Source organism: Heloderma suspectum, chromosome 1, assembly GCF_057233095.1.
Source record: "Heloderma suspectum isolate Gila_16-S chromosome 1, 16-S_ref, whole genome shotgun sequence".
Classification (NCBI taxonomy): domain Eukaryota; kingdom Metazoa; phylum Chordata; class Lepidosauria; order Squamata; family Helodermatidae; genus Heloderma; species Heloderma suspectum.
This window is the reverse complement of record NC_139458.1, coordinates 387,398,878-387,543,056: the sequence shown is the minus strand read 5'-3', so window position 1 is coordinate 387,543,056 and position 144,179 is coordinate 387,398,878. Positions and strand designations below refer to the sequence as shown.

General features: G+C 44.4%; 2 protein-coding genes across 10 annotated transcripts; one reads left to right on the top strand and one right to left on the bottom strand.

The window, feature by feature from the left end:
• Positions 1 to 50,741: 50,741 nt before the first annotated feature.
• SLC4A1AP (solute carrier family 4 member 1 adaptor protein) lies at positions 50,742 to 85,059 on the bottom strand. 5 transcript variants are annotated; one of them, XM_084828538.1, is made up of 14 exons: positions 84,457 to 85,059; positions 80,220 to 80,409; positions 78,391 to 78,513; positions 76,079 to 76,139; positions 73,419 to 73,558; positions 72,904 to 73,064; positions 71,914 to 71,983; positions 65,247 to 65,436; positions 60,066 to 60,177; positions 59,500 to 59,725; positions 57,845 to 57,934; positions 57,165 to 57,223; positions 55,052 to 55,124; positions 52,034 to 52,355 (listed from the first exon to the last, which is right to left on the bottom strand). In XM_084828538.1, the coding sequence occupies exons 1-14, from the start codon at positions 85,045 to 85,047 to the stop codon at positions 52,306 to 52,308; spliced, it is 2,136 nt and encodes a 711-aa protein (XP_084684664.1). In that variant the 5' UTR covers positions 85,048 to 85,059; the 3' UTR covers positions 52,034 to 52,305. The 5 variants fall into 5 exon arrangements, 4 of the variants coding, with proteins under 4 accessions (XP_084684665.1, XP_084684664.1, XP_084684666.1 ...); XR_014786893.1 differs by lacking the exon at positions 57,845 to 57,934 and adding an exon at positions 56,988 to 57,034 and having other exon boundaries at positions 52,041 to 52,355; XM_084828540.1 differs by lacking the exon at positions 52,034 to 52,355 and adding an exon at positions 56,988 to 57,034 and having other exon boundaries at positions 55,066 to 55,124.
• SUPT7L (SPT7 like, STAGA complex subunit gamma) lies at positions 84,699 to 108,356 on the top strand. Of its 5 annotated transcripts, none has more exons than XM_084828546.1 (5): positions 84,699 to 84,977; positions 86,852 to 87,379; positions 92,395 to 92,719; positions 94,636 to 94,873; positions 108,189 to 108,356. In XM_084828546.1, exons 2-5 carry the CDS (start codon positions 86,967 to 86,969, stop codon positions 108,269 to 108,271), a joined length of 1,059 nt encoding a protein of 352 aa, XP_084684672.1. In that variant the 5' UTR covers positions 84,699 to 84,977; positions 86,852 to 86,966; the 3' UTR covers positions 108,272 to 108,356. The 5 variants fall into 5 exon arrangements, with proteins under 5 accessions (XP_084684672.1, XP_084684671.1, XP_084684669.1 ...); XM_084828545.1 differs by having other exon boundaries at positions 84,699 to 85,176; XM_084828543.1 differs by lacking the exon at positions 108,189 to 108,356 and adding an exon at positions 100,780 to 101,764.
• Positions 108,357 to 144,179: the final 35,823 nt, after the last annotated feature.

Sequence of the window (144,179 nt, the reverse complement as noted above, 5' to 3'; positions counted from 1 at the left end):
CCCCATGCTGTTTAACATCTACATGAAACCGCTGGGGGAGGTTATCTGGAGGTGTGGGCTGAGGTGCCATCAATATGCGGATGACACCCAGCTCTACCTCTCTTTCTCATCAAAACCAGGTGAGGCAGTGGCTGTTCTGAACCAGTGCCTGGGCACGGTAATGGACTGGATGAGGGCCAATAAACTGAAACTCAATCCAGACAAGACGGAGGTACTGTTAGTGGGTGGTTCGTCTGCCCGGCTAGGTGATAATCAACCTGTTCTGGAGGGGGTTGCACTCCCCCTAAAGGATCAGGTTCGTAGTTTGGGGGTGCTCTTGGATCCAGAACTGTCACTTGAGGCACAGGTGAACTCAGTGGCACGGAGCACATTTTATCAGCTTAGGCTGGTATACCAACTATGCCCTTATCTGGACAGAGATAGCCTAGCTACAGTTATCCATGCTCTGATAACTTCTCGTCTGGATTACTGCAATGCGTTATACATGGGGCTGCCTTTGAAAACGGTCCGGAAACTTCAGCTGGTCCAAAATAGGGCAGCAAGATTGTTAACAGGGACTGGCCTGCGAGCTCATATTATGCCAGTACTTTTCCAGCTGCACTGGCTGCCGGTCCATTTCCGGGCCCAATTCAAAGTGCTGGTGTTAACATTCAAAGCCCTTAACGGCTTGGGGCCAGGTTACCTGAAGGATCGCCTCCTCCCATATGTGCCTGCCCGGACCTTAAGATCATCAGCAGCAGCCCTTCTCCGTGAGCCCCTGCCAAAGGAAGTGAGGCGGGTGGCTACTAGGAGGAGGGCTTTTTCTGTTGTGGCACCCCGGCTCTGGAATGAGCTCCCTAGTGAGGTTCGCCTGGCGCCTACATTGTACTCCTTTCGGCGCCAGGTGAAGACCTTTTTATTTTCCCAGGCATTTTAGCTTTCTAAATTTTTATCTTTGCTGTTTTAAATCTGTATTTTAAACTCCTGTACTGCTGCTAGGTTTTATTGTGGTTGTATTGTTATATTGTGGTTTTAATGTTCTATATACTTTAAATTGTTTTATTGTGTGTTGTTTGGTTTTAGTTTTTGTGAACCGCCCAGAGAGCTTCGGCTATTGGGCGGTATAGAAATAAATAAATAAATAAATAAATAAATAAAAAATAAATAAAATAAAATTAGAAAAACTTTGTCTAATTTTATGCAAATATATGTACATCCAAATCTATAGCAATGGATCTCTTAATCAGTTATCATCATTCAGCAATTTCCCAAGATTTAGATAGATCATCTCCCTGTCGTACTTATGCCGTATGATAATTTCAGCATTAGAATAGCCGAAGCACTTGCTCTTGGACTCACTGAAGAGCTGAGACAACTGGAGATTCATACTTGGTTGTCTGGGATCATGTACTGACTTTCCACAGGGTGTTGATTTCCTGCCTCATCTGACCACCATCTTAGACAGCAGGGAGAACAAAAACCACATGGTGAGACAGGAAAACAGGTGTGGCCTCTCCAAGCAGCCAGGCAACCCTCCAGAGCTGCAAGTGGCAAGGTAAGATGCAGCCCAGTGGCTGTGGCAGTGGGGAAATGACTTCCAATGGAGTACTTGGGGAGGTCCCTGTTGAGCACGGGGTCTGGTGCATGGATGTAATCCTCAGGGCCAGTGTCAAGGGTAGGCACAGTTAGGCACCTGTCAAGGGCCCACACCCCAGCCAGGGCCTATTGACCAGAGTCCCCTGGACTTGTTCCTCCTCTTCACCATGGCAACCTGCATGTTCACCTGCCTCTCGCTCTGGCCCAGGGAATGGTGGTGGTGAGAAGGAGGAGCAGATGTCACTACCTCCTTGCTCACTGGCTCTCTGCCTGTGAGGCAAGTAAGTGATACCAATGACGAGAAAGAGGATGAGGAGCAATAGCAGCTGGTGACAATGGTGATGAGAAGGTAGACTCAATGAGGGAGGGAGCTCATTGAGGGTGCCTTGCTCAAGGGCCCTCAGAAACCTGGAGCCAGCACTGATGGTCCTTACTCAAGCCTGTGAGTGAACTGGAGCTATATTGCTTCACCTCTGCAGTAAGAGGTGATGGGGCCCAGATTTGCCTAGATGTTTAAACTTGGAAGGATCACCCTACATATACTCAAAGGGCCTCTGTTATGACTGTACGTGATCCTTAACAGGCTTGGGGATAGGCTCCAGTGAACTCTGACTTAAATTATACCTTGAATGATTCAAAAGGCACATAGAGTTTCTTTGAATCAAAATTCTTTTGTGATAGTTCTAAGCCAAGATTGTGTTTATACCTTCTGTTATGGTGGTGGTGGTGTTTTCTCTTAATGAGTTCTCTCCTGCACTGGTTGCATAACTCAACAGCTTCTTGCAGCCACGCTATTTTCTTTCTTGCATCCGATGCTGCTAATGAAGCCAATTATGCTCCTGGTTTGATAGCAAATCATTTTAGAAATTCGACCCCAAGAACAATAAAATGCTGCTGTTTTTCCTGGTGTCCCAGACATTGTGTTCCCAGGCTTTGATGTGCAGTCAAAATAGCCCAGTGCAATGCAACATCACAGCTGTGCCAGCTTCTCAGTCACAATGGCCTCTTCTTTCTCTGAGATGCTGTTAATTTTCAGTCAGAACCTCTAATCTGCTACTGTTACTTGGGGAGTTGCTGTTTAGCCTGTGATTTAACTAATTACTGAATTGGTAGGGTAGGCATATGTCTGTAACACGAAGTTCTTTGTGAACCCATTTCCAGTATACGGCTGGTGGTGTTGTTCAGAATATAAAAGACCCATTTAGGACGCAATCCTATGCGTGCTTATAAAGAAAAAAGTCCTACAACTCCCAGCATTCCCCAGCCAGCCATGCTAGCTGGGGAATTCTGGAAGTTATAGAGCTTTCTATCTAAATAGGCATAGGACTGTGTCCTTAGTTTCTACTAGGGATGGATGAAAGTCCCTTACCTGATCCCGTCGCTTGCTTCGCGGTGGGGGGGAGGCGCTCTGTCCCTCCCCCCGAAATTCTGGCTGGGGGGGAGGCGCCCCGTCCCTCCCCGCCGAAATTTTGGCCGGGGAGGAGGCGCCCCGTCCCTCCGGCCATGAACCTCGTCTCCTGCCGGGACGCAAATGGCGGCGGCCGTAGCCGCCGCCGTTTGCGTCCCTGCAGACAGCCGTGATAGGCTACGTAAATCTTTACGTAGCCTATCACGGCTGACTTAAAAAAAAAAAAAAAAAGCCCATGGGCGCCGCCATTTGCATATGCGTTTTTTTTTTTTTTTAAGTCAGCCGTGATAGGCTATGTAAAGATTTACGTAGCCTATCACGGTGTTTTTTTAAAATCTAGCCGTGATAGGCTACGTAAATCTTTACGTAGCCTATCATGTTTTTTGTGTTTTTTTTACTTGGAAATGGCGGCGGCTGCAGCCAGTCGGAAGACCAGCTGCCACCGCCGAACCGCTGCTGGAGCCGCCGCCGCCAGGGACATTCGACCAAGGTAAGTCCCATCCCGGGGGGGGGCAGACCGTTTCTCCACCAATTTCGGGGGGCCGAATGCGCTGGCATTTGGCCTCCCCGAGATTCGTGGAGAAATTCTCTGACATCCCTAGTTTCTACTATGAAATTATCCTTAGAACATTGCCAATAAATCAAGAAAAAATGGCCTAGTAGTTAGAATAGGATGGCCATGTGTCCTGCTTTACAGAGAGCAGTCCTCTATTTGAAGGGCTGTTGGAGGACAATCCTGTATTTGAAGGCATCCTCTGTTTGAAGGTCTGTCCAGTCCAAGGGCATTTCTACACCAGACTCAAATCCTGCATTTAAAATGGGGCTTTCTGCTTCTGTTTTAAATGCAGGATCACACTGACTCCCTTTACATGTGCTCCGCCCTGCTCCGCCATTATCTTTCATTGATCTCAGGCCTCTTCTTGCTACTTTAACTCTTTTGCAGGAGGAAACTGAAGAGGAATGCAATGGGGTAATTTGATAGCTCATTATCTGCAATCTATTTAAAAACGGAACAAAGGGCATTTAGTGTAGGAGGGTCACCGCATCATGTAAAGAACCTGCAAAGTGCAAACTTCTGTGAAGGAGTAATCTCAATCTCAGGATAAAAGCCCTGTGTGAAGGAGCCCAATATCTAGTTAGAGCCATAAGAAGGGAGAGTGGAGGGGGGGTGGTATTTATTAAAATTATAAACCACCCTTCATCCGCGGGATCCCAGAATGGTGTACACAACATTAAAAACCACAAACAAGTACAATTCAAAACAAAAACATACATTAAACATTAAAAAGCAAATTGAACAACAAATTGAACTCTTCAACCACCAAACCTAACAGCAATCAATTCAATTTAAAAGTAAACTGAATTTTTTTCTTTTTAAAAAATTAATGTTGCCCATCAATAGTTATCACCTAGACACAGACTGCGAAGGCACACTGGCCATCTGGTCACAGTCTTCCCCACTATGGTGAGATTACTGTATTTCTATTTTAATTGTAGTCATTGTTTCTAAATTTGCATCTATAGGAATTAACTAGCACATGCAAATGTTATGCTACTCTGTATCCTCTTTTGTCTTCTCATTTAGTGATGTATTTTGGCAAAGGGTAGGCTGACCATATTTCCTTAAGGCAAAAACGGGATATTGGGATGACAAAAACGGGATGGGGTTATGTAATATTCTGTATTCATGAAAAAGTAAGATGATAAAAGTTTTATTACATGAACATATTGAGCTAACAATTATTCTTCAGTGACAGAACTCATACAAAAATTTAGGTAGACGTAGAGGGGACTGTATTTCACCACGATAGTACCATGAATGTTTCTCCAATGAAGTAATCTTACGCAGCAAATTTCGGTCCTAAAAACAACCTAAACTCGCTGCAAAAGAACATAGAAAGGGGCGCAAATGAATAACACTAATTTATTGCATATACACAAAAAACCCACTCATAAATATACATATATAAAATACTTATAAAATATCACATGAGCAGTAAACAAATCTGTACGGCAACCATACTGAACACTCTAATGTAGGACTGCAGTGGCCAGACTGCAAAAAATCATAAACATACACCAAAAAGAAAAAAAAAAAGGAATGAACACCCCAACTGCTATCACAAGCCGGTATATGCTAATGTCCCACCGGAGAGTTTCGCTGTAATAAAAAAATAGGTAACAGCCTGTTGAACCAAAATATGAGTCTGAAAAGTCTGAATCAAACTGAATGCAGGGCAGAAAGAATCTCTCTGGGCAGAATGATGGTAGAAATAACACTAAGACTCACCCTCCTGGCTCCCACACACTGAATGGGGCTTAGCAACCGCCTCTTGAATTCCCCGCCGCTGCAGACAAGCAAGGGGGCGGTGTCTGATCATCGCTAGCTCAAGAAGCCTGGCCCTGACTGGATAACGTAAATGGAACTTCCTCTTCCGTCACACTAGTAGTTTCACTGCACGCACTGATTAGCATAGAGCCTCATGATAAACACGTTCATTTTTTTACAAAAAATTAAAAACGGGACAAAATTGACATTTATATTAAAATGACGGGGCGGTTGGAAAATATGAAAAAAAACGGTACTGTCCCATTTAAAATGGTATGTATGGTCAGCGTAGCAAAGGGCAACAACTACCCTGAGTTAGCAGCTTTCATTAAGATTTAGCAGTTGTGGACCTTTCTTCCTGTCTCTGGTTGGTTAAACCATAGCTACCCTCTTGAGCATCTCTTTGTAAAACAGGATAATTCTTTAGGGGGATCCCCTTTATTAGGCAGCTGGTTGTAGCAGTAGCAGCTGCCACATGACATGTTTCTGAATCCTACAAAGCAGCAGAGGGTGAATCAGGTGCCTGAAACAAAACAAAACCCATTTCTTTTAGGAATGTGTCCCACCACCTAGGGCTCCTTCACACTGAGCTTTTATCCTGCGACTGAGATTGCTCCTCCACAGAAGTTTGCGGGCTCTTTACATGTCGCCATGATCATTCAAGGCGTCTCCTGCACTAAATGCCCTTTGTTCCATTTTTAAATAGATTGCAGATAATGAGCTATCAAATTCCCCCACTGTGTTCCGCTTCAGTTTCCTCTGTCAAATGAGGAAAAGTGGCAAGAGGAGCGAGATCAATGAAAGATAATGGAAGACTCAGATACGTGGAGAAGGAGGGGGAAAGGGAAGGGAGAAAAGGAAGCAGGTGAAAAAGGGAGTCGTTGTGATCCTGTATTTAAAGCAGAAGCAGAAAGCCCCATTTTAAATGCAGGATTTTAGGATGGTGTAGAGATGCCCCTAGACTTGGCAAGCCTAATGTGACCAAAGGGCCTACCTACTGAAGTACAGAGCTGTAAGGTCTGGTGTGCGCTCCCAGAGAATGTGTGGAGCAGCCAAATGCCGTCATATAGCGTCTGGAGTCAACCTATCCTTTGGTGGACTAGGTGTCTCCCTTAGCCATGCTAGAGAGACACTTGAACCTTCTGAGTTCATTAGGTTTGCCCTTATGTGAAGCTGTTTATTGAGGCGCTGCACCTGTGGCCTTCCAGATTTTGCTTGGCTACAAATCCCATTGTCCCTGACCTTTGGCTATGCTAACTGGGGCTGATGGGAGTTGTAGTCCTGCAGGGCCACTGGTTACCCACCCCTGCTATATACCTTTAAGCTCAGTTAGAGTCAGCTTAAGCTTTGGGGATGGCCTGAATGGAGCTCCATTCTGCCTTTGGCCCTCAAGCCTTCATCCCTGAGCTCTGCTCTGTTCTCACCATCTCCTTCTCTCTCCCTTACCTCTGCTGCAGCCATCACTGAAGAGCCCATTCTCTTGGTCTGACAAAGGGGTGAGGTGGAATTAATAGTACCTTTTAGTTGCCAGGTGCTTGTTGGATGCAATTACCGTTTCTCTCCCCTGTAGGGTTAGCCCTTGCAGTCATGTGCTTCATTTGCCCAACGGGTGGGCCAAGTCTGCACTGAGATTATGTAACAATGGAAACTCTGAAAGAGGAATTGGGAAATTCAAATACAACCTGTGTGTTATGAAAACAAATCAAATAAAGCAGGCCTAGGAAGCCTACAACATTGCAACAGCAGGCTTTCAGGCTAGAGGAAGCTTCCCACCCACATACCCCCAGATTTGGATAATTTAAGCTTCTTCTTTTTTGCTTTCCAAGTCCCAGTGGCTTTCAATAGCAGCTTCATATAATTGTGCAACTGAATTATTGTTGACCTGTCTCTGTTCCCTCTTCAGGATCACATTTGCTTTATGTTGATGGGTATGTTGAAATAAGAATGGGTCAATCACAACTCGATAGGTTTTCTGACTCTGTCTCCATGTTTAGCTTATTGACCATATATTTCTCAATGTAGATAGCTAAAACCGATATTGGGGGGGGGATTAGGTTACACAGAGCCCAGGGAGTATATACTCTGTTCCTAAAAAAATCATTTTTGGTAAAAATAAATAAATCCAGGTTCTGCATTGGCATCTTCATCCAGAAAAGCCAACCTCTGCCATGTGAATAAATGATTGAAAGCAAGCAAATTTGAATATATTCAGTGTGCATAATGCATCCTGCTAATCGTAGGAGCTATATAGGACACTAAAGCCTCACTGCTCATGCACAGGGCATTGTGCTCAGCACCCCTCGCCAACTTCTGAGATATCCAGCCACATATCTTCCAAGCTTACATTTGTAAGGGTAAATATGGCTTGAAAGCGTGAAAGCCAACATTCTTAGCATGCAGAATTTTGTATCCAATACTGGCCTTGACAGTAAGTGGAGGTAAGCCTGCCTGTATAAATTTGCACAGGAGGAGGCAATCTATTCTTCCACCTGCTTATTGTTGTATGCATGTATGTAAACGCACAGCCAGTCAATCAGGAAAAAAATTATGATTGCCAAAATATGCTCTGTGCCCTCTTCCTAGACATTGCAAGTAGTTGGTGAGGGGAAAAAGGCATCCATTAGTTAGTGCTTGCCACAAGGTTTTCAGGTTCGTGCAAGGAAAATAGGAAGGTCTAAGACAGACAGACATACCTGGGATGGTGAGCCTACTGTAGATCTGTAGTCACCCCCTTTTGGGACAGCTGTAGAAAATTCCAGATTGAATCAAACTCAGGAATGATCAGTTTTTCTTGTTTCCAGGAGAAACCTGTTTTTTATGGTTTTAAAGGTTGTTTTTAACATTTTACTATGTTTATGATTTTTGTTATCTGTATTTTTATAAATCGCTTCGGTTGGTTCCATAACGGTGGTATACACATGTAATTTCTCCAGTATGAGTGGCAGTAAGCCTATGTACACCAGTTGGTGGGGAACATGGCTGGGACGGTGCTGTTGCACTCATGTCCTTACTTGTGGGTCTCCTGTGGGCAGCTGGTTGGCCACTGTGTGAACAGAATGTTGGACTAGATGGACGCTTGGTCTGACCCAGCATGGCTCTTCTTATGGTATGTATGTATGTATGTATGAAGCAAGCAAGCAAGCAAGCAAGCCAGGTGTACAGAGCTCTTGCTGTCACAAGGGCCATCCAATCACAAAGGCAGCTTCCTGGCTGTGCAGAATGCTGATTGGCTGACCCCTGCAGGCATCATGAAACCACTTCCGGTTTGCACAGAGCAATGCTGCTTCTTTTAGATACTCCAATGTACTTGATTTTTTAGAAGTGCCAAAATAAACATTTTGATGGCCAGGTGCCTTTAAAAAAACAGGAAGAAAAAAAATCTATGGGTTGAAAAAGCTGAAGCACAGGAGGGGGGAAGTAGGAGTGAGAAGTCAGATCTGTATGTCATTAGAGGAGTGGAGGTAGGGAGAAACAGAGTTCACTCCACGGGAGGAAAATCAGCAGCCACTCCTGGAGGGAGGTAGTCTAGGCCCTAAGATCTTTGTTACATTCCACTAACATAGTGTGAGTTGATTTCTCTTCCTGCTGGAAAAGGTGGTTAGGTTACTCCCTAAACATAGCCAAAGCTTTATGTTGTAAGGCTAATTCAGGCTAAACTTTGGTGAGAAAGATATCAAACCAAATACCATCAGTAACTGCTGTAGAAAATGGCTTGCTATAGAGTCTTTTCTATTGTACGGTTAGTTGTTTCTTTATGAACATTGAAAATAAGGGCCTTTGTTCTCAAAGATTAAAAAATGCTCCAGTTGCATCATATGACATCTGGAGATCAAGCTTGCAGGCGCTGAAAGGTTAGCCTTACTGAAGTCTCTCTTTTTATTACTATCAGGGAAGATGAATATTTCAGGGCTGGAAGGGAAAAGCACACAGCCTTTAAGTTTAAAGTAGATACACAGTACGTAACGTGACAATAACGTCTGATGATAGACACGTGCAAGCGTTCAAATTGCACAAATCAATTAGCTGTATAATCTGCGTTCTCTAGAAAAGCATGTACAATGATATCTGGTTTGTTTCTTTTTTAGGCCCACTGGGCTTAAAGTTTTGGAGGCGATAAAAGGCAGCCTCTTTGTTTAAATATATAATTGTTCTCCCAGAGGCCAAAGGAGAAAGTGCATCATTTTGCTGGCATCTTGCACCGCGCCTGGGTTAAAAAACTTATGGAAGCGTCTTCCTTCTCGCCCTGCCCTTGAACGGCGGCAAGTGAGTGGCAACAGTCCAAGCTGGCATTTCACCCACTTGGCTGGTGGAGAGGTGAAGGGGGCAAGGGGGGGGGAGGAGGACACTGAGCCTCCAACTGGCTGCTGTCAGATCAGCAGCCATTTCCAGCATTGCAGTGAAAATAACAAGAGCCCAGGCCAACTGCCTCTCCTGCCTTGGCTTTAAGATCGCCGTGGTAACAGTCAGCCCTGAAGGACATTAGAATGATAGATGAGGCAACTACCTCGCACTCGCCTGTTGGTTCTGGGGGCTGATTACAAAATGGATGATTAGAATTACAGCTGAGCAAGCCTTAACTCCACAGGGTATGAGCAGGGTGCATTCCTGGCGGCGGGGGGTGGGGGGGAGCGCACTTTGGTCATTGTCTCATCCTAACACAGCTTTCTGGTGTTGTACATGGTGCTATCATATGCGAAAACCCAGCACAGCTTTTCTTCATGTCCTGTGACAGCACCACAAGATCAACTGCTTTTCCTTCCCCCTGCTTTATAATGCAATACACTGTTGCCACCTTTTGTTCTAAACATAAGGGGAGTGGAGTGAAAGAGTAGAAGGTAGATCCATAGTATGTGCAATATGATTTCATTTCTTTTGTGTTCTTTCGATATATCTACGAGACAACTTTTAATCAGTTTTATATGAGTTTAACTGCCATGGCTTCCCACAAGCATCCTGGGAATCGTAGCTTAGTGAGGATGCTGACAGTTCTGTTAGAGACTGCTAACAGACCACAGTTCCCACTTTAATCCTTTTAGTTTTGTAGTGGCCTGCACTGCCTAAACTTGCCTGCCCCCCTTGAGTGTGGTGGAGGACACTATTCCACCATCGATGCTGAAGTAAGGTTCAGCTGCCAGCTCAGTCAGCTTCTCTATGTAGAAGGGAGAGGGTGTCACCTTGTCTTTTGCCTCAGGACGGTAGCATGGATCTATGCCACCCTAGAGTAAGTATTCAAAAGAAGGGGTTGTGAAGAATAGGAAGAGTAGTGAGCTGAATTCCTGATTTGAATTAGAAAGGCTATTTCCTGATCACAAGCAAAGACAGAGGGAACAGACAGAGATATTCTAAGGGCGCAATCCTATGCATGTTTAGACAGAAAAAAGGCCTACAATTCCCCGGCTGGGGCATGCTGGCAGTTGCAGGCCTTTTATTCTGTCTAAACATGCATAGGCTTGCTCCTTAAAAAGCGTTAGTTGGAGATAGTTCCTGTAACGCCCTCTGAACATCATTTATCCAAATATAGCCCACTGCCACTATGTAGCATTTTCTGAAAATAACGGCATGTGGCTTGGAGAAAGAAACATGCCGGGGGGCAGTGTAGAAAAACATCAGATAGACTAAACCTCAGCCATGCTGAAAGCAATGAATAAATACCTGGAGTACACTGATGACACACAGCTCTATCTCCCTGTGACATCTGTATCAGGAGAGGCTGTGCAAGTCTTGGATCAGTGCCTAAACTCAGTAATGGGTTGGATGAGGGCCAATAAACTGAAGCTGATTCTTGGCAAGATGGAAGCCCTGTGGGTGAGTGGTTCCCAAGGCTGGGAGGTAAGTTCATTGCCTATTTTGGATGGGGTTGCACTCCCCCTGAAAGATCAGGTCCGTAGTCCGGGGGTATTCCTAGATCCGTCACTGTCACTGGAGAGCCAAGTGGCTATGGTGGCTCACAGTGCCTTTTACCAGGTTCGGCTGGTTCGCCAACTACGTCCCTTCCTGGACAGGGATAGCTTGGCCACAGTGGTACAGACACTAGTAACCTCAAGACTGGATTACAGCTGGATTACTGCCCTTAAAGCTGTTCCAGAAGCTGGTGCTGGTGCAGAACGCAGCAGCTTGGCTGTTGTTGGGAGCTGCCCCTTTTCAGCATGCAACTCATTTGCTGAGGGAACTGCACTGACTGCCTATTTGCTACCGGGCTACGTTTAAGGTTTTGGTACTAGTGTACAAAGCCCTAAACAACTTGGGACCAGGATACCTGAGAGAGTACCTTCTCCCTTACCAACCTCCCCGGTTACTGAGGTCATGCTCCTGGTGGTTCCATATGGACCTATGGCCTGATTGGAGTCCACCCGGAGAACAGCCTCTAGTGTGGTAGCCCCCTTTCTTTGGAACTTCCTGCCCCTGGAGTCAGGCAGGCACCAACACTGTGTTGCCTCCGTGACTCCTGAAAACAGCTCTGTTCCAGAAAGCATTCCTTAACTGACCTGCCACAGTTTTTATTGACATTCTGTTTTAAATAAGAATAATTTAAAAATCATGTTTTAATCTTTTTACTATTTTACCTCGTATGTTCACTGCTCTGGAATCTGTTTTAGATATGGTGCGGTATACAAATGTTCTAAATAAAATAAAAATAAATAAAATAAATATTTCAAATCACACAAACTGCATATCAGCAGTAATGGGAGATGAATCCACCAAAGAACCAGAATAATAAATTCAGGCCTAATTTTCTCACAGAAACTGAAGAAACCCAATATTCTGTCCTGTCACAGGCTCAGAGACATTCTGGACTGGTGAATTAATGTCAAACATAATGCAAGACAAGACAACACTGTGCTATTGGAGAACATACCTTCTTTCAGGTACAACATGGACCCTGAAGTCCGATGTGCAACTTAAGACTTACTAAAGGGCTTCTTGAGGGGGACAATGTCCCATTTCTACTTTCAAAATGGAATTGGATCAATGCTGCCTTGCTGAAGTAGTTCTAGCTTGGCTTGTGATGCTCATCCATTTACATTTTCTTCAGGCCTGTCTTCTGGTCCATGCTGCCATGCTATATGAGTTCTGGGCAAATTCCAACTTTACACTCTGTCAGGACTCGTCTTGAAATAAAACAAATGCCCCCAAACAGTGGACTTGTGACTTCCTACCTTTTTCCAGATCCGTTGGTTGGCTGTTGAATACCTGAGTACCTGCTCTTGAATCCTTGCACATTGCAGAGAATTGTAGAGCACACACTGTTGGTTAGTGTGGGACACTGTCCTGCATTAACTGAGTCTGTTTGCTTTGCTCAACACTTTTCTGTGACTGGAGTTGCCAACATTTTTTCTTACTAGCCCAATCCCTGACATGCAAAAAATTAACAAAAGAAAGCTGGTTTTCCTTGACTAGAGAAACAATGGGCATCTCTACACCAGCCTAAAATCCTGCATTTATAATGGGGATTTCAGCTTCTGTTTTAAATGCAGGATCACAACAACTCCCTTTTTCATGTGCTTTCTTTCCCCCCTACCCTCCACCCCCCTCCACCTATCTGAGTCTTCCATGATCTTTTATTGATTTCGCTCCTCTTCTTGCTGCTTTTCCTCTTTTCACGGGGGAAACTGAAGTGGAACACAGCGGGGGAATTTGATAGCTCTTTATCTGCGATCGGTTTAAAAATGGAACAAAGGGCATTTACTGCAGGAGACACCTTGAATGATCATCGTGTCATGTAAAGAGCCTGCAAACTTCCGTGAAGGAGCAACCTCAATCGCGGGATAAAAGCTCAGTGTGAAGGTAAGGGAAAGATTTCACCTGCTAATTGTGAGTGTGTGTGTGTGTGTGTTGCTGCTGTTAAGCTGTGCCAGAAATAAAGCTGGCAATCCCACATGTGGCTGCACATTCCAGGGGGAAGCTATAATGGAAGACCAGCTGCCTTTCCGAATCAGCTTTCAAAGGGATTGGGTTGCCAGATTCCTTCTCAGAGAGAGCTCCTATTCCTTTAATACCTTTGAGGTGGGGAGTTGATGGAAAGATTTGGCTTACCAAACCAGCAATGTAGTGACACATCTCTCTGCCACATCCAATATTATCTGGTATCCCAAAGTCCTGTCAATGGTAGAGTCTCACTTTTTTTTGGAAGGTAGTAATTTTTCAAGCACTTTGGATGTTTTGTTATATTGAGCAAAATGGCTGAAGACACGTATTTTCATCATGTGTGAATGATCTGATGTGAAGGCCTGCCGTATGGAAACTGTGGGCTTGCATCAGGAGCTCTGACCATTTGGACATGATGAACCAGTGTGGTATAGTGGTTGAGACTGAGGAGGACTGATTCCAATCCCCACATAGCCAGACTAGGATGGGGATACCCTGATCCCAATCCCCACTCAGCTATGAAGCTCACTAACTGGTTACTATTTCTCAGCATAACTCACAGGACTGTTGCAAGGGTAAAATGAAATAGCAGTAGTGTGTGGATAGTATCATATGGCTTTCTCACTAGGTGACACTGGGCTTAGTTATATCTGGGTGGAGTCAGGAGTTTCTTGTGTCTGCTCTGTTCTTGTTGAAGACAGATTAGTGTGTCCTCTGAGGGTTCCATTTTGTGCTCCTTGGAGGAAAGGCAGACTATAAATGTAATGAAGATGTGGGTTGGGCCTTTTTTTTTTTTTGGCTTCCCTATTCATTCCTCAAAGACCAGTAACCAAAGATGGAGACATTCATTAACAACTGAAAGTGGTAGAAAATGTTCTTTTTGAGCTCTTGTCCTGATCAGTTTATACAGCGCACCAAGTGAGAAGACATGTTGCACTTCAGAGGCAACAATTTATCTGCGCACAGTATGCAAGACATTTCAGGAGGAAAAGAATGCAAGTTATTTACAATGAAATCTGTTGCTGCAGGAAAAGAATCCTAAAACCCGTTCACCAAACAAACTCTTTCCCCTCAGTCCACCGTAATACTTCTTCCTTAAAAGTTTCTCCTACTTCAAAACAACATCAGTTCAGCTCGTTAAACTGCAGGGCAGCAGGACTTAGCTTACATTCCCACACTTTCCCTTTTGGCTTTCAGTGTTTGTGATTTTATGTGTCTTTTTTGTTCCTCACTTGACTGCCCGGGAACCCACAGCACCATCAGCTGAGAAAGCTGTGGTGAATAACACACTCCCCTGGGTTCAGAGCCCTGGAGGGCAGCCATGTTGAAATGATCATTGCTTCAGCCCATGTCTTTCATTAGAGCCTGCCAGATAAATATTTACAGCTGGTCATGGGAGGAGGCAACCACAGGCTGGAGAAACCGCTCTGCACATTCTTTTTCATTTCCAATGCTCCTGTAGCGTAGGCTTCTGCATCTACACAGCATTGCATTCGGGTGTTTTTTTTAAAAAAAATCGTTATGCAGCCAAATAAAAGACCTTCTAGTGAAGCCCTGATGCCAGTTTCCCGTTGTAGCACCAAGATGGCCAAATATTCTAGAATTTTTCAGTCAAGGGCAATGGGCCAGCAAAGCAGAGTTCAAAACAGACTTTGTATTTAAAAGGAATCAAGAATTTCATGATCGCTCCTCCCTTCCTGGTTCTGGATTGTGTTATGTGCAAATTATAGTTTTTGGTCAACACAAAGAGAATCATAGCATGTTAGAGCTGGAAGGGACTTGGGAAGTCATCTAGTCCAACCCTCTGTTCTATGGAGGAATCTTGCAATTGCAGCAGCCCTGACAGATGCTGCCCAGCCTTTACTTAAATACCTCCAACAAAGGACACCCTACCACCCCCCAAGGCAGTCTGTTCTGCTGTTGGACTTCTCTAACAGTATGCCAGTTGCAGTCTGGCCAGCGTAGAACAGATTGGAAAAATTACTTCTCGTTATCCTGACACTATGCTTCTATTATCGCAAACTAAGATTGCATTAGCTTTTTTAGCTGCCACATTGGAGTGCTGACTCATGTTCAGCTTGTAATCAAATAAGCCACCAACGTAACATGTATTCCTGCAATGTATTTTTCTTTGAATGTTAACTGCTTTGAGTGCTACTCTGGTAAGTGGAAAGGGGATAAAAATTAAACAAACAAATAATATCTCAGTCTGAGCCTGACAAAGCTAACAATAAGAATTCAAATGAAACTCTATCACTTTCATAACCCTAAATGAAGCAATTTCTACGGCATCCATTGAATCCTATAGTGCTATAAATCAAGCTATTCCTATAAAGCCACCGGAGAGTATATCTGAAGTTACAAAGAACCTAAAAGGTTAAAAACTTCTTGTGTACTGATGACAGAGGAGGCATAAAGTTTGCGGTGAGCAATGAATGGCCAAGTGGAAAGCTCTGGGGAAAACCACGCAGAGCTCTGAAGGTGAGATTTATACACACATGCGCACAGAGAGAGAGAGAGACAGAGCGCTGTGTGCTAAGGAAAAGAAATATGTGGATGCTGCAAGGCCAGAGGAAGCTGGCTTTCACATGAATTTTAACTGCCAGCCAAACCCTTGGCTTTAGGTTTTCAGAAAGGGTTTATTCCTGCAAAATGAAGCTTCCAGTTCTCAAGGTTATTATTGTTTAGTGATTATTAGTAATTAGCATTTTAGACAGCTTCAAATGGCATATAACAGTAGCCTGGTTCATAAGACAGAGCATGTACAGTGAATGTTTATTTTAATATTTGTTATTAAATTTATATACAGCCTTTTCTACTAAAAAGCTATCAGGGCAGTGTACAATAATGTGAAACAATAAAATCTTAAAACAATAAAAGCAAGAACATTAAAAACATTAACTCAACATATTTTAAAAGGCTAAATTGAAAAGATGAGTCTTCATACTCTTTGGAAGGGAAGGTTCGGGGTCATGCCTGCTAGCCCCAGCCCTGACTTATGTGCATATAAACTAGGTTTGCCCACCCAATCAGGGACTGTCTTTTTGCAGGGATCCAGCTTGCACATGTGGAGTCTATGCACGCACAGCATGAACGCAAGTATGAGCAGTCTATTTGCAAGGTCTATGGAACACGGGTAGATGGGGGCAGGGGCAGCGAACCCTATCCTGATCCTCACCTCCATGGGGTTTACATGCCTTGTTATGTGAACAGCATTACTGTCTTATTTGGTTCTCCATAACAAAACTGTCAAATAGATGGCTACTAAGGCCTTTGTGGATGATGAGACAAACTCAGCAGGATTCTTGTAGGGTGGCTAACACTACAAATTAAGTCCAAAGTGTGAGATAGTGTCATTCTAGTGTATACTACAGTCTATATTTATCTTGGGATAGTTTTGCCTCTAGTCTGATAAGCGGAGGTTTGCTATAGGAGAGACAGGTAGAAGTGAAACTTTCAGGCCTTCCTGCTCCTGTCCAATTTAAGGTGCTGGTTATTTGCTTTAAAGCCTTAAATAACTTGGGGCCCAAGTACCTGAGGGGGGGGGGTCTCCTCCCTTACTATGCTGCATTAAAATCTTTGGAGGAGGCCCTTCTCTAAGTGGGAGAAATACAATCTGCATTTACAAAGGAGAGGACTTTTTCTGTGGTGGCACCCCAGCTTTGGAATGCCCTCCAAAGGAGATACGATTGGCACTGGCTTTGTTTTCTTTTCAGTGCCAGACTAAAATATTCCTTTTTGCTCAGGCATTTTAGCATTTAACATTTTAAAAATACAATTAACTTTTAAAAATGTAACTAGGGGTGGCGGAGAATTCCGCCATGGACTCCAATTCCGGAGAATTCTGGAGTCCGTGGCGGAACAGACCATTCCCCCCTGCCACCCTGTAAACTTCATCCTGGACGGACCCTACCTGACGCTGGCCAAGTCGAGGTCCGTCCGTTGAGTCCTTGCGTCCGCTGCTGGTGTGCCGATGCAAATGGCATCTGGCGTAGCAGATGCCATTTGCGTCCCTGCTCTTTTTGTGATAGGCTACGTAAATATTTACGTAGCCTATCACGAAAGTACCAGGGACGCAAATGGCGTCTGCTACACCAGGCGCCATTTGCATCCGCACACTGGCAGGGCAGCGGACGGAAGTCCGGCTGTGGATGGGCCCGGCTGGCAGCTCTGCGGACTTGCCACAGAGCGGAGCCGACCGGGGAGGATTCTGGGGAGAGGAACGGATCGCCTCCCCCGCCCCACGGACCCCCCAGGTGGATCGGTGAGTGGGCCTTGTACACCCCTAAATGTAACTGATCGTTGCGTTTTTGTTTGGTTTGCAAACAAACCAAACAAAAGAGTTGTTCCCTTTTTTCCCTTTTAATTTGCAATTGTATGGTGTTTGTATTGGATTTGTTTTTTAAAATGTTGTTTATACCACCCTGGGATCCCTAGGTTATGAAGGGCAGTTTATACATTTAAAAATAAAATACAATAAGGGCACAACCCTATGCATGTTAGGCAGAAAAAAACCTGTACAACTCCCAGCATTCCCCAACCAGCCAGGCTGGGAGTTGTAGGACATTTTTTTTGTCTAAACATACGTAGGACTGTGCTCGAAGTATGGGAAGAGCATCACATGGAAAGAATCTGGAGCGGTGTGTATGTATCCATGAACACTTTACTGCGAGTTGGCTGCGTTTGGAGGTCATTCGTGGCACATGGTGTCATGGCAACCTTGCCGCCATCCCAGAGATTTTCACAGAAACACCGGTTTTTCTGAGACTACTTTTAGTCCGATAGTTTTCCTTTATTTGCCTGTCCGTGCTTCTGTTGTAGTGTGTACCAACCCTCTGCATTTACATCAGCATGATAGCCCTGCCCAGGGGTGTGTCTTTCATCTGGCCATGACCTCACTGACCCCAGTCAACGGGTGTTCCCCCAATGTTTTCCCTCCCTGTGTTTCCCTGATGTTTCTGCCATTTTGCAGCTGGCTGTTCAGGAGTTCTGAGCTACTTCGTGGTATTTACTTCACCTTGCCCACCATTAACCTCTGGCAGTGATGCCCCCCAAAGTATAGGTGTGCTCTGCTTGGCAGGCTCTACCTTAAAAAAAATCCCCTTAAAAGCGCAATGTTGAAATAGCGCATTGCTGCTCCATCATGAACCTGAAGTAAGCGCTCCAGGTTCACCAACCACAGCTGCCTGGAGGTGGGGGGGGGGGAGTGGATTTATTTACAAGTGGGGAATGGGGTGGGTGGACTTAGAGTAAAACAAGGGTAGGGAGACCAATGAATGAGGCTTGTTTCCTGCCCCTATCCAGGCTCCCTACTGCTACTACATTATGAATGTTCCTGTAATCCAGAAAGAACATTACTGCGATAAAACAATAAAGTAGAGATGGAATTTTACATAATAAATGAGAAACCAGAGAACATCAAAGAACCCCTCATATTACCGCAGTAGTGGGGACACTCAATCACTTTAGTTAGCCTGCTTTCAATCTTTAACATCCGTCCTTCTGTGCATGTTACTCAGGAGTAAGAAATAAATCTCACTCCCCTGCAGTGAAAGCGTACTGTAGTAACTTGCCATAAAGTGCTCTTTCACTTCTCCAGTGCTCTCTTAGATTGCTGTTGTGACTTTGTGCTTCTTTGATGTTCTGTAGTTTGTTGTTATGTGAAGTTCCTTCTCCACTTTATTGCAGTAACGATCTTGCCTTCTCATTGCGAGCAGGGGGAAGAAGAAAGGGAGAAAGGGGTGGTGGTGGAAGCAACAGGCAAAAGCGCACACATGGGGAAAAATAGGGTGGGGAGCAGTAACTCCACAGCAGATTGCTGGAATGCGGCGAAATTGGGGTGGGGTGGGAAGTAGAAATGGAAAACATTGCAATCCTATGCATCTCTACTCGGAAGTAAGCCCCATTGGGTTCAGTGGAGCTTCTTCCTCTGTAAGTGGGTTTGGAATTGCAGCCAACATCTCCCAGAGGAGTTCTGAGAAATAAAAAGAGGAACATATGATGATGATGAGGAGGAGGAGGAGGAGGAGGAGGAGAATCCCTTCTAAAATGAACAAGCTGGAATCTTAATTTAAAGACTGAATTTGAAGAAAATTGCTGGGATGTGGTGAAATTGGGGCGGGGTGCGGGAGCTCTGGAGGATGGGGTTCACAAAGAAGTCTTCAAATTATGATTTCAGCTTGTCCATTTTGGAAGGGATTCTCATTATTATTATTAATAATAATAATATTCCTCTTTTTGTTTCTCAGAACACCTCTGGGAGGTATTGGCTGCAATTCTAAACCCACTTATAGGGGAGGCAGCCCCATTGAACCTAATAGGGCTTACTTCTGAGTAGAGATGCACAGGATTGCAGTGTTCCCCGTTTCTAGTTCCATGACTGCCTGAGCAATGGAGGATTGGGGATTTTAGTTTCTTCAGGGAAATCTGAAGAATTTTTCAGAAGCAACTCTTCAGATTTCCCTGAGTTATTGACAATGGCTGGTGATATGATTTATTTTATGTCTCCCCCCCCCCCCGCTACTATTCTCTTGTCAATTGCATTTCTGTCCACCCAGTAGCCACCCAAACAATTCACAGTAAACTGCAGGTGACCTGCTGAGAGCCCCTGACTAGCTTTGGGATAATCCGGGTTTTCGATTCCCATGTGTCCCCAGACGGAGCAGATTCGACTCCAGTAAGAACCACAACAAAGTGGAGAGCGAAGTAAACCCGTCGCCGTGGAGATTCCACCCTTGTCTCAGCTCCATTACTGATCAGTGTCACAACTTTAATACCATGTATGTATGTATGTATGACATTTATATCCTGCCTTTTTTCTTCCAAGGAACTCAAAGCGGTATACATAATCCTCCTCCTCCTCCTCCATTTTATCCTCACAACAACAACCCTGTGAGGTAGGTTGGGCTGAGAGTTTGTGACTGACCCAAAGTCACACAGTGAGCTTCCATGGCCGAGTGGGGACTAGAGCCCGGATCTCCCGACTCCCAGTCTAGCACTCTAGCCACTACACCACACTGGCTCTCTATATAACCTAAAAGAGCACAGTAGCCATTTACATTTAAGAGCAACACTCAGATTACAGAACAGGGGACAGAGGAGGCCTTTTATGATCGTTCCTTTAGCTACTGAGGCATGAGGGGACATGATTTGGCTAAAACTGAGAGCGGGGGTAGTCAGGATGTGTGGTGTCTGGATTACATTAAGGGTACTCTATGTTTTCCCCTAATGTGAAGTAGTTCTGGCTCCAGTTTTTTGGAGGGGCCTTCCGTCAGTAGGCCGTCCTCACCTCCACTACTGTTGGCTGCTGGTTTGCTAGGGAAAGATCTGATGAGTAAGCAGGTGACAGAAGCTCCTCCTCATCCTTGCTGTCATTGCTGCTTACTTATCCCCCTCTTGGCCAGAAGGTGGGTTAGCAAACAGGCAGCAAAACAGGAGCAGAGCCCAGTAGAGGGGCCCCTGCCAAGGTGTGGGCCTTGGTGGGTACCCAAGTATGACAACTGCTGGCACCAACTGTGATTTGACCACTGCATTAGTATCTAAGCTGCCGTGTCTCTCCAGGATGCCATCCTTAGGAAGATATCTTTGAACCTTAATACACACAGAGATTTGTGAATGGCATGGCACTGAGTGAACTTGGGTCAAGGTGCATTTAAAAATCTATTTTGGTGTGGCTCTGAATGGAAGAGTCCTGGAATGGCATTCAGTAGTTTCTGCCTACCAGCATGGTCATATCCACAAATCTCAATCAATGCAGCTTTCAGTGTGTCAAAGTGCTTAGCTGAGCATCAGCTGGAATGAAAGCCTTTTTGAGATGGTTAAAAGGAGCGTCAAAAATTGTCATGAGGAAGGAAAAAAGAAAGAATCCAGAATAGATAGCTGGGGATTCGGCACACTGTTTAGGTCTTCTGCCTGTGATATACAACCTACATCTGTCCAAACATGGACCCCCTTCCTTTGCTTGCCTGAGATGAATCAACACCAGCTCAGCAATGATAATTTCCAGCTCACACTGAGGCCTACAGAACATTCCAGATCCCACTTGTCAAACTGCCCCACTAAGACTTGGCCTATGTTGGATTTCTTGGCTTGTTTTTAAATTCCCTCAGTGATATTTACATGAAATCAGTGTGAGTTAGAAGTTTTTTTTGGGCTTTGAAGCCAGAGGAACAGAGAGGGGGAAACTGGGAAGGGAAAGATGCTTAGGGATTTACAGACCGAAACTGGTTGAATACCCATTCTCTGGCCTAGTGAACAACCCTAGGAACCGTAGTTCTGTGAAGGAGACTAGAGATATCTAAGAATAGTCTCAGTGCCTGTACCAGACTACAGTTCCCAGAATTCTTTGGGGACAAGCTGTATCAGTTAAATCAGAATAAAACTGATGTAAGGTTTTATTTTAGATGCTTTTTCCATATGTCATAATGCACATGGGCTGCAATCCTAAACATGCTTACTGGGAGTAAATCCCATTGAACTCTCTGGGACTCAGAAAGCAGCTCGTCTATCATGGCAACTATGGGCCTGTCTCAGTTACAATCTGATCCTACATATGTGGCAGGGCACACACTTGATCTGTGGATAGGAGACTTTGAAAGAACTCCATTGTCATGGGCAGGTCATCACCTAATAGGTTTTAATTTGCCAGGACTCTGAACCTCTGCAGGGGTGGAGAAGGTATTAAAATGGTCCATCCTTGGAACTTAATGGATCTGGAAAGATTCCTGGATGCTCTGGGGAATTTTCCATCCACTAGAACTGGCATTCCTGTTGAATCCCTGGTCGGTCTGTGGAATGGGGAGATGACCCAGGCAGTTGACATGATTGTTCCTGAGTGCTCTCTCCTAAGGCACAAGAGTGTAGGCTTCTTGGTTGACTGAGGAGCTCAGGGCAATGAAGTGCCTAGATGTATGGCTAGAGTGGCAGTGAGAAACACACAGGATGAGTCTGACCAAACTCATCCAGAGCTCATTTTAAGTTGTTTGGACAAGTGAGGCCAACCACATATTTGCTGGACCTGGGTCCAATCTGGCCGATAAGGGGGCTGGCTAATTGGGTGGTGAACATTGTAAACATTTCTTTGAAGGAAGGTTGCATTCCAACCATAACTGTATCCCACCACCCACCCTAGATAATTATTGGCCAGTTTCTAACCTTCTTCTTTGAAGTCCTAAAATGAGTGGTGGCAATGCAATTCCAGGCTTCCTTGGATGAAGCTGATTATTTGGAGATTTTCCAGTCTCAGTTAAAGCCTGGTTTGGGGACAGAAACAGCCTTGGTGACCTATGCTGAAAACTGGACAGGGGGAGTGCTTCCCTGTTGGTTCTGGTAGACCTCTCAGCAGTGTTCAGTACCATCAACCATGATATTCTTCTGAGATATTTGGCTTGTATGAGACGTGGGGGCACTGTTTTCCGATGGATCCAGTTATCTGTACACAGTATAAATTATCTCAGTAAAAGCTGTTCTGCATTGACATTTGGAACAGGCATGTTAGTAAGCTGACTATAACTGTTTCCTTTTTAACCATTTAAGAATATTTAATAGAATATTTAATCTCACACTAGATCATGTGGTGCTTATAGAATAGACTGAAATACATGCAGCAATGTTAATAATCTAGATAGGCAGTGATGGGGGAGGGAGGTGAGAATGGAAGGCATGCAGTGTGCTGGTATGTTTAGATAACTAAAACCCTATTCAGGCATTCTAAATCTGAATAGGATAAACATGCTAGGGGAGGGAGTGCTCCAGCCCCCACTGCCTCATCATGTTTCATCACCCTCTACTCGTGGAGGGTGACAGCGTGAAGCAGAGAGGCTCCTCTATCCATAGGGGCTCTCCACATGATCAAGAACACAACATTCCAGATCACGTGGAGAGCCCCTATGGATAGAGGACGTTCTCCACTTCAGACTGTGAGAGTAGAAGGCAATGAAATGGGACAAGGGAGAGGGGTGGGACTAGAGCACTCCCTCCCTTTGTGTGTTTAGCCTATTCAAGTTTAGAATGCCTGAATAGGGTTTAAGGAAGAATCTATTTTAGCCACTATCTTTGACTGGTGATGTGACTTAAAAGCAACCCTGATAAAGCATGGTTTGCGATTGCAGGAAGTCTGTAAGCATGCACAGAGCCCTTTTCAGATCTTTGCACTCAGTATGTGACATTGGGGGTGGGGCTTACATGTGCCCCCACATCCCCCTCTTCACTTTAGCCCTATGCACAAGCAGGCAAACTCCTGCATAGGATTAGAGTATTTCTTAAATGTGGCACCCAGAACTGAATACTGTACTCCAAATGCAGTCTGACCAGTACAAAATAAAGCAAACCTAGTAGTCTAGGGGGTAAATACCAGCTTGGTGCAGAATGGTTTGATGATGCATGTAGGAAAAAGAAACTAGAACTGAGTAAGTATGCAAGAAAAATAAAACAAAATGGACATGACTCCCTGATTTCCAAAATGGTGCAACAACGACAAGAGTATACTATTAAAGAGGAAGAAAATGTGTTATTGTAAGCAACTTTGGCAAGAGTTAGAACAGGCTGCATTTGGGAATGATTCTGCCAAATTTTGGGTTCTAGTAGCACAGAAATCCAAGCAGCTGAAAGCTGATGTAGATACCCATATTTTAGCTGATGAATGGGAAGCCGTTTTTGCCCAAGCTTTTAACTTGAAAATCTCCAATGTTGAATTGTATTCTCATATTAAATTCCCAGAATTGAATGAAACCAACCCGTGGCCTGTGGTTACATCTTCAGAGATTAAATCATTGATCAAGACACTGAAGTGGAATAAAGCACCAGGGGAAGATATGTTACCTCCAGAATTGTTCCTTGAGAATGCAAATTGGTGGTACCCTGTGCTTGCTAAACTGTACTCATGGGGTTCTCCCTAAGGTTTGGGAGATGAGTATAACAGTACCAATTTATAAGAAAGGAGATAAAAATGTCCCAGGTAATTACAGACCTATAAGTTTGTTGGAAGTGACATCAAAACTGTATGCACGATTCCTATTGATTAAACTGGAAGATTGGACAGAGTCCAACAATATTATTGCAGAAGTGCAAGGCAGGCTTTAGGCAGGGAAGAAGTACCATTGATCAATGTTCATATTAAACCATCTCATTAATAAGTATGCAAAGGTTTCTAAGAAATATCTATATGCAGGACTTTAGATCTTACTGCTGCATTCGATCCAATAAATCAGGAAAGGTTGTGGTTAAAACCTTGGAATACAAATATTGACAGACAGCTATTTACATTTATCAGAGTATTATATTCAGATACATATATGAAAGTGATATTAAAGGCAAAACTGAATGATATTAAAGGCAAAACTGAAGTACTTTGGCCACATAATGAGAAGACAGGATATCCTGGAGAAGATGCTGACGCTAGGGAAAGTGGAGGGAAAAAGGAAGAGGGGCTGACCAAGGGCAAGATGGATGGATGATATTCTGGAGGTGACGGACTCAACCTTGGGGGAGCTGGGGGTGGTGACGGCCGACAGGAAGCTGTGGCATGGGCTGGTCCATGAAGTCACAAAGAGTCAGAAGCGACTGACCGAATAAACAACAAACAACATATGAAAGTGAGAGTAGGCTTGAATGGCCAACTGTCTGAGCCAATTCCAGCCTCAATGGGGGTATGCCAGGGTTGTTTATTAGCTCTTCTCCTGTTTAACTTATATGTAAATTATGTAATATCGGAACTTAAACATTCAGAATATTTTCCTGTATCTGTTCTGCACCAAATTCTATCAATTTTGTTTTATGCTGATGACATGGTTTTGCTATCATGTACTCAAGTTGGTATGAGACTCCTATTAAAAAAAAGTTTGGAACAATCTGTTATGAAGAACATCTTAATGTAAATTATACCAAGACAAAAGTGGTAGTGTTTGGGGCAAGTTCCCTTAAGCACAAGTGGGTCCTGGATGGACAAGTAATCGAGCAAGTGAGACACTTCAATTATCTTGGGATATGGTTCACTGATAGGAGTAATTGGCTGTATCATATGGCAGCTGTAGCTTTGAAAGCATTAAGGTCTTCTTAAGCTGTCTTGGGTTTTACTAGAACCAGAGGTGGTAATATGATCACCCCTGCCTTGAAAATATATATGGGCAAAGTACTCCCACAGTTGACTTATGGGGGAGCAATCTGGGGTTTGACAAAAATAACCCAGTTAGAAATTACCCAAAATAAATTTCTTAAATCACTACTTGGTTTGCCTCACTCTATCCCTACAGCCAGTATTAGAGCAGAGACAGGAATTATGCCAGTACAATTTCATGTTTTTCTAGGTTTATGTATTATTTTAAACTTCTTAATATGGATGATTCTAGGCTTCCAAGAAAATGTTTTTTGGAACAGTTGAAATCCTATGGACAGGCCACCTGGGTAGCAAATTGCGAACACCAAATGTTAGCCTTTGGTTTAATACCTGGGGAGATCAAGAAATGGACTCTAGATCAGATTCATAAATATATAAAGAATAAGTTATGGGACTTTTATTCCCAACAAGATCTAGAGGTAAGTCAAAATTCACTGTTTTCTTCTCAGTTGCATTTTTTAAAATTAACTCATGGATTTCAGAAATATTTACAGTAGTTGTCAGTTATTTCATTTAGAAAGGCATCCTTAGCATTGCATTTTCAGTCTATGCCCTTGCAAAACTTAGAAGGTCGCTCTTGCAAAAAAACCTGTAGATCAGTGTTTTTGTATATGTGGAGCTCAAGTAGTAGAGGACTTTCAGCATTATCTATTATATTGCTCTCTGTATTTGGGACCTAGAGCAAAATTTATATTGAAATTACTAAAGGATTTACCTGATGATGACAATGAAGCTAAAATCATATATTTGCTATCTGATTCCGATAAATCCGTGACTGACAGAGTTGTGAGATTCACTGTGGCTGCTCAAAAACTGAGGAGAACTTTTGCTGAGTTTAATATGCAGAAATTCAATGATTTAATTTGATGTTTTGTTGTAGTTTTATTTTACATTTATAAATTTATAAATTTAAAGTATTATTTTTAATTTTATTTACCCTTTATTGTATTTTACTAGATCCCTAATGGGTCATCTGAGGATTTACTTATATAAAGATGTGAGTTTTTAAATTTTAAACTTTTAATAGAGATGTTTGTTTTGTTTCTTTTCTAGAGTTTATATATCTATGTACTTTATAGAATTTTTTATGTTTAATGGATAGAGTTGGAGAATGTATGTGTATGCATGTAGGTATATTCTTAGTTGATATGACCATGATGGTTGAAACAATAATAAAGCAATTACAGCACAGCATAGGGTGGAACTATGAGATGCAGCTGCGAAAAGAAAGTAAATGTGATCTTAGGCTGCATTAATAGAAGCATAGTGTCTGTCTTTTCCTCCTTAACAGATTTTTTTCTGGTGATAAAAAAGGCAGAAAAAATGGTGGAAAGATATGGGAGGGTTACAATTTGAAGACTAGATAATATTGTGCGTCCCGCCACCCCCGTAAAAGTCTGTGAATGAAGCAGGGCCGTTGCGCAAGAAAAACCTTGTCTGGAAGTACCCTAAGTCCAGAGCTAACCTGAGACATTTTGCTGCCTAAGATGGTGCAGGAAATGAAATGCCCCCTGCACCCTATCAAAGTGCACAGTATCCAAAGTAAGCCAAGTTATTTTGGCACCTGAGATAGAAAATTCTACAAGTGTCTCTCCCCCTCCCGGGGAGTAAAAATGCAATGATAATAAATTAAACAACTAACAATTTGCTGCCCTTTTATGACACCCCAAATCAGCTGCCTGAGGTGGCTACTTACTCTCTCTAATGGTAGGGTCAGCCCTGACAAGGTCCAGTGCTATCTAGTGACTAAACTATATAATCATACTGTCCACATATCCTTTATTTTAAATTATTATTTATTTATTACATTTCAACACCGCCCAATAGCTGAACTAGAACAGTAGCACGTATCACCTTACAGCTCAAACAACAAGCCTGCAATCTTATTACATTCCTGTCAGTTCACAAAACATAAGCAAGGTCACTTTAGGCCAACATGTCAACGTGAGACCTTGTATGAAAATATGAGATTGGCAGGAGCTGAGCAACAGGAATTATCTGCCCTGTGGGTAGACTTAGGCAGTTGCCTAGGGTAGGAGTTCAGGATGGGCAGCAAAACTGGACCCAAGAGCAGAGCACTGTCCTCGGAGCTAAACAGAGTGCATAGGGGGTGTGGATGGGTGGAATGAGAATATAAAACAGATTCTGGCATTGATGGGCTCAGGCGTAAGAGTGTGCAATTTATTTAGGGTGCAATCCTATGCATGTTTAGACAGACAAAAGTTCTACAGCTCCCAGCATTCTCCAGCCACCCATGCTGGCTGGGGAATGCTGGGAGTTGTAGGACTTTCCTCTGTCTAAAGATGCATAGGATTGCACCCTTAAGGTGCTTCTGTACCACTTGACATCTCCAGATAGCCAAGCAGTGGGAGAGTGTTCCAGAGGGTAGGTGCCACTATCGAGAAGGCCCACTTACACGCTGTTATCTGGCAACACACTGTTGGTCATGGGATGACCAATAAGGTACCCTCTGAAGATCTCAGGGGTTGATTTGGTGTATATAGAGGAAGGCGGTTGGCCAAGTATTGCATTCAACTAGTCTGATCTCTACTTTTCTTACCCCTCCCCCTTTTCTTAGTGGGGGTAGGCGAACAGTTACAGAGATTAGGTTATGTGATGATTATGGGGTTTGGACGTCTGATCTACAATTTCTGAAAACCTCAATCAGCTACTAGCACCTTAGTTAGAACTAGTCTTAAAGATGCCTGTAGAAAAACAGACCCAAACTCACCCCCAAAATAGTTTGGGGTGTGGGGGCTGAGTATAAACCCATAAGGCACAGAAGGCAATTAAACTATGCCATTGAATTTACTTAAAGAAATCAGAGGTGCATGGCATTAAAAGTTCTCTCTCTCTCTCTCTCTCTCTCTCTCTCTCTCTCTCTCAATCTCTCTGTATAGTAAAAGAAATGGCAAAAGCATAAGTATGACAGATGCAAGCTTTCTAAATGAACTAGCCCATGCCCAGACAATATCTAACAAGAAGGGTCCTCAATATACTTGGCTTCAGACTACAGTCATTTGTTCACCCCATCTCTGAAGATGGAGCCCAGCCCATGCCTGTCTCAAAACAAACTGTCATAAACAAGCAAGAAGCCAACACATGTTGGAGCATGCCCATAGCTGAGTTCTATAGGCCATGCACAAATTCTCTTAAGCAAAGAAGGCTTGTTTTGAATCTCCTGGCTCCTCATTTCAAATAGTCAAGGTCTAGTATGACATGGAAGGGGAGGGGCAACCCCAGCTCTGGATATGGGCCAAACCTTGTCCATAGCAGGTCAGGTTTGTACCAGGTCAATCAGAGATGATCATTCAAAGGGGAAATTAAGTCCTGATAAATACTGGCCTATTTGAATCCCTCCCCACCCACACACATTCCTCCATTCACTGGCCACTCACACTTGTTGACATCACTTATTACTTATTCAACAAGATGGGGGGATAGAATTTGGGACATGTCTACTGTGGGGTGACAGACATTAGAAATGTCTTAGAAATATGAGGCTAGACTTTTCTGTAAGTGCATTAGGACATGCTGGCATTCCAGAGAACTGGTGCCTAGCTCCATCATGTGTAGAGTATTATTGGGAGTGGGGCGAAATTGCACAGGTGGGGTGCCTTCATGGAGAGCCTCCAGAAGCTGTAGTGGATAACTGTGCAATTTTTCTTCTTCATGAAAAAGTGTGCATAACAGGAAAAAGGGGGTGGGAGCTGTAACTCCCTGACAGTTTGCTGGAATGGGGTGAAATTGCACAGGAGGGGTGCCTTCATGGAGAGTCTCCAGATGCTGTAGTGGATTATTGCAGAACTGCACTGCTTTATGGAAAAGTGAGCAGTTCTTTCCCTATTCCCCCATTTTCTGTTATTTCCGAAGTTGTGCAGTTTCAAAGTAGTGATCAGGGAAGTCTGACATTATGTAACTTCACTGTAGTGGGGAAAGCTGTCCTTTTGTAACTGTACACGGTATCCGGGAAGGCTGTGCTTGTTTGGCTGTGGTTGTCATAGTGGTTTTGACTGCTCTTGCCGGGCGACTCTGTAGGTTATTGGAATAAGCTGAGCACCAGATGACACAATAAGCCACTGTAGCATAAATAAACTTTGCTGCAGACCGTGGCTTATCAGAGTGGCTTATTTTGGGGAAATGTGTGGCACAGGAAAACCACACGCAAACGACACAAGAAACCACCATGATTTATTCAGAAAAATAAATCACTGCGACTTGTCATGACTTGCAAACCCAGTCAATGTCTCTATTCCTGAATAGCATAGTTGCTGGTTTGAGAAAGAACCTACTGTAAGTCTGGTATATCTGTGTCCACCCTCCATCCATAGAAGCCAATACAATGTGATTAGTTTGCTGAGTGTATTGTCTGGAGAGTTTAGGTTACCTGGGTACGGATTGTGTGTGTGTGTGTGTGTGTGTTTGTGTGTGTATGTGTTGCCCTGCTAGAGTATTCCATCAAAATAATGTTTTTGTACCTCAAGGAAGTGTTCCACTGAAATGTGCCAGGCAATGGATATTTTTCTAATTCAGGTTCCTCATATATTTTGGCTCGGCACCTTTCTGAACCCTACTGTCTGGGCAGGTTCGCACGATCGGGGAGAGAAATGAGCCACGGGCTAGAACAAGCCACGGGCTCCAGGTGGCTTGTAAACCACCCCCACCACACATCCTCACCAAGTTCAGATGTCACGACAGCCTGCACCTGGCAAGGGTAATTATGGAACAGTAGGCAGCTCATGACCAGCACATGCAGGATGGGAAAAGAAGCCACCATGGCTTATTTTCCCTCCCCTGTTGTGTGAACCTCGTCGGTCTCTCTCTCTCTCCCCTTGGGGGGGGGTGGGCTACACTAGAATATTAGGCAGAACGAAAAAGTCGGATTAGTGTGTCACATTTTCACTGTTTATAGCAGGCCTTCCAAGAATTGGAAGGAGGCCTTTAGTTTTAATTGGCTCCTTTGTGCATGAGTATACATTCTCTAATTACAAATGCTGCTTTGGCACTATAGAGATGTACTGGTTTATTGTGGCATGAGTTTTCATAAGTGAGTTTACAAGGTGCGAATTAGAGATTGCAGGAATGCAGAAAAGCACATGCACAACACATACACACATTAGTATAGCATCTGTGTTAACACGAATACAGTATTCAACCCCAAATTTACTGGAACAACAAATACCGAACTATTGCTGGGCCATTAAACAAGAATGCAATACATAAAATAATAGAAGAGCATAGTCTTTTTTAATGTCAAAGTCTCCCACAATAATTATTTAATGCCCTGATGTAGTTTTATTTACATCTTGTTCTCTACCAGGTTCTAAAATGGGTTTAACTCCAGTGTACCTCAATCTAGACAGGTAATATAGGCAATTATTAAGGAGAGATATTGAGGCAGAAGGTCACCTGTAAATCAGCTTACTTCCCCAGAGGTTTCCAACTCCTTCATCACAGAAGTGGCCGAGCTGGCTGTGGTTATTCAGTGTAGGCGGGGAAAGCACCCCATGCATGCACAGAGACAGCATTGACAAACGCATCACAGATTGTAGGGCCAAGGTCTGGCACTAAAAAGAGGTTGCAGAGTCAAGCCCTGGTGAGCTACAGCTCAGATTTCAACCTACCTGCTCTTAAGGAGCTGCTTCATATCCAATCAGACCATTGGTCTATATCTCTCAGTATTGTCTACATCAGGAGCAGGCAACCTTTTTGGGCCTGTGGGAACATTTAACATTTTAAAAAAGTGTTCTGGGCGCCACCACAGATTGCTGGGGGGCGGAGAACATGGCCAATCACAAAATGTTGGGAGCACCCCCTTCTTCCCCCCCTCTGGATTCCGGCTCCCCCCCCCCCCTACACAGACTCTACATTAACTGGAATCGACTTTCTTCAGGGTCTCAGACAGTCATCTTTCCAGCTTTAGCTGGGGATGCCAGGAATTGACCATGGGATGTTTGGCATGCAGAGTACAGCCCACATCTCCATCTTCCTAGGGTGGGACTTGAACCCATGACACCCCATTTCCCATTGTTTTGCCTTTTTCTGCTAAACTAATGGGCAGTGCTTTCACCATTTGTCTGCTGCAAGCATTTGAAACTCTGGACTGGGAAAATTCACACCACAATAAACAAGTTAGTCTCTAAATGGTGCTACAACTCCCTTTGTATTTTTTTGGGGGTATTTTTCTCTCTGAGTGGAGCTCCCATCCACACGGCAAGGTATGTGAGCAAAAGAGGGGCAATGCCACATCGAATTTTTAGGATATGCCTCTCTGCGCACAAGGTCAGCGAAAAGCATCCCTGACACTGCAACTCTTCTGGAATTGTTACAAGATCATTTTATTTATGCAAGAGTTTCTTCTTCATTCAGTGGACAGGGAGGATGATGCATCAGAGAACAGGATTAATGTTGTATGAATCTGGACATTTCCCAGCTCCCAAGTGCATGACTTTCCAAGTGAAATTATATTTACAAGGGCTATTTGCTCTATAATTATATATTTACCTGGGCCATACCAGAATTTTGTTGTGTTAACTCCTCTGTGTGTCAGCAGATTGTAATATGTTAATTAAAATGTGTCCTAGTGGTAGCAGGGAGCTGGGAGAGAAGTCCTAGCAAGGAGGATTCATGTCACATATCAAAGGAAGAACAAACCTTTGATCTATTTATTTTAGAAAATATATTGCTTGCTGCACTACAGCCCAGTTCCTTTAAAGGACCTCAGACTTATTGTCTCAGCAGAAATCTGGAGTTCTTTGTACTAGATTAACAATGGATAAATTAAGTCAGGCAAGAGTACAAACTAAATATATAAAGATGCTGAGAATATAGTGTTGTACCTTTCTGCAATTCACGAACATTGTGGTTGTCTCTTTCCTTGCCTCTACTATCTCTTAGTTGAAGTCTAAGACCCATTTTGCCTTCTTTTGGAGAAGCTGAAATTGTCCAGACCTGAATTCTTAATCTAGTGTAATCTATGAGTGTTTACATGGAGTTTACAATGCAATCCTAAATGCAGTTGTGAGGGGTGTAAAGTGGTGGACTGATGGCTTTTGCTGGCCAGGGAGGGAAGGGTGTGTGTGTGTGTGCAATTTTACCATTCCTCATCCTGTGTGGTTCTTGTGTTTATTCCGTATTTGTTCCAGTGTGAGTGAAATAATTTGCCTCTGCTCCAGAGTGATGTAGAGGGAGGGCTCTATCCTGGCCTTGCTGGTGAACGGAGTGGCTTTGGTTCCAGCAGATCCAAGGTTGCCTCCATCCTGTCAATGCCCTGCCCCAGAATGGCTATTCTGTAGGTTAGGGGTCTCCATTGTGGTGCCTGCAGACATCATAATACCCACAGGCAGCATGATACCTGCGGTCACCTCTAATTGTGCCCGCGAAGGGGTCTCCAACGTGGTGCCCGCAGGCACCCCCAACTTCTTTTACCCCCCCCCATTTTTAGAAATATACATACATGTATTTGTATGAAATGCATACAGCTTTCTAGGAATTATACCCAGGCTTCAACAAAAGTGGACCAAATAAGTATCCAATGGAAGGTGGAATCTATATTCAAGTATTGAATATTGAAAGCATTCTAAGGTCCTCAGTCCATTGCAGTACAGGAGCTGAGTGTTTATCCTGCCAATGTTGTAATATCAATTGTTTAGCTGTCAAAAGGGTGCAGAGAATCCATTTATGCTGACCATTCATTAATTTCCATGAAGCAGGTAAATAATTTAAAAGAGTGTGTACATCAGTGAATATTAAAGACTGTTCCAGGACAAAATATATCTGTGTAATAACCTCCCCACAAAAAGAAGCAACTATTGCCAAAACATATGTTTAAAAGTAGCATTAGCTGTATTGCACTGCCAGTGATTAGCTGAATTAGACAATCCCTTATAAAGGAGATGTTGCGGTGTCTAATAGATACTAAACAAAAGTTTTTGCTGAATAAGATGCAGCCTAAGATCCATCTTAGACGTGACAGATGAGAAACAGCGATCCACTGATTAGGCATTTTGTGGTGGTGCCCACCACAGTTTCTCAAATTCCCAAATGTGTCCACAGCTCCAAAAAGGTTGGGGATCCCTGCTGTAAGTGCTTGTTACTCACAGAATCGGATGGGGATGGGAAGAAGCAACACAAAGATTCCTCGGCTGTCATGAAAACATCCTGAATACGAATAGTGAACTTGTATTCAAAGTGTTGATCCTTTAAAACAGCACCTTCTATACAGAAGAGGGCGGTATCCATAGGCTTGGGGTAACCCCCCAAAATCTTTAGGAAAAAAGCTTGGTCAGTGACCACAGAATGCTGAGTGATGGTTGGTGAGAAAGAAAACCATGGGAAGATGAATACAATAGTGTATCCTGGAAAAGGATGGCTGGCTGGCATCCTGAACAGGAGCACTCCATACTGCACTACCTTGTTGTAGGTCCCATTTGTCTCTTATTGAGGGTAGGCAGTTGTGGCCCTATCTGGAGAGGATGGACCTTGCCTCAGTTATCCATGCACAAGTGATGTCCAGGCTGAACTGTAATGAACTGTACATGGGGCTGCCTTTGAAGATGGTTCAGAAACTTCAGCTGGTGCAGAATGCAGCCATCCAAGTGTTGATGGGGGCAAGGCAATTTGATCATGTAACACCTATATTGTGACAGCTGCACTGGTTACTGGTGTGTTTCTGAGCCCAATTTAAAGTGCTGATTTTGACCTTTAAAGCCTTAACCGGTTTGGGACCAAGTTACTTGAAGGACTGCCTTCATCCATATCAGCCTGCCTGCACTTTAAGATCAGAAAGAGCCCACCTGTGAGAGCAGTTGAGTGGGTGACCACAAGCGAGACGGCCTTCTCTGCAGTGGCCCCACACCTCTGTAATAAGGCCATCAGGGATCTGCAACGCTCCAACACTGCAGGCTTTTAAGAAGGACTTGAAAACATATTATTTTACTCTGGCCTTCTCCTGATATGATTGCTGTTGTTGCTGTTTGTATTGCTGGTTTTGTTGTTGGTTTTTATTGCTGTTTTTATTGTGTTAGTGTGTTTTTATGACTTTTTTATTGTATTGGCTTTATGTGTTTATATTGTTTTAAACCTTAACACAATAAAAGGTGGGAGGGCTTCTGCCCTGAACGGTGGCCCAGAAATATGTTAAATAAATAAATAAATAAATAGGTAACCCAGTTTCCTGGTTTTGGACTACAACACCCATCAGCCCCAGACAGCATGGTCAATGGTCAGGGATTATGGGAGTTGTAGACCTTATGATTGTGGACAAATATGCTTCAAAGTGGACATACAGTATCTGTGAAAGGTCCCATTTGGCAGTGGGGTCTGTGTGTATTTGTGCAGCTTCTGTATTCCAGCTGTACGTCTTCCTTCCAGTCATGTTTTCCTACCCCACTGTTCCTTTCAATGGTTTAGTCCCACTGAAATGAATGGGAGTTATGCTAGTCATGACAAATTTGTCCCATTGATTCAAGTGGAACTAAAGCACGGCTAACAAAGTGATCAACTACTCAGAAATAAGTTCCATTGTGTCTAACGAGGATTACTCTAAGGTAAGTAGGTGTAGTATTTCAATCTTAGTCTGGACCCAACCCTATGAAAGTATGCAAAATAAGAAAAATAAATGCATATATTTAATTAAATTATCTAATTTAGTCACTGTGCCTAATTTAAGTTTTCTTGATGGATTTTGGGGAGGTATTGAATATGAACAATACAGCTTTTTTTATCCATCCATCCATCCATCCATCCATCCATCCATCCATCCATCCAAGGACCAGATAGCTATACATTTGGCAAGATCCTTGGTCCAGATATCAGCTTATGTTCATCCACAATGAGCTCAAGACACGTCTATTGAAATCTAAGCTACAGAAAGGGACCCTGGGAAGGAGGGCAGAGAAGGTTCGAGTCCTTGAAGATTAGGATCCCTTCCTTGCTCTAAGGTTGATCAGGCAAAAAAAACCCCCTGGTGTTGTAGTTAAGACTGATTGCTGAAGAAGAGGGAGAGTTCCCGCACCCCTACTGCGGCCCGGTTCCTAACAGGCCACGTACTGCTACCAGTTTGCGGCCTGGGGTTGGGGACCCCTGCTCTATAAAATAGGACACATGGTTACCCTACCCACAGGGTGCTTTAAAACATGATGATGGCAACATGGAGTATCTACGAAGGTAAGTGATTTTTGTTTGTAGCGGTATCATGTTTAAACTGGACCTGAGATACATGGGGATCTGAAAGGCATTCGAGAATGAAAACTACCCCATACTTTTGGTTGCTGACATATCTACCATGCAAGCCAGAGAGATAAAACCTAGCACATGTTTTAATTATATATAGGTAAATTACTATTGGGATGGTGTGAGGTGAATCTGAAAGTCATGGGTTTCTAATTCTGGAAGAGGAATCCCTGCTCTTCCTCACCATGCACCTGAAAAGAATCCAAAGCAGAACCTTCTCCAGAGAACTCAAAGTCCAGGAGATGTTTCTTCTAGTATCCCAGCCCCCAGATTGCTTAGAACGTTATTAAAGATCAAGACACCCTCCACTTTGAACTGGACATGGAAATTAATTGGGAGCCAGTGACGCTCTCAAAGCAGAGTCATTGCATGCTCTCTTCAGCCAGATCTTGTTTAAAAGCTGCGTTCTTGCACTTGTGTCATCCTACACCATTTTGTGTTTTGTTGAACATCAGTTTCACCCGATGAAGTTCAGCATTAGAAGACTTCTACATGATTTAACAACTGTATGTAGCCAAGGATCTCAGAAGTATTTTTAAGAGGGGATGGTTCAAAGTGGCCCAGTATTTACTTACAAATTAAATTCAAAAGGGAAGAGATCCCAAAAGCATACTGAAAAGACAAAGGTCATGAATATTATACAATGGTAGAAGAACTAGAACTTTGGCCTCTTCACTCTCAACCTCAGCTCAGTCCCTTCCTCCTCTCTCTCTCTCTCTCTCTCTCTCACACACACACAGCTCTCAGTTCAGACTGGCTCTTCCTGCACAGTAACGCTCTGCTCCCAAAGTGCAACCACCAAGATGGTGCAGTTGGTTTGTTGCTGGCTCCGGCCACTGGTGGACTTCCGGCCACTGGGACGCAAATGGCGTCCGCATAGCAGACACTATTTGCGTCCCAGCGGCCGGAAGTCTGCCAGCGGCTGGAGCCAGCTGACAGCTCTGCGGATTCCAGGCGGTGGGGGGGGGGAGAACGGATCACCTCCCCCCCCACAGACCCAAGGTAAGGGGGGTTCCCACACCCCTACTGTGGCCCGGTCCCATCCCCCCCCAGGTTCATGGAAAAACTGTCTTCCACGACACCTGTCCCTGGTGCCAAAAAAGTTGGGGACAGCTGTTATAGAGAACATTCCTCTATTTGAAAGACTGTCTAGTCCAAGTCCCGTGTAACGATAAAGGGGGTTTGAAGTTGCTTATCACCCAGAAAGCAGACTGACAGGCACGCCAGTCACTGTCGTGAGTTGTATTGTATTTCTAGTTAAATTAGATTCTAGTTAAATTCCTCAACCTGGTGACCTCCAGATGTATTAGCCTACACCTCCCAGCATGCCCCAGGTAGCCATGCTGGCTAGGGCATGCTGGGACCCACAGCCCAACATCTGGAGGGCACCAGGTTGGGGAAGGCTGAATGAGAGTAATTATTTCCAAATTTCCATTATATACATATAAATTAGCATATGTAAATGTTACACAAATTTGCTCTCCCTTTTGTCCTCTTTTTGGTGATATGTAATGGGCACTCTCCCCTTCATGTATCACTGCCTTGTTGTGGCGAAGGAGCTTGTGTAACTCAGTGAAGCCATAAGCTATGCCGTGCACGGCCACCCAAGGTGGACAGGTCATGGTGGAGAGTTCTGACAAAATGTGGTCCACTGGAGAAGGAAATGGCAACCCACTCCAGTATTCTTGCCAAGAAAACCCCATGGAACGTATGACAAGGCTAAAAGATATGATGCCGGAAGATGAGCCCCTCAGGTCGGAAGGTGTCCAATATACAACAGGGGAAGAGCAGAGGGAATTTCCAAGTAGTGCCAGAAAGAGTGAAGTGGCTGGGCCAAAGCTGAAAGGACACTCAGCTGTGGATGTGTCTGGTGGTGAAAAGAAAGTCTGATGCTGTAAAGAACAATATTATTTAGGAACCTGGAATGTAAGATCAATGAATCAAGGTAAGCTGGAGGTGGTCAAGGATGAGATGGCAAGACTGAACATTGACATCTTGGGAATCAGCGAACTAAAATGGACAAGCATGGGCAAATTTAATTCAGGGGACCAGCATATCTACTACTGTGGGCAAGAATCCCTTAGAAGAAATGGAGTAGCACTCATAGTCAACAAAAGGGTGGGAAAAGCAGTACTGGGGTACAATCTCAAAAACGACAGAATGATCTCAGTACGAATCCAAGGCAAACCATTCAGCATCACAGTAATTCAAGTCTATGCCCCAACCACTGATGCCGAAGAAGCTGAGGTTGATCGCTTCTATGAAGACCTACAAGAACTTCTAGAACTAACACCAACAAAAGATGTCCTCTTCATCATAGGGGATTGGAATGCTAAAGTAGGAAGTCAAGAAATCACTGGGATAACAGGCAAGCATGGCCTTGGTGTACAAAATGAAGCAGGACAAAGCCTAATAGAGTTTTGCCAGAGAACATGCTGATCATAGCAAACACTCTTTTCCAGCAGCACAAGAGGCGACTCTACATATGGACATCACCAGGTGGTCAATATCGAAATCAGATTGATTATGCTCTTTGCAGCCAAAGATGGAGAAGCTCTATACAGTCAGTCAAAACAAGACCTGGAGCTCAGATCATGACTGTGGCTCAGATCATGAGCTGCTTCTTGCAAAATTTCGGCTTAAATTGAAGAACGTCGGGAAAACCACTAAACCATTCAGGTATGACCTAAATCATATCCCTTGTGAATATACAGTGGAGGTGAGGAATAGATTTAAGGGATTAAACCTGATAGACAGAGTGCCTGAGGAACTATGGACGGAGGTCTGTAACATTGTTCAGGAGGCAGCAACTCAATCCATCCCAAAGAAAAAGAAATGCAAGAAAGCAAAGTGGTTGTCTGATGAGCCTGTACAAGTAGCTGTGGAAAGAAGGGAAGCGAAAAGCAAGGGAGAAAGGGGAAGATATACCCAACTGAATGCAGAGTTCCAGAGAATAGCAAGGAGAGACAAGAAGGCCTTCTTAAGTGAACAATGCAAAGAAATCGAAGAGAACAATAGAATGGGAAAGACTACAGATCTCTTCAAGAAAATCGGAGTATCAAGGGAATGTTTTGTGCAAAGACGGGCATGATAAAGGACAAAGAAGGCAGGGACCTAACAGAAGCAGATGAGATTAAGAGGTGGAAAGAATACACAGAAGAACTATACAGGAAAGATCTGAATGTCCCTGATAGCCATGATAGTTCAGTCACTGAACTTGAGCCGGACATCCTAGAGAGTGAAGTCAAGTGGGCCTTAGGAAGCATTACTAACAACAAAGCTAGTGGAGATGACAGTATTCCAGGTGAGCTATTTAAGATCCTAAAAGATGATGCTGTTAAAGTGCTGCACTCAATATGCCAACAGATGTGGAACACTCAACAATGGCCACAAGACTGGAAAAGGTCAGTTTACATTCCAATTCCAAAGAAGGGCAATGCCAAAGAGTGTTCAAACTACCGTACAATTGCGCTCATTTCACATGCCAGCAGGGTTATGCTCAAAATCCTACAAGCTAGGCTTCAGCAGTATGTGAACTGAGAACTACAGGAAGTACAAGTTGGGTTTCGAAGAGGCAGAGGAACTAGAGAGCAAATCGCCAACATTCGCTGGATTGTTGAGGGTGAAAGTGGAGAGTGGTTTGAAACTCAACATTAAAAAAACTAAGATCATGGCATCTGGCCCCAACACTTCCTGGCATATAGAAGGGGAAGAAATGGAAGCAGTGACAGATTTAATTTTCTTGGGCTCCAAGATCATCGCGGACGGTGACTGTAGCCACGAAATTAAAAGACGCTTGCTCCTTGGGAGGAAAGCTATGGCAAACCCAGACAGCATAGTAAGAAGCAGAGACATCACCTTGCCGACAGATGTTCGTATAATCAAAGCTAAGGTTTTCCCAGTAGTAACATATGGCTGTGAGAGCTGGACTGTAAGGAAGGCTGAGCGCCGAAGAATCGATGCTTTCGAACTGTGGTGCTGGAGAAGACTCTTACGAGTCCCCTGGGCTGCAAGGAGGTCAAATCAGTCAGTCCTAAAGGAAATCAACCCTGACTGCTCATTGGAAGGACAGTTACTGAAGCTGAAGCTCAAATATTTTGGCCACTTAATGCGAAGAGAAAACTCTCTGGAAAAGACCCTGATGCTGGGAAAGATTGAAGGCAAAAGGAGAAGGGGACTGCAGAGGATGAGATGGCTAGACAGCATCACCGATGCAATGAATATGGACTTGAGCACACTCCGGGAGAGAGTGCAGGACAGGAAGGCCTGGCGTGCTATGGTCCATGGGGTCGCAAAGAGTCGGATATGACTGAACGACTGAACAACAATGGGCACTCTACCTGTGGGCTAGCCCATACTCATGCAATGTTTGCATGCCATTGCTCTGGGCCCCATTGGCTGCCAGGCTGATGTGCAGATGTTGCATGGGTGTGCCAGTACATAAGGTAAAATACCTTCTAAATGTAGGTACACAGACCACATACACTGGAGGTTTTGGTTGGCAATGACACATTTAGATTGGCCTTAGGGCAGCCTTCCCTAACCTGGTGCTCTCCAGATGATTTGGTCTACAACTCCCAGTGTTTGTGTCTGTTGGCCGAGTGGCTGAGACTGATGGAAGTCCAAAACATCTGGAGGGCACCAGGTTGGGGAAGGCTGCCTTACAGGGCTGTAGCAGAAGTATTATTCTCCCCATTCCTCACCCAGATCTGTAACATTCTAAAGTTAGGGATTTGCAGTGCAGGTATAGGGTTGGATCCAGAGTTCCTATGAATGGATCTCAACTCATGGGGCACTCCCACTGGAGGAAAAGAGGGAGGAGGCAATGTTTGCTATCCCCTCCTTCCCCCTACAGCCTCATGTACCCGCTGAAAAGCCTCTGAGGGACCATCTGGAATGGTGTGAGAGGTGGGGAAGGGGGAATCAGGAAAAATCATCCCCCCCCCTCCTCTAGTGGAAGACTCTGCAAGATGTCTTCTGTGAATGGAGGGAATCCTTCCATTTGCAGAAGGGCAACTCTGGATGCCACCCGTACACTGTAGATTTCAGTGTGAGACTCAGTAGCTGGATGAAGGCTGGGCATCACTATGTGTGTTTATGGAGACAAAAAGTAAAGAAAGCAAAGCTCCTCTCTGGATGAAGATATGAGAGAGGTAAATGGTAAACCTAGTGAAGACATGTTTCTTTAGTCAACTCCCCTTTGAAATATTTCAGTCAATGTTGCATTAACATTCCATTCTTGGGGCTATCTTGATATCTGCCAGGATTCCCGCAGGCAGAGGTTTTGAACCTGGCCACAAGACTCCAGGAATACTTTGCTTGAACCTATTTAGTATCTGAATGTGAAAATGAGAACAAGGGAGTGTCTAAAGTATCATGCAGCCTTTTTCAAAGTACTGAGACCTGTTGCTGTTAAGACTTCTCAGAGTTACCCTTTCCTCAGTCCTTTTCTCTTATTATTGAACATCAACTTTTGTTTTTTTAAAAAATTGAATTGTATGAATGGAGGCCTTACACCAAGAGTAGGCAACTTGTGGCTTCCCAATATTTCGGCCTACAACTCCCATCAGCCCTCACCATTGGCAATGCTGGCTAGAGCTCATGGGAGTTATGGGCCAAAACATCTGGAAGACCACAAGCTGTCCACCCCTGCCTTACATGCATGGACACAAACAAGAACCTTTTAAAGTGACACTTCAATCCATACTGTCTGCAATATAGTAAGTCACAAGTTGAGATCAGAGGTTGTTGCATTTGTCCCACTGGTCCTCAAAGGAGCTCTCAGGAGGCCTACATGGGGATGCTTCATTTTATTCTCACAACACCTTGCATGGTAGTTTAGGTTGAGAATGACATGCCAATGGCCATCCATTGAACTTCATGACTGAGCTTTGATTCCCATTCTCTGCAGTCTCCATTTGATTCACTAGACCACAGTTACTGGCCCACTATGGTACCCCATGAAATAAGTGTGAGTAGGAGAAGACATATGTTTAGAGAGACACTTCCAGATGGATCAAGTGGCAATCTGAATTATATGCTACAAAAATATGTTCAAAAATCCTCAGCGTCACCAATCTATTGGAGAAATGTCTTCCTAACTCCAACTAGAGTTATTCAGTGTGGATCACATGCCACCTGAGGTTTACTGGATTTTCAGACCTAACACTAGTTACTGGCCAGAATATGGTTTTACTGGTTGGGAGGGTGGCCACTTCCACATTGCCCACAAAAAAGAAGTACATCACCAACCCTCAAGGACACAGATTTGCATAAAATCTGCATATGCTAATTTCTATGTATAGCTACAAATTTGGAAATCATTATTATAATAGAAATTCAATATATCTCATCATGGCCTGGAAGACTATGACCAGGTGACCTGTGTGCCTGCTCAGTCTCCTGTCCAGCTACTAATTGTTGATGGACAACTTCAGTGGTCCCTGCTTTCTCTCCTTATGGTCTTTTATCTTTAAACCAGACTTTGACTGGATAGCCCTTCAAATACAGGATGTTTTCAAATCAATTACTCTCCTCTGAACGCCCTTCAAATAGAGGATTACCCTCTGTAAAGTAGGACACTTGGCTACCCTGCTGGTAGGACCAATAAACTAATGGATGGTTGACAACACTTATCACACTAAGCGTGCTTCCAGACAGATGGTTCCTAGCACTAACTATCAATGTGTCTTTTCCTCCTTAACAGATTTCTTGTGGAAAGAAAAATGGTGGAACAAACATTAGGACAATGTGGGAAGGTTACAAGAGGAAGATGTCATCTGTACTCCCTGTATAATTCCATGAAAGGGCAGGGCAGTTGCATGAAAAATAACACACCCTTGTCTGGAAGCACCATATATCTGTTTGGATGTGCCCTTATTTTAGTATTTCCCTCCAGCTCTTCAGTTCCTTACAAACCAACTGTGGTAATAGCAAACAACTGCAATTATGTCTCTTTGCATTATAAAGCCATAAGCGGGTAAATCTCAGTATGGATTAGGTTAGCTAACATGGAGGATGAAACTTTGGCTTTTTGCCATCCGTGTCTTGGTCAGCTTTATTTTAGTCTGTTGGGAAGAACATCGAATTCAAAAGCATTCTTTGATTTATTTACTAATTTACATATTTATGTCACATTTTGATACCAGTCTACAACATAAAATGGATTCAATTAAAGGTCTCGTTTTGATCTTTACAGCACTAAATAGTCTGGGATTTGGTTATCTACCACCTTTACCCATAGGTACCCATCCAGTATTTATGATAGTCATCTCAGGCTCAGCCCTCTGGTCTTTCTTTAAAGCACACTTGTTTGTTGAGTACCAGAAGCAGGGTCTTTTCTGTAGTGACACCTCACTTATGGAATTCCCTCCCCCTTGTGAATTCTAGTCAGCCTTTTTATGCTTTTAAGCGCACTTTGAAAATGTGGGTGTTTATTCAGGAAGGTCTTTTATGTTTAGTTTTTTGATCTGTGTAAGTTGACTTGCTTTTAGAAATCTTTTTAGCTGTGCTGTTTTCAGTGTGTGCAATTGGTTTTTTGGGGTGTGGTGTGTGTATATAAGTAATTGTTTTATTGTTATTGAGGTGTGTGTGTGTGTGTGTATATATATATATAAGCTGCCTTGTGAGATGACTTTCTACAAAGTAGGGTAGAAATCCATAAAATAAACAAACAAGCCAGATTAAATATTATATTCTGATGCCACAGCAGCTCAAATTGTGCTGCTGTCTTTGCTCCTCTCATGCCACCCAACATGATAAATCCCTATAAACACAGGCAACAACAACAATTTACTTATATCCCACTCTTCTACCAAAAGTAATTAGAATGGCGTACAACATAATCCTAAAAACACATAATATAATCAGTAAAAATGGAAGTACAATAAACAGTTCCTAAAATCAATGACAAAATTCAACCAACACTTAAAACAAAGTGAAACACAAATTTAGCAGCAGGAAGAATAAAAGCTGTTCAACAATAAAACTAGGTTAAAAGTTTGTCAAAATAAAAAGCACCGTCAGTTTCTTGCAAAAGCCACAGAAAGAGGAGGACAAATTTCAATTGGGAGGGCATTCCAGAGCTGGGGCACTGCCAAGGAGAAGGCCCAGTCTCTTGTGCTCACCTGCTGAATCTCCTGAGATGACACCAAGAGTAAGGCTTCTGACACTGATCTCAATTCTTGGACAGGCCAATATGGGAGTAGTTCTCATTTGGGTCTGTCTAGACTGTATCACTTCAGAGTGCAGATGGGGTCTCAGAGGACTGAATGTTCCTCTGTACTAAAAATCCCCCTTGCTTATAGAAAACTAGATGTAAGTGAGGAGGACTGAAGCCTTTCTCCCTGTCAGTGCTAGTTGTTGCTGTGGAAAAATATTCCATCATGTGGAATATTTCATCAACATGTCCAGTTTAAAGTGGTACACCCAGACACAGTTTTTACCACCTCAAGGAGAACTAAGCTTCTGACATAACTACTGGGGAAAATATATATTTCTCAAAGGGTGAGCATGTGCTATCAGATGGGGCCAGCCTACTGTTTCAAAGAATGTTGTTCACACAGGCCACATGTTAACATAATCTTCTTTGCCTGTGCCCCTCTCCCCAGTTTTTAATTGATCTCAACATTTGTCTGAGCTCTCCAGGAAAGGACTGGAGGCCTTTCCTCATATTAATGAATCCCAGAGCAATCCTTTCATTCCTACAGCTGGAGATTGTTAAAAACTGTTATGGTTTCTTAATCAGCAAAACCCTCTTGTCCCATCTCTCCCACATATCTAAAGGGGTGGGGGCTGAGGATCACTGCTTTTGCCTTTATCTCTTCCTTCTTGGCCTCCCCCCCCTCAGACTCCCATCACTTCTACTGCTTGACCCATAGCTGAATAACATTCACTTTCCTCATCACTGTTCTCTTTCCTTTTCCCAATACACCTGGTGTCACCTTTGCCTCAGTGTGCTAAGAGGGGTAAAGCAAGTCAGGAAATAATAAGCTTGGAGCAATATGATCATCTCTATTTTTGTTCAGCAAAGGTTGGTTTTTATTTTGTTCTGTTCCTAGGTTTCTAACAACCCTTGACCTCAGCCCAACCTTTGTTATATTTATGCACTCAAGGGGCGATTTTAGAGGTTTAAAAGGGCTGAGCTTTCAATCAGTATGAGATTCTTTACTCTGGCAAGGAGTTTAAATAAACAAAAATTAGTGTGAAACGAATACCTTTCCCTGAACAAAGTTACCATAAACTTTCGAGATAGTATAGCTTCTAAGCACTTTTCTGGCCCCATAGAAGAAATCACGTTTCCCTAATCTATGAACTGTTACATTGTGGAACCAACAAGATTACAACAAGGTGCTCTATTATTGGGCATACTCTACAAAATGCTAACAATCTTACAGCAAAATCAACCACTTGTCATAATAGACACACTCTGAATTTTACCCTCCTATAAGAAATTCTGAGCTCAGCATACAGCCTGCATGGGGGATCCAGGCAGGGTTGATTCATTGGTCCCTTGCTTCTGGCTGAAGGAACTGTCCATGGCCCTGTTTCTGTCCTCACCCTGTCACTGTCCAAATAAGCTCCTTGCCAGGTCAGTCAATGATTTTCAAATGGTGTACAAATGGAGAACTGCTAATGCATTGTAAAAGATAAATCTCAGTGAAGCCAGGAAAAGATCCTTAGGATTTCCAGCTGTGAGAATGGTGGTAGAGGTGGAGAGCTTTACTGTGCTATTTTGCTACAGATTCCCTTCTCATGGGTAGCAGGGATAGTACAAATAATGAAAAACAAATACAGGGCAAGGGTTGTCACTCAGGGGTGGAGCACACATTTTGCATAGCAGAGTCTTGAGTTCAATTCCATCTCAAGTGAACAGAAACTCAGGTAAGTAGGCTAAGGACAGACCTCTTTTGCCTGAGACCTTGCTAGTAGCAGACCTTCTCTGCTAGTAAACTGTACTAGGATCAATAGGCTTGATGAAGTATAAGGATTCTACTAGGCTGGCTATGTGTCCTGCTTTATAGAGATCAGGCCTCCGTTTAAAGCATCCTCTACTTGAGGGGCTGTCTAGTCCAAGTCCAATTTAAAGATAAAGAACCATAAGGGAGAGCAGAGGCTTTGCAGTTGCCCATCAACAGTTGGCATCTGGTCACACTGTGATGAGAAGTGTTGCATTTCTCATAAATTATCATAATTTCTAAATTAGTATATGCAAATCTGCCCTCTTTTTTCAGTGATGCATTTCCTCTCTTTAGTGATGTATAAGTGTCTATCCTAGACTCTAACCAGGGTTTAATTGGAGGGTTGCATATGTTCACATACATACAAATGTGCAAGATCTGCTTTCTTGGGGTGCAGAATCTGATGATGATGATTGAGGTGGAGAACACACACCCTGCAATGCTACCTTGTAAGTTTATAGCAAAACCTTCCAGTCTGGTATTATATAGGCCAACGGTGCCCTCCAGTTTTTTTTAGACTACAGCTCCTGTAAGCCTTAGCCAATATGGCCAGTGGTCAGGGATTGTGGAGGTTGTCATCCAAAATACCTGGAGGGCATCAGGTTGTCCACCCTAATATAGGCATTCTAGATATGACTTTCCCTTTTGGGTGTTCCTACCAAGGTCTTGAAACCTAGGAAAGCAGCAGGCAGATGAAATGTATATCCATACCTGGACAAGAAATTTCCAATTAGCTTTTTCCACCAACTGGTCATCCAGTTGTACTTGCAGGCATAATTTGTATTTTCAGTGCTTTTCCATTCATCAGCTATATGAATCCATTACTCATCTCTAAACATATTTATAAGGCAAATCCACACATTCCTGGCTCACCAGGTTTTTCTCTCAGCTATGTCAGTCCTCCATGTCTTCCTAATTGTCCAGCTGCTGCCTCTCACGCTCTCCTTGAACAAGCCCTCCCTAATTTTTTTCCTTACCAACTAAGAATGATCCTTCATTGGCTGATGAATACATTCTATGCAAGCCAGCAAACACAGAGGCTCATGTTGGATGTAACTTCAATTAAAATCAATGGAACTTATTCCAAGTAAACATGTTTCGAATTGAAGTATAAATGTTGTGTATGTCATTGGCCCTGAAATTCATTGTCTGTTTATGAACCTTTGGAAGACTCCTCGCCATGTCACATTGACATTGTTATTTATTTGTGGCATTATTCAAAAACATAGCAGATGATCCAGTGGTAGCAGGAGCTTGATCTTCTCACACATGTGAACAGCAGCTGCTGCATGCCTCGGCTACAATGAATAACAATCAACCTTCTGCCCACACTTAGCTGCTCTGTTGGTTTCTACCACCTAATTGTTCAGCCCACACTCAGGCAGCCTACTCCTATAGCTTGGCCTTAGCATGGACAAATAATTTAATGTCTGCTGCAGCAACCAATGCAGACTGCTGTGTTTATAGAATGCAGGCAGAGCTATCCAGCGCAGTCACATATCCCTGCCCCCCCCCCCCCCCCATCAGAGAGAAACATAAGCAGAGTTGCACTGCTGTTCCTGGTTCCAAGACCATGAACATGCCTCCATTAGCTCTGCACTGGAAAAGTTCTTTGTGCACTTGGGGTTGTATCCAATGGTGACATTCAGTGCAAAGCTTCATCCTTGCTCAAGAGTCAAATCCAATACTTAGATTCAACTTAAATAAGGCATTGCACAAGCCCTTGCTTTACAACTTCATTTGTAATGCAAATGTCGGGGATGGGGAACAAGCGGCCCACCAGATGTTGTTAGACTGCTACTTCCATTACCCCCCACTATTGACTATCCTGGCTAGGGAGATGCAGTCCAACATCTGGAGGGCCGGTTAAATCAGAGTTTTCACCAAAACATGGGTTTAGGGAGAAAGAGGTTGTCTGCAAGTAGCTCATGTTCCCCTTAGCAATTATTCACACCGTCATAAAAAATCGCTTCATACTTTGAACAGCCAAGTTTTAACAGGGAGGCCAGAATTAAGCTTAACTGTATACAAACCCAATGACACTAAACGTAACTGAAGATCAGATGCCCACTGATAAAAGGAATTGTGCACTTGAGTTTGTACTTCTACCTCTGTGTTAATTGCATACACATTGCTCTCTGCTGGCTGAACTGGTTCCTATGATTCATGCTCTTTGGTTGCCCACTTGACATTTCCAAACTCAGTCTTACAAAAACAGCATTTCAGAAGTTAAGTTTCCTTCTGGGTTGGGGAGGTGTGTTTAGAGTCAATGATAAATCCTTTATGGTTTGTGGAAAGGTTGAAGCAGCAAAGCCAAATTGTTTTTAAGAAAAAAGTGCTTATTTTATTAACAGAGGGAGATGAACATTTATGAGGGTGAAATTCATGCTGCTTATTTAAAGGATTCTGAAATAACAGCTTTCCACCCACTCACATGGGAGGGAAAAAACAGAGCTACGAAAGAACACACACTTTAAAACTTCAGATGATGTCAAAAGGGCAAACAAGGATCATGCAATCAGAATTTAATGGATTGCAGTTAATGCCAATATCAGAATAGCATTTTATAGCTGGTAAATAGTCATCAATAGGCCTAAAAAAAGATTAGATGATAATTACAGCTAACAGGCTAGATCACACATTATACAGACTTCAAAGCACTTCCAAATGAAGAAGTCTGATAAATGTATTTGCCTATCCATTCTTGCCACCTCAGGATACCTGTCCACTGTTTTCCCCATCTGCATTTAATGTTCCAGGTCATAAGAGGTAGCTTCTTTCCTACAAATGTATTGCCCCGGTAATCATTTCAACAAGTACCCTTCCCAAAGCTGCATCAACCCTAATCTATCATTTTACATTCTACATAATAGTTTATAAGTAAGTGATTTACACGTTAGTTAAGTAAATAAAGGCAGGACGATCACTGGGTATGCTTTGATTCTATGACATTGCTCTCTGAACAAATCTCAGGCCATGTTAACTTTCAAACATTATGCACTGCCATTTTCTCCTGCTCAGTTACTTGCTGCAGGACTCCAGCTGGCTTCCATTTTCTTCCTGATGTATGTGATTGCTGAGTAAAATTCTGCAGTGATCAGGAGCTCCTCCTCCTTTTCATTTAACACTGTGGTCTCTTCTTATATGTCTGGGCACAATTGTGACCTGGAACTGAGTGAACTAGTTGAAATTGAACTCATGCAAGACTAAAGACACCATCCTATGCATGTTTAGACAGAAAAAGTCCTACAACTCCCAGGATGCCCTAGCCTCCTTGGCCCCTGTTGCTGCTTGCCTTCCACAAATAGTGGGATCATGGAGAAGTGAGGGCATTGATCTGTTTGATGATGAAACTGTTTTCAGTTATTGTTTCTGTTGATTTTGAGGGCTCTGCTGTGCTGTATTTTTATTGTTGATTTTAATGATTATTGTTAGCCACCTTGGGGGTCTTTTTAAGACTGGAAGACGGGGCATAAATATTTGAATAAAGGATGGATTTTGCCCCCCTTTGGTCAAAAGGGTTACAGGCTTAGGGCACTACTGAACCACTTGTGGCAACAAGATTTTCAGTTTACAGCAGAGGCTAGAAGAGCAGAAGATCATATTACAATCTCTCTGGCCATTGCTTCTGCAAAATGCTGAAGATGAAATTACTGAAGGGGGGTGGATGAAGCTGTTGCAGAATATGGTGGTTTATCTACCAAGGATGGGTTATCAGGTAAAGCCTCAAAAAGCCTGGGCTCTATGTATATACAATTTAACTTCTTTCTAATATTCCCACACACTTCCAATGGACAGCATCCATTAGAACCATCCCACTCTATTAGTGAAATGGGTAGGCTATGCGTGGATGTACTGGGAACATGCTGAGGAAGACTACTGAGTGCCTATGCGGGGGTAGGGAAAGAATTGGGCTCAGAGAAGGTTACCTTCCACTGCATGTCAATCGAGTTCAATCCCACCCCCTCCAAGCTTAAATCTCCACCAATCTACCCCAGATTATTACGGAATTGGGCTCACAGGACACATTTCCTCTGAACCAATTCCCCTCTCAGCTCAACATTTTTTCACAGGTTCCTACTTACCTGTGCACCATTTCCAAAGTGATACAGGCATATTATGGCTGCTTCAGTATTGTCAGCTTCTGTACACGAAGCAATTCACTGAGAGCCAGTGTGGTGTAGTGGCTAGCGTGTTGGACTGGGAGTCAGGAGATCTGAGTTCTAGTCCCCACTCAGCCATGGCAGCTCACTGGGTGACTTTGGGCCAGTCACGGACACTCAGCCCAACCTACCTCTCATGGTTGTTGTTGTGAGGATAAAATGGAGAGGAGGATTATGTATGCCACCTTGGGTTCCTTAAGGAGTCAAAAAGGTGGGACATAAATGTGATAAATAAACAATTCACTAAAATTGCACTGTGAAGAGTTTGCAGTATCTTCTGCAAACAGTGTTAATACCTAGTTTTCGCTGGAAGCATTATATTGACATTTTCTTTCACTATTTAGTTTGTAAGAGACTTCTAGACACAATGAATGCCCACAATTATGTGGAAATTCAGATTTAAAGCTACTAATAGAAAGGGGTGGTAGGAGTCATGTAATAAACATTTAAAGTGGTTGAAGCATGCTACTTTCAGCTGTGTTAAATGGTCCTGCAATTCTAGTTTGCAATTGTAGCAATAAAAGTCTGGATTAATTGGGGATGCAGGAACATGAATTTGTGAAAGTTCCTTTCAGTTTGGGTCAGCTGCAGCTCTTCTGCTAACAGTCCTAAGATTCCATCTTTGGGAACAAAGGGCAAGGCACCCTTTCATAGTGACCCATATCTATGGAACATCTTATGCTCCCTGATCTGTCATAGGTCCAAGATTCATTGTTTTAAGATGACAAATGCCACTATCCATGGAAATCTTAACTTCTAAATTTGGGTCATGTGTCTTATATTTTAGATTTGTATTAATGATTAGGTGCATTTATTACAAACATGTGCCCAGCCGTTTTTGGACACTATATATATTTTAAAAATGAAATGTCTAAATGAGCACTTACCACTTTAAAAAAGAAAAAACCTTCCTTACACAAACAACCTACTAAAAAACAGTTAATTGCATTGGATGAGAAGTTGTATGGATGGATGAAGATTCATTAAGCATGCCTCCCACCTTGGTTGGCTTCAGGCAATTTTGAATAAATAAAAAATGCAAATGAGGCATATTCATAGTGACCAGTTTTCTACACATGGTAAAAAATCGCAAACAGTGGATTGGTTCATTTTACTTTCCAACAATATACTACCTGACAATCAATATATCTATACGTACCCACACACATCCCTTAGTTATTACAAGAACCTATGGATCTCTATTCCCTGCCCCTGGTTTGGTTTCCCCATTGAGTTTTATTTATATCCTTTTCTCAGACAGAATCCTAATCAGTTCTGTAGCCTAAATATACTGACAGATTTATTAACATTGTTAACACAAATTCTGAAATACAACCTGCTATAGATCAAGTCACCTGGAACTATTACTGGCTGTAGCTCTCCCAAACTCTCAGGCAGAAGCTCATGCCCAGAGATATTTTACTGGAAATGCTGAGGATTGAACCTGGGACATTATATATGCAAAGCATATGCTCCTCCCCTTAGCTATAGACTTTCCCCCCCAAACATTCCAAGGTATTTATTTACTACATTTTATATCCCATCTTTCCTCCAAAGAACTACTAAATATTATGGACTTTGCCCCCTACTGCACGGTGTGAATTGGGTATATAAATACAACTGGCCAAGCCATGAATGTATTAGCAAAGAAAGAAAGGAAGAAAACCTTCACAGGATAGGTTCTCACAAAATAAGGTATAAAGGGAGGATAACTACAATGCAACATGGCCTGGGTTTTAGTGGCTCCATCTGGAGGCTACTGTCTGCAGTCATGCTTTTGAGGGAATCTGGAACTGGGGCAGCGTTTGCATGCACAGAGACCCTACTGTAAATCAGCTACGTACATGTATCAAAATATACTGATGTAAGATTGTCCTGTATGACAATCTACACATGTGCCACAATGTGTGAAGCAACCCTCAGACCTGGTTTGCATGATCAACGCAGCTTAAACAAACCATGGCGGCCTGTTTAAGCAGTGGCCTGTGCCAGGCACCACTTGTCTAATTACTTGCCTGGGCACGGCTTGTTGTGTGGTCCAAACCCAGGCAGCATGGCTTGTTGGAGGGGGAAGCAACCCTCAAATAAACTGACAACAGGCCATGGGTTATTTGAGGGTTGTTTCCCCCTCAAACAAGTCATGTCACCTGGGTTTGGATGACACAACAAGCCATGCCCAGGTGGGTAATTAGGCAATTGGAACATGGCATGTGTTGCAACTTAAACAAGCCACTGTGGTTTGTTTAAGCTATGGTGAGTGGGCGAACCAAACCAAACCTTAATGGACTTCTTGGCTAAACAAAAGTTTAACCCTGGGCCTCTTCCATGTCCTATTCCCCTCCTCTTCACCACCCTCACACACACAAATACTATCAATGGAAACAAAAGCATTAGGCATGTTAGGTTTTTTTAATTGTAGAAAACCAGCCATAATTTCAGTTTGTAAATACATCATTCTCACTACTATATACATTTTGATGCACAATATACACAAATTTACATCTACTCAGGAAAGTAGTGTTTGTGGACAAGGCTCAGGAAACATTAAAAGGAGTTAAAAAGAACAAAACAGTTTGTTGCTTGCCATTTCAGTGGAGTCTTCTACCTGTACCGATTATTCCGCCACAGTCCCTTTACTTCCCCAAACCAGCATCTGAAGTTTAATAGCCATATTTTGCATTCAGATGAGTTCTGCCATCACCACTCTGACCTGCTTGACAAAGGGGAAAAGTGAGTTTTTTTGTTTTTACTTCTACTTATGCCATAAAAACTATACATAGGGAATAGACACAGACAGGCAGCAAGATAGTCGCAGAGACTTTGGACACTACAAAAACTAGCCTTCTTTTGATACGGAACTGATATAAATTGGCAGTGTGGAAGTGAACGATTTATTTATTATTATTATTAAATTTATTAATCGCCCATCTGGCTGGTCACCCAGCCACTCTGGGCGATGTACAGCATACAATAAAAGAGTTTAAAACAATAAAATTCTACAATAAAAACATTTTCTAAAATACCCTAACCCACCCCAAATGCCTGCCTGAACAACCATGTTTTTAATGCATGACGGAAGCTCATTAAAGAGGGGGCATGACGGAGTTCCCTAGGGAGGGAGTTCCACAGAGTGGGGGCCACCACAGAAAAGGCCCTCTCCCTCATTCCCACCAGTCTAGCTGTCCTGGCTGATGGGACAGAGAGAAGGCCATCTGAGGCTGATCTTGTTAAGCGGCCTGTCTGGTGCTGCTGGAGGCACTCCTTAAGATAGGCTGGGCCGGAACCATATAGGGTTTAGAGGTCAAAACCAACACCTTGAATTTGGCCCGGAAAACAACTGGTAACCAGTGCAACTCCTTCAGCACTGGAGTGATGTGATCTCGCCGGCGGCTGCCTTTAATCAGGCGAGCCGCCGCGTTCTGTACCAGCTGCAGCTTCCAAACAGTCTTCAAGGGTAACCCCACGTAGAGCGCATTACAGTAGTCTAAACGAGAGGAGACCAGGGCATGTACTACCGATGGGAGCAGATGGTCGGGAAGGAAGGGGCGCAGCTGCAGTATCAGATGGAGTTGATACAGCGCTGTCCGGCTCACAGCTGACACCTGAGCCTCCATGGACAGCTGGGAGTCCAAAATGACCCCCAGGCTGTGGACCTGGTCTTTCAAGGGTAGCTGTACCCCATTCAACACCAGGTCAACATCCCCTAGCCTCCTCTTGTCTCCCACCAAAAGTACCTCGGTCTTGTCAGGGTTCAGCTTCAGCTTATTCCTCCCCATCCAGCCACTCACCGTCTCCAGACATTTGGACAGGGATTCTACGGCCAACCTTGGTGAAGATTTGAATGAGAGGTAGAGCTGTGTGTCATCCGCATATTGATGACACTGCACCCCAAACCTCCTGATGATAGCCCCCAGCGGCTTCACATAGATATTAAATAGCATCGGGGAGAGGATGGAACCCTGTGGCACCCCAGAAGTGAGTGGCCACGGGTCCGAAACCTCCTCTCCCAGTGCTACACTCTGGTACCTGCCGGAGAGGAAGGACCGGAACCACCGCAATACGGTGTCTCCAATGCCCAACCCCTCCAGGCGGTCCAGGATGAGCACAGGGTAAAGGTTTTCCTGATGCAAGGTTCAGTAGAGGCATAATATTATGGCTATGCCACAGCCCAAAGACCACGGCTAGCAGAGGGACATGGAGATTTATCTAGAAGAGATTTGCTGGACATCGTTCAGGTGTGACCCATTTATGGTGGATGAAGTAGATATTTTACAAGGTTATTTGTCAACAATTATTTTGCAGTTCTTTTTAGACAATCTTATGGATCAGTAGTAACTGGTTAAATAATAGGACATAAGAGGGCCAGAGTTAAATTGACAGTTTTCACAATGGAGGAAAGTAAAATGGGTGACCCTCCAAGGATTTGTACTGGAACTGGTACTATTTATCCTATTAGTAATGGGATCTGAGCTGGCTGACTATCCAGGAACAATTAGGGTTATGGTAGAAAACTCTGAAAAAATGTCATCTTAGGACCACTTCATACACCCTGTCTTAGGTGAACAGCCAAGAGATCTTTAAATGTACACCTGCAATATCAAGTATGAATGAGACAAACATCTAAGCACAATAATCTAAACTCTATCCAGCTGGCTTCAGACCTGGTTTGGAGACCAAAATGGCCTTGCTTGCACTGGTGGATTACCTTCCCTGGGAGAATATAGGGCTAGCACGATCCTGGTGATTCTCCTGGCCCTTGCAGTAGCTTTTAATACCACTGACCATGGCTGAGTTAGGAGTTGGAGGCACTAGTTTTCATGCTTGCCTGTTGGGGAGATCCCAGAAGATGGTGTTGGGGGAAATGTTGTTCCACCCCATAGGATTTGGCCAATATGATGTAAAGCTCACTCATATCTCCCATAGTTTTTGATATCTACACAAATTCACTGAGAGAGGTCATCTGGAGATTGGATGACACTCTATTACTTCTTTGCAGCAGAGCCGGTATAGTGATTGAAGCCATGTGTCAGGCCCAGCTCCCTTGAAACACCAGCAACCAAACACAAAGAAACTGCAAACTCCTTTATTTCAGCAGGACACAAACCAGGCACCCCCCACTAGCGCGGTTCTTATCGGCTCATTTAAGCTGCAGTATGAGCCAATGATGATATGTTGTTTGCTCTATGTTCCAACTAAGTCAAGCTAAGTAGAATTAGAAATTGTATAGCGCAGCAGCATCTAGGCCATATTGCACAATACATAAGATGATCAAGCAGCCATCTCTAGGTTTCCTTCAGTTCATGCATAAAAGCATCCTTTTCTTAGCATCTCAGGTCCCACGACTTCCCATGGTCTTAATGCAGGTCAAATTTGATAAAGTAGGCTAACTCTACCCCTATACATTACCTTCAGGTGGCATCCAGACACAGTAGTCTGGATCATCTTCTGGATAGTTTGAGGACAGAGTGTGCTGTTGAACCTGCAGGATACAATATAAGTTGTTTTGATAAGTATAGGGAATGAGTGAGCCCAAGGCAAGAACAGATAATGGAGAATCAAGTAACTAACACATCAACACAATTGGCTGGTTCATATGCAGTGCCAAACTATAGTTTGGAATTGGTTTTTAATTACAGTTTGCAGGCAACATGTTGTATAAATTGTGGTTTGCAGGCATGCTCCTGGTGGTTCTGCATGGACCTGTGGCCCGATTAGAGTTCACCCAGAGAAGAGCCTTCAGTCTGGTAGCTCCGTTTCTATGGAACGTCCTGCCCCTGGAGGTCAGAGAGGCACCAAGACTGGGTTGTTTTCGTCGCCTCCTGAAAACATCTTTATTACTTGATTACTTGACTAATCAGCTACAGCTTTTATTGGTATTCAGTTTTTTAAAATAACACATATTTAATATGGTGTTTTATTCTTTTACCTTTTATTGTTCACTGCTCTGGAATCTGTTTAGATATGGACCAGTATATAAATGTTGTAAATAAAATAAATAAATAAGATATTGACAGGGCTTGGATGACACGCAGCAGCTTGTTGTGAGTTATTTAACCCAACACAAGCTGTGGTACCTATGCACACCTGGTTGCAGATGCAACCCCTGCTCAGGGGTTGTTGTGTTGTACAAACCCGTGGAGCATGGGTTATGCAAGGGTTAAACATAACCCTAAAACAGACCATCGGTTATGTGAGAGTTGTTTAACTGTCACATACCCCACGCTTGCTGGGTTCGCACAACATGACAAATCTCGAGTGGGGACTGCATATTCAAAATGGCAGCCCCCCCCCCCCCCCTCACCGCAGGTTGAATAACCCACAGTGGGCTGTCATGTTGTGTGAACAGCCTCACTGTTTAAGAAAGCTATAGTTTTCCCAGTTTGGATGCAACACCAAAGTATAGTTTTGCTGCAAACTAGGAGGTTGGGGAGTGCATGAAGCGAGGAGAAGGGAGCATGTTAATCTGAAGCTTGCTTATATAACACCATTCATGTGAACCATGCTCCCCCTGCTATATGTATGTATGTATTTATGTATGTATATATATGCATGCATGCATGCATATGTATATGTATATATGATGGCCAAAGCTGGCTTACTTTTCTTCTATTAGACTGCGTTATGTGTCACTAAAATGCTCATCCTGGATGAGTCTTTTAGTATTAAGGTTTTATTAAAACTTGGCTTTTGATTTGGGTGAGATTTCTCTGTTCAAAGAAAAAAAATTGGGTGGATATCTTGACAGCATAAACTCAAATTGTTTTAGACTGATTCTAATCTGTTTTACAATAGGATTGTAAACTGCCCTGAGGGCCTGTTTGGGCCTAAACATGGGGTATAAACTCGACCCCCCCCCAAAAAAAACTTTCCTAAATGATAATATTTTCAATTTTGCATGGATCAGAGTGCAAAATTGTCTCAGACTTTCTAAAGTGGATAATTTCTGGCTAGACAAAACATAAAAGGTTTATAAAAGCAAACCACATGGTTATATTTGTTGCTGTAGTGGAGAATCTATTCTTCCTCCTCTCACTTACATTTTATTTATATAGAAAAGGAAAGATACTATATCCATTGGCACATAGTACTGGGGGGCATAAGACACCAGATAATGTTTCACTGCAACTTTGCAAAAAGTCGTTGACAAGCCTGTTCATCTCACAACAGATAGGCAGACAGCTGCACATAATTTCTCTATCACTGCCTGCAATTTCCATAAGGTGAGAAAGTTAATGCTTTGGCAGGTTTTATCAAAACCAAGGTATCTGGATTATAATGAAGCTGTATAGCTTCTTGTAACTTTTATGAGCAGTTCTATCATTTCCAAAATATCAGCATATACCTCCTTTCAGTAACCATGACTGTATCTCATCCACCAACAGCAGGACACTACAGAATCAGACCGAGACAGAGAGAAAAATGCCAATATCAGCCATTCTCTTTTACAAACCAATAAACAAGGAATTCAATAAACTAATCAGAGCAACTTCTTGTTTCTCTGGTAGCTTTTCCAACTCACCCTACTACTTGCACTGTTAGATTCCTTATTCTTGGGCTTTTCTGCAGGCTTTTCAGATGCTAAAAAATAGTGGGAAAAACTAGATTAATACTATTAAACTTTAATTCTTTAGGGAAACTAGTCAAACAAATGCAAGGCAAATAAATCCTGTATGTAAGAAGAACGTTGGCCAGGGAGCTGTTAAATGAAGCCCTGTGGCTCCTCTGTCTCTTGACCCCCAAAGTACACATATCCCAGCCCTTTGGGTATATCTCAGATAACATATTCTCAGGAGGAAAAAGTAGCAGTACAATACTAAATCAAGCACATAATTTTTCTCTCTTGATCATAAAAAGCTTGAATTTCTAGGTAAGTGCCCAGTATTATAAGGGAACCATTAAAAATTATGTTTTCATCTATCCACCTCCTAAATTTTTTCTTTAATGTAAAGGATTCACATGTTTAAAATATAATTTAAAAAAAAGCACTTTTCCATGTTTTATATACAAGTGAACCTGAGACACTCATCTTCCTGCTTTCTTATACTGTAACATATTAAGAGAGTTGAAAGCTATTTTTCCTGGCAGTTATGCAATATAGCAGCATTTGGGTTATCCATTTTTCTCGAGTGCTCATGAAACACACTGCCTGCTATGTTAGGATCAGGCTGCTTAACAGATAAGTTCCACAACAGTGCTCACTATGTGGCTTCTTTTGCAGTTTATTCACTGGGGGGCAGCATTCTGGTGCTACTGCATCTTTGTTCAAAGGTTCAAATTGAGCCCCAGTTCCTATAAAAGTAAAGAAGAAACCCAGAAATTTAGCTAATCAGATCTCTTGATGTCTTAGTCACATTAAGTGACTAAGTAACCAGTAACATTAAGGCCTAGAGAAATTGTGACAAGTCAACATTAAGCTGCTTTTTCTTTTTCTAAAGTAGAGCAGTTCTATATCGTAAGACAGGGATGGGCAGAAAGTAGATCTCCAGATGTTTGGACTTCAACTCACTGCATTCCTGACCATTGGCCATGCTGGCAGGGGGTTCCGGGAGTTGAAGTCCAAAATATCTGGAGATCTATCTTCTCCCCACTCCTGTTTTAAGAGGTTTTACTGAGTGAAATCAGTTCTTAATACATTGTTTTAACAGCAGCATTTCTACAATACACAGCAGTAATGCTACAAAATGCCACAGGGGATCAGAGATGTTCAGGGAGCCCCAAGTCAGTAAAGTAGAGAGCAAAAACCTAGGTTAAGCCAGGCCACTGAAGATACAGCACTCACACCAGAGGGATCACAAGAGGGCACAAATGAGCTCTGTTTCCCTCTCGGCATGTGCTCAGGCACTATCAGACCATTATGAGAAATGAAAGGACTATGCATACTTCCCATAACAATCGCACCCCCCATAACAGTTTAGTGCAGTGCTTTTATGTGCAACCAAAGGAAGAGTAGAAGAGGGCTCCGTTAAGTCCTATAGTAATCTTTTGGTGTGAAGTTGCTTTGGTCACTAGACTGAACTTAAAGTTACTATTTCTAAGAACATTTACCTTGAAATTTAGGACAACAATATGCACTAGGTTACTATTGTAGAATCACTGTTATATGTAGATGTCCAGGAAACAACTGGAAACTTGGTATTTTGGATAAATTAAAAAAAGACTCTCACATGGAATATTCCTATTCACAGTGATCTTAAAACTTTAAAAATGGTAATGTTGCTACACTTCTTAGTTCTTCATAGCCTAGCCTACATACACTAATAGTAACTTCAACTATTTGAGGGACTGGACAGAGCAGGCTTCAGTTTCTATTAGTAGACACCTCAGAAACTGTCTGAAATGTCATGGGTGTGTGCATGCAACAGCCATTTCCACAATCAGTCGCACAACTAGTGCCTGTACACTAGCTGCAAGCCACAGAGAACACTCTCAACAGGTGATGTTGGCATATACATGCTAGCTACTGGCCAGCTGGAGAAGGGAGCTTGTTAAGGTTGGGTGGGGTGGTGGGGAGAGAGAGAATGAATTAATATGGGACACCTACCACCCACTCCCCCTTCTTCCCTCCAAAACACCTATGTTCAGCAGGTTTCTGGATCAATTTGTCCCCCCAAACCTAGGCCATTTAGTCCAAAAAGGTGTGAAAGAAATTTTCCTCCATCTATGCGAATCTCTATACCACCTCAGACTTCTGTGCTGCTCTTTCAAAATCCTGGCTGGGATTTTCATAGGTACTTAAGGAAATGCATACAACTAAACATAATGGTTGTCAGGAAGAGTACAAATAAAAAAAATCTTAATACTTTTAGAGCCTCAATTAAAATGCAGTAGAACTGAAATGTGAAAGAGTGATTAACCATCATGAATGAAGTCCATGTCCTGATTGCTGGGAGAATAAGAACTGGTAGGGAAATTCTCTTGTTTAACCATTTCTTGTAGCGCAGATTCCATCTGTGGATTCTGTGTTCTTTGATTTGCACTCTTCATTTCTACCACCTCCTCTTCCTCTTCCTCTTCCTCCGGTCCCTCATCTTTCATCTTTAATAGGTTTACAGGTATATCTGGACGCTTCACTGGCAACTTCTGTGTGCCAAACAAAAATTACAATGAAAGTTGTTATATATCAGCTGACATTGATAAATAAGAAACATAATACTCCGTGCTATGAGACAATGTGCTTTTGGAACAGGAATAGTAAGTGCTCATTGGACTTCTACAAACATCTAGAAACAAAAATAGTCTCTCTAAACAAGTTGAAGGCTGAACTGTTCCTGTAGGAAGTATGTGGTTCCTATGGTAAACAGGACTGATGTGATCGAGTTAACACTGAATCCCCAGCTCAACGAATCTGACTTCTAAGTACAGTCAAGTGTGCCTGAAGTGCTTCCACAATGTGAGATTTAATCCCGTCCTTGTAACTTACCCCTACAGTCCCGGTTTTCAGTCTGAATTTGCTTCCCCCTTTCATGGCACCAAACAGGGGTAAAGTTAGCTTTTTAGGCTTGTTTTGTGTTTCCAGTTCTTGACTCCCAAGCCTACAGAAGATGAAAAAAATGAATAGAAAGTACACACAAAGCTTCAGTATCAAACCTTGAAAGACCAGCACTAAAACTACTGCAACACTCTGGTTTTCATGAGGGAAGCCCACATTTAAAATCCCACTCAATTGCCAAGCTCACAGGGAGGCTTTGGGGCAAGTCACAATTCAGTTCATCAGGGAAAGACTACAGAGCTGTACACTTCCCCCATCCCCTTTCAAGCATAACTCCAGTCTACCCTGCCATTCAGGGTTATGGGGTTAAGGGTTAGATTGGGTCTGCCATTAACCATGATTAATGCTAACCATGGTTACATCTGAAGAAGAACTTGAACCAGTTGTTGTGAAGGGGCTTGCGTAACTCAGTGAAGCCATAAGCTGTGCCATGCAGGGCCACCCAAGACAGACAGGTCATGGCGGAGAGTTTTGACAGAATGTGGTCCGCTGGAGAAGGAAATGGCAACCCACTCCAGTATTCTTGCCAAGAAAACCCCATGGAACGTATCACAAGGCTCAAAGATATGATGCCGGAAGAAGAGCCCCTCAGTCGGAAGGTGTCCAATATACTACTGGGGAAGAGCAGAGGGAATTTCCAAGTAGCGCCAGAAAGAGTGAAGCGGCTGGGCCAAAGCCGAAAGGACACTCAGCTGTGGATGTATCTGGTGGTGAAAAGAAAATCCGATGCTGTAAAGAACGATATTGTTTAGGAACCTGAAATGTAAGATCAATGAATCAAAGTAAGCTGGAGGTGGTCAAACATGAGATGGGGCAAGATTGAACATCGACTCCTTGGGACTCAGCGAACTAAAATGGAGAAGCATGGGCGAATTTAATTCAGGTGACCATTATATCCACTACTGTGGGCAAGAATCCCTTAGAAGAAATGGAGTAGCACTCATAGTCAACAAAAGGGTGGGAAAAGCAGTACTGGGGTACAATCTCAAAAACGATAGAATGATCTCAGTACGAATCCAAGGCAAACCATTCAACATCACAGTAATTCAAGTCTATGTCCCAACCACTGAAGCTGAAGAAGCTGAGGTTGACTGATTGACTATGAAGACCTACAAGACCTTCTAGAACTAACACCAAAACAAGATGTCCTCTTCATCATAGGGGATTGGAATGCTAAAGTAGGAAGTCAAGAAATCACCAGGATTAACAGGCAAGCATGGCCTTGGTGTACAAAATGAAGCAGGACAAAGCCTAATAGAGTTTTGCCAAGAGAACACGCTGATCATAGCAAACACTCTTTTCCAGCAGCACAAGAGGCGACTCTACATATGGACATCACCAGATGGTCAATATCGAAATCAGATTGATTATGTACTTTGCAGCCAAAGATGCAGAAGCTCTATACAGTCAGTAAAAACAAGACCTGGAGCTGACTGTGGCTCAGATCATGAGCTGCTTCTTGAAAAATTTCGGCTTTAATTGAATAACGTAGGGAAAACCACTAAACCATTCTGGTATGACCTAAATCATATCCCTTATGAATATACAGTGGAGGTGAGGAATAGATTTAAGGGATTAGACCTGATAGACAGAGTGCCTGAGGAACTATGGACGGAGGTCCGTAACAATGTTCAGGAGGCAGCAACTCAATCCATCCCAAAGAAAAAGAAATGCAAGAAAGCAAAATGGTTGTCTGATGAGCCTGTACAAGTAGCTGTGGAAAGAAGGGAAGCGAAAAGCAAGGGAGAAAGGGGAAGATATACCCAACTGAATGCAGAGTTCCAGAGAATAGCAAGGAGAGACAAGACCACCTTCTTAAATGAACAATGCAAAGAAATCGAAGAAAACAATAGAATGGGAAAGACTAGAGATCTCTTCAAGAAAATCGGTGATCTCAAGGGAATGTTGTGTGCAAAGACGGGCATGATAAAGGACAAAGGCGGCAGGGACCTAACAGAAGCAGATGAGATTAAGAGGTGGAAAGAATACACAGAAGAACTATAAAGGAAAGATCTGAATGTCCCTGATAGCCATGAGAGTGCGGTCACTGAACTTGAGCCGGACATTCTAGAAAGTGAAGTCAAGAGGGCCTTAGGAAGCATTACTAACAACAAAGCTAGCAGAGATGACAGTATTCCAGCTGAGCTATTTAAGATCCTAAAAGATGATGCTGTTAAAGTGCTGCACTCAATATGCCAACAAATGTGGAACACTCAACAGTGGCCACAAGACTGGAAAAGGTCAGTTTACATTCCAATTCCAAAGAAGGGCAATGCCAAAGAGTGTTCAAACTACTGTACAATTGCGCTCATTTCACATGCCAGCAAGGTCATGCTCAAAATCCTACAAGCTAGGCTTCAGCAGTATGTGAACCGAGAACTACCGGAAGTACAAGCTGGGTTTCGAAGAGGCAGAGAAACTAGAGATCAAATCGCCAACATTCGCTGGATCATGGAGAAAGCAAGAGAATTCCAGAAAAACGTCTATTTCTGCTTCATCGACTACGCTAAAGCCTTTGATTGTGTGGATCACAACAAACTGTGGCAAATTCTTAACGAGATAGGAGTACCAGACCACCTTACCTGTCTCCTGAGAAACCTGTACGAGAGTCAAGAAGCAACAGTAAGAACCGGACATGGAACAACCGATTTGTTCAAAATTGGGAAAGGAGTATGACAAGGCTGTATATTGTCGCCCTGCTTATTTAATTTATATGCAGAGTACATCATGAGAAACGCCGGGTTGGATGAATCACAGGTCGGAATTAAGATTGCCAGGAGAATTATCAACAACCTCAGATATGCAGACGATACCACCCTCATGGCAGAAAGCGAAGAGGATCTAAAGAGCCTCTTGTTGAGGGTGAAAGTGGAGAGTGCAAAAGCTGGTTTGAGACTCAACATTAAAAAAAAAATAAAAGCATGGCATCTGGCCCCATCACTTCCTGGCATATGGAAGGGGAAGAAATGGAAGCAGTGACAGATTTTATTTTCTTGGGCTCCAAGATCACCGCAGACGGTGACTGTAGCCATGAAATTAAAGGACGCTTGCTCCTTGGGAGGAAAACTATGGCAAACCCAGACAGCATAGTAAGAAGCAGAGACATCACCTTGCCGACAGAGGTTCGTATAATCAAAGCTAAGGTTTTCCCAGTAGCAACGTATGGCTGTGAGAGCTGGACTCTAAGGAAGGCTGAGCACCGAAGAATCGATGCTTTCGAACTGTGGTGCTGGAGAAGACTCTTACGACTCCCCTGGACTGTAAAGAGGTCAAATCAGTCAGTCCTAAAGGAAATTAACCCTGAGTGCTCATTGGAAGGACAGATACTGAAGCTGAAGCTCAAATGTTTTGGCAACCTAATGCGATGAGAAAAGTCACCGCAAAAGACTCTGATGCTGGGAAAGATTGAAGGCAAAAGGAGAAGGGGACGGCAGAGGATGAGATGGCTAGATAGCATCACCGATGCAATGAATATGGACTTGAGCACACTCCAGGAGAGAGCGCAGGACAGGAAGGCCTGGCGTGCTATGGTCCATGGGGTCACGAAGAGTTGGACATGACTGAATGACTGAACAACAACGACACATCATGGCTGTTGTACATAGAACGTATTGCAGAGATGACACCTGGTAGTCAAAGGCCACGTTCAGATGTTACTTTGAGCCAGGGTGGCTTATAAGCTACTCACAGTTGTTTATAAGCCCTGTGCCCGTCACATGATCAGGCAAATAAGATACTGTGGGTAGCACCCCCACCCCCCTCGCCCCTCTCCCCCTAAGTCCTCCAGCCTGCATCCTAGGGCACCTGATGGCAGACCTAACTTGTCTACCACTAAGTACCCCTTTGGGTCCCCTTTTTAAACATTTCCCCAGCCCCATTCCACACAAAATGGGACTTGAGTAAATAAAGAAAAATCCGGAAATTGGGAGTGAAGGCAAAATTCACCCCCCCCCCCGCCAAGGACTGTGGGGGCAGCACAGTCCTCAGCAGGGGGTTAGATTTTGTCCCCCCATCCCCGATTTTCACGATAATTTTGAAAATCTAATTTAAGTGAATGGAGCTCACTGCTCCATTCACTTACATTAGATTTTGAAGTTCTCCTCATGAAAACTGGGGGTGGGAGGGTGAAATCCACCCCGCGCAGACTGTGTTGCCCCCGCAGTCCTTGGTGCATGTGTGTTTGGGGGTGAATTTCACCCCCCCAAATGGCATTTCCCTCCACTCAGCTGAAGATCACTTGCACAGCTTGACTTTTAAAATGCAGGCCACCGGAGTGATCTTTGGCCGGGCAGTGGGGAATATGCCTTCTTTGGGCTGAAGGCAGTGTGTGGTGGTGGTGGTGGTGATCATGCCCCAGTGTTGGGGAACCCTCTGTGTCTCTGCCAAGCCCGGCAGGATGTGTCACCCTGCTGGAAACCTGGTCTGTCAAAGTGGGGTGAAGAAAAGCAGAGGTGGTAAGTCCACCCCACTTTGCAAGATTTTCATGAGGGGCACTTTGAAAATACAACACAAGCCAATGGAGCTTGTTGCTCCATTCAATTACATCACCTTTTCAAATCTGTCCTCGTGAAAACTGGGGGTGGGGTGAAATCCCACTCCCCCACCAAGGACTGTGTTGCCCCCATAGTCCTTGGTGGGGGTGGATTTTACCTCCCCACCCCCAATTTCTGGATTTTTCTTTATCTACCCAAGCCCCATTTTGGGCTAGGAAAATAAAGGAAAATGGGAGCCCAACTGTGACCAGGCGGGAAGCGGGCATGGGCAGCAGGTTGAGCACAATCGCGAATGGTGATCACACCCCATTGGGCAAGAGCGGCAAGGGTTTCTGCTGCTCTTGCCAAGCGGCTTTCTGGCTGATGCCCTTTACCCACAGTGGAGTGCCAAGCTACAGGATAACCCATGGTGGGTTAAATAACCACTTACTGCAGACTGTGGGTTATCAGAGTGGCTTATTTCAGCAAAATAAGCCATGGTGGATTTGAAAATGCTCAACGACATGACAACCAACGATGTCAGTGTGGGTTATCATATTGTTCGAATCCAATCAGTGTCAGAATACTAAAGCTTAAAAAGGACAGGACACAGTTACTGTTCTGTACCATTAAAACTCACTGGGATTTCAGCTCTGGCATAGATGCAGGTGTAACAATCTTAATCAATCCTTTCAATCGCTGCTGTTCCTTCCTCAGTTCAAAGGTCCGCAAGTGAAGCTTTTTACGTGTCACGCTGTCTAAGGCACATTCTGATCTTATTTCTGTCATGAATTCATCCAAGGAATCCTGAGCTGCTGACTGGGATTGTGCTAGAGGAAGTATATAAAACAGTCATGCCATCCAAATATATGGATAATACATTATCCAAGTTTTAGTAATCAACAGGGAACAGAAGACATCAATGGATACCCAAGAAACAATCTGAGGGCAACAGGGAGTATCTTTTAAAAACCCTATTGACTACACTACCTCAAATGTATTACTGAGGTTATTAAAAAACTTTCAACTAACTGTTCTTACATCCAAGTGTTCTTAAATCTATTCTCTTTCTTAGCAATATTCCCCATTCCCATTTAAAAAAACTAGAAATATGCTTTGATTCTGTGATTTGGGTATATATGTATGGTAAAAAAAATGCTACTAACAGTGCAAGCTCATACATTTCTACACAGGACCCATCAAATTCAATGGAGATTACTCCCAGGCAAGTGGGTATAGGACTGCAGCTTAAGTTAGCCCATTATGCAGCTGTTCTTCAAGTGCAGCTCTCTCACAAAAGGGATGTTAATGAGGAGAGAAGTTAGCAGCAGGAAACATCCACATACAGAGGAGAGAATGGAGGAAGGGGTAAGGAAATGGAAGATCATGCCAGAAGTGTGTTATCACTTGGACTTCTTGACATTTCTTATCCCAGAATGAAATGTATGTTTTTACCACTAGATGTAATCTGAACACTCATCCTCTTTTGCAGAACTGAATTTGTGAATTTTATTTGATCAGCTTCTTTAAAAAGGCAAGAAGCTTAATCTAATCATGTGGTCACACTTGGCTTAGTCTTTCATTTGTGGGAGGAAGAGAGAATAAATGCTGTTAATATTTCTGCAATAAATGTATTTGAGTTAGACAATCAAGCAGTGGAGCCTCATGGCTAATCTGACTGTGCCTGGGGCGGCAGAGGAGGAACAGTCAGCAGAAGCGGAACCAATGGGTCACAAGAGGTGGACCAATCTTTGAATCCCCAACAGCCAGCAACCCATACCACAGAAAGGAAGAACAGAGGCACATAAACTTTAAGGTTGTACATGCAAAGGAGGGGGATAGGAATCACAGCCACACAAAAGCACTCCTTGTTCCAGAAACAACTCCCATTCCACAGAGAATCATGACTGAACAGTGGTGTGTATGTGTGCGTGTGCGCGCGCACATGTCACACAATCAAACAATATCATGATACGGCTACTGCTACTTTGATATTCTCAGAACCACACAGCCAGGGCCAGCTCAAGGCCATGATGAGCCCCAGGGTAGCCGTCTGCAGTGAGCCTTCTACTTTGCCCCCAATACTGAACTCTCTCTCTCTCTCTCTCTCTCTCTCTCTCACACACACACACACAGAGTCAACAACGCACAATAATAATGCAAAAACATTTTTCACTACACATTTCTGTGGAAATCATCTTCCATGCTTTCCTGGAAGCAAAAGACTTATAACTCTTCCATGGTAGAACACTCAAATACAAACACAAGCTTTTCCTTTTACCACATACAGCACACCGACACAGAACACGTAAACATACACTGATACTCTCTCTCATCCACACACTCACACACATGAAAGAAGCAGACTCACAGCCTCATTCAGATGCAACAGCCAAACAGGACACCCACATACATGGCCACTGCTGGCCAAAGACATTCTGCTGCCTGAGCAGGACCAGCAAATGCCTCCCATTTCTCACAGGAGGAGCTGGGCCAGTCACTACCTCTCAGTCTAACCTACCTCACAGTTTTGTTGTGAGGGGAGAAATGGGGAGGAAAGGCAGAACATAAATGCAATAAAATGAAGTAAATAATTATATACTACAAAAACATAATGGTCTTACACTATGTTCATAATAAGCCTCCCAAGCATGTAAAATGGCCATCTGTGCATCGCATTACTGTGTGCACTTATTTACATTCATGTGCACTAGACAGGAGAAGCATGCTGTACTCCATTTGAGTATTTATCTTATACACACTCTGGGGAGGGAGCATGAAGACTGATAACTTTTAAAACTCATACTAAACATTCAAAATATGTAAAACCTCTTGCTTCTCATACACCCCACCCATATGCCTCTATCTTCTGCATGCACATCAACTCAACGAAACTTTATTAGTAGCAAAAACAATTAAGCGTCTTGTGGAGTAACACATTTATTCTGGCATAAGCTGTCCTAGACTACAGCCCACTTCATCAGATACATGGGTTACTATGGGGATTTTCAGGTTTTATATGGTACATATGGCATGTGTGTGTGTGTGTGTGTGTGTGTGTGTCTTATAAACAGAAAGAAATTTAATGAAGGAAATAAACGTAAGTATCCTTTCCATGGATTACTTCACAGTCCTACCTACTCCCGCCCCCACTTGCCACCTGACTGCATTTCCCTAAAAACAAATAAACAAAACCAACCCAAGCCACTAGCCAACTAGATAACAACCCTGTACTACATTGCAGTGATGTCATACGCTACTGTCCCTCAGAACAATATGGCTATAACAACTATAGACTACTTGTAGTGCTGCTGTAACCCACAGTCAGACATAGCACCAAGTTCTCAGAATGTTCAAATTCCATCCTTTTGCATGTTTTAACAACAACAACCCATGCAAAAGCACTCCTTTGAAGCCACATGTTTTTCATTTCAACAACAATCCACATTGCAGAGAAGGAAACTGAATCAACTATCTTTGAAATCATGAGTGCCGAGTGTGTGCAGAGCTGGGGGGTTGGAGAGAAGAATCAGACAACACAGCCCACACAAAAGCACACATGCTCACACAACAAGGCATTTACACAGAGACACATCTATCTCCTTTCCTTAGGGCTTCAACCCTATGCATACTCACATGGGAGTAAATCCCACTGAATTCAGTGAAATGTACTTCTTAGTAGACTTAAAGAATTGCTCTACATATAGGATTGCTCCCATTAACCCCTACCCCCCTCTCTTACATACACACAGACACACACACACGCACCCCCCCCCCCCACCTACCTCAATTTCTCCAGAGTATATAACAACACAGAAAGTCATGTGTGGCAGAGATTTAAAAATTTCTGGCAGATTTAAAATAACAAGATGGGTGGTGGGTGGGAGAGCAATAATAATAATAATAATAATAATAATAATAATAATAATAATAATCACCATCATCATCATCATCATCTCCTCCACCTCCCCACATCCTATTTAAAGAAGTTTACATACCAGTATTGTGCTGAACTGGGCTGGCTCCTCAAGGTAAACAGAAAAATAGATAGCAAGTAAGCAAGCCAGCACGAGGACAGTGCGCACACACACACTCTCACTCCCTTATCTCTCCCCCTTTCCTGCCTCTTTTTTAGCTGAACGATTTCTGGCTTGGCTCAGCCAATGACCCAGCCAGCAATACCCTTATGGGTGACAACCCCATTGAACAAAAGACTCGCTCCCTTGCGGAGGGAAGGGGCCTTCTCCAACTGGAGAACTCAGGCTCAGCACTTGCGCTGAGCAAATTTGATATTTTTTAAAAAATGTGCCTTGAGGCAGTAGCTTGCCCAGAGCAGCCAGGCAGCCTCTGAAGCTTCCAAGGCATGCGCGGTTGAAAAGATGAAGCTACTGCACAGCCACAGCAGCAACAGCCACTGCAGAAGATCACAAAGGAGGAGAGCAGCCAGCCACAACAAAGGGAAGCGGCTCAGAAAGGTTTTTGTTTAATAAAGGGAGGCAGTTTGGCGGTGCCTGAAGAAAGAGTTCCTTTTCTTTATACGACTCCTGGGTGGTCTCTGCCCCTCCCACCATTAAAGGCCCACAGCCCCTGCAATCAAGATGACACTGATTTTGCACTGTTAAGGGTTTTAATTAGCTTGTTTTCAACAAAGGCCTTGACAAAAGCCAAAGAGGTGTTATCAGCTTTTGTCCTATGTAAAAACTATTGGACAATGACTTCCTTGAGTCGCACCCACAGAACTTCCAGCCATACAACTGGAATGGCTAACAGCAGGGATTCTGTGGCAAAATACAGCACAGGCTGTTTCCCCAAGAATTCTTGGTGTCACTGACATTGTTTATCCTGCTGCAGCTACAGCTGACTTATAGGACTGCACGCTCTTTAAAAGAATTTTAATCCTAATTCCTCTGTAGATTTATTAAAAGCCTGCTAATGTATAACTTCAATTTATAATACAATATTTAGCTGTAACTGTAAATTAAAGTAAGCAATATGCTCTACTGCATTTATGTGCGTCCACAGGTACAGCAGAGTGAAGTGAGAAATATTTGGGACCTCAAAACACAGAAATACATTAATTGTACTACATATTGAAGGTCTGTGTCAGGTGCACAGCCTTGCAGATCTCTTTCTCCTGCATAACCAAAGGTGGCTTTCATTGTCTTTAGGTAGTCATGTGTCCATAGTCCTTAAAATTCATATCATCAGAAGATTTATTTCCTTGGCATAGATACTTCATGTTAAGTTACCTCACACCAGCTTAGCTGTCAAAAAATATGTATTAAGAATTGGAGAATCTATTTCCTGTTTTTAATACAGCTGCAGTCAAAGGAAGTTTCATCAAGTGGATCCATCCATAGTTTATTTAGAAGCATTTTAAAAAGCTGTCTGTGAACTGTCTCAATGCCTTTCTGACATTCACTTAGAGTGCAATCCTATGGCTGCTAGACAGCATCTAGATAGCCATAGGATTTTTCGGTTCCCAGAAACCTGACTCCCTGCCCCCTCCCTCACTGCCTCATAGGCAGTGCAGTTTGTCCCTGGCTCCGCACTCATAAAATCAGCGTGGAGCAGGTGAAAAGGGTGTTCCTGGGGGTGGGGAGGGGAGGAAACCGCAGAAGCACTGTTACGACGCTTCCTATGCACCATCTGGCCTCTCCTTCCCCCACCCCAGCTCCAAAATGCCCTTGCTAGACCGCAGAGGAGAGGATCCCCTTTGTGCTCTGCCTGCTCTGCATTGGATAGTTGGCCACCTCCAAGTTCAGAGGTGGTCGACTATCCCCATAGGATTGCACCCTTAATCTCTAAAAGTACACTGAGAGGAAGGGAGGGAGGGATAGCAATGCAGCCTCTCACTCACTCAGCTATCCCTCTCCACTACTACCCTACAGGGTTGTGAGTTTAAGCACTCACAGAAAGAGCTGCAAAAAGCGTACAAAGGCTTATATGCAACAGTAGAGACCACCCAATGCAATGACAACAATAGTTACCATCAACGTATCTATTTCAGTAATCTCTTACCTGCCAGCATGATGAACATGACATACCAATTTAAGTGAAGATAAAAATTCAGTGGCCACTGTTAGCCTAAGTGAATGATATTACATTCCTATGCTTTGCGACTTGAAAGTTACCGTTCTGTATTACCCCCATCTCTACTCTTGAGTTCTCAATCAGGTTTTTCTCCCAAGGAAAGAGGCTTGTTTATCTGGGATAGAATATACAGGAGGGGAAAGAACCTGACTGAATGAACATCAACTCTAACTGCGAAGTTCATCTACAGAATAATAGCAGCAACAGCACCATGCTGAGCAGCAGATGCAATAAACACTATACCTTCTCAAATAGAGTCCATGTAGATTTGCCTGGAAGTATTGCTTTTTCAACAATATTCCCTTTGCCTAGCACAGTAGTAGCCAGAGATACAGCTGAAGAGTGCATATGCACTTTTTAAAAGCACAAAAACAGCTTGCCTTTGCCTCCCTGCTTCTTCCTTTGCTATAGAAGAGAGGACCAGACTGAGACAATGCCACCTAAGGCATGCATCATCAATCAGGCTTTGGGGTCCCACCATAGCCTAACCATAAACTGACAGATAGCAATACTTCTAAATGTAGGTGTGCCTTCCTTACCCTTCTGAGAACATGGTAGAGGAGGTATAGGTGAGTGGCTGGTCCCTTATGAGACTGTCTGCCAAAACCAGAAATTAAAAAAAAATCTGTACAAATATTTAAAGTTTAATTTGAAAGTCAATGAAGAAAACAAAAAGCAGTTGTGGATTTGGCATGACAGCCTCTTAAAATGAGAGAGAATAATGAAAATCGACCAGGATCAATCCCTACCATGCATTTAATGCAATATATGACTGTGTGTACACTATCTTGAGTGAAGATTTCCACCAACCCCCACATGTTCAGCATTCTACAATTACACCCTACAAAAAAAACAACATGGCAGACTACGTCAGCAGTCTTTGATCTTCCATTCCCTTCTCATTGCTCAACAAGTAAGTCTAATAAACTACATTTCTGTTGTTGTATGTAAATATTAGTCAATGCAAAGTTCTTCAAAAGGCCCTATATCTATCAGTTGTACCTCTAGTAGCTCTGGCCTGACTTTGTGTAACTAGTCTGCTTGTTGGGTTGGTTCCAAAATAACACGCCCACATGACCTATAAGCTTGGCCTTATCTGAATTCCACAATATTTAAAATGATCAAGAATCTGTAAGGTATACATATACACACACATTATGCCTTGTTCCCATATGCTACCCTCGCCAAATTTTAAATCAAAAATATGAACTTACTTGTCCTTGAAGATTTCAGCTTTTCTGCTATCTCAGAAAGCTCTCTCTCAGTTGTATTAAATTTTGCAACCTACAGAAAAAAACAGCCAGTTGGAAAGATATGTGCATCTATGATGGCTTTAAAAAACCTTTAAGATAAAAATGCAGCAACTCAATTTAAAATTGAAAAAGCAAAGAAGTATAGTGGCACACCAACTATGGCATGCTCTCCCTGGAAAGGTTTGCCTGGCACCAACTTTGTTGTTTTTTGGCACTAGGCAAACACTTCATTTAAACAGACGTTCTAAATAACTTATTTTAACTCTGCCCGGCCAATTTAGAAGGCCACTTTATGCAGCTGGCAGAGCAGACTCTAGCCCCCAAAAGCTTATTTGCTAGTTTTGAGTATGTGTGCGCGCACATGTGTGTTATATTCTTAAGCTTTAGGATAAGTCCAGATGGTTTATTGTTTTGGCTACAACAAACTAATATGGCTACTCCTCAGGCATTTGTTACTAAACCAATAAAATGTTGGAGGACAGACATCTCCCTTCCCCTCAGTAGCAGCAAATTTGTGATTGATGATTTACCATTTTGTGATAGCTGAAGTCATTTTTTAAAATTCTGGTAAGATACCTGGAGAAAGACAGAGGAAGCTGCTAGACCCTGTGCTGACTTTGGAAAGCATCCAAAGATAGCAAGACATCTTGCTGCTTTCTAAGCCTCCAGGCTAGGTCATGGAGCTTCCCTTCCTCTCCTCCAGGCTCTGGTGGAGAACCTAGGTGCCCATGCACTGAGCCTCAGAGATGTGTGATGAGCAGCAAGAAGACACTGCTTGCCAAGCCCCCCCACCCCCGCCACCAGTGAAGAGTGGGGGCTTATACTGCAGCAGTTGTGCTGGGCCTTGAAGGTGTTTAGTACACCTCCAAAGCTTAGAGTGATATCACAGAATTCTATCTCACTAACAAGGCTGGCCAAACCTCATGGATCACTGGCTGAAGTTGTTCTTACCAATGAATCATATGTTTCTGGCTTCTCATCTATCTTTCCAGCTTTCTTCATTCTATTGAGCCGTTTCTGCTCAATAACTCCTGTCCGATCAAGGAATGTGTCATCATCGCTATCATAGAAATCTTCCTCTTCCCAGTTCTTTGCTTTTCTTTTTCGGGATACTAAGATGAAAATAAAGGACATTAAAGATAGTTTGAAACCAATAATCCATCCGCATTACTGGTGTAATCAATTTCATATCATTTCTAAAAAAAAAATCAAGTACATAATGGACACATAAATGTAAAGTTCACACCAAGCTGTTGTGAAAATAAAATGGGATAGCACCATGCATACCACCCTGAGCTCATTGTAGAAAGAGATACAAATGTTTGTTTGTTTTTAAAGAAAACAACGCTTAGGGTTACCTCACAGATTATATACCTCACATTATTTAAGTTTACAAAGCCTCTTGGCAATAAGACTCCTTCCTCAAAGACATATGCATGGCCAAAGCATTGGGACAGTTAACCTACCTGCCTCCTGCCGGAGCACACCCCTCGCATCCAGTATCCTGCAGGCTTCCAATGCACACTGGATCATTGCTTCTTTTTTCTTCCCTGAATGCATAGCCTCAGCCACAAGCTGCTTCCCTGAAGCATCATCTATCGGCAGTCTATTCAATTCAGAAGGGTACAGTACAAAGCAAGGTCAATGATGGCCTGAAATGTCCGTTTAGTGTCAGCATGTGTACGATTCAGAACTGTTCTTCCAAATAGCCTCTGCCTCATTGGATATGAAGCACCTCAATGGCTATGAAGCATTGTAAGACCTGTAGGAGATATAATTAGGGCTGGAAAGAAAGAAGGAAGTGGTGCTTCATAAACACTTTCGGGAATATCAAAGAAGTGCCTCCCATACTCAGCGATTTTTGGCAATAGCATAAAAATGTTACATGTTTGCCTATTCAGTGAGGACTTTGTTTGCCATCAGGGACATCATTATGTAGCCAAATCTGAGTGGATACATGGTGTCATCTTGCTCACTACATGCCCCCCAACTAGCTCATGTAACTAATTGAGGAAACAGATGTAGTAATAACCAAAAATGGAGATAGTGGCAGTAAACATTGAGGTGGGATAGTGGGGGAGAGAAGGGTGGTGAACACTCTCACAATGGCAGAGGGCTGGGGTGGGGGTGGTCCCTTCCCTGAAACTACTACTATTGACCCCAAAAATCAGGCCAACAGAGGGACTTCTCTTTGGTGCCATGGACATTGTCCTATGGTGTCCCACAAGATTCTATCTTGTCTACTTTGTTATTCAGTACATATATGAAATTGCTGGGAGAGGTCTCCAGCACTCTAAAACTCTAAAAGGAAGTGCCATCAATATGCTGCCAACACTCCGCTCTACTGCTCTTTGTTACCTAACTCCAAGGAAGTGGTTGATACCACTGAACATTGCCTGGGATTGATAATGGGCTGGATGAGGGTGAACAAGCTGGGATTAAATCCAGACAAGAAGGAGGTGCTGTTGATCAATAGAAAGCCTGGCTTGGGGATGAGATTCATCCTGTTCTGGAAGGAGTTGCACTCTCCATGAAAGGTCAGGTTCAGAGCTTGGGGCTGCTCCTTGACTCCACACTGCCCCTGGATTCTTGGGTGGCAGCAGAGGCAAAGAGTGCGCAGTTACATTTGGTGTGCCAACTGCGACCATTCCTGAATTAGTCTTATCTGCCAACAATTATTCATGCCTTGGTTACACTGCAGTTAGACAACTGCAACGCACTCTATGTAGGACTACCCCTGAAAAGGGTCCATAAGCTTAAGTTGGTGCAAAATGCAGCAGCTGCGCTGCTAACTGGTGCACCTTATAGTATATCAATCCTATTTTGAAAGATCTGCACCAGTTGCCATTTGTTTTCTGGGCTCGATTCAAGGTGTTGGTCTTAACCTTTAAGGCTTTAAACAGCTTAGGGCCGAGCTATCGGAAGGACTGCTTGTCTCATTATGGACCTGTTCAGTTATTAAGATCTGCAGATCTTAATAAATCCTGCTTGTAGATGTCCATTTGTTGGACATTCATGAAAGGGTTTTCTCCTGAGTTGCTCCCAAATTGTGGAGTGCTGTCCCTTCAGAGCTAAGATTGATCCCCACTCTCTCTCAGCTTTTCAGAAAGGAGTTAAGATACACTTCTTTAATTTGGCGCTTTAAGTTGTGAGCAGGGATTTTAATGTTTAAATATGGTTTAATTACTTTTTATGTATTATAGTTTTTCTTTGAATTATTGTATACCACTTTGGTGACATTTGTGGAAAGGCAGCATATAAATATTATAAATAAATAATAATCAAGGAGGGAGAACACTGGATTTGAGAAACAAATAATTACTGTTCCAAAGTACACTAAAATTGAAATGTAAAAATCAATTGCAGCTTTATTTATTGTCTGCTACATTCTAGCACTGTCAGATATTGACTACTGACTGCAGTGGCTCTTCATTTAGCCCTGTATTTTATATGGAATCAAACACCACAAACTAGGCAGAACCAGAACCTTTTTGGATTCTATCTTCCTGTAGATAGCTAGTTATCAGTATCAGTACTATAATCCTATGCTTTAAAAGAGACTAGAGATGATTTTTTGTAAGTCATCAGTGACAATCATTTACATGTGTCATGCATTACTTTGTTGTGAGCGGGTGGTTCAAACATTTTCAGCTTAAACAGAATAGACTGGAATTGGGTGGACAACTTTTCAGCCATCCCTTGTGTATCGATTGCTATCTTGGCTTCCTTACACCTTACCCCAACACTACCAAGTGAACCTCGGCTGAAATCTGAACTATTGTGGCCAAACGTTTATAGTGACAATGGTATGTTAGACATCAAATTGAATTGAATTGAACAAGTAAATTCTTTGCTGGTTTGAAAGACAAACTGCTCAGTTCTTTCCAAATTATTTTTCAGTTCTAGACACACTTAGTGCAGGGCTAAATGAAGAGCCACTGCAGTCAGTAGTCAATATCTGACAGTGCTAGAATGTAACAGACAATAAATAAAGCTGCAATTGATTTTTACATTTCAATTTTAGTGCTCAAATCCAATTCTAGATATATGGGACATACCACCATCTTCAGCCTCTCTAACTGATAGAAAGACATAACTCCACAAACATATCACATAGTATACATACTTCACCCTACAAAGCCAGGTGCCAGTTCCATGGGCATCAAATTCATATTCTAATTCTTCACCTAGGAAAAACAAGAACAAAGGGGAGTGGGAACCGATTTACTTGTAAACATTACCAGAAACATTTTATCTCCAGTGAAATGGGTAACCTAATCACATTTAGCAAATTAATCTGTATCTTCTTCGTAAAGCCTTTAAGAATTAATTGAATGGATTAAAGTTTAACTGCACAGTTAAGCTTCCCAAATGGCTGAGATATCAATGATTCCAAACATGTAAATAGTTAATAGTTAAATACTGTTAACTATCCATAAAGGTCCATTCTAAATGAGTTACAAGGCTGATTTATTTATCAATTAACAATAAGGCCTTCAACTCATCTATCACCCTAATACCAATGACATTTATAGATCTTATCCTGAAATGAGTCAGATCTCTGTGTTCGGTTTCATTTAGTTAGATTGGTGAATACATAGTTGCTTGATCAAAGCTTTACAAACAAAGCTTAGGTATTTCTAAGGCTTTGTACAGATCAAGGGATAATGCAGCGACTATGCTTAATTTTGATAATGGAGCTTTAACTGACAATCTAATGTAAATTTTGGAAATTAATGGTCTCCTCACCAATACTGAAGGTGAATTGCTACTCACATATTATTCTTTATTAGTTGCAAGAGTTTGTAAAATAATTTCAATACAGCATAAAATCCCACACTCTTCAGCCTAACATCTATCATAATCCTATGCCCACTGATTCAGAAGTCTCACTGAGTTCAGTGGTCTTATTCCTAATAAGTATGTTTTAGATTGCAACATCCTCATGTAAACAAGAGGGCTTACATACTAAACTTAGCTTTGTTTCTAGCTTTACTGTGGCTATAACTATGTTTGTAGTAAAGGCCAAGAGAGCAGCAGAGTTGCCACTGGCCAACAACAGTAGCATTCTGAGAGACTAATACCCTCAAGTCAAGCCAAGGTATAACTAGGCAGGATTTGTCCATGCTCTGGAATAACTCCCCATCCATGCTATACTGTTCTATTTTTCCTGCAGAAAGGAGGTTCAAGGGGACAACTGCAGCCAGCATAGAAGGAGACAGTATTTGGTAGTATCAGGCACTGGATGGAAGTGATGAGTTGATATCCTCCTGCCCCCATATACCCTTTTGGCTTGACTCTAGTGTCATCACTATACAACATCAGTCCAACACCAGAATATCCATCAAAATTGGTTATCTGTCTATATCTGGATGAATTCAAGGTTGTATCTTGTCTCCCAAGCTCTTCAATATCTACACTAAATGACCGGGAGAGGCCATCGAGAGATTTGGAGGTGGTGTCACCAATATGTGGGTGGTACCCAACTCTCTCTCTCCCTCCCTCCTTCATTTATTTCATTTTTATCCTGCATTTCCACCAAAAAAAGACACTCAAGGAAGCTTTCCACCTGATTCCAAGAAAGCAGTGGTGATCCTAAACCAGTGTCTAGGGGCTTTAATTGGCTGGATGTGGGCAAACAGACTTAATCCAGACAAGAAATAAGTGCTTTTGGTAGGAATGCTGATCCAGGGAGTACAGTACTCCCTCTGAAGAATCAGGTTTGCATTTTGGGGGTGCTGCTGGACCAGCCTTGTACCTGGATGCCCAGAGGCACCTCTGCACAACTTTTTATTGGTGCACAAGCTGTAACCTTTCCTGGAACACAGTGATCTGGCCACTGTCAAATGCCTTAGTCACATGCCAATTAGACTACTGAAACATGCTCTATGTAGGCTACCTTTGGAGAGCATATGGAAACTGCAACAGGTGCAGAATGCTGTGGCCAGGCTGCTTACAGGAGCATCTTATTCCAAGGATGTAATTCCACAACCGGACAATCTACAATGGTTCCTAATTTGTTTCTGGGGCCAATTCAAATTGCTGGCCATCACCTTTAAAAAATGTAAATGGTCTGAGTGTTTAAAGGACCATCTGATCCTGCGTGATCTTGTTCACCCCTTGAGACGAGTCAGGGATCACTTGCTCTACACCCCTCCATCTGAAGTATGTTCAATGAGAATATTTTTGCTGCTTTTCTATATGTTGTGTTTTAAATAGTTTTTATTGAGAAATGTATGCTGCTTTGGGGGCATTTATGCCAAAATGCAGCATTTAAGTTAAAAACTGCTTAGAGATATTTTTAAATATGGACAGCGGTATATAAATTAAGTAAATAAATCAATATATACAAACTAAAGAAGAGTGGCAACACTTTGCTCAGTTAAACACTAGTAGGTGATGTACCCAGTGGACAAGCATGACAGATGGCACACGTACCTTCTCGATCAAAAAAACCTTGCAATGCCTTTCTTGGATCTTTCAAATAAAAGGCTTCTTGCTCCTCCTGAAACTCAATGGCAATTGGGTTTTCTTCACCATCCTCTTCCTCTGCATCTTCCCCTAAAAGGTAAGTGCAGGTAAAATCAAGGATTGAAGCAGAAGCCAATAAAATGCAGCATCTATTATAATTAAGACAAAATATTTCTGTATGATATAAATCTGGATTTGATTGAAAGCCAAGCAGAAGGTCCTCCTCAGGTTCATTAACACTCTACGGTTATATAACTAGGCTCTGGAGATGAGAGGGATGGCTGGATAGGTATACAGGAGGACAGTAGCTGCCTCTGGTTCCGTGCCAGTTGTATCCCGAGGACCCACAACTAGGCCTCCTTATCATGCCATTTTAGAGACACCAAAATAAGGGGGCTCAAGTGTTTAAGATCAGAGACTGTTAGAACAGCATTTCTACAGTCCCATATTTCAGTTTTTGAGTATGCAGCAAACCAAAGGAAACTGCAAGAATAAAGTAACTCATTTTCAAATAAATCCAGGGGAATATAAATTTATGAACTATTCTAAAATTGAAGCCTTGAATTTCCTATGCTGTAAAGCAGAGGAAGGCAATGTGTGGTCCTCGAGATGTTGTTGAACTGCAACTCCAACCAGCATAACCAATGGTGAGGGACGCTGAAGTTGCAGTCCAACAACACCTTGGAGGGCCACAAGTTGCCCACACCTGGGCTGAAAAGCAGCCTTCCCCAACCTGGTTTCCGACAACTCCCACAATCCTCAGCCAGCCAATGGCCATGCTGGTTGAGGATTGCAGGAGGTGTAATCCAGCACATCTGGAGGGCACCAGGCTGGGGAAGACTGCTGTAAAGGGTTGAGGGTGTTTTTTTAAAAGCACCTTGGCTACCTTAACATACCCAGAATACCAGACATTAAGATCTTTACACAAATAATCATGCTTCTGTTTTAGAATTACAAATCAGACTCCAGGAATGTAACATCAGTATTTTATATACTTCTTGATTCTTTCAGTAAAGGCTTGAGTTTTTCTAATGAATAAATAAGTTGACATAAGTTTATTAAGAACAGATTAATTCATGTTTTTAAAAATATTTTTAAATTAAGGAACAGAAAAAATACAGCAACTGCAGTTCTCAGTATAAAAGTATTTAAAGTGCTCATCTGCTGCAAGTTAGAACCTTACTGGGGCTTATTTAATGCATAGCTGAGTTAAAGTGAGAACATCTGGGAACTGTGATGCCAACCTGTGTTGTGCTTTTTCTGCTGCCACAGCTCAGTGGTATGTGCTCTGCATACAAAATATTCCAGGTTCAATCCCTGGCATCTCCACGTATGTTTGGAAAAAGATTATCAGAAAGCCTGGAGAGCCATTGCCAGTCAGTATTGACAATACTGAACTAGATGGACCAGTGCAGCTTCCTACATTCCTGTCCCAGTCCATTTCCCTGGCACAGAAACTGATACGTGCATCCAGATATTTCCCACACATTTCCTACAACTGAACAGATGTACAATATGAATTTGTCCCATAGTGCTGCTTTATTATGTTGGGAGCATGAAAAACATCAAACAGAGTATGATTTAGGAATGTGGGAGATGGGCCTCATCCATATATCTGAAGAAAGCCACATGTACAAAGCCTTGAGACAACCTTTTGGGTATGGAATAACCCTATCGACAAGTAAACATGGAATTCGCTTCTAATTCCATTGCAATTAAGTAGAAGATACAAGTGCAGAACAAGTTCCTTGAACTTACACCACTGAAGAGTCTAGCAGCAATATATTATAGCTTACCCATTCCCCAGGAACAACTCAAATCATTATTCTGACTGTTTTCATTTCTCTGTTCTCTCTTTTCCTTTAGATCTTCATCAGAATCATCACCCAGCATGGTTTTCTCCAACTTGGCCTGCTGCTGCTTACGCAGTTCTTTCAACTGAGTTACAGTCAGTTCTGATTCAGGTTCTTGATCCTCCTCTGGGCCCTGCAGATTAAGTTACAACCTTCATAACTATCTACCTGGGAAAAATGATTTTGACAGCATAACCCTAAACATATTTACAGTGAAAGAAATCTGCCTGAGTTCAGTGGGACTTAAGAACATAAGAAGAGCCATGCTGGATCAGACCAAGGGTCCATCTAGTCCAGCATTCTGTTCACACAGTGGCCAACCAGCTGTTGACCAGGAACCCCCAAGCACGCCATGAGTGCAACAGAACACTCCCACCCAGCAACTGGTGTACACAGGCTCACTGCCTCTGGTACTGGAGGAAACACATAACCATCAGGACTAGTAGCCATTGAGAGCCTTTTCCTCCAGGAATTTGTCCAACCCCGTTTTAAAGCCACCCAAACTGGTGTCATCACTACATCCTGTGGTAGCAAATTCCATAGTTTAACTATGCACTGTGTGAAGAAGTACTTGCTTTTATCTGTCCTGAATTTCCCCTCAGTCAGCTTCATAGGATGACCCCGGGTTCTAGTATTTTGAAAGAGGGAGAGAAATGTCTTCCTATCCACATTCTCCACACCATGCATAATTTTGTAGACCTCTATCATGTCTCCTCTTACCCTCCTTTTTCCAAACAGCACAATTCTAGCTGTTGTAACCTTCTCTCATAAGGGAGATGCTCCAGCCCCTTGATCATTTTAGTTGCCCTTTTCTGCACTTTTTCCAGCTCTACAATATCTTTTTTAGGTGTGGTGACGAGAACTGTACACAGTATTCCAAGTGTGGTCGCACCATAGACTTGTATAGGGACAGTATGATATTGGCAGTTTTATTTTCAATTCCTTTTCTAATTATGCCTAACATTGAGTTTGCCTTTTTTACAGCAACCGCACACTGGGTTGACATCTTCACTGAGCTGTCCACCACAACCCCAAGATCTCTTTCCTGGTCTGTCACTGCTAGCTCAAATCCCATCAGGCTATAAAAAATTCCCGGCTAGGATGTTTTGCCCCAATGTGCATCACTTTACACTTGCTTATATTGAAAGTCATTTGCCATTTAGATGCCCATTCTCCTAGTTTGAAGAGATCCTTTTGGAGCACCTCACAATCCCTTTTTGTTTTAACCACCATAAATAATTTGCTGTCATCGGCAACCTTGGCCACTTCACTGCTCACTCCTAATTCCAGATCATTTATGGTTGAAAAACATTGGTTCTAATACAGATCCCCCCACTATTTACTTCCCTCCATTGGGAGAATTTACCATTTATTCCTACTCTCTGCTTTCTGTTCTTTAGGGCACAATCCTGTGGCTGCTAGTCAGTGGCTGGGCGGCCTAATCATAGGTCGGTTCTCGAGAACCAGCCTTGGAGCCTGCGCTCCAAGGTTGGTTCCCTGAGAACCAACCTCCAACCCCTCCTGCGCTGCTTTGTAGGCAGCGTGGATCGGCCCTGCACTCGTAAGGGCAGTGAAAATGGGGCGTTCCTGGGGGTGGGTAGAAGTGCCTTTCCGAAGCTTCCTATGCGTCGTCCGGCCTCCACCACCTCGCTCTGACTTTCCATGGCTAGACAGCTGTCTAGCCACGAATACAGGGCAGCTGAATCGCAGAGAAGATCCCCTCCACGCTGCTCTTGCCCTGCACTGGATAGGTGGTTGCCTCCGAGTTCAGAGGTGGCTGCCTATCCCGACAGGATTGCACCCTTAACCAGTTAATGATCCATAAGAGGACCTGTCCTCTTATTCCATGACTGCTAAGTTTACTCAGGAGTCTTTGGTGAGGGACTTTGTCAAAAGCCTTTTGGAAGTCCAAGTAGACAATGTCTACCAGATCACCCCATCTGCATGTTTATCAACACTCTCAAAGAACTCTAAAAGGTTAGTGAGACAGGACTTACCTTTGTGGAAGCCATGCTGATTCTTTTTCAGCAGGGCTTGTCCTTCTATATGCTTACTAATTTTATCTTTAATAATGCCTTCAACCAATTTACCCAGAACAGACGTTAAGCTAACTAGTCTGTGATTTCCCAGATCCCCCCTGAATCCCTTTTTGATAATTGGTGTTACTTTGGCCATCTTCCAGTCTTCTGGTATAGAGGCTGATCTTATGGACATGTTGCATATTTTGGTTAGAAGATCAGCAATTTCATATTTGAGTTCTGGAGGACTTATTCTCCAGTAAGTGGAATTAGGATGGCAGTCCAAGTTTCTTAAATATACCACTGTAAAGATAGCTATAATACTATTTACCACACATGTATACTAGCTGATTGAGTTAATAATCTATTTCCTTCTCTTTAAACTGGATGCTGTAGAATACAATGCATCTTTCTCTGATAAAATGAAAAAAATTAAGGCTTTTACCCCATTTTTAGAACATATATGTTTAGAATATAACTATCTCTATATTATAGATATTAGATTACATCCAAAAGTGGCTTTCCACTGGTGAAATGCATTTCCACTCATGGAAGTCTGGGCACCCAATTTTCTTGGATCCTCGAATAGTTGCTCCTCCAGGTATAGGGGAGCAGGAAGAATTCATCGGAACAGTATGAAATATGGCACGGAGGGCTGCAGTAGGTAGGTAGGATCAGCAAAAACTGGGTACCCCACCTTCCACTAGCACGAAGCCACCATTGGATACAACCCAATGGCTGAAGACACATGCTTTAACAGTTCAGATACAAGTCTGAGAAGCAAGAGCACTGGAGAATGTCCTAGGAGCTTTGCAACATGTGGAGATCATACTCAGTCTATGACTTTTGTGACACTGAAGACACACACTTTCCATATTTTCTGCCTGCTTCTTTCATGCCTTTTAAATATGTAATTCTGATAAGCAGGAAATCATCAGAAGTAACCTTCAATCACAGAGAGAATGTGTTTGTGTGTGTGCACACATGAACATGTGTTGGACCAAGCACTAACACAAGGCTTTCTGGTCCTCAACATTTTTCACTTGTGCTAGCCAATCTCCATGCTACCTGTAAGTGCGATTCAGCATCCCCAGATTACAAGATGTTCAGTAAGTTCAGCTACTTACAGGACATGCTGCTATCACATTCAAATCTTCTTGTGCCATTCCAGAAGGCATGTTTGGGATGCACAACACACACCTTTGTAGATTATTTTACTGGACTTAGAATACAAGGAATTCCTTTGGTGAGATCAATATCCTACTCCGTATAGCCCATCAATCGCATGGGACAAACCAAAAAGCCAAAAAGGCCAGTACATTTGATCTACAGACCTGTCCATGTAGATCTTTATTAGTGGATCAGAGAACTCTTTCAATATAATATATTTAACTGCAAGAGTACACTTCAGCCAGCACTGTTCCTTCTACCTGGCAGGGAAGACAACCATGTGACTAGGACAGGGTGTACAATTCTGCTTGGTGGGTTTCCCACTTCAAACAGGAATGTCCCAGGAAAAAAGGACACTCACCACCCACACTCCCGGCTATGCATGACAGCAAAACACACCCATCAGTTTTGCCTTTCTTTTTCTAGTATGTGATCCAGTCCTTCTTCTGACTGCTGTATATGATGGGCCCCAACTCGTGGGAAGGACAGTTGCCACATACTCCTGCATTTAGATATGTTGCTAAACCAGCCCTTTGCACAAGCAATGCAATGAACACATTTCATCTGACAGGCAGTACTTGCGTTAAGAAAAGATACGATGTGGAAGGAAGCCAAATGTAATGTAATTTAAAGGAAAATATGCACTTTCCCCATATATGTTGGACATAAGAACTGCAAGAGCCACAATTAAGCATCACTTGTAGAATTAAAGAAGCTTGTGCGTGAATTAAATCTAGAACTTGAGACCAGCCAAATTCAAACAAGGTGTATTTAAGAGATCGTTAGTGCAGCCCTCAAGATGCTTACTGGGGCGTGAATTCAACTGAACACAGCGGGACATACTTCCGAGTAAACATGGATAGGGCACTACTGTGAAAGTCCCCTTGGACAGCACCGGCATCATGGCTTGCGTGGTGTACTTGCACACCATTAGAGTCCAAGGGATGCGTGGCTGCCAGATTATCGCCCCCTCCACAGAGTCCGTCTCTCACCTGTAAGACGAAGAGGCGGCTGCTGCCCCCGAAGCGCAAGACGTGGCCTACCCGAACCCGACAATAGCTACGAGGGGGGACGCGCGCTTTGTTGAGGAAGGTGCCGTGCGCGCTGTCGAGGTCGTAGACGTAGAGGCCGGGCTCGGGGCCCTCCTCCTCGCTGTCCTTCTCTGCCTCCGTCGCCTGGGCCTGCTCCCCATCCCCTGCGGGCCGCGGGCGGCGCTGGAGGACGGCGTGGTGCCGCGACACACACGGGTGAGCCAGCGAGATGTCGCAGTCCGGCGCGCGGCCCACCATGAGCCAGCTCCGGCCGCCCAGGCTGACGCTGTCCTGCACCGCGCCGCCTTTCACCAACTCCAGGCTGTAGCCGGGGGGGGCCTCCTCTGCGGGGCAGCCTCCCCACGGCGGCTCCTGATACTCCGGCAGCACGGGCGGGCAGGGGCCCGGGGCAGGGCCTCGCGGGACCTTCGGAGCCGCCGTCATCGCCGCCTCGACTTCTTTCCCCCGACTTAGCGCAGCAGGCAAGCGAAGCGGCAGAGACGGCTTCTTAAAATCCTCCGTCATGTCGGGGTCCTCCACAGGCTCCGCCATCTTAGCACGTCCGGCTTCCCAGCTGGGCCCCCCCCCCCCGGAAACCACCACCTCCGGTACTCTGGTTCCGGGCAGCGCGTCACCGCCTTGGAGGGCTCGGCCTTATTCTCCCTCAGGCCCCAGCAAAGGGTACGCGGGTGGCGGGGGCGAGGAAGGCCCCTTTTATATTTCCAGCGAGGGAAAGCGGGTGGCGGAGCGCCGCTCGCGAAGCGTCCCGACCGAAGGCCTCCTGGGGAGAACGCGGGGTGCGCGCGCGCGGAAGTAGCCGTTGGCTCGCGTGAGGGACCGCTGAGCTCGGGGGTTTGCGGGAGGCCCCGCTCTCGCGCCCCTTTCTCGAGCGCCGCGGGGCGGGGAAGCCTCTCCGGCCGGTAAGGGCGCACGCGCACCATGGCAGCTTCCCTTACTGCTGCCGCCACGGCGCGGATGGCTTCGCTTCGCGCATATCGCGTGAAGCGCCAGCGCGCTGACAGCCCGATTTAGGGTGCAATCCTGCCCATGTTTAGACAGGAAAAAAAGATCCACAACTCCCAGCATGCTGCCTAGGGAATGCTGGGAGCTGTAGGACTCCCCCCGCCCCCCCCGTCTAAACGCGCATAGGATCAGGTGAGGCTCGTGCCTCCCATTTTGGTGGGGCTGTGAATCCATTCTGCGTTTCAGTCAGAACCGGCCAGAACTCTAAAGGAGCTATCCAGAGTGCTGAACCTATTTTGGACAGCTCCTTTAGCGTTCTGGCTGGTTCTGACTGAAACCCAGAATGGATGTACAGCCTCACTGCAATTGGAGCCACCAGACTCCACTGCATGGGGTTGCACCCTTAGCTGCATGCTTACTGGTTAGTTTTGGCTACCGTTTGTTCAAAGGAGCAAGGAACTAACTGTGTAGATGATGAGCCTGGCTTGTTAACAGAGTTTTAAAACAGAGGTGGGCAACCTTTTTGGCCCCAAGGTCACATGCAGTGGTGAGTTGGGGGCCACATACATACATGCACACGAGCACACGCATGCATGTACACACATCTCCTCCTGCCCTATCTCACCGCTCAGAGATGGGGAAATTTAAACCCCTCTCCCTGCCCACTGAAATCAGGGGATGGAATCGCTGGGGGTGGGGAGTTTAAATAGCAGTGAGGAAACGGCAATCTCTATGCTGGGAAGGGAACGAGGCTTTAACTTTGTACCCCGTCCTGGCAATACTGACCCAGGTCGCTGTTTCCTTGTTGCTAAAAGCGATTTCTGGATTGGGATTGCCCTCAATATATAGGCAGTGTTTATATGTAAAAAAAGAAAAGAGAATGCCATTCTCACAATACAGGGAACTCTGTGCAGATATGTACTTATTAATTCCCATAAAGTGTGAATCAGTGCTTTAAGTGCCTATGATTATCACATTTGTCTTTGGCTAAAAAAGCACCCTATAGAACGGGGGTGGGCAACATGCGGCCCCCTAATGCGGCCCCTGATGCCATCTGAAATTCAAGGGACCCAAAAATGTAATTTGCCCCCCATTACAAAATGGTGTCTGGAGCTGTTTGCAAAATTAGCTTCCCCGCTGTTTTTGGCACCCATGGGTGTGTGGGTGCAGCCCCTTTGAGGGGGTGTCTGGGGAAAAAATGTTCCCCAGACCTCCTGAAGCTGCCCACTCCTGCTATGGAACAAAAAAATCTTAAATTAGGTGTTCTACAAGCAAATCATCTAAACTTGTATTACATAGTAATCTGTAATAAACCAGTATTACATAGCCTTCAGCAATGAATGAGAACTTTTGATAACACACCTTTGGATTTCTCCCTTGTCTTTCAAACCAGATCAAAAAGCTCATCTCCTTTAGCAAGGAAGCTGCAGAGTCACTACTATTCCCAGGAGAGTCTCTTTGTAATCTGAACATCTGTAGTAGAAAGCAGCCAACCAAACGACTGAAAGATGCTGCGCTACTGGGGTGAGATTCCAGTTTCGATCACTCAGGGCAGCCGCAGCTCCTTTGACTTGCTTCAGCGGGAGTTTCGTACTGTGGAAGTCCAGGATCCCCCCTTACACCAGCCTTCAGCCAACAAGCCCAGGCCCACGACCATGCTGGACATTCCCTCGGAGCCCTGTAGCCTCACCATTCACACCATCCAGCTTATCCAGCACAACAGACGGCTGAGGAGCCTCATTGCCATGGCTCAGACTCAGAACCAGCAGCAAGCAGAGGGCATCAAGATGGAAGAAAGTGAGTCTTTGCCTACTTGCCCTGGCTCCCCACCTCTTCCTGATGATCTGCTTCCTCTGGATAGCAAAATAGCCAAAATACCATTTCAGTTGAGGCACAGTGATCCGGAAAGTGACTTTTACAGGTACATGGGGGGACCCTTTGGGGTTAGCAACCAGGTTATGTTTGGCTTGAGTGTTTATGGCCCAATCCTGGACTACTACTCCTTCCTACAATGCTGGACTAAACCTTTCTCCTACGCTGCTCAGCATTTCAGTTTACTTTCAGCTTTTTAAACAATTCCGTCCTGATAAAGGTGCCCCCTGCTGGGTACTGGTGGATCCTATTTTCTTTAAAAGCAGCACACAGCAGCCTGGCCCTTGCTGCAAGGCTCCTTTCCACACTGCACTACTCATGCCTGTTTGGGGCAAGTATAGCAGTAGGAGTATGATCCATTTGTCCTGATAATTTGGAGAGATCCTCGGTGTTGTGTCTCCATTTTATATGATCCACGTTGATTATTTTCAGTTATTCAGAATGAACTAGCCTTAATTATTTGGTGTACTTGGTGTCAAGGGTTGGGTGAGGTTGGTGACTTGTTTGTGCTCAAGACCCAGCCCATAACTGTGTTCCTACCTAATGCTCTGGGACCTTCAACATGGAGGGGGTTAGTTACACCCTATGCTGTCCTCCTCCATCCCGCCACGGAGCTCCTGGGTAAGCCTTCTCTCTGGCCCTGACTCCCACCCTTTAAAGCCAGTGTGGCCAGTGGCACATGCATTCTGAGGCTCCTCAGCCTCATGTGAAACATCTGGCTTCTGGTGAAGTGAGTGTGCTTTCACATCACCAGGGCAATGTGGCAGTCATCGTTGACTTACCAGCTGAGCTGTGCCTTTCCCACCCAGGCTGTAACTCCTGTTGCGACTGGTGGCACATTGACTAGACGAGGAATCACACTGGCACAGCTGACAAAGGTGCTCTTGTGCCTTCAGGAGATTTTTTTTCCCATTGAGACAAGTGTTACTGGGGCTCCAGGCCCAGGTATCAGGCCTGGAGCCCCAGAAGCAGGTGCAAAAGAAAGTTCCTCTTCTGTAAGAAAGGGTTATACAACCTTGGCTACTTACCTTGGATGCTTCAGAGAAGGGGATGCCTCTGCATTCTTTCAAGCCAACAGAGATGGGCTGCATTGGAAAAGACTGTTAGTCTGTCCCAGGAAATAATTTTGCACAGCTCAGATCCATGTTATGTGTGGAGACTATGCTGTGCATTGCCAATATTATCTTTACTGTGGCCCTTTAATCACGATTACAAATAGGATTGCCACCTTGCCACCCAGGGACTCTATGCCAGGGATGGGGAATGTGTGGCCTGCCAGGTATTGCTGGACTGCAACTCCCATCATCCCTAACCATTGGCTTTGGTGGCTAGGGCTGATGGGAGTTGCAGTCCAACACTATCTGGAGGTCCACCTGTCCCCTAGCCCAGCTCTCTGTGGATCTTTGGATCTCCTGTTAAAGCAGGAAGAGGTACAGTTCCTCTAGCCAGCTCCCCCTTCGGTCTTGTCACCTGCTCCCTCCCTCATCTGGTGTGGTGAGGACTTCAGGTGTGCCACATAGCAGGTGAGGGAAGGGGAATGGGTGGCAGGATCAGAGAGTGATCAGGCCAGGGGGACTTTGCCCTGTCTTCTTCTCAACAAGAGATTTAATGGTCTCTGCCTGGTGTTGGGGCTGGTGCCAACAGCAGTGCTAATGGCAAGGCCTGCTCAAATCATCATTAGCAACTTGTGGCTGGGAACTATCAGTTTGATATGAGTCCGACTAGTTAAGGTTCAGCTGACAGCCGCTGCTGTTTTCCACAGGCAGACAAAGGAAGGAAAAATGCAGAGGTATATTCAGGGTTATTGGGAAAGAGCTTGTTACAGCTGAGCCCAAATCAAAAAGAGTGGTGGTAGGGGAACTTGCTTTCTGAATCCTTGGATGTCAACCATCGCTACCATGATCTGTAACTAATTCAATTGTGTCTTTCATTCACTAGCAACATTCCTTATTTTATTTTGAAGGAGATTTCAGTCAACTGATACCATTCTGTTGCACTTCTTTGGTTAGAAAATACTGCTCAGCAGTGTAATGTTTCATAAAATTGAAGCAATTGTGAGATGGCAATTTTTGCTTTCCTCAACCTGCTTCCAACCCACCACTCGTTGTTACACAGGCCTTTCATTTCAGCCCATTATTTTACTTGAGTGAACCTCAACTGTTTTGACACATACCAAATTGGCCCAAATATCTTCACCTTCATGTGCTGGTTAAACAGGAAATGGGCCACAAGATTTTCCTCCTTAAAAACGGGAAAGGCCTTGCCATGTGTTAAAGAAAGTTTCTCAGCACGTCAGCTGGGGGTGTTTTGATGGATAGCAGCCTGTCATTTCAAGTGATCGAAATAGAAAATGAGCCAATTTATAATGTCTGAAACCTCATTAACCCTGAAGGCCACATCTGGTTTACCTGGCTTGACAGATTTGTCACTGTACTCTGTTCTGAGGGATAGTCTCTACATTCCCGAGTCAGGAGGGAACAGAGCGATGGCACTATCCAGTAATGTCCGCAACCGGCCAAAGACCAGCTTGGTGGTAGTGGAGCATATGCTCTCCATGCAAAAGATCCCAGGTTCATTCTCTAACATCTTTTCCAGCATGCAGCTGGAAAAGACTCATGTCTGATGTCCTGGAGAACCTCTGCCAGTCTGTATAGGCCAGCCTTACCCAACTTGATGCCCTCCAGATGTGTTAGACTAAAACCTCCATCATCCCCATGCTGGTATCAAGTTGGGGGAGGCTAGTGTAGATGGTACTGACCCAGATGGAATAATGGTCCAGCTCAGTACAAGGTAGCTTGAAAAAAAGGTGAGTAAGGGGAGACATGACAGAGGTGTACAAAATTATGCATGGTTTGGAGAATGTGGATAGGGAGACACTTTTCTTCTTCTGTCAATATACTGGAATCCCAGGTCATCCCATGAAGCTGACTGGTGGGAGATTCAGGACAGATAAAAGGAAGTACTTCTTTACACAGCACATATTTAAACTATGGAATTCGCTACCACAAGTTGTAGTGATGGCCACCAATTCGGATGGCTTTAAAAGGGGGTTAGACAAATTCCTGGAGGAGAAGGCTATCAATGGCTACTAGTCCTGATGGCTACCTCCAGTATGAGAGGCAGTAAGCCTATGCACGCCAGTTGCTGGGGAGCATGGGTGGGAGGGTGCTGCTGCTGCTGCTTCTGGGTTTCCTGTGGGCATCTGGTCAGCAACTGTATGAACTGAATGCTGGACTAGAATGATGGACCCTTGGTCTGATCCAGTATGGCTCTTCTTATGTTATGTTCTTATGTTAAGGTAGGTTCCTATGTTTCTAGCTATCTGAAATTTCTCTTTTTTATGTTATTGTAACCTTCTGTATAGGGCCGCGGTGGCTTAGTGGTTAAGATGCTGAACTGCAGACCGGAAGGTCGGCAGGTCAGCAGTTCGAGACCCAAGTGCTGCATGACGGAGTGAGCTCCCATCTTCAGTCCCAGCTCCTGCCAACCTAGCAGTTCGAAAGCAAGAAATTGCAAGTAGATAAATAGGTACCGCCTCGGCGGGAAAGGTAACAGCGTTCCGTGCACCTCGGTGTTCAGTCATGCTGGCCACATGACCACGGAAGCGTCTTCGGACAGCGCTGGCTCTTCGGCTTAGAAACGGGGATGAGCACTGCACCCTAGAGTCGGACACGACTGGTTGGGGACACCTTTACCTTTTTAACCTTCTGTATGCTGTAATTTTGCTAATCAAAAACCAGAGATTTGAACTAGAAACTACAGATGTCAGTTGTCTAGAGTCAAATGTTTCATGAAGATTAAAAACAAATACTTAGCTCAACAGCACTGATGAGCACTTTTCCTGCTGGCTATCTGCTTTATCTGAATGCATCTTTAAATAGATATATAGTTATAACCATTCAGAACATTATTTTAGAATTTTGTGTCATTGCTTCGTAATAACAAGTAAGGAACGTTTGTTTGTTTGTAAACAAAGAGACCCTTTTTTGTATTCTATTCCATATCTTGTAGAATGGGTACTTATCCTTATGAATGTCTGTTTTAGAATAGCTTGACAATTTTTTTTTTTGGACAGGTGAAATACCTAAGGGCACACTCCTGTGTATGTTTAGCCAGAAAAAAGTCCTACAACTCCCAGCAGTCCCCAGTAGGACATTTTTCTGTCTTCAACATAGAATTGTGCCCTAAGCTTCTTCTTTTTTTAAAAGCAAATGTACAGTTCTCTGAATGTTCTGGAAGTTGCCTAAGTTTTTTCAGGTAATGAGCTTGCATAGTACATATTTTTCACTTGAATAGACAGATCATGGTTGCCATCCAGCGTCAGCCAGAGATATGCAACTGGATCCTAAGGCTTGCTCTGCCACTCTGCAATTTTTTAGGATGGAGCATATCAGATCCTAAACACTAGGCCACTGATGGATGGATGCACACAGAAATGTTTAAAGTATTAGTTTTTTAATGTCTAAAAATGAGTTTGTTTCCGAAATACTTTGGATTAAGTGGCACAAAGTATTAAGCTTTAGTCTCTTAACCCATGCAAATCCCAACTCCCTTAAAGAGCAGGGTATTTTTACCTAGCTGTAATTAATATGAATGTATTACCTGGAGGGAAAGTTGCAGGAGTTAGCTATGGTATCTCAAAGCACACACTTGACTTTGAACTCTGAAGACAATTGCAACAGCATTCTTTTTGCTATGTAATTTTTACTTCAAAAAAGCTAACTTTGAAGTCAGACCAACCGTTTTGTTCAACGTAGAAACGTTTTTTAAAAAATATGTTTCCTTTGTCTCATGGCAGCTATCTCAAGTTAGCTAGGAAAGGGTGGGCAGAATGTAGATCTCCAGATGTTTTGAACTTCATCTCTCAGCATTCCTGTCCACTGGCCATCCTGGCAGGGTCTTATGGGAGTTGAAGTCCAAAACATCTGGGGATCAAGCTTTGGCCCAGCCCTGAGCTAGGACATTTGGTATGTTCGAAATATTTGTTCCTAGTCACACTGGCAGTCAGTAGTATCTTCCTCCATTTTCACCAAAACTCTTTGTGTGCTATCTGTCTGCTTTCAGAGGCAAAGGAGAGCCGGTAACAGAGTTGAGTTGGACTTCTTGCCGCCAGCTTCTCTACCAGTCCATCGCCACCATTTTGGCTCATGCAGGGTTTGAGTGTGCCAATGAGAGCGTCTTAGAGACTCTTACGGACATTGCTCATGAGTACTGCCTGAAGTTCACCAAGCTTCTGCGTTTTGCTGTGGACCGAGAAGCCCGGCTTGGGCAGACCCCTTTCCCAGATGTAATGGAACAGGTTTTCCATGAAGTGGGCATTGGCAGTGTGCTGTCTCTGCAGAAGTTCTGGCAATACCGGATTAAAGATTATCACAGCTATATGCTACAGGTGAGAGGAGACGGAAGTAGTGTGCTCAAGGCAAGGCAAGTGAGCTAATTCCCATGATTCTCTTTGTACATGCAACCTTGATATGTATATTCTTGATGTGTAGTGAACTTCTCTACCTGGGGCTTCTTAATTTAGTTGTTATATCAGAACTTGACATTTTTAATTGTTTTTCGTTGTTTTAAATTGTTTTCACTCTTTGTACGTTTTCGCCCCTGCTGTAAGACACCTTGAGTCTTATTATCATCATCATCATCAATAATAATAACAACAACGTTCATTGCTTAGGTGAACTTGGAGGTGGGTACTTTCCATATTTGAGAGAATTGTTCTTCATTGGGAAAACATGCCAAGCAGGCAGGTGCTCTTTTCATGTCAAATGGGACTTCCTTACAGATTGCACTGTACCTTCTTGTGGAATTTTCTGGTGTTAGGGGTTCTTTCTGGGACTGCTGATGGTAATGGGGATTTCTTCCATCAGCATAGTTAAGGGAAAATATCAGCTGCTTCCTATGTTGCCTCAGGGTTGTGGTAGCCACTGCAATATTGTGCCTTCCCACACTGCTCCTTCCCACTGTAAGAACCTTGAGGTCACATGAGAAGAGTCAGCTATGTGGCTGCTTACCATGCTGGTGCTAGTGACCTCTCCCATGTGACCTTGGCATTGTTATATTACTGGAGTTGTATGGAAATTGCCATCCTGCAGAGGCTCTCACACTGCTGAGACAACCACAGGACCAATCCTACGACATTTGGCTTGGATCCGAGACGTGATTCCTGCAATAGGATTCTAAGGTGTTGTATGAATGGTGCTGATAGCAGAACCTTATGGTAACAATTATGAAAAAAAATAAAATCTAGGTCCAGAACAGGTTGATTATTTTATATGAGTGTTAGGAAATTGATCCTATCATCTCCATTCATTTACTCTGTTCCTGCTCGTGGACATTCAAGTGCTTCCACATCCTTGCTTTTCCACAATTCCCATTAATTTCAGTGGAATTGGTACAGGAAAAGTTCTTGGTGGGTTTTGCCTTTGGAGCTGTAGTCTGTATCCCAGGGGTGGGCAAACTGTGACCCTTCCAATGTTTTGGCCTATAACTTTGGCTATGCTAGCTAGGGCTGATGGGAGCTGCAGGCCAAAATATCTGGACAAGTTACCCAACCCTGCTTTATCCTATTGAGAAAATGTCAATTTTAATAAGTAACTGGACTAATTTTGATCTTTAACTTGTCCTATCAGTAAAGTCCCAGGGAAAGTAACAGATATATTTTAGAACTAGCGGAATGCTCAGCAATGGCTTGGTAGAACCCATCTGGTAGGGATCACATGCACAGAGATATATTGCCTCCCTTCTCTGTAAGACCCAAGCAAGTCAGGCATTGAGGGAGGCAATGACTGAGCCCTGCTGGAGGAAAGATGATGCCTTCTCTCCACGATACAGCTCAGGTTCCATCTTCTGTCATAGAAAGATTGCCTTGGTGGGGGTGAGTTAGGCATGAAGACAGTGACTTGGTTTGCATGATCACTGCAGCCCACCATGGCTTATTAGCCATGTTGGGTTGTGGTGCCCATGGGTGTGAGGTTGGTGATCCAAGCACCGGCCACCTAGATTTCTGGCTACATTTGAACCCTGGGAAGGTGGATTGTTGGGGTGGTTGATGAGTCCCCAGAATCATGGGCTGTTTTAGGGTTGCGGGTGGCTTGTCAACCACCCCAACAACCCACCTTCGCCAGGTTCGCACATAGTGAGAAGCTATGGTGCACCCCCAAATATTCAAAATGGCCATCAGCATGACAAGAAGCCTGATGGAGAAATTCACCCACAGTGGCTTCTCATTACATGCAAACCCGGCCAAAGGATACATCTCACGTTTCTGTTGCTCCTTTTTTTCTCTGCCAAATGGGCTACTGACAGGTCAGCAAGCAGCTCTCTGAAGAGTATGAAAAGCTTGTCAACCCTGAAAAGGCAGCAGAAGACACAAAACCTGTGAAGATCAAGGAGGAGCCAGTCAGTGACATTACATTTCCCATGAGCGAGGAGCTGGAAGGGGATCTAGCTTCGGGGGACCAGTCTTTGCCTGTGGGAGTGCTTGGAGCTCAGAGTGAGCGTTTTTCAGCTAACCTGGAACCCGAAGCGTCTCCACAGACTTCAGGTACATGTTATCCATGTGTGGTTGGCACTTGAGTTATAGAAGAAGAAGAAAACCCCCACATGAGTATAGGAGTAGGATTGCTCATTATTTCAAAACTGAAAATGGTCCATGTCATGGCTCATTTGTTCCAAGTTAAAGATAGTGCCTGTGCAACTGGGCTGCTAGAAGAAGATGGGAGGTTCTTGGATATTACTTTAGTAGTTCTTCCATTGGTCACATTTTCAGTTGCCTGTTGAGCCCTTGGATTTTTTAAAATGGGGTGCTGGCTAGAGGATAGCGTCAGCAGCAACTCCTCTAACTGAAATAGCTAGAAGGATTGCTGCTGTGATCAAGGAATTTGCTGATGGCAAGTTATGTGAACTGGCGCCTACCCCTCTAAATTCAATCTTCCATTTAAAATATAGTACGTTTCTTGTTGTCGTGAAAATTAAACTTGAAAATTGGATGTTAATTCATTTTAAAGGCTAAACAAATAAAAGGCAGTAGTCGTTATAACTTTTTGCTTCCCAGGATTGTGAAACCTACTTTATTTTCAATATGTGACTTGGTTGGGTTCCCCCCCCCCCCCACTTCATATGCACTTACTGGTTGCAGATTAACATTATTTCAAAATAAATTCAACATGTCCACTAGCTGTATCTGTAATACGCAGTTTATGTTAAATGTCACCCATAGTCTTGCAGTGTTCTGTAAAACAAAGGTCTTGTAAAGATAGATGGGAGGAACTGGATAGCCTGGGGAAGAGAAGACTGAGGGGGAGCACTCTTCAAATACCTGAAAGACTGTCACAGAGAACTGAGCAAAGACTTGTTCTCTCTGTCTCAGAGGCCAGGATTGGATCTAATGGGTTTAAGTTATAGGAGAGAAAACTTTGGTTAAACATGAGGAGAAACTTCCTAATGGTGGGAGCAGTTTGATAATGGAACCAATTTTCTGTGGTGGGGACTCTCCCTTGCTGGAGGTCTTTAACTAGAGGATGGGCAGTCATCTGTTGGGGTTGCTCTAGCTTTGGATTTCTTGCATTGAGCAGAGGTTGGACTAGATGGGCTCCAACGCCCTTTCCAACTCTGTGACCTGGTTTGCACGTCACGGTAAGCCACCATGCGTTAATTCACCTGCAGGGCTCCAAGATGTCTGCCAGCCACCATTCTGAATATACAAGCCACAACGGCATGGGGGTGGGGCTGTGGTTTGTTGTATCGTGTGAATCCGGGTGTCGTGGGTTATTTGAATGTTAAACATGGGTTGTTCTAGGGTAATATGAGGATTGTTTAACCCTCAAATATCCCATGATGCATGGGTTTGCATGACACAACAAATCATGGTGCTCACACCATGGCTTGAATATTTTAAATGGTGGCTGACGTATGTCTAGGAATCCCCCGAGTGAATTAACCCATGGTGGCTCATTGTGACGTGCAAACTGGCACTGTGATTCTATGTATGGGAGTTGCGAAGAGCTTTTGAAAGCAACATGCTTCAGATTTCTGGAAAGTGAAGATTTCTATTTACTTTTAGAGAATTGGTTAAAGAACAAAGCTGATGGGAAAATGGATGAGCCAAGCGAAGGTTCTTACTGGAACCTATGTACTTGATTGCATTCATAAGAACCTATATGCTTGGCAGTCTGAAGCAGAGAGCTCAAGGATGAAAACACTGAAATGGTACACTTCCCACTTTCAAACATTCTCCCTCCAGACTGAGACATAATAGTGAGTGTAGGTGGAGGCTTTATTGGTATACAAATTTCCATCTCTTTGTCAAATCTTTCAGCCACTAAGGCTTTCAAACTTACCACTTTCATAATCTTCATTTCCTGGAGAAAGTTTCTTAAAAAAAAAAAAAAACCTCTTGACCCCAAGGGGCATTATTCTGTGTCCACCCCCCAATTTGCTGAACTCCATTGTTCCGTGCAGGAATAAGTGTTTTACTTAGAAGACCAGGTTTTTTTAATTATTAAAAAAAAATTAAGTTCTCTTCTACTTCTCTTAATCTTAGCTGCCTGTAGAATGAAAGAGTCTAGATTTCAGTCTATTTAACTTTTTAAAGAATAAAAAGTCTAGGCTTTTGAAAACACAAATCTGTTTGATGTTCTGCCAGGGCTCATTGCTTTTTTACAATGCTTCTGAAATGTGAAATGCTCTTATTCTGGGGGACAGGATGCAGCTAGGTCTTTGGAGGATTTGAGTGATTCATCTGAAAAGCTCGATATGAGTGTTTTGCTGCTTGAGAGTGAGAGGTTAACAAGGTAGCAGTATATTAAATGCCCTGTGATGGTCTGATTGTGGAGTAATATTTATTTATTTATTTAAAGTATTTTTATCACACTCCTCAACCGAAAAGACTCCTGGAGTGGGTTACATATAATCAGAAAAATGAGGGAGTCCCTGCCTGCAGGCTTACAATCTAAGAACTGTAAGCTGCCACCAACACCAGGCCTTCCCTACGGACCTCTGCCTGGCAGACCGCCAGTCCCTGCAGGATCAGGCCCCAGGTACTGAGCCAGCTGCTGCTTCCACCTGCCCCTTCCTGGAGGGGCTACATAAGCTGGCTGGCTGAGGTGGCCTGGGAGAACCTAGGCCTGCAGGAAAAGTTGTCACCACCTGGGAAGAGGCGTGCCTGCTGCTGTGCCACCGCCACCACCACCACCACTACTATCACTACTGTGGACTCCTGCCTGGCAGTATTTTAAAGGAGATTTTTTCACTGGTTTTTTTTTTTTTCAATTTTGGGGGGATTCTGTTGTGTTTTAGGGGTGGGTAGCCTGCCTGATAGGCGGGAGCAAGGGGGTATGTATCCATCTGACAGAGGCAATGGGGGGAGTGCTGGGGGCCAGACTATACCGAGGCTGGGTGGCAGGTGCTGGCGGGGCGTGAGGGACAGGCCATGCCAAGTAAGGGGAACAAGGGAATGATGTGTAATATCTGTCCCTTGTTCCGGGCCTGCCCAGAACCAAAGGATAGCTGGGGGAGGCGTGATTCCATCTTCTGGCCTTCATTTGCTGCTCTGCAGTGCCAGGTCTGTTACCCAGAAAACCTCCCTCATCCATGACATGATCCTGGATGAGGGTGCAGACCTGACATTTAGTATGGAGACCTGGCTGGTTGAGGCCACTGCTCCAACTCTTGCGGCCATGTGTCCAGCTGGATTTTCGTACACACAGCAGCCGAGGGCTGGGGATCGTGGAGGGGGGGTGGCTGTTATCTACTGAGAGTCCTTGGTCTTCACCAGTCCCTCTCTCCAGGAGACCAAGGTTGCTGAGTGCATGTACTGGAGGTTGGGCTCAAGGGGCAGTCTGGGGATTCTGCTTGTGTACCATCCACCCCACTGCATGACTGACTCCCTGGCCGAGGTGTTTGAGGTTGTCTCTGATGTGTGTGTGCAGTCCCCTAACTTACTGGTGTTGGGGGACTTCAATGTACATTCAGAGGCTGTCCTCATGGGGGCACCTCGGGACTTTATGGAGACCATGGCTTCCTGGGAGCTGCACCCTATTCTAACTGGGCCCACCCATGTAGATGGTCATGTGCTAGACCTTGTGTTTGTTTCTGGAGAAGTGGGGAGTGATCTGGAAGTCGGGGGTATATCCACCACCCCCTTGTCACTATCTGGTGACGTTGGACTTCTCGGTTCCACAACCCCTTCGCAGGGGTGGAGGACTCATTAAAATGGTTCGCCCCAGGCGTCTTATGGATCCGAATGGATTCCTGAACGCACTTGGGGATTCTCTGGAGCACGCCAACGGCCACTCGGTCGAGACCCTGGTGGGTGGGTGGAATGCCACAATTACTGGGGCATTAGATCGGGTGGCTCTGAAATGCCCTCACCCCCTGAACAGGGCTTGGGCTGCACCATGGTTCAATCCGCAGTTACGAGCTCTGAAACAGGAGGTGAGATGGCTAGAGCGCCAGTGGCGGAAGTCTCACTCCAAAGGTGATCAGACACGGGCTAGAGCTGTATCTTCAGCCTATCATGTGGTGGTGAAGGCAGCAAAAAAGGAATATTATGCTGCCTCTATCGCGTCTGCAGAGTGCTGTCCCAGGAGGCTGTTCCAAGTGGTCCAGAGCCTGGTCAGTCCAGGGGCTCCGGAACCGCTGGAGCATTCTAAGGCCTCCTGTGAGGCCTTGGCAAGGCACTTTGCAGATAAAATTGATCAGATTAGGAGTGTTATTCCGTGCGCTGTGGATACAGTTAGTGAGCAAGAGGCGGTCTGTGGCAAACCGGTTTTGTGGGATCGGTTCTAGCTTCTTCCTTCTGATGAAGTGGACAAGGTGCTTTCATCTGTAAGGCCGACCATGTGCTTACTTGATCCTTGCCCATCTTGGCTCATTATGGGCTGCAGAGAGAGATTGGGTGAGGGGATCCGGGCAGTAGTGAACGCCACCCTTGGGGAGGGAGTGATGCCATCAGCCCTCAAGGACGCAGTGATAAGACCACTCTTAAAGAAGCTCTCCTTGGATCCCCAAATTCTGAACAACTTGCTCAGTCTTTAATCTGCCATTTTTGGGCAAGGTGATTGAGCGGGTGGTGGCGATGCAGTTGAAGGCACACTTGGAAGAAGCCGATTATCTAGATCCATTTCAGTCAGGCTTCAGGCCTGGGCATGGGACAGAAACGGCCTTGGTCGCCTTGGTGGATGATATGAGGAGGGCTCTGGATAGGAACGAATGCTCCTTCCTTGTTCTCCTCGACCTCTCAGCAGCTTTTGATACCATTGACCACAGTATCCTCCTGGACCGCCTGGAGGGGTTGGGCATTGGAGACACCGTATTGCGGTGGTTCCGTTCCATCCTCTCCGGCAAGTACCAGAGGGTAGCACTGGGAGAGGAGGATCACGAGAGGAGGAACAAGATCGGCCTTGGATGGCCTTCTCTCTGTCCCATCAGCCAGGACAGCTAGGCTGGTGAGGACGAGGGAGAGGCCCTTCTCTGTGGTGGCCCCCACTCTTTGGAACTCCCTCCTTAGGGAACTCTGCCATGCCCCCTCTTTAATGAGCTTCCGCCATGCATTAAAAACATGGTTGTTCAGGCAGGCATTTGGGGTGGGTTAGGGTATTTTTTATGATGTTTTTAATGTAGAATTTTATTGTTTTAACTGTTTTGTTGTTATACATCGCCCAGAGTGGCTGGGTGACCAGCCAGATGGGCGATTAATAAATTTAATAAATGAATGAATGAATGAATGAATGAATAAATAAGAAGACAAGACACACAAAGAAAAAAGAATGGGGAGAGAAGAGGGGAAAAAGTCTTTCAGCAGGACTGGTGGAATAGCCCTGCTTCTCTTTCATCTTCCTCAGTACGGCCTGCTGGAATGGCTCAATTCCATATCAAGGCAGGAATGTGACTGTTTTCATTCTATGCAGGCATTCTGTTATTCCTTAATCATCTTTGTTTTAATCACAAAGGCCTTTATGGGCTGGCAACCAGGTTGCTGGAGAGTGTCCCTGCTCCGCATCTAGTGGGTAGTTCTGTACAGTGTATTAAAGCTAACCAGAAAGAAGGCAAATGTCTTTAGACCATAACATGGCTATTAAAGGGCTGCCCTTTTGTTCCGTTTCCCCATCTTCAATATTAGCAACCCAACCTCTGCTAAGTACATTCCTTCATGATGGCATGCTCTTCTCGTCTTTGCGGTGTTTGTTCGCCCTCTCTTCAGGATTCATGGAAACTCTTACAATATTCCATATGAAGTCAGACTATATGGGAGATGCTCATAATGTTTGTATGTATATGCTAGTCCTCTGTTACATAACTTTTCTTTATCCCTTAACATGTTCTTTATTAGCTAGTCCACCAGTACCGTTGCTTTCCCTCCCATATTTATGGCCTTTTCACATATTTTACTAACGGATTAGAAACCTTTCTCTCTCTTTCTCTTTCTCTCTCACTCCCCCACCCCCTCAGGTGGTGAGGTGAATACTTCCCCTCTCTGGAACTTGGCGCCAGTGAAAATGGAGCCACAAGAAAGTGAGGAGGGCAATGTTCATGGGCACCATGGCGTCCTGGGTGGCGATGTGTTTGAGGAGCCCATGTCAGGCATGAGTGAAGGTGGCATGCCGCAGAGCACGAATGGCTCTGAGAGCAGTTATGGTTCCAATTCTCCTGACAGCCTGATGGGATCTTCACCAGTCTTCAACCAACGCAGCAAGAAGAAGATGAAGAAGATCTGAATTCTAGCCTGTGGGTGACACTATGAACTGATTCAGCAAAGAACCTGGAGCCACATAGGACTTTGATCAAGAGGACAAGAGTTGGTGGAGATGCCATTTTGGATTCTTCATGCATTGCTTTGTCTTCACTGTGCTTGACCCTGCCTGCCTGCCTGCCCTCCCTACTTTGCTCAGTGGGTATCATGGGATAGTTTGGCAGAAGGAGAATGTTGGATGACTGTTGCTGAGAAAAGGGTAGTTGCTCTTTCATAAAGCCAACTGTGGCTGTAAAATAATGTTTCATTCCACTGGGATTCCAAAAAGAAATGTATGACTCAGCTAGATTTCCAGCTAGTTAGACATTTATTCTTCCTAACAACTTGAAGCAACTTGCACAAACTTTAGTATAAGTTGAATAATGACAGTAATAGTTCTATCATTCTGCAACAAATGGTTGATAGAATCTTTAACTTGAATCAATGCAATTTGCTTTTTTAACACTGAAAATTTGGAAGGGACATGAGTCCAGTATGGAAACTATAATCTGCAATAGAACTGAAATGGAATTTATAGATTCTATGTTTCTACTACCCTAAATGTATATTTTGGAAGAAAAAGCTCCTGCTGCAGTATTTCTGTTTGCCTATACAAAGTTACTGTTAGTATTTTTTGATTAATAATCATGGTTTGTTTTCATTGTGCTGAAGTCAGATAAATAAAACTCCATATACACCAGCCTATATATACTCTTTTCTTAAAAAAAAACAACACCTATCCATACCAAGATAATTTAAATTCTGCCCCAAGAAATGCTGAATTCTGTGACCTTTATTAACTATGTAAATTAAGAGTTTTGCCATGCTGGATCAGACCAAGGGTCCATTAGTCCAGCGTTCTGTTCACACAGTGGCCAACCAGCTGTCGACTGGGATTCCACAGGCAGGACACGAGTGCAACAGCACCCTCCAGCCCATGTTCCTCAGCAACTGGTGTAGATAGGCTTATTGCCTCTGATACTGGAGGTAACATATAGCCATCAGGACTAGTAGCCATTGATAGCGTTCTCCTCCAGGAATTTGTCTAACCCCCTTTTAAAGCCATCCAAATTGGTGCCATCACCAAGATCCTTTTCTTGGTTGGTCACTGCTAGCTCAGATCCCGTCAGGTTATACATGAAGTTGGGATTTTTTTTTTGCCCCAATGTGCATCACTTTACACTTGCTTACAATGAACTGTATTTGCCATTTAGATGCCCATTCTGCCAGCTTGGAGAGATCCTTTTGGAGCTCCTCACAATCCCTGTTTGTTTTAACCACCCTAAATAATTTGGTGTCATCAGCAAACTTGGCTACTACACTGCTCATTCCTAATTCCAGCTCATTAATGACCAAGTTGAAAAGCACTGGGCCCAATACAGATCCCTGGAGGCCCCCACTATTCACAACCCTCCATTGGGAGAATTTACTATTATTCCTACTCTCCTTTCTGTTCTTTAATCAGTTACTGATCCATAAGAGCACCTTGCCTCTTATTCTCTTTTTTTCTTCTGCTTTTTCCTTCCCAAGTGTGGGTGTGATATATATTTTAAAATATTATTGATGCATTTTTAAAAAATGCGTTGGCTGTGTTTGAGTTCTTTTTTTGGAAATAAGGCAGGATATAAGTTTGTAAAATAAATAAATATTTCTCCCAAACTTTCAAACCGTTTTGCTTTAAATAAAAACGGATTTGAGGGTTCTAAAAAAAATCCTGCATGTAGCAGAGAGCAGCCTTGAAGCTTCTGTATGACTCATCACTTACCCTACTCATGTTTCAATACATGGTAAGTTAAAAACAGACTTGGAAAGAGGTAATCATGGCTCCTAGTTTAATCTTGTTTTTTGTTTTGTTTTTAAGCGGCAAACTCTCCACAAAAACAATGTCCCTGGGATACTGTGAGCCAGAGCTAATATCCTCATTGAATTTTGAAATCTTTGAATAAAAAAGTAATATGTGCTGGGATAGGCAGAATGTAAGTTGCAGGCGTAAGATACACCAGGGGAGGAGGGCACATACACATGTTATGCTGAAGTTATCCTCTCGGTAGTTCCCAGAATTCTTAAACTGCAGCAGATCAAGCTGTTTTTCTCCAAGCAGTTGATGAACTTAGATGTTATTGAATGTAGTTATTCTTAGGGCTGTGCATGGACCCCCTGATCCGACTCGGAGGCCACTTCTGAGGCAGGCCCGATATCCTTCAGGCTGATTTTGGGGGGAGCTGGCCCGCTTCGGCCTACAAAGCTAAAGTGAGATTTGGACATTTGAATCCTGTTTCGTCCTCCCAACAGGCCTCCCAGCCCCCAGCTCCTTACCTGGCCCCTAGGCTTCTTCAGTGAGGGGGGGGGCTGCTGGGGGAGCCACCACCAGGGGAGCCGGTGATGGCGGCGTGGTGGCTGGGCTTCCGAATTGTGCCAAAGTGCACCGAAGTACTTCGGAGCAACTGTCAGGAGCGCCCTAGCTGCCTCTTGCAGTCCCCACCAATAGCCAACTCAGGACACAGACGACGAGGAATTCTTTCCGAGACTTTATTCCTTTATTACTTTATGACTCTTTCAGATACTGATCACTAGCAACAAAGCAAGGAATAGCACGGGGGAAAGATAGCAGAGTAGCCTAAGCTCCAGGTAAGGCAGTTGGTCCCCGTTTGAAGGAGAACCACGGGAAGACTCTGAACTTATGGGCTATGGAGAGGTCCTCCCTCTTTCCCCTGGATCCTCAGGACGTGACCGTTGTTTGCGCGCCAAACGAGCACTATGCCTCCTTTTTGCGCCCTCCATCTGTCGCCCCCCTCCAGCGCTCTCTCACTGCCAGGGTCACTATCTATCCCAGGAATGCTGGCAGGAGGAATCTCTGCCAGCTGCTGTGCTTGTGAGAGATAAGCGAGCTCCTCTCCCACGGATTGCTGTTCCTCCTCAGAATCAGAACTGCTCTGGGGCTCTATGGGCTCAGTTTCCACCCTGACAGCAACCTGATTTGCTTCGAGCCCCCTCCCGCTCGCCTTGGAGGCAGCCCAAAGTGCCCCGCTTCAACTCGGAGGTCAGGCTTTGTGTTGAAGCAGTGCACAGCCCTGGTTATCCGTGAAAACACATTTGTCTTTAAAATAAAACACACCTTTAGTGCAATCCTATCCATGTCTACTCAGAAGTAAGCCCCATTGAGGGATGGGCAACTTGTGGCCCTCCAGATGTTTTGGCCTACAACTTCCATCAGCCCTAGCCAGCATAGCCAATGGTGAGGGATGATGGGAATTGTAGGCCAAAACATCTGGAGGGCCACAAGTTGCCCATCCCTGCTGTACGCATTGGCTGTTTTCAGATGTAAAGCTAAACCATATTTTAGCCCTGAGCTCTTTGTGAGGAAGAGCAGCATAGATAAATCATGAGATGAGCTAGCCTCAGGCTCATGTCATGTGCTCCTCATCCCTGCTCCTCTGGCATGGCTGTTAGGAAGATGCCAAAAGCGTCTGTTTCCATTTTAGATTAATCACAATTTAGTGTGTCATCCAAGCCCTCGCCTCTACATGTGATGGAACCCATAGCTGCTTTAACCCTCCTCCCCCTATCCCAGTGATATTGAGTAGTATTACTGGGATGGGGGTGAGGTTCCCCCCACCCTCCCTTGCAGTGATGCTGCTGAAGATCGCCACAGTGCGGAGGAGGCTTTAACATCCTCCCCCATTGCAGTGATTCTCCAGGGAAAGAATCATGCAGGGATGACTCCATTTATGCCCTTTCTCTTTGGCATCAGGCTCCTGTCAAAGAGCTGCTTGGCAGGAGCCCAGTCCTCCAGGAAAACACAGCCTGTTGGGATGATGCTTCGCACCCCCTCTTTCCCTGTGGCATGAGGCTCTCGCCAGCTGTTTGGCGGGCTGGTGGAAACCTGATGCTACAGGGCTATGTTTGTGGCAGTGGCAGGGCAGAACATTCAGGGGAGAGGGCACTCAGATGGCCATGGAAAGCCACATGTGGTCCATGGCCATATATTGCCCATCCCTGCAATAGCAGGACCACTTCAGGAGATCTTAAATGTGGAGGTGGGGGTGGGCAGTTCACACTGAAGGAGGCATTCCCTGAGGTAATCTGGATCCAAGCCATTTAGGGAGCAATCTTATGGCCACTAGACACTGTCTAGAGGGCCATAGGATATGCTCATTTCCGGGAACCAACCTCAGAGCCCATGCTCCGAGGTCGGTTCCTGGGAAACCGACCTCCTCAGAGGCAGCGCGGAGAAGCCCCGTCCTCCGCACTTGGAAGAGGAGCGCGGAATGACTGAAAAGGGGCAGGGCTGGGGGGCATTCCGGGACAGGGAGAGCGGATCTACGCGAACGACACATCCAATGCGTCGTACAGCAGCTTCCTCTCCCAGTTGGCTCCCCCACTGCTAGACAGCTGAAAATGGCTGTCTAGTGAAAAATAGCATGGCAGGAGAGGCGCGGAGGGAATGATCCCCCCGTGCCTCTCCAAAGCAAGGCAGGAGAGGCACGGGGTGATCATTCCCTCCGACCTTGGAGGCGGCCGCCTATCTAGTTAGGATTGCGCCCTTAGGCTTGAAAAGGTCAGAGCCAGCACTTTAATTGGGCCTGGAAGCAAAGGTACAGCCACTTCGAAGCAGTGAAATATGAGAAGACCAGCTCACGCCTGGGCAAGTGGGCAGCTGCATTCTTCATTGCCTGAAACTTCAGACCATTTTAGTTATATCCCTATATTTGCTTCTTGCTAACTCTGTCAGCCTCCGCACTCCTCCCATCCCTCCACATCTCTTGCTCTCCTAAAATTATGTCCTTTCTCACATGCTCTCCTTCATGTCTAGAACAGCCAGGCCTAAGCCAAATAGTGACATGAAATTTCACATACCTGGAGTATAACACTGTACTGTCCCATGCCGCCACTGCTAGGATAAGACCTGGTTCGCAAGTCACGGTAGAAATTCCTGGGTTGATGAGTGGAGTGCATGAACACTTGTTGTTTCCACTTTTAATTAATGACTTACAAATGCTTCATTAACCCAGGTCTCTGGGTTGTTTATGGGTTAAACAACCCAGAGTTAACTCAACAATCGCCATGAAACAATCTAAGAACAGGTGTTCCTGGGCTTTTAATTAAAGGTGGAAATGACGAGTGCATGGCTCACGGGCTCCACTCATGCCTGCAATTCCTGGGTTAAACAACCCAGGAATTGCTGTCATGTTATGCAAACCAGGTCTAGGCAATTCATTCATGTCATGGTTATTGAATGCTTCCAAGGCTTGCAGTAGACCGAGACTCAAAACATGCCTACTCTTGTCCCCATCTACTTTACAAGCTTAGATTAGTTTTACACTGCCTTAAATATATGTTTTCTTCCAAAGCATCCTGGGAACTATAGTTTTATGAGGTGCTGAGAATTCTTTTAGCCTCTTCACAGTAAGCTCTCTTTTCAGAAATACAATTCCCATAGTTCCCTAGGAAAGGAAAGTTTAAGTCTGAAGTGTAGATAAAATGTATTCCGTTTGCATGCATGTGTGTGTGTGTGTGTGTTTCTCTACCGTACCTACCATTTACACACTTTCAACTAGCCAAACTGAAGTACTTCAGGTTTACATTTAAATACAAAAGAAAACTCAACCTCTATTGATTCCACAATGTAGCTGAAGTGTAAGTGGGAGATGCAATATTGATTCTCTTTTCTAGAGGATTGTTTATGTAGCGAGATTGGAAATGCATCAAGCTAGCATGTGTATAGTTTCAGAATAGCAGTAAAGTAAAATCACCCTCCCTCTCCGCTAAGTGCTGCCTCTGACTTTTGTATGCTTTTGTGTTACTGTTGTGTTTGCACATGGAAGCTTTTAAAGTTCTTGCAATGTTCCATTAATTTCCAATTGACATTTATCATAAGCAATTGTGACATTTTCAAGCCTGATTTAGCAACTCACAGTTTTGGCCTAGGAACCCAAACTAAAGTTTGCTTAGCTCATCATATAGGTGGAAAACGTCACCCGTCATGGATCGGGAAGTGCGGATGGCCTTCATATATATAATCCAAATGACAATACTGTGCATCGACAGCTCTTGCGCTAGAACTACAGCCACAGGCCTTGGAAAGTGTGGCACCTTCAAGCTACCTGTACCACTACAGGGCTATAGAAGCGGTGCCTTTAATAGCCAGTCTGTAGTAAGAGCGCTACTGGATCAGACCAAGGTTCGTTCTGGTGGGCCAGCATCCTGTTTCTCCCAGAGACCAGCCAGATGCTTCTGGGAAGCCCAGCAGGGCACACAAGCAATGCCCTCCTCCAGTTATTGCTCCCCAGAATTGGGATTCAAAGACATACTGCTTCAGAATCTAGTTCAATAGATGCATCGTGACTAGTAGCCATTGCTAGGCATTTCATAAGAACATAAGAAGAGCCCTGCTGGATCAGACCAAAGGTCCATGTAGTCCAGCATTCTGTTCACACAGTGGCCAATCCACTGCCGACCAGGATCCCACAAGCAGGACATGAGTGCAACAGCACCCACCCACCTGTGTTCCCTAGCAACTGGTGCACACAGGCTGACTGCCTCTGGTACTGGAGGAAACACATAGCCATCAGGACTAGTAGCCATTGATAGCCTTCTCCAGGAATTTGTCCAATCCCCTTTTAAAGCCATCCAAATTGGTGTCATCACCACATCTTGTGGTAGCAAATTCAATAGTTTAGCTATGCACTGTGTCAAGAAGTCCTTCCTTTTATCTGTCCTGAATCTCTCACCAATCACCTTCATGGGATGACCCTGGGTTCTAGCATTATGAGAGAGGGAGAAAAATGTCTCCCTATCCATTTTCTCCACATCATGCATAATTTTGTATACCTCTATCATGTCTCCCCTTACTCGCCTTTTTTTCCAAGCTAAACAATACCAACTATTGTAACCTTTCCTCATAGAGGTGTTGCTCCAGCCCTTGATCATTTTACTTGCCCCTTTCTGCACTTTTTCCAGCTCTACAATGTCTTTTTTTTTTTTTAGGTGTGATCAGAACTGTACACAGTATTCTAAGTATGGTTGCACCAGTTTTGTATGGGGGTAGTATGATATTGGCAGTTTTATTTTCAATTCTTTTCCCAATTATGCATAACATTGAGTTTGCTTTTTTTTTTTTTTTTTACAGCGGCTGCACACTGGGTTGACATCTTCATTGAGGTGGCCACCACAATCCCTAGATCTCCTTCTTGGTCGAGCGCCGCTAGCTAAGATTTCTTTTATGAATTTGTCTAATCCTCTTTTAAAGCCATGTAAGCTAACAAGTTCAATGAACTAATTATGTACTGTGTGACTTCCTTTTGACTTTCATGAATCTCCTGCCAATCTGTTTCACTGGAGGTCCTCAAATTCTAGCATTATGAGAGAGAGAGAGAGAGAGAGAGATTTCAATCTCTGTCCACTTTCTTCACACCATGCATTATCTGAGTTACCTCTGTCAGGTTCTCAGGTTATTTGCCTTTTTTCCTAAACTTAAAAGTCCCAAATTTTGTAACCTTTCTTCCTAGGGGAGATTTTGGTTATTTATTTATTTACATGTATAACCCACTTTTCCAGACAATGGTTTCCCAAGACAGCTAACAGCAAACACAATAAACTACAACACAGAACAGTCCTAACAAATATAAAGCAACATATAAAACAAGAAGGTAAAACACAGATCAATAAAACAGCCATTTACAAACAACAGCTGCTGTAGCAGATAGAACATCATTTTTGAAAGGTCAAAGGCCTCTCTAAATAAAGAAGGTCTTTACCTGACACACAGACAGGCAGACAGACTAATTAGATCTTATTCACTCAGCAGGACTGCACTAGGCCTCACATACCCTACTTTCAGATTCTGTCATTGAACTGGTGGCCTCCAACTAATGTGAAATATGGCAAACTTGTCACAACATCATATCTGAAACTAGAGGTATTTATGACTAACTTTCATGTTCACCCACACCGGAGTTTTTCAAACTGTCACAGTGAGCCTCTCTCTTTATTTTAATATCGCATTTTATATTTTAATGATTACTATTTATTGGTGTCACTGAACCGTTGCCTCCCTGTTACATGAGTCACAATCCAGAGCAGAGTTGCATGCACATAAACCCAGCTAGATCCAACAGCACAAGAGGCGACTCTACACATGGACGTCACCAGATGGTCAATATCGAAATCAGATTGATTATGTCCTTTGCAGCCAAAGATGGAGAAGCTCCATACAGTCAGTAAAAACAAGACCTGGAGCTGACTGTGGCTCAGATCATGAGCTGCTTCTTGCAAAATTTTGGCTTAAATTGAAGAACGTCGGGAAAACCACTAAACCGTTCAGGTATGACCTAAATCATATCCCTGATGAATATACAGTGGAGGTGAGGAATAGATTTCAGGGATTAGACCTGATAGACAGAGTGCCTGAGGAACTATGGACGGAGGTCCGTAACATTGTTCAGGAGGCAGCAACTCAATCCATCCCAAAGAAAAAGAAATGCAAGAAAGCCAAGTGGCTGTCTGATGAGGCTTTACAAGTAGCTGAGGAAAGAAGGGAAGCGAAAAGCAAGGGAGAAAGGGGAAGATATACCCAACTGAATGCAGAGTTCCAGAGAATAGCAAGGAGAGACAAGAAGGCCTTCTTAAATGAACAATGCAAAGAAATCGAGGAAAACAACAGAATGGGAAAGACTAGAGATCTCTTCAAGAAAATTGGAGATCTCAAGGGAACGTTTTGTGCAAAGACGGGCATGATAATGGACAAAGAAGGCAGGGACCTAACAGAAGCAGATGAGATTAAGAAGAGGTGGAAAGAATACACAGAGGAACTATACAGGAAAGATCTGAATGTCCCTGATAGCCATGATAGTGCGGTCACTGAACTTGAGCCGGACATCCTAGAGAGTGAAGTCAAGTGGGCCTTAGGAAGCATTAGTAACAACAAAGCTAGCGGAGATGACAGTATTCCAGCTGAGCTATTTAAAATCCTAAAAGATGATGCTGTTAAAGTGCTGCATTCAATATGCCAACAAATCTGGAACACTCAACAGTGGCCGCAAGACTGGACAAGGTCAGTTTACATTCCAATTCCAAAGAAGGGCAATGCCAAAGAGTGTTCAAACTACCGCACCATTGCGCTCATTTCACATGCCAGCAAGGTGATGCTCAAAATCCTACAAGCTAGGCTTCAGCAGTATGCGAACCGAGAACTACCGGAAGTACAAGCTGGGTTTCGAAGAGGCAGAGGAACTAGAGATCAAATCGCCAACATTCGCTGCATCATGGAGAAAGCAAGAGAATTCCAGAAAAACGTCTATTTCTGCTTCATTGACTACGCTAAAGCCTTTGATTGTGTGGATCACAACAAACTGTGGCAAATTCTTAAAGTGATGGGAGTACCAGACCACCTTACCTGTCTCCTGAGAAACCTGTACGAGGGTCAAGAAGCAACAGTAAGAACCAGAGATGGAACAACCGATTGGTTCAAAATTGGGAAAGGAGTACGACAAGGCTGCATATTGTCACCCTGCTTATTTAACTTATATGCAGAGTACATCATGAGAAATGCTGGGTTAGATGAATCAGAGGTCGGAATTAAGATTGCTGGGAGAATTATCAACAACCTCCGATATGCAGACGATACCACCCTCATGGCAGAAAGCGAAGAGGATCTAAAGAGCCTCTTGTTGAGGGTGAAAGAGGAGAGTGCAAAAGCTGGTTTGAAACTCAACATTAAAAAAACTAAGATCATGGCATCTGGCCCCATCACTTCCTGGCATATAGAAGGGGAAGAAATGGAAGCAGTGACAGATTTTACTTTCTTGGGCTCCAAGATCACCGCAGACGGTGACTGTAGCCATGAAATTAAAAGACGCTTGCTCCTTGGGAGGAAAGCTATGGCCAACCTAGACAGCATAGTAAGAAGCAGAGACATCGCCTTGCCGACAAAGCTATGGTTTGTCGGCAAAGCTATGGTTTTCCCAGTAGTAATGTATGGCTGTGAGAGCTGGACTATAAGGACGGCTGAGCGCCGAAGAATTGATGCTTTCGAACTGTGGTGCTGGAGAAGACTCTTACGAGTCCCCTGGACTGCAAGGAGGTCAAATCAGTCCATCCTAAAGGAAATCAACCCTGAGTGCTCATTGGAAGGACAGATAATGAAGCTGAAGCTCCAATATTTTGGCCACCTAATGCGAAGAGAAAACTCCCTGGAAAAGACCCTGATGCTGGGAAAGATAGATTGAAGGCAAAAGAAGAAGGGGACGGCAGAGGATGAGATGGCTAGATAGCATCACGGATGCAATGAATATGAACTTGAGCACGCTCCGGGAGAGAGCGCAGGACAGGAAGGCCTGGCGTGCTATGGTCCATGGGGTCACGAAGAGTCGGACACGACTGAACGACTGAACAACAACAACAACAAACCCAGCTAGAATCAGCGGGCCACAGGTACATCTAACTTTGTACTGAAATATGGCCTTTGTATATGCTATCATCCGACAAAGATTATTAAGATGGAGCTATTTAGAAATCTATATAAATAAGGCCACAATCCTAAGCATTTTCATTCAGGAAGTGTTTTCCTCGGACTCAGTGGAACTGCTCGGTCAATGTGTTCAGGAATAAGGTATCAAGCAAAGGGGAAAACTACTGCCAGACTCAGGTCTATGGTACTTTGGACACTAATGGAAGAATAGTGACTTATTACTAGAGCAGGAGTGCACAACCTTTTTGACCTTGACGCCAGTATGCGATGCTGGCTTGGGAGTCAGGAGCCATGTGTGTGTGTCTGTGTGCATGTGCAGGCACACACGCATGCATATACATATGCACACATACTTCCCAGCGATCCAGATACAGAGTGCTCTTTCCTCACTGCTAGCACTGGCAGGAGAAGAGCAATTTGTATGACAATCTCTGGGAGAGTGGGGAGTACAGGTGGTGGGGACACTGACAGTGGGCAGGTGAGGTCACCCTTGGGGGTTACAGTAAAGGCTGCATGGCATGTGGCCCCTAGGCTATGGAATGTGCACCCCTGTACTAAAGGCTTATCCATGTGAGTAAACAAACACAACTTGGTCATCTACTCCCTAAGTCAGGGGTGCAGAACCGTTCAGCCTGAGGGCTAACTTCCATTTTGAAGAAGATTTCAGAGGCCACGTTGCAGTGATGGGCAGGGCCAAAGTCAAAAGGGCGGGACCAAAAATACAAGCATATTTTAATGTAAGCTTTTTCCACCAATAATTAAGCCTTAGGAGAGGCATTTCAACCTTTTAGAATGGGACAAAAACTGCACAAAATCTTGGAAACCACCAAACTATTGGTGGTTGGGGAAAAGGGGGTGGGGCCAGGGGAAGGGGGCATGGCCCCACCTGGGGAACCCTGGCTGGCCAGATTTGGCCCCTGGGCCTAAGGTTGCTCACCCCTGCTCTGTATGCTACAGACATGCTAGCTTTACTCTAGAGAAAGTACATGATATCTTATCTATAGAGCTTTGGCTGTTGGGCAGTATAGAAAGGTAATGAATAAACAAGCAAACAAACAAACAAAATGGATGTGTGGTAGCTTTGCTGCAGGGGGTTATTTATTTACTTGAGCAGTTTATATGTTGCCTTCCAGTTTACAAAAGCTGTTTCATTTTTTTAAGCGCTCCAGTGCTTTGAAGGACTACACATTCTTAAAACCAAAAGAAAGAAAACAAAGATGGCTGCCACTTGGTCCCATCTCCGGAAAGTCCCCAATTTTCCCCAACCTTTGTGGGGGGATGAATGGTTCCACAAAGGTGTGTGTGGGGTGATATCCACGCAGTCCTATCACTATCCCATAATTGCTAATGGCTCTTGCACTGCTGTGTTCCACATGGCAATTGCAGGAGGCACAGTGCACTAGCGGAGAGTAAAATTACATTTTACCAGTAGTAAGAACAAATAATAATTGTGATCTGGGTGCTAGGCAGATGCGATATCCACTGTGGATAACCTTTGCAATAAATGGGTAACAGATGCCCATTGACTGTGTTATTATTTGAACATTCGTTCATTCATTCATTCAAGTCCTTGGACTCTTCAGTCTTTTGAAGATGAACCTTGATCTTAGCCCCAGGGGGCTTAAATAATTAAAAATGTGGGGGAAAGTCTACCATAATAAATTGTGAGTCCTTGAAGCTGGGGTGGAATTATCCACTGCAGCCACACTGTGGTGCTGGCTGCACAGATTTGAGAAAATGGAAGTAAGAGTTCATAATAGGAATTTCTCTGTGTATGTATGTGTGCGTGTGTTTATTTTTTAATTACAAAAAAGAAGAAGTCCTTTTCAATGGGGGTTTGAAACTGGAGATTAACACTGGTGCCATTTGTGTTGCTATGGAAACACCCAATAGAGTGAGAAAGCTCTCACTCATAGAGAGAGAGCCAGGGCCTGCAGGAGAGGCCACCACCACCACCACCGGGGAAGAGGCGTGCCTGTTGCTGCTGGGCCTGCTGCTGCTGCTGCTGCCGCTGCCACTACCACCACCACCAGGCCTTCCCTGTAGACTTCTGCCTGGCAGACCGCCAGTCCCTGCAGGACCAGGCCCCCAGGTACCCAGCCAGCTGTGCAGCTCCACCTGCCCCTCCCTGGAGGGGCTACATAAGCTGGCTGGCTGAGGTGGCCTGGGACAGCCAGGGCCTGCAGGAGAGGCTACCACCACCCCCGGGGAAGAGGCGGGCTTGCTGCTGCACCTGCTGCTGCTGCCGCTGCCGCTGCCACCACTACCACCACCACCACCACCACCACCACCAGGCCTTCCCTGTAGACTTCTGCCTGGCAGACTGCCAGTCCCTGCAGGACCAGGCCCCCAGGTACAGAGCCAGCTGTGCTGCTCCACCTGCCCCTCCCTGGAGGGGCTACATAAGCTGGCCGGCTGAAGTGGCCTGGGAGAGCCAGGGCCTGCAGGAGAGGCCACCACCACCACCGGGGAAGAGGCGTGCCTGTTGCTGCTGCTGCCGCCGCCGCCGCCGCCGCTGCTGCTGCTGCTGCCGCCGCCGCCGCCGCCGCTGCCTCCGCCGCTGCCGCCACCACCACCACCAGGCCTTCCCTGTAGACTTCTGCCTGGCAGACCGGCAGTCCCTGCAGGACCAGGCCCCCAGGTACCCAGCCAGCTGTGCTGCTCCACCTGCCCCTCCCTGGAGGGGCTACATAAGCTGGCCGGCTGAGGTGGCCTGGGAGAGCCAGGGCCTGCAGGAGAGGCTACCACCACCCCCGGGGAAGAGGCGGGCCTGCTGCTGCGCCTGCTGCTGCGCCTGCTGCTGCTTCTGCTGCTGCCGCAGCCGCCGCCAGGCCCCCAGGTGCCCAGCCAGCTGTGCTGCTCAACCTGCCCCTCCCTGGAGGGGCTACATAAGCTGGCTGGCTGAGGTGGCCTGGGAGAGCCAGGGCCTGCAGGAGAGGCCACCACCACCACCACCGAGGAAGAGGCGTGCTTGCTGCTGCCGGGCCTGCTGCTACCGCCACCAGCACCAGGCCTTCCCTGTGGACTCCGGCCTGGCGTTATTTTTAAGGGGATTTTTAATTGTTTTTTTGTTTGTTTTTCTGGGGGATTTTGTTGTGTTTTTAGGGGTGGGTAGCCTGCCTGATAGGCGGGAGCGAGGGGGCATGTGTCCACCTGATGGAGGCAGTGGGGGGAGTGTTGGGGGCCAGAAGATACCGAGGCTGGGTGGCAGGCGCTGGCGGAGCGCTAGGGTCAGGCCATGCCAGGTAAGGGGAACAAGGGAGAGATGTGTAGTATCTGTCCTCTGCTCCGGGCTTGTCCAGAGCCAAAGGATGGCTGGGGGAGGCGTGACCCCATCTTCTGGCCTTCGTTTGCTGCTCTGCAATGCCAGGTCTGTTACCCAGAAAACCTCCCTCATCCATGACATGATCCTGGATGAGGGTGCAGACCTGGCATGTATTACGAAGACCTGGCTGGCCGAGGCTGCTGCTCCAACCCTTGCAGCGATGTGTCCAGCTGGATTTTTGTATGCACAGCAGCCGAGGGCTGGGGATCGTGGAGGGGGAGTGGCTGTTATCTACCGAGAGTCCTTGGTCTTCACCAGGCCCCCTCTCCGGGAGACCAAGGTTGTTGAGTGTATGTACTGGAGGTTGGGCCCGAAGGGCAGTCTGGGGATTCTGCTCGTGTACCGTCCACCCCGCTGCACGACTGACTCCCTGGCCGAGGTGCTGGAGGTGGTCTCTGATGTGTGTGTACAGTCCCCTAACTTACTGGTGTTGGGGGACTTCAACGTACATTCGGAGGCCATCCTCACAGGAGCACCTCAGGACTTCATGGAGACCATGGCCTCCTGGGAGCTGCACCATATTCTAACTGGGCCCACCCATGTAGCTGGTCATGCACTAGACCTTGTGTTTGTTTCTGGAGAAGCAGGGAGTGATCTGGAAGTCGGGGGTATATCCACCACCCCCTTGTCATGGTCAGATCACTATCTGGTGACGTTGGACTTCTTGGTTCCACAACCCCTCCGCAGGGGTGGAGGACCCATTAAAATGGTCCGCCCCAGGCGTCTTATGGATCCAAATGGATTCCTGAACATGCTTGGGGATTCTCTGGAGCACGCCAACGGCCACTCGGTTGAGACCCTGGTGGGTGGCTGGAATGCCGCAATCACTGGGGCATTAGATCAGGTGGCTCCGAAACGCCCTCTCCCCCTGAACAGGGCTCGGACTGCACCATGGTTCAATCCGCAGTTATGAGCTCTGAAACAGGAGGTGAGACGGCTAGAGCGCTGGTGGCGGACGTCTCGCTCCAAAGACGATCAGACACGGGCTAGAGTTGTATCTTCAGCCTATCACGTGGCAGTTAAGGCAGCAAAGAAGGAATATTATGCTGCCTCTATCGCGTCTGCAGAGTGCTGTCCCAGGAGGCTGTTCCAAGTGGTCCAGAGCCTGGTTGGTCCTGTGGCTCCGGAACCACTGGAGCATTCTAAGGCCTCCTGTGAGGCCTTGGCAAGGCACTTTGCAGATAAAATTGATCAGAATAGGTGTGTTACTCTGCACGCTGTGGATACAGTTAGTGAGCAGGAGGCGGCCTGTGGCAAACTGGTTTTGTGGGATTGGTTCCAGCTTCTTCCTCCTGATGAAGTGGACAAGGTGCTTTCATCTGTTAGGCCAACCACCTGCTTACTTGATCCTTGCCCATTTTGGCTCATTATGGGCTGCAGAGAGAGACTGGGTGAGGGGATCAGGGCGGTGGTGAACGCCTCCCTTGAGGAGGGAGTGATGCCATCAGCCCTCAAGGAGGCAGTGATAAGACCGCTCTTAAAGAAGCCCTTCTTGGATCCTCAAGTTCTGAACAACTTTCGCCCAGTCTCAAATCTGCCATTTTTGGGCAAGGTGATTGAGCGGGTGGTGGCGGTGCAGATGAAGGCACACTTGGAAGAAACTGATTATCTAGACCCATTTCAGTCGGGCTTCAGGCTTGGGCATGGGACAGAAACGGCCTTGGTCACCTTGGTAGATGATATGAGGAGGGCTCTGGATAGGGGTGAATGCTCCTTCCTTGTTCTCCTCGACCTCTCAGCGGCTTTTGATACCGTTGACCACGGTATCCTCCTGGACCGCCTGGAGGGGTTGGGCATTGGAGACACCGTATTGCGGTGGTTCCGGTCCTTCCTCTCCGGCAGGTACCAGAGGGTAGCACTGGGAGAGGAGGTGTCGGACCCATGGCCACTCACTTGTGGGGTGCCACAGGGTTCCATCCTCTCCCCGATGCTATTTAACATCTATGTGAAGCCACTGGGGGCTATCATCAGGAGGTTTGGGGTGCAGTGTCATCAATATGCGGATGACACGCACCTCTGCCTCTCATTCAAATCTTCACCAAGGTTGGCCGTAGAATCCCTGTCCAAATGTCTGGAGGTGGTGAGTGGCTGGATGGGGAGGAATAGGCTAAAGCTGAACCCTGACAAGACCGAGGTACTTTTGGTGGGAGACAAGAGGAGGCTAGGGGATGTTGACCTGGTGTTGAATGGGGTACGGCTACCCTTGAAAGACCAGGTCCGCAGCCTGGGGGTCATTTTGGACTCCCAGCTGTCCATGGAGGCTCAGGTGTCAGCTGTGAGCCAGACAGCGCTGTATCAACTCCATCTGATACGGCGGCTGCGCCCCTTCCTTCCCGACCATCTGCTCCCATCGGTAGTACATGCCCTGGTCTCCTCTCATTTAGACTACTGTAATGCGCTGTACATGGGGTTACCCTTGAAGACTGTTTGGAAGCTGCAGCTGGTACAGAATGCGGCGGCTCGCCTGATTAAAGGCAGCTGCCGGCGAGATCACATCACTCCAGTGCTGAAGGAGTTGCACTGGTTACCAGTTGTTTTCCGGGCCAAATTCAAGGTGTTGGTTTTGACCTTTAAAACCCTATATGGTTCCGGCCCAGCCTATCTTAAGGAGCGCCTCCAGCAGCACCAGACAGGCCGCTTCACAAGATCAGCCTCGGATGGCCTTCTCTCTGTCCCATCAGCCAGGACAGCTAGACTGGTGGGGACGAGGGAGAGGGCCTTTTCTGTAGTGGCCCCCACTCTGTGGAACTCCCTCCCTAGGGAACTCCGTCATGCCCCCTCTTTAATGAGCTTCCGTCGTGCATTAAAAACGTGGCTGTTCAGGCAGGCATTTGGGGTGGGTTAGGGTATTTTAGAAAATGTTTTTATTGTAGAATTTTATTGTTTTATTGTATGTTGTACATCGCGCAGAGTGGCTGGGTGACCAGCCAGATGGGCGATTAATAAATTTAATAATAATAATAATAATAATAATAATAATGCCTTATTATTTTCCGTATTGATGAAGCCTCCACAGTAGTGACTCAGCTCTGGATTGCTATCACGATCATGGATGAGAAGAAGGGGCAGTAGGTTAAAGGAATAATTTTAGGGTCAGTTCACAGTTTGGTTATATAGTTACGCAGCAAAGTCAAACTGCACCACACCACTGCCTTATTCAACCTGCATCTCAAACGTTTTTCAGGATATTGTAAGCTAGGATTTTGATGCATCAGATTGTGTAGTGTTCCTCCTTCCTGTCGTTTAGATGCTTTTGTTCCAGAGAGCCTTATGTTAGGTATGGGATGGGGAACCCATCAGAGATCAGGGATCTCCATGCAGCAAGGGAGGTTTTAAAAATGTCTCTATTTATTACAGTGGAGACTTTTAAAGCCTAATTACAACACAGGGGTGGGGGATTTGGGGGAGGTCGCTGCTATAGAGGGGAGGGCTGACCCTTTAACTCCACCCCCCAGAAAAATCACCCCTCCCACACTGCATTTAGGCTTGAATAGAGCTTCCATTGGTGTCACTGCCAATGGAGGTTTTTAAAAGGCCTATGATGGGGGGAGGGCATGAGGATGTGGCTCTGCCCACTGCTGGCATGTGGTCACTGACACGCTTGTCCAGAACCAATTCAGCCCTTGGCCTGAGAAAGGTTCCCCAGTCCAATTTTAGAAGGAGGGATGATGGCTTTGATGTTTTAGGGGGCTTTGTTCACCTAGAGCTTACACTGACCTTGTTGCATTGCATGAAACAGGCCTGGCTCTGGGTTTGGAAAAATTGGGCAAAGTGCCCTTAGCAGGGGCAGACTGTCCATATAGGTGAACTAGGTGGTTGCCTAGGTGCCAAGTCAAGTGGGGCACCAAATTCAAGGGGAAAAAAGACACATTTTAAAACATCTTCATTTTCTAAGAGTTTTCTTAGTTTTTCTATATTGGATGTGGTGGTAATGGCAGTTAAGGCAGAATAGCATAATGGATGATTTTGGATTTGTAATAATAACAATTCTAATTACTATTTTTAATGCATTTTATTTGAGATCGTGTGCAAATGTATTCTGAAAATTCTGTGTCTCTATTTTCTCATCTCAGAAACATTGGTTGGACAGACGGATGGATGGAAAAAATGAATAATTATGCCTCTATTCAAATAAATATGCTTTGAAAACCTTAAATGGGCAATAGGGGCAAAATGTTTCCCAGTTTACCCAAAACCTCAGTCTAGATCTGCCCTTTGGATTTGTGGGTGGAGATGCCAATTGCATGGTTCATCCAAGGCACCAGTTGAATCCCTCCCCAGTGCCCCTAACTATTGGGAACACTGGGCTGGGATTAAGATGGCAGTTCTCTCCCTCCCCGCTTGCTCAGCTCTCCTCTTAGCACAGGGAAGATGGCAAGAGGGAAAAAAAAATCTGAAAGGCACCCATCCAGGCAGTTGCACTGGGCTGGCTGGGCCCCTTTAAGGTTTTTATTTCATTCCATCTGCCTGGTGTTGAGAGAAGAGCTGAGCTACTGCAGACAGTAAAGGACTGAGTGAGCAAGGGAAGAAGCCATCATTTTAATCCTGCCCCAATGCCCCTGACAGAGCAATGTTTTGTTGGGGGCACTGGGGAAAGATTAAAAAGAAAAACGATGGTTCTCTGGTTCACTTGCTGCAGCTGCTCGGTATTGTCAGCGGCAGGTGAGAAGGGAAACATTTCCTTCAAAGGGGTCCACTTGGCCCAGCGTATAGGAAGATGTCAGTGGCCAGTGGCTCTGCCAGGGCCCTGACCTTTGCCCAAGGACTCTGCATGCTGATGCCGGGCTCGGGATGAAATCTTCTTACACCGATGTTCTCCTGTGGCTTGAACTGCTGTGAAAAAGGGGGAGATCCATGTTTTCAATCCACCAATAAAATACACAAGACTGGTCATCATGCCAAGAAAGTCAGCTTGTCATGGCTTTGGCAGTATAAGCATCATGCAATAAAATGGCCCCATGAATGGTTCACCATTCAATGCACTACCATGGCCTGTCTGGGGGAAGGAGGAATGAAAGAATTACTTCTTGGAATTCACTGTGGTTGAACAAGTAACCTTGGTGACCCCATTCTACCACATCCTCAGCTTGGAAAAGGACCTATGTATGCCTCGTTCCTTAGCTTCCCTATGTTGGACCCTGCTGTCACTCTCCTCATTGTTTCCCACGGAACCCGTACCGATAAATAATTTCAGGTGACTTTACAGCTTTAGCCAGGGCAACAGTTTAACTGTGCATGTGGCACTTGATGTTAGTACGGTTCGTATTAGCCACTGAGTGTAGGATTATATGTTACATTTGTAGTGCTGCTATTCCCGCCACCCTTCTTAAACAGCCACTGAAGCTGCAATTTGAAGTGAACAACCAGCATAAAAGGAAGACCAACCTTTTCCTTTAATGCCATTTTCCCACTGAAAATTGCTCTTCACCTGCTTTTACCCCTGCTGAGGAAATAGTACGAGTACTGTCCTCTTACTTCACCTGGGAGGAAGCCTGATTTTGCCACCACTTTTAATGCTCCCCCTTCCTGAAATAACATACAGTCACTTTGGATCTTTGCTGCAAGCACTTTAAACACTCATTTTGTCTCACCTCCTTCTTTCGGGAGGACATTCTGGACCCTGAGATGGACCAAAGATGGATTGACTTTACTATAGATTTCTCCTTGCTTTGTGATGGGGATATGATTGTTTTCAGGGTTTTTTTTTCACATGTCTTGTGGCTTTCTCCTTGTGCGGAACAGGTAAACACCATAAGCAGACTAAGGGCATTTTTGCACGAGGCTTTTATTGTGTGCTCATGATTGCTCACTCGTGGTAGTTTGTGGATCCTTTACACAATGTTGTCATCCTCAAGGGCATCCTCCGCTCTTTGCAACCATTATCGCAGGTTTTTTCATAACGAAGGAAGTCTGGTATTTTCTCTGAATGGCATTATAGAAGCCTTGTGTAAATGTGCAATTCCGCTATACCACAGTGCCATCTAGTGGTTGTATAATAAAAAATATAGGAAGGCAGTAAAAGAAAAATCCTAGATGAAAAGCATGTGTAAAGGAGCCAGTCTTAATCCTGCAAAGAATCCAGAAAAAGAAGTCCCAGTAAAAGTGCGGGATAAAAGCCTCATGTCAAAATGCCTTTATATTCAGGTAGGAAGGAGTGTAGGAAGCTGCCTTACATTGAGTCAGACATTTGTCTATCTAGATCAGTATTGTTATTTCTTACACTGCTTGGCAGTGGATCTTTAGCGTTTCAGGTACGGATCTTTCCTAGTCCATCCTCCAAATGCCAGGGATTAAATTTGGGACCTTGGCATGCTCTTTCACTATGCTGATGCCCCTTCCCAGTTGTGCACACCAGCAGTTAATCCCACACCGAGGGAGCTTGCGGTGGGATGCAAAATCAGAATAAGTGAGCTGCCATGATGAGCACAAAGAAAAACTGGCCAACGTGATTTGTACCTGGGACATTTCTTTGTCTTCTGAGATTTCATCGGGCATTACATGCATACTTCTAAGCTTAACTTTGAAGGCTTGAAAGCTAGAAATGTGTTTAAGATTGTTGTCAGACACAGTACACCCTCAGTAGCAATTTCAGTGCTTGTGTGGTAGAAATGGAGAACACATGGGTCCCTGGGTAATTTATATGCTATAGATCCTGCACCATTGGAAGACAGCAGTTCAGCATCATAGAAGGTGGATAGATCTGGAGGTGTCATTGTTCCCTTTAACAGAAAATAATATTTAGAAAATTAAATTTCATTAGTAGTGTACTGCATCTGTAAAATGGGTATTTTTTTTCTAGCCTATCTCCTAAAGCCAGGCTATGTTACATTATATCTATCTATCTATCTATCTATCTATCTATCTATCTATCTATCATCTATCTCACACACACACATACACACACACACACACACACGTGTGTGTGTGTGTATATATATATATATACACACACACACACACGCACAGGGTGTTTCAAAAAAATGGACCCGATTTGAAATTGCTATATCTCTGCAACCATGAACTGCCCATGAATGAAACTCTTACCACTTGAAAGGGTGGCGCATAGAATTTCAAATGATTACTGCTAGATGCCCCTCTCAGTGCACAAACAGCACCACCACATTGGCACCTGCAGGTTCGATGTTTTCTAAATGACACACTGCCTCAGCGTTGGATAGGTCACACTGCCTCAACATTGGATAGGCCACACGGGACCCCAAGACTTGACACTACACTCTTGGCCCGCAAGATCTCCAGACATTGCACTCTGTGACTTTTTCTTGTCGGGATGCATCAAAGAACGTGTTTTTGTGCCACCATTTGTGCCACCATTACCGACCTTTTGTGCCACCATTAATGTCAAAGGCTCCTTGGAGGCCTCTCTCAGTCTAATCCAGAAGCCAAGTCCAGACACAGACAAATGGATTCTTTTCAAAGCTTTATTCCTCTTTTACAACTTAACAACTCTACCGTTAGCAACTAGTTTTGAGCAGCAGAGTACCTATGCCCTAAGTTGGAACAGTTGGTCCCCGTTTGAAAGGGAATTACTGGCAGACCCCTGAACTTAAGGACTAGGGAGAGTCCCTCCCCTTTTCCCTTGGATCCTCTGGGCGCAGCCGTTGTTTGCGTGCCAACCAGGCACTATGCCTCCTTTCTGCGCCCTCTATTTTGCGCCGCTCTCGGCGTCGGCGTTGCGCATCCCTCAAGTCTGCTTCCCGCGCTCTGTCACTCCCTGGACTGCTATCTAAGCTAGGAATGCTGGTGGGAGGAATCTCCGTCAGCTGTTGGCCCTGGGAAAGAGGAGCGCACTCCTCTCCCAGGAGCGACTGCTCTTCCTCAGAATCAGAACTACTCTGGGATTCTATGGGCTCAGTGTCCACCCTGACAATTAGCGACTAATCTGGATGACCACAAAAACAGAATCATGGCAGCGGTGACTTCAGTGGAAAAAGACTCTTTGAGAGGTGTTTGGGGCAAATTCAACTATCATCTCGATATTGTCTGTACAGCAGGTGGAGGGCACATAGAGCATTTATAAAATGGTTATAAATACTTGATAACTCATTAAACCATTTGTAACTTTTGGTGTAATTGTAATATGTTGCCATTGTGAAATATACTGCTTTGAAATTGGGTCCATCATTTTGAAACACCCTGTATATATTGACTTGATACATAGTCTGTAGTGGAGGTCATGTGCATTAGTTATTGGCTCTACACAACCTTCCAGTTCTTGTTTTGTGCTTATGCTTCATTGTACTAGTTTAGATTATGTTAGACTGACAGCAGTGGTCTCATAACATCTGTAGGTGGCCTACATTCTTCTAGAGTTAGAATTCCACCCTTGCACTACCACTATATAGCAACAAAGCTCTCAGGTGTGGGGCTGGCAGCCACAAATGTGAGCCTTTTAGCTTTACATTAGCAAAGCAGAAGAAGCCTTCAGGAAAGTGAGAAAGCAAAAAAGTGTACTTCCTTTCCCCTTTCTTTGAAACCCGCCCTTCCCTCTGCAAGCCCCAATCAAGGCTCTTGTTCCAAGCTGTTTGCAGCCTTGAATGAGAGCACTCCTGTTAGAAGCTGGGAATCCACTACAGTGGTCCCCGCTTGTATCTCTTAAATTAAAAACTGTGTGGTATAGGTCAAGATGACCAAACCTCTTCTTGATGCCATGCAGAAGCTGACATAATGAGTGTGCTTTGTCGTAGTGCACTTTGGAGAGCATGCTTGGACATCAGTATGCATCCAGTGTGAAGCTATTACACAAATTTGTGCGGGTCTAATTATCCCTTGTCTGGGGCTAAAATCTGTATAAAAGAAAAAAGAGCCATTTGACATCAAGGGTCTATTCAGTCCTTTGATTCTGTGGTCTTCAATTACACAGAACTGAGCCAAATATTGCAATTGAACTTTGAATATGATGGATTTGAATCGCTTCAATTAAAACACTCGCTTGGAGGGTGGTGGTAGCTTTAATTTCCACTGAAATTTATATACCAGATTGGAATTTCCACTTAGCATATTCAAAATTACTGGAATTCAGTTTGAATTTGTGGTTGAAAAGTTTGGCCCTGAATGTGAGAGCACAAATCATATGCTATATTTAATTATGTATGGATACATTTAACAACAAAGTTCCAAGTTTAATCCATTGTTTCAGAATAATAGAAAGGGTGATAATTTAGACTGAAAATCATTACCTCAACCCCAGATTATTATAGCTGGGAACCACTGAAGTACATTAGGCACACCCAAGAGCTTGAATATGTCTACTGTTTCTTTAAATAGCAGGTCCACATGGCTTAACACAATCTGCTTTTGAAACTCCCTTCAATTTCAAAAGTGTGACTTGGAGAGTTTGTGTTCAAGACACACGAGCCCTGAACCACTTTGGACATATGGACAGTAGTGTAGTGGCAAATTCAGAAGTGCAGGGTCCCTTCATGACTGTCACAGCCCTGCCCCCTTCTAAGATTATACAACCTTCTAAGATATACTGCCTTCAACTGGGATCCAAAAACAGTGCAGCTGAGAGTAAGGCAGTGGCATTTCAACTGAAAAAAATGCAGGGGTGTTAAAATATTTTTCACACACTCACTCACTCACTTAAACACAAACATTTTAAGTTTTCAAATATGATATTCTATGGAAGCTTCACCCTTTCATCTCAGCCCTCACGGACAGACCCCTTCTCATTTAAACAGCCCCCTTACACATTCCCTTAGCGCCCCAACATTACCCATTAGCCGTCCCTAAGCTTCTTCATGACATCTCCCCCCTCCCCCTCCAACAGAAACATCCACACACCCAGCTGGATTGAACTACACACACATAGTGGTCTAGTGGTAAATTTGGAAATGCAGGAGCTCGTTGTGACCGTCTCCAAGGGCAGTCCAAAACGTTCAGGCAGCTGTGTCGATCCATATCAACAAACCAGTTCTAGGAGTTTTCATCTCCACCAGGAGCACGTCTTTGGTAAAGCGAATAGGTCTTAATTGCCCATTCCAGACCAAGTCATCCCAAAGACTTTGCATTCCAACATGGAACAATATAGTGTTGCTTGGAAAATTCATTCCCCCCACAGCTTCAGTGAGGATCGTAGCTAAGCTGAGAGGGAACAGGGAATTCTGAGGGGGGTTGCAGATGACATCAGAGACCCTGCTCATGAAAAAGTGCTGGGGCTGCGTCCCTGCGAGCCCTGCCTCCACTGCACCACTGCATATGGAACTAGCTGCGTAGCTCTTTGGAATCCAGCCGATACTCACACACTTCTCCTTTAGAAAGATGCATCAACACCATGCACATTTTGAATGCATTATTAGTAATAATTTATTAGTAATCAAGATTATTAATAATTAAAACTCATGCATCTCACCACAAAGAAGATGGACTAGTTCCTATTTTGAAAACTGCACTGAAAGTATAAAAAGAGGAAGGCGAATCACACATCACTCACATCTCCTACTGATGCTTCTTTGAATGTCACTCTAACTGTCCCTCTCGGATCATATCATGGTGCCTTTCTGTCCTTTTGCTAGGAAATGCTGTCCACACCACTCATGCCATTATTCCACCTTTGGACCATTTGCAAAGCCAATCATGTTTTTAGCAAAACCACAAATGGATACATTCGAGGAAAATGTTAGGGGCTTCATTCAGGAGGGATTCTGAAAGAAGGGTTGAATTCACAGATTTGCAAAAGATGAGTGATGGACCAGGAGACAGTGTCAGAAGATACATAATTGAAAATGACAGCACAGAAACAAAAGGAAAACACAGAGGTGCGCAGCCAGGGACACAGCAAAGAAATACGGAATAATTCTGCATCACTGTGTGTGTGTGTGTGTGTGTGTGTGAGAGAGAGAGAGAGAGAGAGAGAGAGAAAGGATTCCCCCACTCTATCTGGGCATGCCTCAGGGACCCTATTGGTAGATCCTTTAGGAAAGCAAAAGTCACCACTGCAGCCCTTGAAATTTCATTGCCTTGGCCCAAGAACTTTGTTCACACTGTAATGAAGTAAAGCAAACAAATTGTCTTCTCAGTTGGATAAGAAGGATACCAGACAATGTATATGAACTCAAGGTTAGTCAGAATCCCAGAGGGAGCGGGAAGAGGGGCCAGGAAGCTTTTCTTTGCTGCTGCTCTGACTATTAAATGCTTCTTTCAACAAGGGAAACTCGCTGTGGAGAAAATGTTCCTCATTTGCTTGGCCTTCTTTACAAAACAGCTATGGAAACAACTCTTCTGAGTCACTTCTCAGTTTTTGTTGTGATATTGAAGGAATGTCTGGAAGGAAATATATGAACTGAGACTGCAAGTGCGGGTTTTGGGAGGCAGGGAGGGCGTTGTCGTACATTTTAGTTTACCTCCAAATTTTGTAATTGAGTATTGTCTTGGCTGGTTCAAAACGACCCTTACCCGTTCCTCCCCACCTCTGGCACCTTATTTTCCTATGAATTAAAGATTTTGTAGGAACCTTGGGTGGAATTCACAACAAGCACAAGCATATTGTGAAAGCTGAGTCATTTGTGAAATTAATTTCTCGTGACATGTTTTGGCTTCCAACATTCATCTTAAAAGTGAAGTGGGTACAGAGGAGTATAATGTCATACCTCAGGGGAATGTCCTCCCTGCCAGGACAAACTGAAGAGCGCTGTAAGTGTTTTCACTTCAAAACAAACAAATTAAAATATCAGAGGTGATATTAAAGCCCTGGGTAGTGGCCCCAGTACATAAAAAGGAAAGGAAAGGAAAGGAAAAGAAAAGGAAATAATTTCTGGGATGTAGCCCTGATAGGAAGCCATGCCAACCCGCTCTCCCCACCCCTCGCTACAAAGTCCTGCTGGGAACCTGCTGAGGGAAAAGCACTTCTGCTTTTCCAGAGTTTGTTTTTCTTGGCATACTGCCTCACATATAGCTCTGGTATTGAAAGTGGATTCTGGGGCTGAGCCCCGAGGACACCTGGATCAAATTAAGCCCTGGTTACCCCTCAGATCTGAGAAAGATGTCTGGTGGCTTTGGATATTACAAACAAGCTGTTGGCAACGGAGTCCCTACAGCTTACTGTAACTAAGGTGCTTTCAGATGGAATGCTCCTGGCGCTACCAGTCAAAAGACTTTGAGCAGCTATTCTGTCCTTTCCTCCTTCATGGATTTTTTTGTGGAAAGAAGAGTTGGAAGAAGCAGTGGGAAAACACGGGAGGGTTACAGGTGGAAGACAATGGGGCAATTCGCACGTCACTGTGAGAGCTGTTTCCAGTTTGCATAAACAACCTATGGATGTCCCATTCGCAGGTTTTTAGCATGATGTCTGAACCCGGACACTCTGGGTTGTTTATGGGTTAATAACCCAGAGTTAACCTAACAACAAATTGTAGGCTAACTCTGGGTTGTTTAACCCTTAAACATCCAGGATGTCCAGGTTCAGACAACACGCTAGCAACTTACAAACGGTTTTATGCAAACTGGAAACAGCGCACATCCCCGCAAATCATGGGGTAATTAATTAACCCATGATTTGTTGCCATGATGTATGAATCAGGCCAGTGTCATCTGGCCCCTATGTGAAATTCCATGAGCAAGGCAAGGTGATAGTACAATTAAAGTCTCATCTGGAAGAACCCTAAGCCTAGCTACATATAGCTGAAATAATTACATATTCTCCTGTTCATGTGTGTGTGTGTGTAGTGTGTGCTGTGTAGTGAGAGTAAAACTCTGCTTGAGATAAAGAGTTTATTCAACTCAAGCAGCACTTAGAGGCCTGCATGTTGGCACCCCAGTGTGGAGATCTTCTGGTCAGTTGCTATGTGTTTCTGAAAAACATCATGGATTGAATACAGGCCTTTAGTTACTTTGCAATCTGAAGGATGCTTCTCATGGTATTTTTTGATGCAGCAAAGTTACCACAAGTCTATTTTAACAAGTTACTTTTTGCACAGGGAATATTTTACTTGAGCTTCTATTGCAAGCTCTGGTATTGATCACAATGGAAGTTTGTTGAAAAGTGAAGTTCTGATGTGGCCCAGCAGATCTAATGATATTGCTGAAGTTGAGAATTACCTAGTTCTGAGGTAGTAAATTCTGCTATTTACCCAGAAAGGTAAGCAGCGAGGTTTGAGACTGGGTCTAGTGCCTATGGGCCAATCTACACTCACGGTTTTTTATGCCTCCAAACAGCTTTCAGTGCCCGTCTTTCACACTACGCAGCACTCGCCTCGTATCGGAATTGGGATTTCCCGCTTCCGCTGTACCGCTTCCACCCTGATATCCCAGTATCTCCCATCAATATGCTCTGCTGCTCCCACACTCATTACCTAATGTGGTCTCGGGCCCTTCCCACGCCTGTCCATATATGGCCTATTTTGGATTTCCCCCCTGCCCAATCACAGCTCCCGACGGCACCCTCTTGTCTTCCGGGTACCGAGTGAGTCCCACTCAGTAATGGGGACACCTCGGCCATGACTTGGAAAAAGGTTTGACGAGACATCCTGAAGTGCTCGATCCATCTCTCATCGTTCCAGACCTTCAGAACAAGCCTCTCCCACCAGTTCTGGCTGCTTGGCTGTACCCAGCACCCCCAGAAAACGCGAGGGATGGGGAGGAAACTCGCGTTCTGGGCAAGGGTGAGCATGTTTCGCTGCATCCTTGAAGTGAGGTTCAGACGGCACTGATGGTATGACCGCAGAATCTGGACCCGGGACCTTCTGTGCTGGGATGCCAGACGGTCAAGAGCTATCAGTGCCTTGAGAACACACATAAGGGCATTCGTGGAGAGAAAAAGCAGCCAGTAATACGTGGCCATTTCTCGAGGCATGTCTTCTGGCAGAATTGTGCTCCAAAGAAGGATACAATATGCCTGGAAAGTGTGCGAAGAGAATCAGTGGGGGTGGGGGAGAGATGCAGGCGCAGTGGGGTTTTGCCTTGAGTGAGTGCAGAAGACGCAGAGGGAGGGGGAGGAGGGGGCGTGTGTTTACTGAGGTGGGAGGAGCTGCCGCTCAGCCAATGACGGGCGCCTTGCTGGAGAGCGGGTAAACAGCATGGCGGCGGAGTGTGAACCGGAATAGCGCATTCAAGGAAGTACTGGAACCGGGGAAGATGGGTGAATGTGGATAATCACGTTTTAATGCAGGTGTGTTTAAGCCTGCAGGAGCCCGACTTCGTTGCGGTGGCGGGCGCAATATAGATCAGGCCTAAGTCTCACTCAGGTAGATAACCTGTGTCTGAGTTGTATCACTCAGACTGCTTTGGGATTCAGTGGGGTTACTGATTTTAAAAGTAACTCCACCAGATCTCAAAGCTGGTTCAAACATGTCTGATAGTCAGTGGTGTCAAAACCTGAAGAGAGGGCTAGAGGAAAAATCAGAGTTGTATTTCTCCTGTCCCATATCATCTGCCAGGGTCACCAAAACAGTCTCAAAACTAGGCTTGAAGCCTAACTGGTACCCAAACTAGATGTGATGCTAAATGTATCCCTTCTTATTGCATCTTTTTAAAAAAATTTCTAATACCAGGTGCAACCCCGCCTTAATTTTCATCAGGACTGTTGCACATGAGGAAGGTTTTAAATAAGATTTTTTTAGTCCTTACCTCCAACACCCCCCCCCCCCATCACAGTCCTGACAAAAATACCCCACTTCTGTACTAGCCCCTGGATGGAAGTTTCCACTGGTGCCATGCCATGTAGTAAGTATGTATCTAGGAAGTATTCCAAAATGTCCATGTTTAATAGGTTATTAGAAAACACAATCACTGCTGCTTAAATTCATCAGTGATTAACAACCTGCAGTGCAACCCTATGCATATTTTTTCAGACGTAAGCCCCACTAAGTGAAATGGGTCACAGGATTGCAGCACAGTTACATTTGCTGGCTAAGATTCCATCCTTCCTTCCACCAACCTTATTTGCATCCACTACTAAAATTGGGCTACTTCATGGTTTGCAGATAGAGAAGGATTCTATTGCATATATGTAAATTTCTTTTAAAAGATAATGCTAATGCATTTCAGCAACAATAAACATAATAGCAATGTCTTCATGGTAATGGTGATTACTTACACTTATGCTCAAATATGCCACTTCCCTCTTCGACATGTTTGCATTTTTTATGCAGATAGAAACCAATTAGCTCTTTTGCTAGGCTTTTCAAGACACAGATACTTAAAGCGTTATTCTGACAGCATCCCTTGTGTACTGCCCCCTCTACTTGTTATAGCAGAACAACCCTAGTAAGGTTGTGACTTAAAAATAAGAACGGAAGAATCCAACATTGGATGGTGCTTACTGAGAGCCTGAACCGCATTAGGAGCAGAATGCGCTACATATTGCACAGACAGGAAAGAGTGGGGTGATGGAAACAAGACAGGCTTTGCATGTGGGGGTGAAGCTTTCGGGGTGCATATGTCTGTCCATGTCTGTCTGTATGTGACAGCTGGCAGAGGAGAAGCAACTGTTTAGGGGCCAGAGACTTTAGAATGTGCGACGCCGGCTCCAGGTTTTGAGGGCCCATGGGCCAGATGCTCCCTCCCTCAGCGAGGCTACCTTTTCACCACCACTCACACCAGCTGATCCTGCTCCTCATCCGCTTTCTCATCACTGCTACCAGTTGCTTGCTTGACAGGCAGAGAGCCAGTGAGGAAGGAGGCAGCAGCAGCTCCTTCTCCTCCTTCTCACTGCCACCATTGTCTGGGGCAGAGGGAAAGGCAAGCAAACAAGTAGGTTGGGATGATTTATTTATTTATTTCATTACATTTATACCCCACCTTTTTTTCCTCCTTAAGGAACCCAAGGCAGTGTAATAATCCTCCTCCTCTCCATTTTATCCTCACAAGAACAACCCCGTGAAGTAGGTTGGGCTGAGAGGCTGTGACTGGCCCAAAGTCACCCAGTGAGCTTCATGGCCAAGTGGGGACTAGAACCCAGATCTCCCGAGTCCCAGTCCAACACTCTAGCTGCTACACCACACTGGCTCTCTGGAATGATGAAGTGGAGGAGCAACTCCAGGGGTGTCTTGCCAGTGGGCCCATGCTGCGGTGTAGGCCCTTGGCAGGAGTCCAATCATGCCTACCCTTGACACCAACCCTGGGAATATGGTTCATCACAAGGATCCTTCTAACCTTCAGCCTAGGCTGGGGTTTGATTTACTATGGCTTTCTTCTGAATCCTGAGGCTACAAGGCTGAATCACATTGAAGAATGATGTGTCTTACACTGATGTACGTGTGCGTGCGTGTGTGTGTAGGCACTTTACAAGTGAGAGAAGACACAAACACAAGAGCCTTGTTCAAAGGATTAGTTTGAAAAATGCATGCAGTGTTGCTGACTAACCAGTCAGAAATTGGCCAGATCTGTTCTCAAGCTGTTGTGAATGCAACAAACTCATCTATTTTAGTAGATTTTAAGGCCTTGGCTCTTTCGCCAATTTGTCTGTAACATCTAGTGCTAAACTGGAAGTGTTTGTGTGATTAAAGGTAGGTCTTTAATCGAGGGGTAGGTCTGTTGTGGTGTATGTTCCATGCCAAGCCTAGAGAGGGCTTCTGCTGTCTCAGTGTATATCAGTGCAGAACAAGTAGGGATGTTGGAAAAATCCATTTGGGGGGTGGAGTTCAACGGGTTTTCCTAGGCTTGGCCTCCCAGACTTCAATTTAGTTCCCAGTGGATTGCCCAACTCGATCTGCAGGGAGTCAGGCCAGTTTTTGGATTTTCTTGGAATTTTGCACATGGGGGGGGAGGTTCTGCAATTTGCACAAATTATACTTGAATTTGTGCAAATAATGGCCGAATTTGCATGAATTAAACAAATTATGGCTATAATTCACGCAAATTCATCTGTAATTCACACAAATCGCACAGCAATATGCACAAATTGCAGAATCATAGAATCATAGCATAGTAGGGTTGGAAGGAGCCTATAACACCATCGAGTCCAACCCCCTGCTCAATGCAGGAATCTAAGTCAAAGCATCCCTGACAGATGGCTGTCCAGCTTCATCTTGAATGCCTCCAGTGCGGGAGAGCCCAACACCTCCCTAGGTCATTGGTTCCATTGTTGTATTGCTCTAACAGTCAGGAAGTTTTTCCTGACGTTCAGCCGGAATCTGGCTTCCTGTAACTTGAGCCCATTATTCCGTGTCCTGAGCTCTGGGATGATCGAGAAGAGATACTGGCCTTCCTCTCTGTGACAGCCTTTCAAGGACTTGAAGAGTGCTATCCTATCTCTCCTCAGTCTTCTCTTCTCAAGGCTAAACATGGCCAGTTCTTTCAGTCTCTCCTCATAGGGCTTTGTTTCCAGTCCCTTGATCATCTTTGTTGCCCTCCTCTGAACCCTCTCCAGTTTGTCTGCATCCTTCTTAAAGTGTGGTGCCAGAACTGGACATAGTACTCCAGATGAGGCCTAACCAGTGCTGAGTAGAGGGGAAGTAGTACTTCCCATGATTTGGAAGCTATGCTTCTATGAATGCAGCCCCAAATAGCATTTGCCTTTTTTCAGCCACATCACATTGTTGGCTCATATTCAGCTTGTGATCGACAACAATTCCAAGATCCTTCTCACTTTTAGTGTTGTTGAGCCACGTATCGCCCATCTTGTAACTGTTCATTTCATTTCTTTTTCCTAGGTGCAGAACTTGGCATTAATCCCTATTAAGTTTCATTCTGTTGTTTTCTGCCCAGCGCTCTAACCTATCAAGATCACTTTGAATTTTGTTTCTGTCTTCTAGGGTGTTAGCTATCCCACCCAATTTTGTGTCATCTGCAAATCTGATGAGCATTCCCCGCACCTCCTCATCCAAGTCATTAATAAAAATATTGAAGAACACTGGGCCCAGGACTGAGCCCTGTGGTACCCCACTCATTACCTCTCCCCAGTTTGAGAGGATCTCATTGATAAGCACACTTTGAGTCCGATTCTGTAGCCAACTATGGATCCACCTGATCATTGTTTCATCTAGGCCACTTTTACCTAGTTTGTTAATCAGGATATCATGGGGCACTTTGTCGAACGCTTTGCTGAAGTCGAGGTATATTACGTCCACAGCATTCCCACAGTCCACAAGGGGGGTTACCTGATCAAAAAATGAGATCAGATTTGTCTGGCAGGATTTGTTCTTGACAAATCCATGTTGGCTTTGAGTAATCACTGCATTGTTTTCAAGGTGCTTACAGATGGATTGCTTTATCATCTGCTCCAGAAATTCCCAGGGATTGATGTCAGACTGACTGGTCTGTAGTTCCCAGGTTCCTCCTTTTTACGCTTGTTGAAGATAAGGACAACATTCGCCTCCAGTCATCTGGCACTTCACCCGTCCTCCTTGATTTCTCAAAGATAATAGACAGTGGTTCTGAGAGTTCATTTGCCAGTTCCTTTATTACTGTAGGATGCAGTTCATCTGGCCCTGGAGATTTGAACTCATTCCAAGTAATTAGGTGTTCCTTGACCATATGCCTATCGATCTCAAGCTGCAATCCTGCCCCTTCACCCTGTACTTCACCTTTGTCAGGAGGCTCATAGACCCTCTTTTGGGAGAAGACTGAGCCAAAGTACGAATTGAGCACTTCTGCCTTTTCCTTGTCATCTGTTACCATTTTGCAATGCTTATTAAATGGCTGAACCACCATTTCTTTCCTCTGTCTTTTACTATGCACATATCTGAAGAAAGCCTTTTGGTTTCTTTTAGCCTCGCTAACCTCAGCTCGTTCTCAGCTGTAGCCTTCCTGACGCCATCCCTGCAATTCTGTGCTACCTGCCTGTACTCTTCCTTTGTAGCTTGGCCTTCCTTCCACTTTCTACATTTGTCCTTTTTTGTTTTCAAGTCACTCTAAGCTTGTTGTGAAGCCACATAGGCTTCTTCTATTGTCTTCCACCTTTTTTTCTTGTTGGAATTGTTTGTAATTGTGCCTTGAGAATTTCCTTTTTTAAAAACTCCCACCCATCTTGGACTCCTTTTCTCATTAGAGTCACTTGCCATGGGACCTTACTGATCATTGTTCTGAGTTTATTAAAATCAGCTTTCCTAAAATCCAGGATATGCATTTGGCTACACTCGGCTTTTGCTTCCTTTAGAACTAAGAACTTAAGTATAATTTGTAGGGATGTACGAACTGTGTACCTTCCATGCTGCTTGACTTCCGTAGTTTGTGGCCAGTGCTTCATTCCACCATTCACAAGCCCCCGGAATTCTCCTCTTTTTTTCCCACTCTGAAAATTACAAAGGTATATCTGTATCAACAACCGTAATTCCGGTGCCCTGCCATCTCCGTGAGTATGCATAACTTCTGTAAGAATTGCTATTTTTCTTAAATATTTATGTATTTTTTAAAAATTGAAATCCTCCGTCTCCGTTTACTTTCAGCCAAAACACTTCCTCTTCCCAGGGACTTCCCAAAAGAAGGCTATCTTAGGTGTGCCTGAGCGATAAACTCTTTGTTTAAAGCAACGCTGTTTTAAAGAAAGAAAAAACTTTCTTTTTACTTTCTTTAAAACAGAATTGCTTTAAACAAATAGTTTATCGCTCAGGCACACCTAAGACAGCCTTCTTTTGGGAAGCCCCTAGGAAGAGAAAGTGTTTTGGCTGAAAGTAAACAGAGACAGAGGATTTCAGTTTAAAAAGAACACCCACAAACAAGGCGGTGAGCACAATTGGTTTTTTTTAAAAAAACTTGCGTATTTATTATCAGAATATGCTACGCTGCGTTTTTATTTACAAAAATTTCGCAACTCTTTGCGGATGACGAAAAAAAAGCCGCATGACTGCTGGCTCCGCAGGACCTCGTGGTGCCGTTCTGCAGAGGATTCCGTGGCACAGACTGAAGGGAATTCAATCCCATTTCAGTCCGTGGCAGAATTCTCTGACATCCCTAATAACATGGTCGCTTTCCCCCAGAGTTCCTGTAACTGCCACTTTATCCACTAAGTCATCTCTGTTGGTTAGGATCAAGCCAAGGATCACCGATCCTCTAGTTCCTTCCTCTACTTTCTGTAGGAGGAAATTATCAGCAACACAAGTCAGGAATCTCTTGGAGGGGCCATATTTTGCAGAATTTGTCTCCCAACAAATATGAGGGAAATTGAAGTCCCCCATCACTACTATATCATGCTTCCTTGAAACATTGGCAATTTGCTTTTCAAAAGTTTCATCCTTGTCTTCTCCTTGATTGGGTGGCCAGTAGTAGACTTCAACCACCATGTTCCTTTTCTTCTTTGCTCCATTTATTTTAACCCAGATGCTCTCAATGGGGCTACCAAACTCATCCTCCTGTATTTCTGTGCAGAGATACGTATTTTTAACATATAGTGCAACCCCACCTCCCTTACTGTTCCTCCTGTTCTTTTTGAACAAGTTATATCCTTCAATTGCTGTACTCCAGTCATGGGAGTCATCCCACCAAGTTTCAGTTACACCTATCAAGTAATAATTTCCCTCTTGGATTAAGAGTTCAAGTTCATTCTGTTTGTTTCCCTTCCTCTGAGTATTAGTGTATAGACATCTAAGACCATGTGCTTCATAGTCTGGCTTTCTTCCTACATGTTTCTGAAGACTATTATTGGGTGCTGTTAGAGCTGTTCTATCTGTTGTGGTGCATGACCCTTCATCCATTGTTACCCCCCGACTTTACATCTCCCTCCCCTGTAGGATTTAGTTTGAAGCCCTCCTGATGAAGTTCTTCATGCTGTGGCCAAACACATTCTTCCCAGCCTTTGTGAGGTGCAACCCATCCCTTGCCAACAGTCCATCTTCCAGGAAGTATAGCCCATGGCCCCAGAATCCAAATCTCTCACACCGGCACCACCTTCATAGCCAGTCATTCACCCGGAGCATTTTTCTTTCCCTTTCTATCCCTCTTCTAACTACTGGAAGGATGGATGAGAAAACTATCGGGGTCCCAAAGTTCTTGAGTTCTTGAGAACATTCCCTCCCTCCAAATGTGTGAAAAAGTTCCTGGAGCTCAGCTAGCAGACACAAAGCAAGTCGTACATGTCATGGAACTCTGTCGGGCCAAAAAAAGAACCAGATTTCCCAGTGACAGACATCCCTAAGAACAAGGCAAGCTAGCAACAAGATTGCCTAATAAAGAAGTTATTACAGTGATGTTTCCAGGAGTTGGTGGGTTATGCAACAGATACTGTTTGGAACTGAGGCACATTTTCTACTAAATTTTGGTCTGCTGTTTGGACTAGCAAAATCAGCATGGGAATCTTCACAGACCCAGTATAGTTTTTGGATTTCAGCCTTGTTGAATTAGTATGCCTGATCACTGGGGGAAAAACCCTCCATCTGGTGGAAGCATCCTACTTAGATGAGTTTCCTCTTCACTCTGGTGAGATTTATTGAGACAAGCAGTCCCACAAACAAATATACTGTGAGATTATTTGTTGGTCATTGAAGCAAGAAAAGCTTGCTGAAGAACTACATCTTGGAGCACACGATGTAAAGCTTTTTGATGAATGCAGTACCTGCCTGTTCTTGGTCATGGATTGTTACACACTTAGAAAGGAATTTAAGAGTTATTGAAAGGTGACTATCGACATTGCAAAGTTAACTTTATTCAGAGTACAGGGGGAAAGGCGAATTGGGAAGGATGGAGCCACCTGCTTCACCAAAAAAAGAGCACAAAAGAGGACACAGATTTGTATAATATTTTCATAGGCTAATTTTTATGTATATATGGAAATGTAGAAATAATTGCTTTAATTCAGTTAGGAATACAATACATTTCATGGTAGTGACCAGGTTCTGTTGACAGGTGGAAAATGTTGATAAGCTACTTCAAATCCCCTGTATTTTTAAATAGCACTTGGACTGGATAGCCTTTCAAATAGAGGACTGTTCTTTATAAAGTAGGACACATGACCACCCACTAGGAGGACCTTGGAGTTTGTTACAGGCATAAGGACATGGAAAGGGTTTGAAAGCTGTCAGTTCTCCATGCTAACACAAACACACATTTATTTATTTTTAAATATACAAACTCACTTTCCCATCAATTAGGAAAGCGCACATCAAATCAGTGTTTTTTTTTTGCATGGGAAAAATCATTGGGTGTGAGCTCCAGAGCTTGCTTTACTTGAGAAGGAGGGCTGGGAGGCACATACAGACTTCCATTCTCCAGATTGGCCTGGTCTACTGCCAGCACATGCACTGGTGAGGGCAAGAAAAGAAACAGGGACCTATAGTGCCATAAGGAGATCCCTTCCTGTGCAAATGCTATGCACACATGGGAAGGACATTACCCATTATCTGGAAAGGCCCCATAAGAAAATAATAAGAGCCATACGGGATAGACCACAGGCCTACCTAATCCAGCATCCTGTTTCCCACAGTGGCCAACCAGATGCCTATGGGAAGCCCACAAGTGGGACATGAAGGGCCCTCTCCCACTGTTGTTCCCTAAATCTTTTTGCCTGTGTCAACCTCCTCTTTAATAACACATTGGGACCCACTTTCTACCTCACAGGCCCCAAAGTTGTTCAAGTCACTATTGTGTTAATTGTTGAGCTGGAATTCAAACATGGACCTACTCAGGGACAGCCCTGCTATTAGGCAGGCTGAGGTGGTCAACACAGGCAGCAAGTGCTGGAGGGCAGTGAGGTGTTGGGGGACATCGCTGTTTGTGCCACATAGCTGTCCTGCACATTTAAGCTAGTTAGCTGCCCTCAGGCACAGTGGAAGATGCCATCCTTTGCTGATCTGGCTGGCTTCTGGATGTAGAATGGGGAGAGGGTTGCCATTTTATCCTTCGCCAGCCCTGAGCCTACCTCTACATTGTCCAGCCAGTGGATTTTCCTAGTTGTCCTCCCACAAAGGGTCCTTGAACAGATCTCCATAAAGAGAAAAGCAATATGTTAGAAAACCACTTATATCTATAGTACTCACTGAAAATCCAGTGAGTTTTATTAATGAATCTAAGCCCCTTAAACTCTGGTCCTAATCTACTTGTCAGTGTCCCATGAACATAAGCTTAGCCATTGTTATTCCCATCTTTCCATTAGATTGTTCTTCACACAGGAATGAGCTGTGACTTTTATTTTAATAAGCTCATCAGCTGGGGGCAAAATTCAATGAAGACCTCAGAGATTGGCAGAGAGGTTGCTGCTCCACTCCACTTAAATCCATCTGTCACTTCCCATTGTACGCAAGGGGACCTTGCTAAAGCAGCAGCCCCCCCCCCCAAATTAGCTTCCCTTTCTTGAGCTTAAATGAAAAGAGACATCTAATTTGTGAGTGAAAAGGTTTGTCATTTCTTAGGGAGATCGAGGCATGCAAAATGCAATTAATGTCTCCCAAGAATGTTCTGCAGAGATGCAGCAGCGGCTGACAGGGAAAAAATGAAATGAAAATAAAATAAAAATAAATCGGTGGTTCTGATACCTAGGCTCAAGTGGCAAGTGCAATCTTCTCCTTTATCTGGGGCTGGAATTGCTTTCCTACAACAGCTTATATTATGAAAATGTGGCACTTCTCAACACCAGGATATTAAGGAAACAGATGCCCACAGGGGCTGGGATCCACTTAACAAGGAACAAACAATGCCGTAAGCAGGCTTTTATGTGCGTGTTTTCTTTCCCCCAAGCTAACACCTGTTTTTACAGCAAATAAACCATTGTAATGAAAAAGCATCACATGCTCTTGCCTATTGGAATTGTGATTCGGCCTTATGCATCTTTCCCTTTGGGGAGAGCAGGAGAAGGTGGCTTGCCCTGCAGTGCCCGCAGAAGCCAATAGAACAAGCAGAAAGGTCATATTATTGTTTCACACACCACACTTCTCTCTGGCCCAACCTACCCAGATGATTTAGCTCAGAGTGAGAACACATCAGGGTTGTTGATGACACATGACGTTGTTGCCACCCTGCAGCAATTGCGCAGCTTCCCTCTCAAAAAGGTGGATTTTTCACAAAGTCCTTTTAATGCATCTTTTTTCCTTAAACGCAGCTTCCATGTGGTTCTGCTGCAGTGTGCCCTGTTCCTGGAATTAAATCCTGCATACTGGGCATGCCTAGGGGTGGCTGTGACCTGGTCAAGGAGTGGGGTCATCCCCCCTATCCCCCCCCATTGGCAGTAGCTGCTTTGAAAACAGGCTTCTCTTCCCACTTAGCACTATTATACAGTAGCACTATTTGGCTGCTGGTCTTTCCTGTTTATTTTTACTTTTCATGACAACATTGCTACTTCACAGCCCTGTAATTGCACAATTGTGCAATGTCGCATTAGGACGACAGTTTGAATTGTACTGGGGCAGTACCTCAGGTGGGGAGCAGGGCTTCAATATTGCTGCTTCACAGTCCTGGTGGATGACAGGGGAGAGGTATGGGGTAAATTACGGGATGTAATTATTCTCTTCCATTAAAGTTCCCTGAGCAGGGGAGCATTGAAATGGGCAGAGAGCAAGCCTCTCATTCAATGAGGAGCACCTACTTGGCTGATGACATTCAGTTCTACTCACTGGACTCCTCCCACCCAACCCTGAAGTATGTTGTTTTTAAGTGCTGTTTGACCAGTGCAAGTGAGTTTTTTGGTAGTGTATATTTGGCTTTTCTTGCTTCGTGTGCTGCTGACCAAAGTGATTTCATGAAAATCTGGATAAAACCAGAATACACTTCTGAAACCATTTCCATGTAGATTGGGTCTCTGAGTGGCAGGCTCTTTATGGTGGGCAGGCTTTCATAGGGTTAGTATCCTTATGAGGAGAGAATAGACAGGGAAAACAAGTGGCATTTCTGTAATTCAAACTTATTTTTAAAAATACCAGCTGAGTGTAGAGAAGCAGGCAAGCATCCAAAGAGAAGGCATTTGCTTCTAAAGCAGTGTCAGTTTTCCCCAAAGCAAATAGCATTTCCTTGGAGCCCACCAGCCAGCTGTGAAATTCAGAGACTTCTGTCTGCTTCACTGCCTGTGTTAAAACTCCAAGCTGTTTCTCTCTGGGATAGACCCATGCAGTTTTATCTTACTTGAGAAACAGGGCAGTATCAGAGTGGAGCAGTTGGAGAAGAGACTGTCATCTGACAGGAAGGTGGCCAGCCAAATCCAGAGCTTGAGAAGAGCCTTCCATATGTGGGGAAGGCTACCATCTGAGCCCAGCGGACCATCAAGATTGTGATCCAGCTTTGTGGGGCTCTCTCTGTCTCTCTGTGTTTAGAAACAGAAACTTGTAAAGCAACTGGGAAAGAGTGGAACTGTGGAGTCTGATTTACACATTGTATGCATTTTTTAAGGGTTAACAGGTTAGCTATATTAGCAATGATTTCATTTGTTTATTGGATTTCTATCCTGCCTTTCCAGGCCCAGAAAGGATTCCCAAGGCAGCCTTAAAACATACACCAATATATACAGGCTGCTTCTACCCCCTTTGAAACACAGCCAGGACTGGCGTCAGTGATAGGCTTGATTGGGCATCTGCTGAGGGCTTATAGCCCAGCAGGAGCCTACTGACAAGAGGCCCCTGGACTCGCTCCTCCTCTTCCTCCTTGTAACCTGCCTGTTCACCTGCCCTTGCTTTGGCCTACACAATGGTGGTGGAGAGAAAGAGGAGAAGCAGATGCCACTGCCTATTTGCTCACTGGTTCTCTGAGAATGAGAAAATGAGGAAGAGGGTGAGGAGGAACCATGGAACCAGCGGCTGGTGGCCATGGTGGTGAGAAGATGGATTCATTGTGGGAGGGCCCAAGGGTCCTCAGAAACCTGGAGTTGGCAATGACCATAGCAGTGCTTTGGATGGCATTCTCTCCCCCGAAACCTATAGTTCTTCTTTGATGGTTAGCTGCCTTTTGTTCCATTTCACTCTCTCAGCTTTGCCAATTGGGTGGTCCATTGCCTGGCTCCATGCTCCTTACCCCCTTTCCTGTAGAACTACAGATCATTTTTTGTGTGTAGAAAGCATCTGGGTTAGCTAGATCTTTTTAGAGGTTAATTTAGAATGTGTCCATTATTGTTTAATCCCATATCTGAGATACTAGAAATAATCATTGGGATTATCCTGGGAAAGCATTGGCAACAAGGATTGACATGTCATTCCCCCACACTCCCCTTTTTAAACACACACACACACACACACACACACACACACAATGGCCCAGCTCTCATATCATGTTAAACCATGGTATAGCTTCATGAGGACAAACCTTTGGCTCACACACTCCCACTCCGTCCCTCTCCTCCTCCTGTGGGGCCATGAGGAGGAGATCAGAAACTTTCACTTCCAATCTCAATTAACCACAGTTTAGCATTATGTCTGAACCCTAAACTGTGGTCAATCTTAACTATGGTTTGTTGAAAATAAGCCAGCTTAAACTATGGTTTGAAGTTGGCTTGTTTCAACAAACCATAGTTAAGGTTACTCCAACAGTTTGTCAGGTTCAGGCGACATGGCAAGCTGTAGTGAATCTGAAATAGAAGCAAAAGAGGAGGAAAAGGGAAGTATGTGGTTGGGCTCATTCTTGTGACATAAAACTATAGGTTAGGTTAATGGCCAAACTGGCCCAGTATCTGACCCCCTTAATGATCAGCAACATTTGTTGCCTGATGTGACAACCCCACTTTGCCTTGTGTTAATGGCATTTCTGCTTCCTAGAAACTTTACACTGTACTTGCATTTTATATGCAAGAACATTTGTGAGTAAAACCATTTTACCTTTTCTTCACCAAAAAGGGTGTTATCTCCTTTTATTATTATAAGATGGCTTGTGTGCATGTGGGCCTGGTAACCACTCATTCTGTTTTGCCTTTTTTATTTTCTCTGGTAAATGCCATTCTAGCAGGAGGCATCCTTACTAAATAATCCCATCACTTTGAACATTCCACAGGAGGGTGGCCTGTGGTGCCAGGAGTGGTTGCCCCTATCCACCCTTTATTAAAGCCAGCCTGACAACTAGGTATGAAAAAAATCTGTTTTGCTTCAGGCTGGACATTCCAACTCTTAGGGTGCAATCCTGTGGCCGCTAGACAGTGGCTAGATGGCCATAGGATTGGTCAGTTTTCAGGAATCAACCTCAGAACCCATGCTCTGAAGTCGGTTGCTGGAGAACTGCCTCCTCACCCCCTCCCCTGCCCCCTTGTAGGTGGCGCGGATTGTCCCTGTGCTCCACGCTCATAAGAGCAGCATGGAGCGGGGGAAAATGGGGCATTCCTGGGGGTGGGGCGCGGAGGGGGGGAAGTGCTGGTATGACACTTTCTATGTGTCGTCCGGCCTCCCCACCCTGTGCTCCGATGTCCTGCGGCTAGACAGCTGAAATCAGTCGTCTAGCTGCGAATGCAGGGCAGCTGGAGTGCGGAGGAGACAATCCCCTCCGCGCTCCACCTGCCGTGCATTGGATGGGCGGTTGCCTCTGAGTTCAGAGGCGGCCGCCTATCACCATAGGATTGCTCTCTCCATGTGTTGTTTCTTAGCCTAGTCTGAAGATTACCTCAAAAAGTAATCCCTTTTGCAATGATTTTAAAGTTTCTGTGTACAGTACACTATCTGTACTGGTCTATACCTCTTTCTCAGGAAGTTCTTCTTCTTCACCTTCTCTCCCCACACCCCATTCTTTATATTTTAAAGTTGCAGCACATGAAAGCACCCACCCACACAATGGCACTATTTTTTTAGTTTTGTAACTCTTCATACTATAACCTTAAATTCAAGACCATCTAATTCATCACCTTTTACTAGCATTTCAATTTATTTTAAAGATTTAAAGAAAGGAGAGGAAAAAAACCCATTTTCCTCTGTGAATATAACTTCTTTTCTGTAGTTGAAGTTTGTAGTCTGAGACTGAAGTTTCTATTGTTGGATGTATCTGGAGGGGATGGGAGGAGGAAAAAAATGGTGAGGTTTCCAATTACAAATATAATGACCTCCATAGAACAGAAAGCAATATCTGTCTGTAATGCAGACAGGTTGAAATAGAAGATGTAGAGGAGGAATAATAGAAAGGAGAGGATGACACACAGAGACACATAAGCATCTGACATCTATCCCCAAAAGATGCTCTGTCATTATTTGCTGGAAAACTCAATTTACGTGTTTGGAGGGTGGGGGGAGAAATAAAGAAAAGAATAGAGAAAAATCCTGGGAGGGTGGTGGGGGAAAATATTCTGCCTCAACACCATTCTTCAAAAGCACTGAGAACTTTAGACAACAAGACACCTTGTAAAGTTTAGGATTAAAAAAAGAAAACCCTATTTCCTACCAGGAATAGTCCTGAAGAGACAATGAACCCTGATTTCAGCTGTATGGACAAATTACCAAACTCATAATTGATATCTCAATAGAATGTGTGTGTGAGGGGGGAGTCATGTATGTCCCTCTATGGGCTTCTTCACATGGAGCTTTTATCCTGCTATTGAGATTGCTCACTCACAGAAGTTTACAGGCCCTTTAGATGATGTCGTGAACTTCTAGGGTGTCTCCCACACAAAATGACCTTTATTCCATTTTTAAATAGATCGGACATAATGAGCTACCAAATTATCCCACTTGTGTTCCACTTGGGTTCCCTCCGTGAAAAAGGAAAAGCTGCAAAAAGAGGAGTGAGATCAATGAAACATATGGAAGATTCAGATAAGGGGGAAAAGGAGGGGGAAAAGAGGATGGGGAAAAGGAAGCATGTGTCAAGGGGGTCCATTGTGATTCTACATTTGGAAGCAGGAAGCCCTGTTCTAAATGCATAATTTTAGGCTGGTGTAGAGATGCTTTATGTGTTACACTTACATATAGAGGCCCTATGCAAGTGTGTTGACACTGATGCTGAACCCATGGCCCCTGTAGGATGTGGCTGACTTGTGTATTGCCCTGCTAAGTGGCCGTGATTCTACTCCCTCCTCATGCATTCTTTGAACATGTGAGGGGGTTCATTCTATTTGATACTCTTTGTTAATCAGATAAAATAATTCCCTGCCTGTGATTGATTTACTCGTGGCCTTCCCATGATCTTTTAAACAAGAGGTTGATACTCACTGTCTGACTCACCTTTGGTTCCCATGTTTCCCACAAGGGTGTGGCCTGAAATGGATGTATAATAAATTATTCTCCTTCCTTTAACTGGAGTGAAGGTAAAGTATTATTCTGGATCCTCAGGTCTGCTTTCTTTACAACTTCAAAATTGGAATATCAATTTATATAGGCTTTAAAAGTTTTTTTTAAAATATAGGGTAATCCAGTGGTTTTCTAGGGGTACTTGGTGGAATGGAAGATCGTCCACAAATAGACAAGATTTTTCAAATTCCATAATTGGATGAAATGCTTTTGAGCATTATAAAGTCACCCATCAAAAGCAATGAGCAGGGGGTTGGACTCGATGGTCTTATAGGCCCCTTCCAACCCTACTATTCTATGATTCTATGAAAACAAAGACTGGGG

Coding starts and splice junctions, on each gene's coding strand:
- SUPT7L (XM_084828543.1), top strand. CDS start 86,967: ATGCTGCGCTACTGGGGTGAGATTCCAGTTTCGATCACTCAGGGCAGC. Junction 87,380..92,394: donor CCGGAAAGTGACTTTTACAG/GTACATGGGGGG, acceptor GTCTGCTTTCAG/AGGCAAAGGAGAGCCGGTAA. Junction 92,720..94,635: donor ATCACAGCTATATGCTACAG/GTGAGAGGAGAC, acceptor GGCTACTGACAG/GTCAGCAAGCAGCTCTCTGA.
- SLC4A1AP (XM_084828538.1), bottom strand. CDS start 85,047: ATGGCGGAGCCTGTGGAGGACCCCGACATGACGGAGGATTTTAAGAAG. Junction 80,410..84,456: donor GCCGCCTCTTCGTCTTACAG/GTGAGAGACGGA, acceptor CTTAATCTGCAG/GGCCCAGAGGAGGATCAAGA. Junction 52,356..55,051: donor TGTCTGGATGCCACCTGAAG/GTAATGTATAGG, acceptor TTTGTCAAGCAG/GTCAGAGTGGTGATGGCAGA.